Raw genomic sequence first — 139,770 nt, forward strand, 5'->3', positions numbered from 1 at the left:
TTATTTTGACGGGAATTATTTGACATACAACGACGCACAAATAACCATTGTTATAAGTCTGGTACCGATGTTATAGCCCTTTTTTCTTCTAGCGAGATTTGATCTGTTCTAATTGACCCGATACCTGATTTTTATTAGATTGGATTTGGATCCAAATCGTGAGGTTCGATAATAAATCCAATCCAACATGGGTCCATCCTATTTGATAGACTCTGGGCTCAAGTGGATCCTTAGAAAATAACCCCAATCTTCGAGGAAATCATGGATGAATCAATTCATAATCTCCTTTAAATCATACTTACGAAAGGTTTATAATTATTTTTCCTTACGAGGCCAACAAGAAATTTTCCAATTTAACATTTATTCATTCAAGATTCCTCAAATCTCCACCAGAAATTCAAAAGTAAATGTAGTATTCTCTTGCATCTGCGATTCTTCCAACATTGTTGGTTTGTAAATTTTTTTTTTTTTTTAAGAAAATATAAGATTGATCAGAAGTTCTTTAGTAATATATATATATTTTTTAAATATTTAAACTTAAATATTATGAGATCGATGAAATAGAACTCTTTACCAGCAAATCAATATTTTTTTTTCACACCAAAATCAAAACCAATAGGAACTTCAAAAGATCAATTTCAGCTAAAGTAAGAAATATATTTTATCTTTAATAATATTATACACTAACAAGGCCTATTTTATTGAGTATAAACTAAGTCTACTTAACAGAAGCTTATTTAGTCAACCTAATCTGCTATTATTTAGAGGATTAGTTAAATATTCAAAACAGAACATCATTTACATGAGGCCTTTATCCGTTTTGGTGAATATTTGACATACCCTATATTTTCATATTGGTGATATCTGATATTCTCCTGCAAGGGCTGAAATTTGGGTGGGACAAACCCGAACCCGATGGGTTTAACCCGACCTTGGGTCGGGTTTTGGCACAGTTAGCTAAGGCTTGGGTATGGGTATGGGCAAATTTTTTTTTTTTTTTTGACCGAACCAAATCGAGTTGAGTTCAAGGATAGACAATATTGGGTTGCCCAAAGCCGAACTTAAAACGGTTTTAATTTTGAAATATTTTTAAATATCATTGTTTGTTTCCCGATCAAAATTTAAATTTCAAACTTTAATTAATCATCATCATTTTTTATTAACATTTGTTTATAATTTCATTTACGTGAACTTTGAAATATATTTTTATGACAAGTAGTTATAAATTTTATAATTTTTAACATACTAGTTGTCTTTATATAAGTCATTACCATTACTATATTATCTAATATTAATGATGAATGAGCCAACCGATCAATCAGACCAACCCAACTTGGGTTGGGCTTAGGTTGATCATTTCATGCCCGAGGTCAGGTTGGCCGTAGGCACGTATTGGTGTTTGTCAAGTGTGGGTTGATCTCCAACCTGCCCGAGTTGCAGCCCTAGCCCCTTCACCTTGGCCTTCTCTTATAGAATAATAGAAAATGAACTCAATGCCCTTATGATTGTTGCAATCATCGTAATCACCATCATTGTTGTTGTCATTTTTGTTTTTTTTAACTTTGTTTTCATCTTTAAGATCCTGTTCTTCTCCACCTTCAAATTTTAAGAACAAGATATAATTTTCATGAAGTAGAAGGATTTGGGTGGAGAAATTAAGTATTTTATATGAGACACCGAAGATATTAAAGATAAGGTTGAATATGTTAAAAATAGTTTACCGTAAATGTTAACAACTTGAAGATGACAAATTTTAGGGTAAACTTGTCTTCTACTTTAAGATTCTATCTCCTCCAATACTCAAATCTTGAGAACGAGAAAGGATTTTTGGATAGAAAATAAGTGATTTTCTACTAGACATTTTTAATAAAATAGATAAAAACATTTGATTGAATAGTGTTAAATTAGCTTCCTTAGAAATTAACAACCTTGAACATGTGATGTAGGCTAAATCACAAAAATGAGATGAATAATAGGAAAGTGTGAAAAAATCGAAATAATAAGCAGAAGAAAAAAAATGTCTATAATATAAGAAAGTATGTGATTCAGCAATGTACTATTTTCTCTTAAGTTTTATAATCTTATAGATCTTTATTTTTAAAATCGGGAGTTGCTAAAACCCACATCTACCTCCCCAAAAATAGAAACTCCCAAAAAATAAAATATTCGTAAGAAAATATTTTACAATTGCCTCTTTAGTAATATTAAAAAAAGTAAACTTAGCTTACCGCAAATTGAATACAATACATTTAGACAATATAAAGATTAAGTGTTCTAAGCCTTTTCTTACAAATTAGGGCAAAATGCTAAAGACTACTTGCATATAAGCAACAAAGATATGAAATACTAAAGACAAAATATGAAATATTTCCTAATAGAAAGTTATAAAAATATCCATAGATCAGAAAAGGCTTAAAAAACTATCAAATCGATTTCAAAACTACTACCAAGAAGTAAGGTTAAGATTTATGTTACGTAGTGTAGTCGGTTCAAACTTATTATGTAAATATCTTATAGTTTGTTGGGAGTACACTGAGTTGCAAGGTTTTTTTTAAGAATTTTCTATTTTGAAGGATTTTTATTTTAGTGGAGATAGGTACATTTTCTTTACTCTTAATATTATATATATATATATATATAGAGAGAGAGAGAGAGAGAGAGAGAGAGAGAGAGAGAGAGAGATCTAGGACGATAAAACTTAAAAATTAAAATACTGATTGTTCCTGATCTGGGATGATCCCATGTAGCACATTAATAAATCGTGTTTTTATTTTTATTTTTTTATATCCTCTTTGCTACTTTGTTTTTTCACAAAATTCAAACTCACACGTTATTTACCACTCTAGAACAAGTTTGGTTGGTAGGATCTTAGATGACTCACCTTATCACAAATTTTCAAAGAGAAATTTTTTTCCTCTTTGCTATTTTGTTTTTTCAGAAAATTCAAACTCACACGTTATTTACCACTCTAGAACAAGTCTGATTGGTAGGATCTTAGATGACTCACCTCATCACAATTTTTATCCTCTTTGCTATTTTGTTCTTTCACAAAATTCAAACTCACACGTTATTTATCACTCTAGAACAAATTTGATTGGTAGGATCTTAGATGACTCACCTCATCACAATTTTTCAAAGAGAAATTAGAATCGTGATTTTCTGAACCCCCTCCCCCCAAATCCTGACATGGCATGTGCACAAAATCATAATTTTTTTTTTCTCAAGATACATAATTACATCCCGAGAAAAAAAATCTATGATGCTATCCACATGCCACGACAGGAGAGTAGAGGTGGAGTATGTCAGAGGTGGAGTCAAGTTATAGTTTTGAAGAAATTATGGTCAAAATCAACTACCAAATAAGAACACGTTTTGCACGAGAAGAGCTGAAGATTCTTCTACCATCCCCTCTCAAAAGGTTTCACTCATTCAACGGTCAAATCATTGCTAAAATGCGCTTATTATTAAAAAACCTTTGCCGTTATAATCTGTTGGGCCGCACGTGCTGAAGCTATGGTTATCCTTCACACAGATACAACTATTATATCCTACCATCCTAGCCGTTCGATATAACCTCATCATACGTCAACGGTCAAAATACGTGGATTTCGGATAACGGTTACCGAAATGTTGTAGGTCCCACCCTTACCTAATTTATAACGGTCAAATGCGCAAGTTATAATTTTTAGTTCTGGCGTACGTTAGAACATATTGATGAATACAGCACGAAAGTTTGCAGCAAATATGCCCAATCGGCTTATGTTAGCGCCGAAAGGACCAACAACAATGTATGGTCCACATCGACGTCTATTCTTACGCCACGTGTAGTGCCACTCCCTCGACTATCTATCTCGACAAACCTAAAACTCTTTCTCTCTCTACTGCAACTCGATCGGATCGAAGAAGAAGAAGAGAAGATAATTTTTATTTTTTTTGAAAAATTTGAGGAAAAAATGGGAAAACTTCTCTGCGATTCAACCGCCATTGCTGAGACATTCCCAGCTTCATCTCTGGCTCTCACATGGAGAGATCCGACCACAGCTTCTTTCGATCCACTCGTTTCCACCGATCTCGAGGAAAAAAACAGTTGGGAAACCGTAAGCGGTTTAGAAGACCAGCAAAAGCGGTATTTAGAGAGATTCCAAACGAAGGGAGTTTTATGGAAGCATCCCGATGGAGATTCGTCTCCGACAAGATCGACGATTTTCCGGCTATCTCATGGCGGCGACGTAGAAGCCGACGGGAACTGCCTATTCACGGCATCGCAGAAAGCGATGGGAGCGGAAATCAATGCGAGAGAGTTACGGAGGAAGACAGTGAGAAGGTTCATGGAGGATCTTGGATCTGAGTGTGGAGGTTTGGAGAGGAATTCGATCGATGCGGCGATTAAGCATCTTTACTCGCCAGATTTGAAGTCTGGTTGGGGGATTCATGTTGTTCAGGAGGTGAAGTTGTTGGCGAAGAAGGAAGATCGCGAGGGTTTGGATGTTGCCATCAACGAACTCGTTGATCTAGGGTTGCAGAGGTATTCCATTTGATCTGATCTAATATTGTTTATTTTTAGGGTTCTTAAAAATGGATTTTTCCCCAAAAATCTGTCAATTTCCCCTTTAATTTGAAGCTTTAGATCTGATTAAGTGTTTGATTCATGTTTTTTATTCATTTGTGTATTTATGTATGATTAAAGAGAAACTGCTGCGGAATCGATATATAAAGAGAGATGCATTGAGGTGGACGATGGACCAAGTTGGGCTAAATACATGTCCATCTCTGGTTCTCCTGAATACGACGAATACGATGTAATAACTTTGCAGTATACTGAAGAGGGCTTATTAAGTGTAGATGAGAACAGAGAAGGCCATGCAGCTGCCTTCGGAGACGATATAGCGATTGAGAGTCTTGCTACCGAGTTCAAAAGGGAGATATATGTGGTGAGAAAAAGCTTCAGCCCTGTATAATGTGTTTATTCATTAGTTCCAAACTTTTTATGAATGTGTTTGAACCTTAGTTATGATCTCTTATTTGTAAGATCTGTGCTTAATTGGTGTGTATCTGATGTTATAAAACGGGTAATATGTGGATTACTATAATGTGCCTTAGTAATGGAAGATAATTTGCATGCTCTAACAACGGTATTTAGCGTATATGGCAATGGGTTTGTGGAAATTACAAGTGATTGGTTTGTGTTTTAAGTCTACAATATGTGCTTATGTGGTGGAAACTCTGTATAATGTATGTAGTTTTGTTGTCGGTCATCTTCATGTTACACCATTAGCATTATATTTGTACTGTTATTGCACATTATTATTTCAATCCCATCTAATAATTGTTATTGGAAATAATTTTGTAAAAGATTCTTGTCATTGGTGATATTTTTATATTATTTTAAATATGTTCAAGATAACTGTCATTATCTTAAAGCTATTATTTTTCTTTAATGGAGTTTATATGATTCTGTTATTTTGTGAACTAATTTTTTTTTTTTTTTTGGTTTGAATGATTGGTCACCATTTGATAGAGCTTTTCTTTATCTTTCAGTGATTATTGGATGTCAATTACCTTGGGAATTTGGACTACATATCTTTTTTCAGCTTTTTAAATGTTGCCTTCTGTCTTTAATTTTTGTTTCTTTAGCACTGATGCCCATTTAATTTGTTGAAAATTTACAAGCAAAGTTATTGCACAAGTGTTTTTCTATTGATCTTTCTCTTATCAACCCATTTATGTATCAGATTCAAGCTCATGGATCAGATGCAATGGTTGATGAAGAAAATTGTGTTTTCTTCCTTCCACATCGTCCTCGGAATCAAATTTGCGAACCTCCTTTTTTTCTCTTCATGAAAGGGACAGGTAAATGACATTCTATCATCATGTGGATACCCCATAGTTGTTCTTTGATTAATCTTCATAGTATGATTGCTTGTTCATACCCTGTGATTATGAGTCTTATGATCAATGTATTGCAGTTTGCCACACTTTGGTCATCTATTCCGTGTGATACACTGTATACTATATACCACCCAAAACAACTCGGCACATATGGCGGTGCCACTCTTAATTCGAATGAATAGAATTTTTTTTTTTTTTTTAAAATAAAAAGCCATGGGGCTCATTCAAGACTTACTCAAACTACTACTCAATGAAAGATGAGTTTTGGTTTCTGCTCATCGGGATAGGGGCAGGAAAAAGAGTAATTAATTTATTTGCAGATCACTCGTAGCCTTTTGGTGGATGGTTGGGTCCTTCCTTTATACACTACTTTCATTATGTTGTTAAGCACTACTAGAGTTATTCGATAATCTTCCATCTTATATTACAACAAGTGTCTGTCATTTATATTACATCTATATGGATGCTTCTGGAAGTGTAGGCACTTCCATTCAGCTGAACCCCATTTTTTGGGATAAGACCGATGATGATGACATGTTTATTTGTTTGACTACAACTACTTAATAGTTTATTTTCTTGAATTAGCTTTTTAAATCTCTTTTTTCCATGCAGGTTGGTGTGGTGCAGGAGCTGATCACTATGAACCTTTGATATCCCATTCTGCTCCGCTTCTTTCCCAGGAAAAAGCTGCTATTGTACTTTGAGGATCCATTGGTCCTGCAGTTTTGTGGATTACAGATTGACTAGAGTTTTAGGCTTTTTCTCCTTTTTTCATGTTTTGGCCAGACATCTAGTTCTCATCATTTTTTTTTTCTTTTTATAGGATGCATGGAGAATTTCCATTGCATAGCTTCCATTTTTAGCAAGTCCATGTATGTGCCGGCACATTATGTCTTCAATGGCTTTGTTGTTTGTTGAGTTTCATGAGTTTTTATGGATTGCTTTATCGTTGTATTTTATTGTCCTAACATTATGGATCTCAACCCCTTTGTTATATCTTTTTCCGATTTTCAATTGACAGAAGTGATTTTTTTAGGTTTATTAATTGTAGAATTATTTAGATCAGTCGAAGAATTTCAGTAGCTATGGAGTGTGGACAACATGATGTAAGAACGAGGGAGTCTCAGAAAGTGTTTTTGTCACTTGCCCGGGCTGTCTCATGCTTGACATTCAATTATTGATCTCAATGTTGCAAATGTTGATTTTGAATTTTGAAATTTTTTTTTTCATTTTTCAACATTATTACCAAGTTCATCTTCTTTAAATACCCAATATGCATATATTATAGTTGCAAATGGACACAGCTCAAAATTTTCACTCTTATTTAGATTATTGAATTTCAGCTTAACAAGAGTGTAACATTTGATTCGTGTGCTTGTTTTGTCATTATAATGTGTATTTTGGTATGTTGGGTATTTTGGGATCTATCTAGTACAATGATTGGGATGGTGCTTTGTAGTTCCTCATAATTATTGCGAATTTGGGAGAAATTTATTCAACATGAATAGTACGAAGAAAATAACGAAATAATAATAAAGAACATATCAAAGAACACCACAATTTATACACTTAGGCAATGATGTTATATCCATGGATAGATCTAATTTCTTTACTAAGACAACTGAGGAGAATAATATAAGAAAAATACTCAAGTTTTAATCCCAAACTCCTTGTCTCTCCCAAAACCTAGAAGAAATTCCTAATAATGAGTATCATACCCTAACATTACTATTTATAGGACTCCAACAAAAGGTACTTATCCTAACCATTAAATTAAAATTCATCTAACGGTTGGGATAAAAGTCACATACGTAACTTGGGGTTGTAGGTGGCCTCACTTTCACGACTAAGCTAGTGGCTGCACAAGCTCACACGGCATTGGGCCACCTTGTGTGCCCTCTCCTTCCCATACATACAGGAGTGGTACTCATGCCAGTTGCAACAATATTATTCAAACGATGATTCAGCTTGATGGTTTTTGTTTGAATGAAATTTTTTTGGGCATATAGTCCTGTTGTTGATTTTCCAAGGCGGCTTTAAGGTTAGGTTTCTATGAACATCAATGAGTTTTTATGGAACTAAAACTAGGGCTGCAACTTGGTTAGGTTGGAGGGCAAACGTAAACCCCTCAACCCAAGTAGTAGAACCCTCAACCTGGCTTAAGCTCACTATCTCAAGTTCAACCCGAACTTGATATTATAAAATCGAATTGAGTTCGGGTTAGCCCAAGTTTAGATTATTTTTTGGTGGTTTGGTCGGATTGGGCTTGTTGAATAACTATAACTTCATTTTGATTAGTAAATAAATTTAATACTTCAAAAAAAACATATTTAAAAACAAAAAAAAACTAATAAATAAAATCGTATGCAACCTTCAAATCCATCATTGAGAGAATATTTAGACACACCATACTAAACCAAAGTTCACATTAATATTAACTGATTGTCCACAAGTCATAATTATAAAATTGAATTAAAAAAATTAAATTAAAAATTTATAGTTAATTTAAAAATATTATATTAGTATATGGTATCGGGCTTGCGTTGAGTCAGATTGAGATATTCTAACTCGGACTGAACTCATTTTCTACATAACTCGATCCAAGCTCACCGATCTATCAGGTTGAGTTTGGGCCAACCCGCCCAAGTTGCAGCCCTAACTAAAACATATTTTAATGAGAACAATTAAGTTTCAATGTTGCTAAACATTCACAGACACACTTGTATGTCAATTACACATAAAATAGTACCACTTGCACCTCTCCCTCTCTCTTTTTCTATAGTGTAAAAAATGTGGAGGATCCCTTTAAGGGGATTCCAGGAAATATTCTCTTGTACAAAAGCAGTTGTTTCTCATACATTTAATCAAATAAGGGCAGCAATTTAATTTGTATTAAGAGGTTGAAGGTAGGGTGTGGGGAAGGTTCATCAAACTTAAAAGCAGAAGATAGAAGAATCTTGGAATTCAGAGGAGAGGGCCCTAAGTCACATCAACATAAATATCTACCAATCTTATTATCTCGCCATCACATACCTTTACATTTTACAACCCTTTCTCTAATCTCTACGTATGTTTAAAGAGACATTTTACTTTTGTTGTCAAATAAAGTTTTTCTTTTATGTTTATTCAACCCTGACAACTTTTTATTTTTATTTTTTTATGGGAAAATATTTATTTATTTGTTTATTTTGAGTCGTTATTTTTACTCCCCCTTTGACATACTCCCCCTCTAGTCTCCTAATGTGGCATGTGGCTCTGGCAATCCAAACATGAAGGAGAGAAACCGAGTCCAAAAATTAATATCATCATCCTCAAAGCTTGATCCAAGGATTTGGGTTCGATTAAATAGATCATCGCCAGAGCTACATCTTTCATCATTTAAAGCGAGTTCATATCTACTTTTACTATCTCCCTCTATATTTTTTTAAATCTTCCTTTTGATTATTTCTTCTAACTAAGATTATATATAATCGACCTTCATTGAAATAATTTCATAACTCTATATTGTAAATTTTCTTTCCTCGAGATGCCCAATTACATATCCTCATAAACATGTGCAATTGTGTATATCGAGAAAAAAAATCTATAGCTCTGTCACATGTCATGTTAGGAGAGTAGAGCGGGAGTTAGAAAATCAATTTTTTTTCCCTTAATTTTCTTATGCCCAAGTGTCTGATGCCACATATATGAATCTAAGCCTCTCCCTAACTACAATATAGAGTTATGAAATTATTTTCATGAAGGTCGATTATAGTCTTAGTTAGAAGAAATAATCAAAAGGAAGGTTTAAAAAAATATAGAGGGAAATAGTAAAAGTAGATATGAACTCGCTTTGAATGAAGAAAGATGTGGCTCTGGCTCTGAATATAGTGAAATGGAAGAACATGATCTATTTAATCAACCCCAAATCCTTGGATCAAGCTTTGAGGATGATGATATTAATTTTTGGACTCGATTTCTCTCCTCTGTGTTTGGATTGGCAAGAGAGAAATTAGGACAACTTTAGAATTTTAAAATGTCTTAAAAAGATCTAGGGGCAAAATTGGAATTATATAATACTTTAAAAGGGTATTTCTCTCCTTTTTTTAAGAGAAAGAAAACTCACATTTTTTTCTCTCCTCTCTTCTCTCCCCACTTAACAATCCAAACAAGAGAAAAAGAGAAACTCAATTGTCTTCTCTTCTCTTCTCTTCTCTCCATTTCTCTCAATCCAAACACAAGGTAGGACCAATAACTCGGTTGATATCTTGCAATACAACTTTGAGTTAGTGGGTTCGAGTCCAACTTACTCATCATCCACATATCATGATACAATGACCCTTGAATGGTACCTGAGCTTTTTGTGAATCCTCGAGATTTTCAAACGAAAAATACTATATGTTGTAACTTTAGTTGAGTTTAATCTCAAAGAACCAGTATTAATGTGTTGAAACTCCTGACTCGATGGACTACTCAATGAGTCGACTCACCAAGGCAGTAACCACACCACCTATATTTTGACAATGACTGAAACACCCTCTTTCAAGGGGTGATGAATCTTTTTATAAGCTTTTGCTTCAGCCAACACACTTGCAACCTACAACTTCAATTATGAAGGAAAAAAGGCAATGCAACTCAAACCAAAAAGCATGGAAAAACCATTTCTACCAAAACTGCCTTCTCATTCCATGTACACCCAAAAGAGGATATATAATCACTTTAATTCTTCAGTGGTAACTGGTAACTGGTAACTTCTTTAATATTTGAGTAGAAAAAAATTCACTGAGTTAACCCAGTGTTTTAGATTGTAATACATAGGTACTATCTTCCATGGCAGTTTAGGTCTCACCAAGGTTTAAAATATCGTATCAAATGTTTCAGTTAATGAAAAAACCCATACAATATTGGCTGAGACATTTGATACAAATCAATATATTCTAACATATACCCAACAAATTCCTGAAACATTGAATGTTTCGGGGTCAAATGCTTTGTATTGGCCTCCGCCAATACCAATTAGTATCAACTGATAAATTCCAATATACTACCATGACTCTTGATTATCATGAGTCTCTCTCTCTCACCACTCATTTCCCAATGTAAGGCTATGTTGGGTAACACTTCTGAAGTCTAAAGTTTGGAAACTAGAAATCAGATTTCATCCAGCATCCCTCCATCGCTAGTTCAAAACCTCTGAATTTCGATTTTGAAATCTAAAACGAAACAAACAGAAATAAAGTTTCAAAAGTTTGAATTTTAAAAGTGGACTATCTCCATTTAGACTTCAAAAATGTTGCCCAACACACTAACATTTTTGAAGGGGATTACATTCACTCACTTGAAAAGAGGTAAAAAAAATTTAATAATACAAAGAAACTTTGGAAATAATGTCCATAGTTAGGATGATAGAAAGTTTTAAAATTTGATTTTTACTAGAGAAAGCGCAATTTTCCACTAAGGCCAAGTTGATCAGTGGGAAAATAAATTTTCTTGTACAAGTCCAACATTTTCCCCTATCCCACCCTCAAAACTAAAACCAACTCCTTTTCATATGCGACACACCAACAAACATTTTCTAGGGAAATTTATTTCCAAAAACTTCTTGAAAGATTAATTTTTCCAAGAAAATGATTTTCACACCAATCATAGAGAACCTTAAGTGCTATGGTATTCATAGTTGTCCTATAAAGGGCTGGGAATTCAAAACCATCAACTTAAATAGTGGAAAGTAGAGGGAGGCCCAAAAGCACCCAACTCAACTCCTATCAATTTTCAAATAGCTTTTCAAAAAGTCTCACTACTCTACAAAAATTATATAAAAAAAGAAAAGAAGTAACATGTGATGAATCCCAAAGGCATACAACCCTTTCTCTCCACTATTTAAGTGATCTCCTACATTTCTTTTATGTTCAGTCAGATGGGAATCCTTCTTAAGCTTCTCTACTCCTCCTGATTTCCATCTAAATTTCCCTCCAAAAATATCTTCTCCAAACTTCCCTCCAATCCAACTTGAAACACCAACTAAACCCTTCTTGCAAAGACATCTTTATCATGGATCCCATCAACCTAGAAAAGTTTCAAGCTATGAACAAGTACAGGAAGAATCAGTTTCTTAACAACCTCATCATTTATTCTTCCATTGCTATGACATGTAGTCTATTTTTGTACAACCCTTTTTGGTTTCCCTCTCTATGTTCTTCCATGAAGTTCTTTCTCTTTGTATCTCTCCCCAATATTGGTGCTTTCTTCTTCAGCCCCAAGTGTTTGTTCATTGTATGCAACATTATCATTGTCTTCCTCATCGGAGAGTTTAGACTTATGGGCTCGAAGACATCTCCTGATACCGAAATTTACGAAGAATATGTAAAGAGGAGTGAGAGCCTTCAGAGGCTCCCTACTATGGTAGAAGAGAAGAAAGAAAATATTGAAATAAAATTGCAGTTACCTTTGGTTGATGAGAGTGAGAAGAGGGAATATAAAGAAGAAAGAGAAGCTAAAGAAGAAGGAGAAGAACAAGAAGAACAAGAACAAGAACAAGAAGAGAATGAAAAAGAGGAGGATTTAGATGGAGAAGAAGAGCTTGGTTTGCCTGTTGAGGAACTAAACAAAAGGGTTGAAGATTTCATTGCAAAGACCATCAAAGAAAGGAGGCTTGAAGCAAAACTGTTAGTTTATGGTGCATGAGAAAGAAAATAAAATTTTAAAATAAATAATTAAACTCCAGAAAATAGAAGGAACTCCAAGGATTGTAAACTAGCTTTTTATTAGTTTAATTAATTGTAGATTTAAACTAAACCCCATGAACCATATTCTTCTATCTTCTTAGAATACAGAGAGGCCATTGTGAAGTTTGAAGATTTTGTTATAAAATTTTCATTTTGATAATTGAAGAAGAATAAAAATCAGAGAAAGGTCTTGTAACAGAGGAGGTACGTGTACATGAGGGCATAACAAAAAGTGTCCCACTAGCCTTACTGTCATAGTGAGGAAAAAAGACCTTATTAAGCCTCATCCACCATATAAAAAAAATACGTCGAGATGCGCAAAATTAAATCCTCAAGATTCGCAACAAATCTCGAGATCCTGTTTTACACATCTCAAGGTCTTTTTGATTGTGGATGAGGCTTAGTAATGCCCTTTTCCTCGCTATCGTAGTAAGGAAAAGGGTTTCTCCCTTTCTCTAACAAAAATAAGAAAATGCTAACCTGACTCATGAAGAACTGCGCTGATGTGCTGTGAACAACACTATAGATCCTTTCCTCAAGATACGAGTTATGTACACACCAGTCTTGAAGGCAGTGTTGTAGGAAGTCTCTGTAGCACGCTCAAATAAAGTATTGTAGTTGAAAAGAAATTATAATTATGGGACCAAATCAAGCTTTTTGCCAAAATGCCAAAATTAGAAAAATACCCTTGAAGCCTAAAACTCGCATGGAAATCATGTTACGCTTGAGAAGACACCTCAGACATGAAATGAAAATTCTGTGTTAACTTACCAAAATTACCGAAACACTCTAGCCAGCAAAACTCAGCCTTAAATGATCATTTTTCAAGAAAAAAAAAAAGTTGAATACATTGGTACTCATTAAGTTCCACGTCCAGTTGAGCAATTTACAGTGTTGACTCTGAGACATGAGATTGAGGTCTTCATTCTTTCTCATCCTCGCATTTCAGGATAGGTCAGCCAGGGGTTTCGATGTTAGCAGCTTCATTGCATATGAATTGTTGGCCCAGCATTACCCTTATGCCTGGACTGGCTTTCCTTGCTCAGCTATACATTCCCAGTCACTTACTTTTCTTTGTATGATGGAACACATGATGCTCTCAAGAGACCTTCAAATCTGGTCTGTAAATTTGTTTTCATTTTGCCAGCCCAATCACGACAGTGCAACAGCATGCTCTTAGCGCTCGTATCAAAGCTCATGTTCACAAATTTGACAAACTTGGATTCAGGAACACAAATGATTCCACATGTGAAGCCCGTGACCAAACCTGAACAGGTCTTCACTCTCCACATCTCATCTATTATCAACTGTCCAAGGTCCCTTTACATTTCTCTTCCAGACATGCATGGTATATGTACCGAGTCAAGGTGATATGTCGATAGGTTCCGGATGATGGTGCCATGGGGTTTGAGAAGATTTGAACACCTTCAGTCTTCTTAGAAGCAACCATGCATCAGATGACGAACAACCCTCGTTCATCTCAAGGGCAACTGGAAGTGGAGAGCTTCTATTTATCTCTACAAGAATTGTACCCTAGAACAAATAAAACCCATTTTGGAGTTTCAGGAAAAAGAAATACCCTAGAAAATAAGACTAATGTCCTTAAATTTCACTCGTCCAATATTCATTTGGCACTTCTACGTCCTCAGATAATTGGCAGCTAAAACAGAGATTTTACCTCAAAATTTGCCAAGAAAATCTGGAATTGCTTCATCGTCTCCTTCATATTACAAACTATATTCTTGTCTGAAGAAGAAAGAGCAGCAGTAACCTCCACGGGAGAATGACCTATTCCTTTTTGTACAACCTGAAGAATACGAGAACCCATAATTCCAAGATTGGAGGATAGCTAAGAATGTACAAAGTCTAACGTGAACTCACATTGTGATCGATGAGAGCCTCAGAAATGAGACTGCCGTCATCAACATACACATGAAGGTCAAATGTACTCCTTTTCTTAAACTGGAAGCTCTTTACACCAGTCAAGAAGCACTGCAAATTTTTTTCAGAATATTTAAAAAACTTCATTTTCTTTCTAGGAAGTATCAATTCTTAGGAGCTTTATTTCAGACTTCCACTACCATTTACACAGAGAATTGCAGAATTTTTATCTGAAGGATTCATAAATAATATTTAAATTTACTTGGTTAAGGGTTTTATTTGAATAGAAGGATTACAATCATTAATCTGGATTTTAAAAACAAAAAAACTTTCCTGACTAACTAAGGTTAGTTGGACCATTTAAAAACACTGGTTTTAGGTGGGGGGTAAAGGTCGACCATCCTTTGATGGGTCATTGAAGGTATTAGATGAGGTCTAGGAAGTTGATCACACTTTTAGCCAAGGTGAAATCTAATTACTTGTTTCTGGCTTAAGCAATATCACAGGAAGACATCATCATTGTGTCCATAGATGATCAGACATGATGTATCAACCAAACCTGAACTTTAAGATTATATTTGGTTTCAAAAATGGGTTTCATTTGGTCTTTTAACCCCATTCACAGTTTGTTGGGGAATCTGGTTGGAGCGAAACAGAAGGGTTTTCGAAGGGAAGGAACGGTCTCTTTAGAAGGTTATCATGTCTGTCATGGGTCTCTTGTTTTACTGGAGCCAGGGCTTTAAAGAATTTAGCGTTCAAATAAGATCTTGTATGTGATGCCTGATTATTGAGCAATAAGTTTACATTATAAATTAATAAATGTGTTTCTATTGGTAACTAAAGTACAAAAAAGGAAAGAACAGTGTAGCTTGAGCACAAGGATGGTTAAGCAAGTTAATAATTGCACCCAAAAAATATAACTAAATCTAAAAATGTGATAGGGATCAAATCCTTGATTTTGATCACAAGGATGATACCAACATGGATGATCTCTATTTCACATACACATTTGATGAGAAGCAGAATTCAGAGAAAGGATCACCTTTAATGTTGCAGGGGAGATGCCATTACCAAATAGTTCAAAATTGTCCAACCAAGAAACAGAAATGAAAATGAGAAATACCTTAATTTTTCCCTGAATGAATGGTATGTCATCCTCTTTTGCAGCCCACTTTGCCAACAGACTAGCCAAGTATGTGAAAGGTCTCTCTCTGTCACCGGCTAGTATGAATGGAGGTTCCACCACATCAATCATATCAATTTCCCCAACATTTGAAGCAGCAATTGAGGATGGGTTAGGTTCAGTCTGTGGCCCACTACTGGCATCAATTCCAGGCATAGCCACATAATTCATATTGACTTCCTCAATATCCACAACAGCATTTGATGATGGGTTAGATTCAACATTTGGCCTATTGTTGGGAACAGCAAACTCCTCTGCAATCCTTTCTCTAGTATCAATGCCAGATGCACCCACTGTGGCAGCTATGTATGAATTTCAAATGGGAAAAAAGTCAGTTATTGAAAAGAGAGAGAGAGAGAGAATAAAAAAAGCAAGCACACAAACATAATGTGAGGATTATTACCATCAGCATAGTTTTAATTAATTGGCTGAAACTGCAGGTATTACCTTTAACTCAAGCGTCAATCTGATACAACCACTTTAGAAGCCCTAATGTACCTGACTTACGGGAGTGTTACCTTTTTGTAGAAACCTAAACTAGCTGATGCACATCATCTATAGAGAAATTTCTCATGCAAACATAAAATTTACTTGAATCATTCATTTGGCATGCATCATACAAATCCGTAAATAAGAATAACATCATCAATCAAACCCTTATCCAAAAATTTGATTCATCATTATCATCATTGAAACCGTATCTGGCTTAAGAAAATATGATTAGAAAAATGAGAACAAACATGCTGCTTAGAATTATATACATTAGAAAATGCATAATACCTTGGTCGGATGACCGAAAGGTAGTTGTGTTCTGTGATGTTGAACTGTTGGCATGCCCATGATCACTATCATTATCATTACAGGATGACCAAGCAGCATGAGTAGCTCTGGAAGCCAAAGAAGGAACTGCTCCTGTTCTTGTTCTGTATCAAGCAAAGATAAATGAAGGTGAACTTTATCACTTACAGTAGACAAAGCAAATGGTCAAGTTTTAACTAACCCTCGAGCAATAGGATTTCTTCAGTAATTACAGGATTTCTTCAGTAATTACAACCATATTAGGTAATAAATAATCATGAACAAACACAACAATGAAATTTCTCCAAAACAAGCAATATACTCTGACCTCAACCTCTGTGATTAGGGGACCTCATCTTACTGATAAAAAACATTAGGAATCCTTATTTCTATAAATAAAAATCATGTGTGCTTCATTAAACATAAATGTTAAAGAACAGGAATCGACTCGCCTCCCATCATGTTTTGGCAAATTTTGCAGCTTACAAAAAATTGAAAATTCCCAAAATCAAGTGTCTGATCTGTAACTTGAATCATGGTACAGAGTTTCAATGAAGATCAATCCTTCTATCAAAGATGTATGGAATACGTGACATAAGGTGAGTCACGAGAGTACAATTTTCTCCTGCATTTTAAGTGAGTCCCACTACCATATTTAGTTGCAAGTTGTAACAATTAGTAATTATATTCCTCTAACAATAGGACTAAAGAGAGAGACTGAGGTATTGAAAGAAGAAAAGATATTAAAAGTATAATGTTCAAAATCGCACAAGGTCCCAAAATGAGATGGGTTAAAGATCTATAAGCACATCATATCACATTACCCAATTTAACAGATGAGTAGTTGATTGTTCTAAATCTTCAAAAAGAAGCTTTGTCCTTGAATACCTTTTACCCCTTGGTGGCTTATTTACTTCAAAGACAAGCCTCTGGCGAGCAGCATCTAAATCTTCAACCAATCCTCCTAGAACCTCTAAGACTTCTGGTACCAGCATTAGAAGTCCACGCCGTATATTTACATTACAGATGGCAACCTACAAGTTGCAAAACTGATAGCTTAAAAAAATTACCCCATTAAATAATTCAAGGTTCAAAGGAGAAAAACTCTTACCATCTGATATAATGTCTTTATTTTAAGGGGAAATTCTAAATACTGGCTAGCAGCAAAATAACTGCAAATATAGCAGCCGTCCATGGATATGTCCACTAGTGTTTCCTTTTATTCCACTTTTGGAATGTTAGCTGTGCCAATACTCGGTGGCACTTAGACACTCCTCAAGACGGCCCAACACTTTTGTACATGTACGAAAAAACCATATGATATCATGAAAGTGTGTTTCATTTTGACAAGGTAAAATGAAATATCCTTTTTAGAAAAATAGCGTAAAGTATCACAACTTATTGCTAACGATGCTTGGATCCTTAAAAACTATATGTATGACATCAAGTAATTTAAGTTAGATGCTATCAGAAATAGTTTAAATTTTCATCTTTTCTTTAATTATGTTTTCTAATCAATTCTCTAAGATGATTCTATTGTTTTGTTTCATTAATTTATGTTTTATCTCTAACATATATCTTCTTCTTCTTCTTTTTTTGACAAGTTTTATTTCTAACATATCAAACAATTTGTACGTTGCATTCTATTTGCATTCTTCCATTCTATTTTAAAGGCAGTAATAGATGTTCATGAAAGCATGATCTCTAAAATAGATTTTGGATTGCTATCATCTGACTTATATTTATTTTTATTTTTTTTTTTAAAACGATAGTACTGCCGTATTCAAATTTTCAGAAGTTGGCATACTAAACACCTGTTGACGCTTAACACCAATGCCATGTGTCTAGGTAACTGGTTCCCACTTTTCACTTCTAACCTAGGTATTGTACTATGCCAGGAATTGACCCGACTAAGTAATCATAATCATCCAATATACAGATTTTTCTTGACAATGCCACATCTTTCTTTACTGTTTCGCCAAATGGTGGATCCAATCCCCCCACATGTCAATCACATGAATTCAAGGTTTAACTTCTCAATCTCATTCAATGTCTTGGTAAAGTTGACAGAAAAATTCATTTGGAATTAAATGAATCAATGAAACGAGAAATTGGAAAAATTAACTATTTGCATTGAAAAATACAAATATATATCAAACAACTCTATTTGTAATACTCAATCAAAGCTAAAAAATGAGATATTTGCTGAGATAAAACTAATTTTTTTTAAGAGAGATAAAACTATTTTCAACCATCAAATAATACTAGTATCTGCCATTATCTATGTTTAATTAATTAAATTAACTTTCTGGTATGAGGTGTGACATACTCTTATGTATGGCCTTGAGACGAAGCTATAATCAGATTTCCCCAACTACAAAGACCATCATAAACTATAAACCAAATTGATAATCAATTTAAGACTAACCTTCAAACCAGCAGGAGCAAGAACTTCAAGATCTTTAATAGGCCTATATTCCATGCCAAAGACACGTTGGACACCATCCGTCATAGACAATTTCAGACACCTCTTAATACCAGCATTTGCATTCTGATACCTGTCTCGAAGAGGACAACTGATATTAACAATCTCATCAACCTGGAGAGGAAAAAAAAAATGAATGCTCGATATCAGATGACACTTCAATTTATCCAAGGTATAAAATTTCAAATTTTCTTCAATTAGATTGAAGTCTAGAAATGAACTACGGATTGAAAATAAGAACAATGTGCATCCAAATCTCAATATTATCAAATCTAATCTGCAATTTAGAATTTAAATCTACAAACAGGAAGAATTCTTGAAAACGTTCATGAATTTTTTTTATTTAAAAAAACAATAAAATTCACAAACCTGCAAGACGAATGGACCTGCAAGATCGACAAGATGCTTGGAATGAACGTTTTCAGGAAGAACACCACCACCAGAGTAATTCATGTCGGAAAAGAGGAACTGCTGGAAACAAAGCTTCGCCTTTTCGGCAACATTTAAGCTCGTAAAACCTGGAACAGAGCTCGTCAGAGAGGAAATGCAGGAATCTAACCATTCTCTCCGCAGCTTCAATCCGAGTTTTCGAAGGAACTCGTCTATCGGAGAATCGGAGGTTGTTGCAGCGGAGGAGGAGAATGCAGATTGCTGGAACGACTGGTTGGGAATTGGATCAGAAGGAGAAGGAGGAGAGAGGTTTTCCGGCACGTCGACGAAATCGTCGTCGGAGATTTCGAAGGGAATGTCTTCTGAAGGAGTGGTGGTTGGATTAGGGTTACGGTTTGGCTTGGGATTGGGATTTGGAGGGATTAGGGTTTCGGTGGTGGTTTGTTGTTCGTGTTCTTCTTCGTCCGAAGAACAGTGTAACCTAAGACGACGACGCCGCCTCATTGTTCTGTGTTTTTGGGGTTTTCCCTCCACTTTCTAGTTTCCACACATTTTCAACTATAAAGTTTTCCCCGGGAACAGAGGGTGCGTATCAAGCACCCTGCGCAGTATATATGTGGGTACTTAAAAGATGAAAAAAAATAATAATAAGAAACCTTAGAAAATGAAAATAAAAATAAAAAAAGAGATTCAAAGGATTCAAAAAAATTTAAATAAATAATAGAGTGAGAGGCCAAGCAGGTCAATGATAATGTCCACTCCCTCGGCGAATACCTCAATGCACTTAACGAAATAAGTTGTTCATATAAAGGATTTTGTTCGACAAATTAAATCCTCGTACTATATTATATTAGTATAAACCCCAAAGGTTGGCCTAATGGCCAACCGTGCTTTGATAAGCTTCTCAGGAAAGGTAGGTCAAGTTTTCGAAATCTCATGATGCTATGAATTTCTTGAGGTCACCCTCCAAGGTCCGATTGACCCTTGACTCAACCAATTGCACATAGGACTTTTCAAGGGGGTGGTGCGTGTGACCTTGGGATTAATCACACCTAAAAGGTGGGGATACCCACAATAACTCAAAAATAAAAAATAAAAATTATATTAGTATAATATGCTTTTTGCAATAGTTAATAATTTTTTAAGGTTTTGAATTAGAGTGACTTATTCTTCCTTTGCACCAAAGAAATTCTACCATATAGTATCCATCTCTAGCTAGGGAGAATGAAAAACAAAAATCACAAGAACCTAGTTGATATCTCAAAAATTTCAAGAAACTGTTTGTCAATAGAGGTCTCCTGTGACCAATCCTTGCATGAATCACAAAGGATCCAATAAGTCCAACATTGATTCATTTAAATGTGTCAATTGGGCAAATATGTCTTTATTAGGATGGATATCTCATACCAAAAACTAGCAGTTTGCCCTTGTTAGCATAGTCCCACATCATCTTGGTATTCTTGGGTTGTGCAATGTATAAAGCAAGGGCAAGTCTCTCCTTGCAAGCCAATTTTTAATGATGAATTAGGCCCATAAGCTTTAACAGGGTGTACCTCAAGGATGAGTCGGGTTAGTATCTCCAATCCTGCATGGAGGGGGGAGCCAAGCGTCTCCAATCTTTGTGCTGAGGGGGAGCGTTAGCATAGTCCCACATCGTCTAGGAACTATTGGGTTTTACAATGTATAAAGTAGGGGTAACTCTCTCTTTGCAAGCTGGTTTTCAATGATAAGTTAGGCTCATGGGCTTTAACAACCTTGTCGATCGTCTAGGCCCAAATACATTTTTTTTTCTCACAAAATTTTAAACTCTTTCTTTTACTATGATTCTTAAAGGGGGAAAGAAAAAGGGATCCTCCTAAAGGATTTCTTCAAGATATCGATCAATATTTTTATCATCTATGGTTGGTTGATGTGTTATAAAGAAAAGTTGGTGTGGCAATAGAAATTGTATATTAGAATAGCTGAGGCTGGTGGTAGACTTCACATCTTTACATATAAAGTTGGTGGTGTTGACGGTGTAAAGCGGGGTCTTTTAGACACACCTTGTCCAAATTGCATTGATCAGACAATTCGGTCCATCAACTGATGAACTTGATCATCAACTTTTTATTCAAATATTGGAGTTGAAAACATGAATCCTATTTCCCTTTTCAGTTGGATCCATTTGAAGAAATTTAACATAATTGTTAAGTTTCATTAGGGGACACATAATGTAAGCTCATGATCTGATTAGATCAAATGGACTACTGCAAATTTAACTTCTATATATGAAACAGTGTTTGGAAATCTTGAAAATTTATATGAAACAGTGTTTGGAAATCTTGAAAATCACTCCTTTGTCTGATGAAATGCTCTTTTTATGCAGAAGTTAACTAGTAGGCACCAAGCTCTACATGATATAAGTCTGTTTAGCTGCTTGACATTGTGAGCTCTATTTGTTCTTGTTGTGTGGAAGCATAACAAGAGTAAAAATAAAAGGAAAAAAACACACACACACACAGGCACACACACATACACACACACACACACAAGAACGCATGATTTACATGGTTCAACAAATTTCCTATGTCCACATAGGAGAGGGAAAAAAAATCCATTACATATCAACGATAAAGATTATAGACTCTCTGTCCTCTGTTGCAAGGAATCTCACAAAGCAAAAATATAAAGAAATCCTACTTGAAAATACAATATATTCCCAAAAAAAATTGTCTCAAGGGCACTACCCTCAAACCCCACATGAGCCCAGTCGAATAGCTAAGCCAAGCCCATTTCGCTTTGGAAAAGATCCCCTTTGATACTGCCTTGCCTCTTCAAGTCCAAGCCCAATAAGAATACTAGACATCTCACAACAATTCTAAAAATCATCCAAAGTCTTCTCTTGTGTCTTTCTCATCTTGCCATTAGTAGAGAGACAGTTTGTAGAATACAATACAGATGAAGAGGTTTGCTTTTTTACATGCTTGACACAGCTATTATTTTTGTATCCCAATTCAGTGCGACAATGGAGCATCTTCTCTCAGTTGTCGGGCTCTTTCATGCCTCATGGAACATGAGTGCAGCTGGGAACACTTGCATTTAGAAAAACAAGCTTTGACATAAATGACAAAATGTACCTAAATTGGTGTGGTAAGTTGCACTACAAACATTACTTTTCCTCATATAGGGTGAAGCTTATGTGACAATTTTCAGGGAGTTGTTTAATGTCCCCCAATCTTATATTTGTAAATATTTATTAGAAAGTTTATAGATTTTTTTTTCACTCACAAAAAAGTCAATTTGGGATTTCATAGGATCCCATATCTAATAATCACATGAAGTCGTGTGTATTGTGGCATCCCCAATTCACAAAACTACCCGCAATAGACATTGTGTGATTGGTCAATTGGGATTCTGTGAAATCTCCTACTAACTTTCTTACGAGCAAAAAAATTCTCAGGTTTATATTTTCATCGTCAATTTTTTTTTTTCTTTTTTCTAGAAACAATGATTTGTAAACGTAATTATTGGGTATAAAGGTAGATTAAGAAAATTGTTATAACATATAACTATTTCGGTAAAAATAATTTTAATGAATAATATTTTAAAAGCATAACTGGTTCAATAATTCAAAATATGAAACTCTTTTAGTAATTTTCCTATTTTATATAAACTTGGGAAGCTTAGGTGGTAACTTATTTTCTGTCTTTTGAAATTTTCTCACTATAATTCATTTTTCTGTAAAATTACAAATCTACTTAAATAATAAGTAGACCCTACCAAAGAGATCCTCTTAGACAAGCAGATCATAGCTATTGTTGGCAAATTCTTTGTCTATGTAAATCATAGAGTATTTAATATTCAAAAAGCTTGGGATTTATGTATTATATCAATAAGTTTATCCTTTATTTATAAATTAAGATAAAACATGAAACTTAGGTTTAAAAGGATCTATTATAGCATCATTAGCATTAAATATACACAGAAAAGCTATGATCTTTTTTTTATTAGAAGAAGATGACATTCTCCCCTAATAACTCAGAGCCTTGACTAGAAGTAGACATCTAACATACTAAATAAGTTCAACAGCACGTGCATGGCTGATGCCTTACAAGCTGTGATCCTACAACGGACGTTTTTGGAAAAAAATTGATTTAGATCCAACGATCAAGACCTTTTATTTTTTTCGATTAGCTTATTGCAATAGATCAGATCGATAATAGAAATTACACAAATACTGGTTCTTCTAATATATCATTTTTTTAAAGAGTCGTGATAATCTGACGTCACAAGACGGTATATCATTTGCCTTGGGATGCACAAGAAAAAAAATTAATGATTTTGTGTGTCCGAGACAAATAATCTACAGTTCTATGTCAGAAGGGGGTGTAAGAAAATCATTAGCCTTTTTTTAATTACTAGGACAGTACACATTCCAAATAATTTACAAAATCAGTAAAAAAATGTGTTGTTGCTTAATGAAATAATTAATTTTCCTTTGTCTTACAAATTTCAAATCTAATAATTATCACAATAGTTAATATATATATATATATATATATATGTGATTTGGTAAACATTTTGAATTTCTACATCTCTTATCCATGAGATGGTAAATTATCAAAATAGATCTAATTGGTGAACTTTGATCTTAGTTTTCAATGGCGTTTTGAATTTCAAAAGAATTAATGCTGGGGTGACCTCGGTGGGGGACACACGACGTGGTGGCGCGTATGCCCATAGATGTGATTCTCCGACATACAAGTAAAACTCATTTACGGACAAAACGCGCCATCACGTGAAGGTGTCTCTAACACGACTCAATAAAAAAATCAGAAAATTTGAATCTTGAATGAATGTGGTAAGCTACTCTATTGCTTCCAATCCTATTCCAACTTGTCCGAATGATCAAATATTTGAAAACCTACATATCTAAAATTGGTGACGCTAGACCTGTCTCACGAGAATATGATATGTTTCAACTAATTTGAAAGACGTGGCGGTGGTGGTGGTGATTTAATTAAAGCAAGAGAAAGGGATGGAAGAGAGACGCGACAAGAAGGACAATGGCGACCTTGATCTTATCAAGCTCGATTCTGGCTTTACTGGAACTCACTGATTCGCCATTGTGTGTGCCCTATTTAATGTGGTGGTCCTACTTTTTTCCTTATTTAATTTCTTTTTTATTTCCAAGTATAAATATCCCCTTTTAACACCTATGTTTTATATGTAAACAAGCCTATATGATACATTATATTACTAATAAGAGACAAAAAAAATGCTTAGATATTTATTTTTGGATACTTGTAATAAATATTGAATAATGATTTTCTGACACCCCCTTCCCACATAAGCTCTCATGATAGAATCATAGATCAGTTTCCTCAAGATATGCAAAATCATAAATATTTTTCTTATGTATCCAGAGGAAAATGATGTACGGTTTTGTGACGAGGGCATATGTCAGAGGAGGGGTGTTAGATTATCAAGACTCATAAATATTTTATCCAAAGTTCTGAAAAGTATATATGGAATTGTAAGACACATTTGCAATAATAACTTTAATAGTTTTTTTTTTTTTTTTTTTTTTTTTTATCTTGGCCGCGTATTGGTTAATAATGTATTAGTTGATTAATATATTGGAATCAAGCCAAGAAATATAGAGTCTTGACACAAACGCAAGCCCAAACAAAATACAAGACATCTTACACAACCCTACTTACTTTTAAATACCGTTGGAACTGAGCATTTAAGAGAATCTCCAATGGAGATGTTAAAATCTACATGTTAAAGTTGTCACATAAGCACCTTTATTACATATTAGCCACTTTTCAACAAATGAATTTATTTAACAAGTTCAAGAATTTCAATGTACACATGTTAGTTAGTTTTTCTATTCAATTTTTTTTTTTTTAATTAACTAATAAAATAGTCATTATTTTCAAAATCAAACACATTAGCAAGTTGGCATAGTTAGTCAATCTGCTAGTCACAGTTAACACACACATTAACATCTGAGACACTTATCAGAAAACATTAATATGTCTGTTGGCGTGAATTGGGTCGGTTAAATCATACACTTTAATGCGTCCATTGTACATGCTCTAAACTTAGTATTGTAAATTCCAATACATAAATTGTGAGGAAAACAAAGACTTTGAATGTATGAAAATTAGTTTAAATGCGGAGGCATAGAAGTGTGGTTAAGGCATCCACACGGGTGCCATTGGATTTGGTGACATGTACGTGTGAAAAGAGTAGCGAGGATGTGGTTATGCTGCCCAACCTAAATCTAGTAGATGATTGTTCAAAGAAGTTTTAATAGTCTAAAGGGGGCAAATGTGAAGGTGACAGGAGAAGAGCTCGAAAAAGAAGAACAAAGATGGTGAGAGAAATGATATTAAAAAAAAAAAAAAAAAAGGATTGTTCCATGGAGAAGGGTGGATCCAAAGCCCTACACTCCTTATAGGCATAATAAGTAATGTAATATATAAAAAAAACATCTATTGACCTTCAAATCAACGTTGTACACGTAGACCTATATGTATTTTATAGCAGTTATATATTGAATTTTCATTCAAATTAGGGAAGCAAAACTTTTGAAAAAAGAATAGGTTAAGAGGGGCCCAAATGATTAAGACAAACATGATTCAAACTTATCTCTTTGAAAACATGTATTCGAAACCATATAAAGTAAGATCTTTCTATTCAAGCTTCAAATTCATGTAATCTTGTGGTGATATGTCAACATTCAATAACTAGCTTTCAAAGGTGGGGGCCATTGTGTCTCTAAGGTGGGAAACAAAAATGACAAGCAATGCAAGCACCAACACACACATAGCTCACGCCCGCCATTATTATCTACACCCAATAAATTCCTTCTCTTTCACACTAAAGCAAAGCAAAAATATATAAATAATTAATTATTAATTAAAAAGATATCTAGAGAGGAAGAAAATCCATACCCATATTACTTTTGTATTGAAATAAAAAATTTCAAATATATATAGAGATAAAGAGCACTAGAGAGAGAGAGAGAGATTGGGTTGCATGGACCGAAAGGACCACCTATCTATATGGATTCATCCGTTCACGTGGCACCCAAATGCATGATTGAGTGAAATATGGACGTAGAGCAAAATTTTAAGAAATCTAGCAAATAACTAATAAAAGATATACTTTCACGCATTTTAAATTTGGGACTTAGTTTATTTTCAAAATCTTTGACCATAAATTTGTTTTTTTAAACCCAATCTAAATTATGAATCTTAAAGGGCTTAGAGATCATTTGGTCTATTGTTGCAATTCATATGGTCCAAATGAGGACTTCGATCTAGGCTCAAGGACTCCACAACCACATCCATATTTATATATTTTATTCAAATATAAAATTCCTTTTAATGTTAATGATTAGAAACTGAACATTTACTACAAGATAAGGATGGATACATAATTAAGATAGTTATTCTTTGCGCCAATATATTTTTTAGTACCTTTTTTTTATTATAAAAATATGTTTTATTGAAAATACAAAATAAAATTAACATTAATGTCATTTCTTAAGCAACAAAGGCATCACACATGCTTCCTCTAATTAAGTATTAAACACTACGATAATATGTAAAGCATCATGGTATTTTAGTTGGATACCTATAGATAGAAAGGAAATCCCAACCCTAAAGGGTTGGCCTAGTGGAAAACTGAGTCTTGATAAACTCCTCAGGAAGGATAGGTTAAGTGTTTGAAATTCTAATAAGCTATAAATTCTTTGGGGTCACCTACCAGGGACTGGTTGACCATCGATTCAACCAATTGCATATAGGACTCTTTGAGGGGGTGATGTGTGTGACCGTGGGATTAGTCTCACCTGAAGGGTAAGGATACCTACGATAAGTCAAAAAAAAAAAAAAAAAAAAGAGAAAATCACCATATTAGTGCCAATCCTGATATTAATGTATTTAGAAGCCCCCATTGATGTGCAATTCTTTGGTTTTCAACTATTGAAATTGAGAGGAAGCTTTTTATGTTTAACTTGAAGATCTCAATGATACTTTAGCCTTTACTTTTATTTTTATTTTTTCTTAGTGGAACTCTGTTACAAAGTCCACGGCCACTTACCCCAAAGGCAACCAATGGAAGCACGTGTGTACATGATGTTAAAGAAGTGAAAAAGTACCCTCAAATTCAAGGACTAGCTAGCTAGAAATCATCAATCAGCCTAAGTTTTGGTGTGAAAAAACTTTAGATTAATGATTTTTCAACTAAAAAATTTCCTTGTGTATCCCAAAGAAAAAGATCCATGCTTCTATGCACTTGTCACGTCAACCGAGTATAGACCAGGTGAAAACTTTCAAGTTAGAATATCACGATTCAAAACTTTATGAGATCAGGGGTTCATTAAAGGAAAACTTGTAACAAAAAGGGGTGTGTGTGTGTGTGTGTGTGTGTGTGTTTGTGTTTTTCTATTTGTAATCGAGAGGTGTCCTGGGTAATTGACTAATCGTTGGGTTCTATATAATTTCTCGGATAAATCCTTGAAGGTGACCCGTAAGGTGCAATTCGAACTCAAGACCTCCGCATCCTGAGACGTGGTCTTTGCCACCTCACGAACCCTTTTGAGGTCCAATCATACCTAAACCATACATGCAATACATGCTTTGGGTGGTTAGCCCACTCGACCAATTGCTTGTCTACTGAAGTACAGCTGTCCAACTGGTTTAGCTATTGAGGAAACCTAGGATTGAACCTAGGACCTTGTTCTTTGGTTGATGAACACCAACTGTCTGAGCTACTTGTTGGGTGTGGAAAGTAAGGTTACCTTAATTATAAATGGGTCCTAAAAAAGAGAGTAAACCAGGAGAGGAACTTGAGTTATTTTCTATCATAATTTTTATGTATGGTATTTTTATTTTTATTTTTTATTTTTGGTTTAATTACTAGTGAAACATTTTGATTATTACTTTTAAACAAAAATAAAGATTTCTTTAGGTCCCTTTTGAAAATTCTTTGTTCCACGGATGCACTTCTATAATAGCAGACGTTGGTTGCGATTGCAAAGTTATTATCTATCGTGGAAGGCTTTTTTGAAAAAAAAAATTTGAGATTTATTGACAATTATATTAAAAATTAGTACTTTTTTACCATTAATTTAAGGGAAATTACCTAAAATGTGATCAACTTTTGATGAAATTCCGATTTTGGCTCATTGTTCATTTTAATTCTCAAAATATGAAGTGAGAGATCGTAGATTTTTCAAAGTGACGATCTCACTGATATAAAGTAACAAGGTTGCTGGTATTTTTTTCTCAGTGACAATCTTGCTGGTTATAAAAGTGATTCAAAAGTAGCGAGACCGTCACTATATAAATCAATAAGATTGTCATTTTGAAAGAAAGAAAAAAATTCCATCAACAGTCTTGCTACTTTATAACAACAAGATCGTCACTTTGAAAACCCACAATCTCGCACTTCATGTATTGAGAATTCAAATGAACGCAAGTCGAAATTGAAATTTTATCATATTCAACTCACGAAATAGTAATTTACCCTTAATTTAACTTCTTATAATCATTATGGCATTATTTTAGTCGTTATCTAAATATATAACGTCATTATTATAACACGTGATAGGGTGGTTGGTTTGTGTGGCCCGCCAAAGCAAAAAAAAAAAGGTCATTATCCTTGGGAAATATTGTAAAATTTAAGTTTCGTTAGATTCTCACAAGCATTGAAAATGAGAAACTATCCAAGACTGAGATAATTCACTAGAGTCCTCTTGATATCATTCATGAATAAGAGATACCATGCCAAAATCAAGATATCATTTCTTCTTCTCTGATTCAAATATCTAAAAACCTTGAAATTGTCCGAGACTATTACTCACCCTAGTCATCTCAATATCGTTCATGATTGATGCAAGACATGAAACCAAGATTTAAAACCATGGTCATTTTCGGCTTCCAAAGAAGAAGAAGTGCTTTTCAAAATTTTGCTAAATTTTTACCAAAAGATCATGTGAATCTCAACAACTGCTTTTAAATTCCAAAAGTGCTAAAATGCTCTCCAAACCTGTTTCCAATTAATTGCTGTTCACATCAACAACATACCCCATGAGATGGAGGCCTCTCTTTCTTTACATGACTCCCTATCTCTCACCAAGGAAGTTTTCTTTTCCATCATTTTCAACCCATATTTGAAAAGCTAAGATTCCCTTGTTGAATGTTGAGATTCACAAAGTTTTGCTCTCCACATTCAGAAAATAGGACCATCTTCAAAACTGTCCAAAGCTCCACTTCAGAGAAATCCATTTAAAAAAATAACTTATATAGTAACTGAAGCAACTCTCTCTCTCCCTCCAATTTTAGTAATAAACTTAACTTTTATTTTTTCTTACTTTGTTGGGGAGTGGTAGAGACTAGAGACTACAGACACCCCACCACACTATTCAGGGACTACCAGGTGTACCTCTGCCAGCAATGCCAACTGTACATTTGAGTCACTTACAAGAGATGCACAGTGGGATTGAGGGTGAGAGGAATCCATGGAACATGAGAAGGTGGCGAAATTTTCTATTGAAGTAGCTATCAAAGAAAGGTAGTCAAAACACACAACAGTAAAAAAAAAAAAAAAATACAAAATACAAAATAATATATATATATAGAGAGAGAGGGGAGTGAGAAACAGAACCCACAAGACAAACAGTAAAGAAGACACGCAGATTAGAAACAAACAGTTAAAACCCTTTTTCAAGAGAGTAACTTTGAAAAAATGGGTATCTTATTTGAGTTGGGTATTTCAATTTTTCTTTGGTCTTTTGAACAAAAACAAGTTCATTCCTTACCAAAAACAGTGAAACCCCATGAAAGTCTAGGTCTTTCAGGGTCACCTTCTTCGGTCAAAGTAGTCAGTCATCTCTGTTTTTCATGGATCCCAAGAACTCAAAGCAACCACAAGAGGTACCCAAGTTCTTGAGTCTACCACAATCAGATATGGGTGAGAACAAAACAGCAGAAATCAAGGATTTTCAGATTGTTGTTGCTGACAAAGACGAGGGTAAGAAACAATTAGCACCCAAGAGAAGCTCAAACAAAGATAGACACACAAAGGTCGATGGTAGAGGGAGAAGAATAAGGATGCCTGCTTTATGTGCAGCAAGGATTTTCCAATTAACAAGAGAATTGGGCCACAAATCTGATGGAGAAACCATACAGTGGTTGTTACAGCAAGCCGAGCCATCGATCATCGCGGCTACGGGCACTGGAACAATACCAGCTTCTGCTCTTGCTTCTGTTGGATCCTCTGTGACCCAACAGGGTACCTCTGTTTCGGGTGGATTACATCCCAAGATCGATGAGTTGGGACAAGGTATTGGGTCTGGTGGTAGGACCAATTGGGCCATGTTGGGTGCTAATTTGGGTAGATCACCTGTGGGCACAGGACTATGGCCCTCTGTCAGTGGAATTGGGGCCGGTTTCGTTCCTTCTTCGGGACCATCAACATCGAATTTGGGCTCTGAAAGCTCGAATTACTTGTCGAGAATTGGTTTCCAAGGGTTTGAATTGCCAGGTTCTAATCTGGGTCCTATGAGTTTTAGCTCAATTTTGGGTGGAAACAATCAGCAATTACCAGGATTGGAGCTTGGGCTTTCTCAAGATGGTAATATTGGGGTTTTGAATGCTCAGGCCTTGAGTCAGTTCTACCAACAAATGGGGCAAAACCGAGGCGTTGCTGCCCCCCGACCCATGCATCAGCAACACCACCAACAGCTGCAGCAGCAACAGCAACAACCACCTTCTGCCGACGATGATTCTCAAGACTCAGGACATTAGAGGGAGAATCTGGGAGGAACAGATTCCTTTCTGTTTAGTTGCCGAATTTGGAGGAAGAGAATTGTGGGGATTCAGTCTTTTTATGAATTTGGGTCATAGGGATTGGATTTGGGTATTGGTTCTGCCCCCTTTTTTTTCACTCCACAGATTCATACTAGTCTTCAAATGCAGGTGCTTTTTGGGTTCTTTTCAATTTTGTATGTAATCTTCTTTTGAGAGTTGTTAATTATAATGGAATTGCTTCTGATTCGGAAATGTGCAGGTGGAACTGTGCATAGCTGAATTGCTTGGGATTGGCCCCTTACTTTCTTGTTTATTTCAGGCGTGTCGATAATATTGTAAGCTATATTTGATGATTTGTTGTTGTTGTTAGAATCCCACGGAGTGGTGATCGGCGTGTTTGTGGAAAGAAAATTTAGGTTTGCGTGGTCATACTTGTGTGGTTTTTCTCTTGGATCTTGTGAAGGTTTTCTATATTCTTCTATTTTGATGCACAACCATGTTATCTGTTAATGTTTATGCTAGTTTAGATCAATCACGATCTTTGCTTCTGCTATAGGATCTATTGAAATGGGATATAATTCTGAGATGTTGATCTATTGTCAAATGCTGAATTCTTTTAGCCCAATTCAGGTGTTTGTTGATCTGATGAGACTGAAAGTTTGGCTTCATAATTCAGGGATTTTATGTTAATGTGTTGACAGTTTCAAGCTTACTTTTATGATTTTGTCTGGTTTATATTGGTGAGAAAAAGATGCACGGTCATTCATCTTTTGTGCTTAAAGGTGCAAAATTTTGCTTCTTGGGCTATGTTTTAGTCTTATCGTGATTGGGTCAGTCATACCCAGTGCTGCTGTGAATGGTATCGGCAAACTTCATATGAGCCCTTCCAGATTTAGCTAGAAATCTCCATAATCTGTTGGTATAACCTCAAGCGGAACGTAACCTTTCTGTTTTTGGATTCTTAGATATCATGCAAGAACCTTAGGCTTGCATGCACCTTCAAAGATTTGTTTCCCTAGATGACGCAGCTCAGGAATGGGGAGTGGGCATTCCCCTCATTTTCCGGATCATGATAGTGAAAAAATCCATACTAATTTTCGTAAATGCCCATTAACATGGCACCTAAAATTTTCAGCTTCAAGGTGATGGTACCACACTTCTTGTCCTGGATTTAGCAAAAAAACATTCCTGGTGTTTCTCTGTTGAGTAGAGCCAATTGAGACACACATTTGGGTGGGTAGTAGGCTGCACAAGTTTCATCTCATTATAGGTCCCGCATCCATGCAGTAAAGACATGAGAATGGTACACTTGGTTATTAAAACTTTTGGGCGAATGAAAAATTGAGGCCTAAAGTCTCCCACCGGATATGTTGTTTTTGTGTGTTTTTCTTCATTTGTTGTGCAACATTTTATTCCCACATCAACTAGAGAGAAGACAGTTGAGTGGAAAATATATACTTATGCCTCTAGTACTGGGTCGAGCTTGGGTTCGGATGCAAGCTTACTCTGGCTTTCTAGAATGTTCAAGATGTTGTTCTACACTGTCTCTAGCAAAAGGTCTTCCCTTTGAGGCACAATTGATAAATGAATCCACCTGGGTTTTGGTCTTTAATGATAATTCCTTTTTAACTAAATTTTTAATAATTTTTCCCCTTTATGTAATGGTTGGAGATCTGTTTGTTTATGTGGATCATCTGTTGGAGAATTGCCCATGAAACTGTGGCCCACGTTCTTCTCGTTAGTCATTACTGGATCTTATGCCACACATCCCCAATTATCTCACTAGGAATCAATGATTGTTTAGGATTGAGGTCCATTTAATAAGTCATGTTCTCTGAAAATGCACACAAGCAAAATGAAATGATGTTACCAAGATTGTTCTTCCTCCAGTTCCTCTAATTTTCTTTCCTTCTATTGTTACGACCAAGGGCACTAAGTTGTTGGTTCTCTTGGGAGTTGAAGGAGTTGGTGTGATGCCTTCCTTCACCAAAGACTCTTGAATGTTGGGGGTGCAGTCTCTTCAGCATCACACATGTAGTGTAGAGGCACAATTCTGTCTTAGGGAAACCCGTCAAACACGTGCCTAAGCTAGAAGTGCCTAAAATTCAATAAATCATCTTCTGCTTCAATTTATGGTAGTTGAACACAATTAACTACAAATGACTTGTTAGGATTTGGCCAATTTATGGTAGCAGTCCTAAACCGAGGTTTTGAAATTATGTGCTTGATATGTTACATGCATTTTGTGGGTTTCAAGGTCAATGTTGATGTCACTACTCTTGTTCCGCGTAGGACTTTTCATTCAAGGGCCCCATAGTCAGCGATGAGGTCCCTATCTTCCCTCTTTCTTCCACTAAACAGACATTAATTGATCGTTATTCAGTTTCTCTTCATTCCCAGAAGATGAAAGTGAAAAGCTTGTTTTTGTGTCTGACTTGTCAGGCACGATAATGAAGGTAAACCCATTTCTCAAACAATCAGAACTATAGCTTCAACCGACAAAATTCAGCTGGAATTGTTCCCAAACACCAATATAGGAGTATCCAGCCATTCATCTATACTATAATATGATCTTTGACTAGATGGACCATGGAATGAATCATATTTCTCTGTAGCCTACAAATTTTTGAACTTCTCCCCAACTTGCATCTGATGTAGCTAGTAGACCTTATGCACTCACACAGTGGCGACACCGCTCACTTGATCATGCACACTTCACAATTGTAGTTTGACATACAACACTAGAAACAAAAGTTGTAATTTCTAACTGTCACTGTAACTTATATTGTTTGTCGATGAAATACCAAATGGTTCTACAGACATATCATGAGATCTCTTAATCTTCCATCTCTACTTTCATGTAGGGTTAAGTCCCCTCTTGTGTTTTTCATGGTGCTAGTTTCCATTCAATTTCTGTCTCACTGGTATTTTGCTAATCATTCCTGTTCCCTTTACCATCACCCCTTTGTTTTGTTTTTTTCTGGTCAACTTTGTCGACTGGAGAGTTGAGATTCTTTAAGTTGTGTATCACAACTTATGTTCCTCGACTCATCATCGTCCTATTACACAATACAAATTTTACCATTCTTGAGCCATATCTAATGAGTTTGTATCCATGTTAATGGATTCAAAGTTATTTTTTATGCTGGTTCCAAATTTGAGACGACTGCCCTTTATTCAGGGTTAGGACTCCAATTTAATGTTGATAATTGATGTTGCACATTGATCTGTATTCTTAGTCTATGAACTATATTGGTCTTTATGTCACTCCCTCTCCATTTGCTTAGTTTTTCATCTTTCAATATAAATCATAGCTTCCTTTGCATCTCTACAACACTCTCTGATTTGCATCGTGATCGTTTTTTTTTTTTTTTCTTTTATTCAAGATCTTTTCAACAATTTTTTTTTTTTTTGGGTCCAAGTTGCATGATCTTATTATATGATCCTAGAAAAAATCAAAACGGATCTCATCTAGTGGGGCCACCAATTCGAATTATGATGTGAAGGTCGTGACCATTGAACCTTTTTTGAAATTCTATCAAGGGTCGGTATTTAATGTAATCGATTTGAAGTTGAATAATGATGAATGCACACGGTCTTGGTATGCGGCTAATGTGGCAAGGGCACAAAATCGCACATCTTGTACAATTTGCATTCATCACGGCTCTTTGAAGTTTTATATTTCGAAGGAACAAGCAATTGAAAAAGGATGATAAAATTCAAATGAGTTGTGATTTTCTGGCTCCCCCTTCCGACATACTCCCCCTCAACTTTCCCAACGTGGCATGTGATAAAATTGTAGATCTTCTTTTCTTGGGATGTTCAATTGTACATCTCCATAAACATGCTCAATTGTGTACATCTACAATAAACATGCACAATTGTGTATCTTGAACATGCACAATTGTGTATCTTGAGGAAGAAAAATTATGGTTCTGTCACATGGCACGTCTAGAGAGTATGTCCAAAGGGGGGGGGGATCAAAAAATCATTATTCAATTCAAATTGAGTCATGATTTTCTGACTCCCCCTTTACTCTCTTGACGTGGCATGTGTATAGAATCATAGATTTTTTTTCTTGGGATACACAACTACACATATTTATGGGAATTTGCAGTCATGTATCCCGAGAAAAATATCTATGATTTTATCCACATGCCACATCTGGAAAGTGGAGGGGGAGTCAGTTTATCATTATTCTAAAGAATTAGTTGTACATGTATAAAAAACTCTATTCTCGCTACGACAAAAGCATCTCTTATAAGATTATTAAAAAACTTTTGTGAACCTTTTTATATAGAAACAAAATTCTAGTTGTAAAAATTAAAAGTAAAAGACCACTCAAATTCTAAAGCAATTTCACCATGTAGACAACATCACTTGAATTTTTTTTTTCCTTCTTTGTAGATTTAAAATATTGCATGGGGGATGACTAAATTGCTTAAGATGTCAAGACAGAGAACAAGCAGACATGAACCTCTTTTGTTTTCCTCCATCTCTCGTTTACCACCATAAAGTCAATAGTCTACACATTGAAAGGGAAAAGTCAGCAAAGATGGATTCCAAAATAGCCTCCATGCCTTCAAAGTTCCAAGTAACCAGGAAATACGACCTTTTAATCTTGGACCCCACCACAAATCTCAATGATGATGATCTCTAATACAAACAAGGATGATCAATATTGGGGGTTCATTGAAGGTCCAACCACCCGTCCTTGACCAATTTTATAAAACCAGAGTCAAGATTTGACCCCAAGAGGCAAATTGATATGCTTCAAGCTGATGATGATAAGCATACCATATGTTGCTATTATAAAGTGTGAAGGATATATATATAGGGGAGCATTTGGAGGCCCTAAAGAGAGCCAAATATTTTTCAAAATATGGGTTAGAATTTTCTATATAGAGATCATCCTCACAAAAAATCAACCCATTTCGAAACTTCTAATCCCATTAAAAGTGGTTTACAAATATTTGACGGTTCACGATTCTTCAACTTGTTTACTTAGATTAAAAGTTTCGGAATGAGCTGACTTTTTACCAGAAGGATCTCCTCACCATAGAGATCATCCTCACAAAAATCAGCCCATTCTGAAATTTCTAACCCATATATTGAAAAATGTTTGGCACAATGTTTGGCGCTCTTTAAGGCCTTCAAACGCTTCCCATATATACATGACATCTAATATACAGTGTGAAGGACATCGGAGGATGATGTCCCAACAATAGAACAAAAATCAAAGCCATCGTATCAGTCGGTAGAGGTAGAAGAAAAGGTGAGCTAAACATTAATGAGCCAGTGGGGGGCTAATGAGTTCACCACATGGCATAAGAGGATGAGAGTCATTGAAACTATCCAGTAATAAAAAATGGCCTAAGCCCATGTTCTTTATTTATAGGCCAACTCATAAAGCTGGCAATATGTTCTTAAACAAGGGATTAAACCCAATATTCTAAATACCAACCACATCCCCTCATCTCTCCAAAATGAATTCTCAATCCGGTCACAGCTCATCATGTACTGATCTATATCCTTGTACAGAAGATGAAAGAAAAAAAAAACAAGATTATGGATTGGTCCAACCCTACACTACAAATCCTCAATACTTCCAATAGCCCAAGACACTTCTCAGACCAACGGAAGTTCGCCACATTCGCTAATCACCACTTTCTTTCTTGGCCGATCACCTCTGTCCGTCTCCTGTGACTCGACCAACTTGACAATGTCCATGCCCTCCAAAACCTGCCCAAATACCACGTGCCTCTGATCCAACCAAGGTGTCTGCATCTCATCAAATTCACAAGGTTGTCAAGTTGGAAACATTTATTTGCAAAGCCTATTTCAACTAGTCTGTGGTAGTGCACGTATTGTCCTGGGATGGAACCCTCTCCAGCCCCATGGTTCATTCACTTTTGTCAGACTTCAAAACATGAAGAAATTAAATCGATGATTTTTATTTTTTCATGCAGTTTAGTTTACATATTTAGCTAGTCACTTGAGACATGAATCATCAATCATTTTAGAAAAAAATAAAAATAAACATGACTTTTTTAGTTATTTCAGTGGTAATGATCTAAACTTTTTTGGGAATGCAATTGTAATTGGAGTAAGAAGAATGCAATAAAATAAGAGTTAGTATTACCTTAACAGTGCAAATAAAAAATTGGCTTCCGTTGGTGTTGGGTCCTGCATTTGCCATACTAACAACTCCTGGTCCCACGTGAGTCACTGAAAAATCTCGGTACTTCAGAAATATGCGCAAGTTTTTTTTTTGATAAGTATAATCTATTGATAAAGTGGAAAAGAGTACAAGGAGGCTGAGGAGGCCTCACAAAGAGCAACAAAACAAAAAAAGAAAAGAAAAAGATAAAACTTCAATCAAGTTCTTTTTCATACATGAGAAAATATAGTTTGCCAACTAGAGGGAGATGACCAAACATAGAGAGATGAATACAAGGCTCCCAATCAGTGGATAAGTAAGCACTGGTCAACCCCAAGGGGTTGGCCTAGTGGCAAGCTGAACCTTGCCAAACTCCTCAGGAAGATTAGGTCAAGTGTTCGAAACCCCATGAAGCTCTGAATTCCTTGGGCCCACCCTCTAGGGTCTAGTTGACCCTCGACTCAACCAGTTGCACATAGGACTTTCCGAGGTGGCGGTGCGTGTGACCGTGGATTCACCCGAACGGTGGGGATACCCAGAATAAGCAAAAAATAATAATACTAATAATAAGAATAATCACTGGTCAATTAGTCCAAATTAGATATTATAGTCTAAGAAATCATAAAGTAGACATGAATGGAACTATTTAAGTTATAGGCTTTTGGATGATCAGTGCAGTTTTTTCGCTGACCAAAGAACACAACAAATCCAAATGGATGTGACCTATTGATTACATATTTTTTCGTTGGAAATCTCCTAGGTACAATCCAATGACTGATGGGCCCCATGCCTCTGTGCATGTGTAAGACTCGCACTAATGCTATCTTTGCAAACATGAGGTGAGGATCAACTTACAGTTGAAGTTCTCATCCTTAAATGTCCGGCCATAAATACTTTTCCCTCCAGTTCCCTGCAAAACAGGACCATTTTCAAAGAATTAAGAAATGGATGGACATGGTCACTCATAAAGGAATGTACTTTATAAATTGCCAAGAAAGTGTTAGTTCTAAATGCATGTCCAATCAAAAGATAGAATAAGTCCAATTTCCATCAATTTAGTCAATAAATTGCCTAATACCATAACATCAAATATGATTGCGGCCAAGGGGCCAACTACTCTCAGATGACAAAAGTAGAAAATAAAAGCATAAATTCAGTAACTTGGAAACAAATAATTTTACTATTCACCAAAATATTTCCTCTGAAATCTAGTGTTTTAATAACTAGAATTTGATTATTTTGGTCAAATTCAGTATTCACTGACATAATTGGCAAAATGAATAGTGATTTCCACCGAAATATATATTAAAAAATAACTGTCAATTAAATTTCATGTCGGAACTTGCGGAAATGGAAATATGTCAAAATTTAATACTATGCTTTCATCCATTCCAAAAAATGATATTTCTTTTCCTCATTAGCCAAACACATTGGGACTTGAAAAAAAGAAGAAAAGTGAATCAATAAATTGGTAAGCTAACATGATACTATCGATTAATGTTAGCTCCCCTCCTTTAGAGAAGAAGCTAATCTTCCACATGGCCAACCTCCTCTCGAATCTCTCGATCACAGGTTCCCAAATAAGAAGGTCTAGATGAGAAGGAAAGTTCCACACCCTGAAATTCGTATTCAACATCAACTACCAATGAGCCATATAATTCGCTCCTACATCTCTCAACTACCCTCCTAAATCTCTCAACTAGAGTCCTAACTTGCTCCAAGGGGAAGCCTGGGATAGAACCTAGGCAGCTAACCAATTATGCTACTCAAATTTCCCACAATCTCTACCAAATTAACCCCCTTACAGGCACCTGAGACCTTGTTCTTTGAAAGATCTTATATCCTCAAAACAACGAACCACCCCTCATATATGTCAATGGGCGTGGCATGCGATGCACAAGAAGAAAAGATCATACTATCTACAAGCTGAAGATGGAATATAACAAGACCCAACTCGGGACCTCAGATTCTTCAATCAACTTTTCTTCATATCAACATCCACAAATTTTCCCAATTTTTATTGAAATTCCTCAAAAACAATAAGGACACATTTCATAAATGTCAATGACCATAGCATGTGATGCAAAAGGAAAAAAAGATCATACCATTTGCAAACTGAAGAAGATATAACTAGACCCAACCCGGGACCTAATTCTTCAATCAACTTTTCTTCATAACAATATCAACAAGTTTTTCCAATTTTTAATGAAATTCTATTGAATTATTAACCACCATTCCCTAGAATTTTCCTTGACTGTTGCAATCTTTAGGCTGATTTGATAAAATTCCTGAGACCATCTAAAGGATAGAAAAAGCAATTACATGTGCACATGCAGTCTATCAAGTAAAGAACAGAATGCCGCTTTAAGGTCTGGAGTAAAGGATACAACTATCTCAACAAGACAAGAATTCAGAGACTTAGGAGGTTAAAATGCTTAGAGATAACTTACGCTAGAAATACCTAAAAGTTAGAAACAACAGTCCAAGCCCACATTCATTAGATAACGTATATGGGCAAAGAGCCAAAACCACCCTAATAGGAAAGAAGAATGACAGAAACTTTTCAAAACCATGGGAAGATTTTCTATGCAAATGCTCACACATGCAATGTAAGTAAAGAGTCACCTTTCAATAAATCAAGATCAAAGCTCACTAGTTATCGAGAGCTAAAGAAACACATTTCTCAATGAGTAAAGACAATGTTAACGACACTGGAAGAACACAAAAAGGAATAAAAAAAACTAAGACTACCACAAATTTCCCAATTGATAATTCAAGTAAAGTATATCTTTTGAAACTAACTAATAGCTTACATTTCCTACAAAAACCACAAAGCTTTCCACAACCACAGAAACTCTTTTTTTCACATTAATATGTTAAGTTGGAAACAAACTAAACAATCCCTTCAATTAATAAACTACCTACTACAACTCTAATATACTTTTCTTACCACCAAACCAAATCATATAAGAAGTAGTCACAAATTGATGCAAAGAGCACATACATTTCCTTTATCAAAATCTCCTCCTTGAATCATGAAATCTTTAATAACACGATGGAACGCGGAACCCTTGTACCCAAAGCCCTTCTCTCCTGAAATTAAAAAACAAAACCCATTCAAGAGCACAATTCAATCAAGAACTTTAAAGGGCAATACCGCTAAAAAAAAATAATTAATTAAATAACACAACCTGTGCACAAAGCACGGAAATTCTCTGCAGTTTGGGGCACATCATCACCAAACAACCCAATCACAATCCTTCCCACAAAGGGTCCTACAGGATTCCCAATGCTTATATCAAAATATACTTTGTGGGTAACTTTAGATTGCAAAGTCACTTCCTGAAATTCCATTACAAATTCAAAAAAAACCAAAAAAAAAAAATGTCAAAAATCTGAAATCTTGGCTTTGCAATCGTTTATCATTCCAAATTTAACAATTACTACAGCAAAAAAAAATTCAAAAAATTTATGAAACAAACAATTACTAAGAGTCTGATAAAACTCCGAAATCCAATTTATCTAAATAACATAAAAAAACAAACAAAGCCTTAATTTTTCTTCCAAAACCAACCAACAAAACTACAAGACCCTAATATTAAATTCCCAACAATCCCAAAACCCTAAAATGCAAAGCAATAAACCCAAAAGTAAACAATAAAGAAAACCCAGAAATGAACCAAATTTGACCTGCGCAGCGCCTCGAACCAAGCTAACGAAACGGGTTCTCCTTTGACAGGAACGGAACGGAGACGGACAAGTCGTGGAAGGAACAATACCCAAACAACCAGACAAGAAAGTCGAAGACGATAAGATGTTGGATGCAGGGGACGGGCAATTTCGTAATTTGACAGCATTACAAGATTGGTTTAGAACCTTGAACTGTGAGATGTTTCGTGTGTCTGTAGCGATGTGACCCACGTTTACCTGCAAACAGAAAATGAAGCCCAAGTGAAAATTTGAGAAAAAGCTAAGGGCATAAATGGAAAAGAATGTAAATGGGAGGTCTACTAGATTAGTGGGTTCGTACCAGACGAGTTAAGGGAGCCGCCATTGTTGGAAGTGTGTGTTTAGAATCGGAGGTTTGGAGGTTACAGTTGCTTGGCTTTGGACTGATAAGGTATTTGCAGATTTGGTGTACTGTGTAGTGCTGATGCTTACTTGCGAATTTACGAATTTATCCTTCACTAATAGACCATAATTTCTAGACCCACATGGACCAAACCCAAGTCCAACGGACCGGGCTGGACTGAAGATTTGTTCTGAACTTGATAAAATTGAAGCAACAACATTATTTGGTAGCTGGTGTTAGAACATAGTCCCACATCACTTCGGGAACCAATCTGCGGTGTATAAGGAGAAGGCAACCCTCACCTTACGACCATGATTTTGATATTGAATTAGGCCCATGGACCTTAATATGGTATTAGAGTTGGACCCATATGTTTCTGGATGTGAGGAAGCATTTCCTTTATTCTGCACCCTCCCATGTGAGGGAGGGTGATAGAACAATAGTCCCACATCGCTTGTGGGAGCCCAATTCATGCGGCATATAAAGGGAAGGCAACCCTCACCTTATGATCATGGTTATGAGGTTGTGTTTGGCCCATGAACCTTAATAGTTGGTACTCACAAAAAAATTGATATTCTTATGAAATCATGACCATTACAATTGTATGCATTTTTAACTGAAATATCATATAAAGTATATATAATTGATTCACGGAACATTCTAGACTTGGTAACAATGTAAACTGTGAGTCATTCACACCATTGTTTCAAGATTTTAGATTTTCCTTGGCCATAGTAATAAAGTTCGGATTCAATAATTCTTTGATGGGGGTTCTTTTCAATTAATTCAGAAAATTTTCTAAATAAAATTTTGGAAAATATACAAAATGATGTTTTTGGGTTTTTTTTAAACCAAAACCCATCATCTTCAACGCCCCTGAAAACCCCATCTTGTTGAAATTTTTTTGAAGAAAGCCCTAGTTCTTTGTTCGCATTGTGATGGGCTCAGTTTCTTCGGCACCATCCAATTAATATCAATTATCCTACCCATCATACAGTGAAAATTTTAGATTGTAGAAGAAATGGGTTTGTGACATTACAACATATGTTCTCTTTACTTTGTTGGATAAGTGCGTTGCAAGGAGCCCGAGTGGAATACTGATGAAAAAAAGGGAACAATTAGGTAACGATGACTTAGTCACGCTCCCACTCCTATTAAGAGGGGAGCATAACCTTTATAGTACTTTTTCCTGTAGTTTCCTGTAGTATTCCTTCTATAGTGGAGAGGTCATGTTGAAACAACATGACTTAGATAAGATTTTTAGGGAAATGTACATAAAACTATAGGAAAACGGAGCTACAGAGGATCCGCTCCGTATTAAGGGATGTTTTGCCTCAACCTTCCAGAGTTCATGTTTTAGCTTAGAATTTCTTTTTTAAAGCACAATTTTGAATTGAGCCAAGATTTTTAAAATTGACATTCAATGAACTCCCAGATCTAAAATTAAAATCTAAAATCGAAAGATAGAAAATAAATTTTTAATTTTTTTGAATATTACTAAAAAAAGAAAAAGAAAAATTGCTCTACATTTGTGTGGCACACAATTATGTTTTTAATACCACATAGATGGGTGGTCAGAAATATTTCCTTAATTAGAAAGAAAAATGTTTTTCAAAAGAGAGCATTATATCATTGTGACTTAAAGTCACAAAGATCCATTATTGATAGAAGAGACAATCAATTCGTGCACCCTCAGCTCCATTAGTTTGAAGAGAAAGAAGAAAAAAAAAGACCATGAATGGTGGTAATTGTCCCATTGGAAACGTTTTGGACCGTTCAATCAGATTGTGATCACGACTTGTGGGGTCTACAGTGGGCCCGTGTGCCATCTAACCCAACCATGGATGAAGAGTGGAGCTATGAAAAATGGACCATTATAACTCTATTATTTCTTGGGTGATTTTCAATTTCAGATCTTAATTATTGAATTATAGGGGGAGATTATATCTGACCTACTGAAATCTTTGTTTGATACTTGTTTTTATCTATTTTCATTGATTATAAGCATGCCATGGCTTTTGAAATCCAGATCCTTCTCTTTTTATGGATTCCCACTCAGTGTGATAAATGTCTAAGTCAATGAGTGGCTGGTGTTCCATATTGTTGGAATTGGGATCCATCAAAGATAACATTAAGAAGGAAAAAAAAAAAAAAAAAGAGTATATTAAAATAATGATAAATAATATTCCCTTGTTTTGAGAAAAGAAAAAAAAAAAACAAAAACAAACTGACTATAAAGTGATTGTTATATATTAATCAATTACAACAAACAAAAGAGTTTCCTCCCGTCTTTGTACAAGGTTTTCTTAGCATCACTAAAACCATGCTTAGTTTGATCAAAAGAGATAATATAATTAGAAAATAGATTATTATAGATGGAAAAATCGATATTAAATATGTGAGGTAAATAAGGTAAATATCGATGATCGATCAAATAATAATTAATACGAATCTTGAGATATTAATTGATATATTTTGAATTTAGATTTTATTTGATTAAAATTATAATCTTATCTAAAAATTAGAAAGTCTCATAATTGACTAGAGAATATTTATTTCTACATAAAAATAGATTTTGTAGAGAATATAAATGATTTTACTTTCTTTTTAAGTTTTGACTTCTATCTATATAAAGAGAGTTATTAGGTAAAAAAAATGAGAGGACTTTTGGGAGAGAGGAAAAAATTAAATAAGGCTATATTTTGTAAATCTTGTATTTGCTTTAAGAATAGTGGAATGGCTGAGTCTAGGGATGTAGTCTAGATTTATGACAAATTCCGTTAACAAATCTTGCTTCTTGTCTTTTCTCCCATTTTTTTTTTTTTTGTGTGATTTTATTCGTTCATGTGCATCAATAACAGTAAAAATCGATTGTTAGGGGTAACTCTTGAGAAATCGACAACAACAAAAAATTTTCTTCTGCAATTAATATTTGTGCGGTTACATTTTTGTTAATCAATCACACCTCAATACCACTAGTAAAATATTTTTTTTGAGAAATTTTTTTATCTATTCTAATATCTATACGGTGTGGTACTTGTCAAAGAAACTATGATACCTGATATAAAAAGTAGTTCTTAAGGAAAGAGTTCCTAAAACCAATAACTACCTCTTTTAATTGTAAAGTTTTCCTTTTCTTATTCTTAATTTGGCAAATTTTTTTACACACGTCTCTTTAAGTCAATTCCATGATCACAAAAGATTGATTGTATCTTTTGCAAATCAAAATCAAGAGATTGTTGATTCTAAAATATTATATCTAAATGCCTAAAATTACCTGAATCCAATGGTTGGACATCATTATTGAAATTGCCCAATGGTTTGGTGGATCAAATGATGATAAGTATAGTGGTAGGCATGTTAATGGATGACTTTGAGCCAAACTTAGATGAGTCCTAATTCGACCCTAAAGAAAAAGGTCATATTTAAATCGTTCTTATATTCCTATCAAACTAAGTTGGCTCAAGTTGATTTTCGAATTCTATAAAAAAAAATTAATTTTATGCATGTTTTTAAATTGATTGAAAGCCAACTATTAGTCGTTTTCATTAAAATATAGGTTCAACGTATATCTTATTTGAAAAATAGTTATAAATAAAAGTAAAATTGTTACTTAGAATATGTTTTGATTATTTTTTTTAGAGACAAAATAATCTGACACTCTTTTTTTAGATGGCCTTGTACGTCTCCATCACACATCACAGAACTGTAAATCCTTTGCTTCTAGATACACAAGAAAAAGATTTATGATTCTGTAACTTCCATGTCATGAAGTGCATTTGGGGGGGTTTGAAAGAAGAGCATCAGATTATCGTTAGTTTTTTTTTTTTTTTTTTTAATATATTAAATTATAAAATCATTCATCTATTTATAAGTAAATTATACGTCTAACCATTATTAAGCCTTAGCCTGACCCGGATTTGATGGATAGATTTTTTTTTTTTTTAATCTGGCCCATCTTTACAAGCTCAAGATTAAGTTGTTTGGCACAATCAGGTTGGTTAGTGTGCCAATGGGCTCAATTGACACCCCTAGTTGATTTATGGGTCGATTCCAATTTTGTTCCTAAGGAGAATCAAAACCTTTATATTTTTTTGATTCCGATTTTTATTGATTTAGATTTCAATTTTAAAATAAGTGGAATCGATTTGAAGCCACTGAAATAATGTGAGTGCCTATTGGTCCTAGTAGAATTGAACAAGAAAATAAAATATTTCAAATTGTTATAAATAAATAAAAATTATTTTAAAAGTTTAACTTATTATCTATAAAATTATCAACTCAACTACAACTTGTTTTATTAAAAATAAATAAATAATAAGTCAACAAATTGTCGTAGGACGTAGGGGCATCGAATATTTCCCCACAATAGAGAGTGGGACCGAAATTTGTTGGCTACACTCCACACAACCAAGTGGGTACATATTTATATCTTTTAGTAAACCTATCAGGGCGGCGCACACCGTCATATCTCCATTTTTCTTGACCCTTTATTCCCATCAAATCACCTTTTGGGGTGGATCATGTACTTTAGAAAGTGGGATAGCTATCCAACTCCATATTTTAATTTTGCTTCATATGTAATCTGTGGTTAAAAGTCATCGATTAAACTAATTTTTTATTATTATTTGTATGTCTATAAAATAATAGTCCAACATTATTGAGACAGAGAAGAAGCCACGTAGTGCAAAATATATACCTGAAATGATTTAACTAATAGACTTCTTGGTGTACAGGATACTGGCTAATATTGGTACGCGTGTGATCGAATAGCTGGAGGAGTGACGTGGATAAAAGTCGATGCTTTATCTCACATACAACAACGTAAGTGATAGATGAGCCACCACGCGGACACTATTTTTTTTAATATATATAAAGTGACAATAGCATCTTGATCTTATTATAACTTTTTAATTCGTGATTCTTGTATTAATGAGTAGGGGTGCACATTGGATTGGGTAAATCCGATAACTGAACCAATCCGAAACTTTTTAGATTTGATTGAATTGGTTCGGATTGAACATGATTTGATTCGGATGTGAATTATTAAAAAAAAATCCGATTGATTTGGTTCAATTCTGGATTAAGAATATAATAGAATCGAATCAATCCGAAGTATCTATTATAATATATAAATAAATAAAGTCATCTCTTAGTTTCGCTCTTCTATTCTCTATTTCTCTTTTCTTTAAATTTGAGGAAAATCTAACCGTCGTTCGTCTCCTTCACCTTGCCACTTCGTCAGAAAACAAAGAGGTAACTCATCTCTCTCTCTCTCTCTCTCAACTGTGTTAGTATGTTACGAAGTGGTAACTCATCATAGTCTTCAACTTCATCTCCTCTGTTTTTTTCTAACAAAAACTCATAAAAAAAATGTATACAAATCTCTTTCTCAACTCTCAAATGGATCTATCTATTTATGGAAAAAATTACTCAAAGAGTTTGATTCCTTATTTTTTTTACGAGAACCTATATGCCGTGTTTGTTAGATGAAATATATTATATGAACTTAGACTTGGATTCGCTAATCTACCATTTATGAATTAGTTTCTCACTAATTCATCCAAAATAACAATTTTAAATTTGTAATTTTTTTTAATCTCATTGAGCTTCCTCTAATTTTTCAATTTATACAAATTTCAATCAAGATTTTATCATAAAATCATTTTCATTTTAAAAATAGTCATTATTTATGATCTGATCCAAAGGATTCCTCTTTTGAAAGAAAAAATACTAGTTTTTTTATTTTGAAGGCATGAGAACTGAGAATGGATTAGTTCGGTTCTATAGAGTAATTGGATTGGTTTAATTCCAAATTTGTAGAACTAATCATGTTTGGTTCGATTCTAATTTTGTCAAAATCTGAACCATGTGCACCCCTATTAATAACCACAACATTTTTATTTTTATTTTTGCTTATAATTGGTATCCCCACCCATCGGGTGAGACTAATCCCATGATCACACACATTGCCCTCTCAGGAAGTCCTACATGCAATTGATTTAGTCAAAGGTCAACTCGACCTGGAGGGTGGCCCCAAGGAATTTATTGATTCGTGGGGTTTTGAACGCTTGACATGCCCTTCCTAAGGAGTTTATCAAGTTCCGACTTGCCACTAAACCAACCCTTTGAGGTGGATCAATATGCATAATATGTGAAAACTGTATCATGAAACTTTATGCAAGAAACATGCCCACAACCCAATACATATAAGAAAAAATGTGAAATAATTATTTGGGGGGTGATTCACATATTCCAAGTTGACATGTTATTTTTTTAAATTGATCAAATGAAAAATATTGTTACTTTTTTTATATAAAAAAACTATAGTACATATGGATCAAATTAACAGCTTACCCATCTAGACTTTTAATACAAAATACAGAGGAGGAATACCTTGAGATTTGGAATGAACCAGTAAGATCAAAGCCTAGAATATTGGAGATGAGTTTCAAATGTAAATAACTTTCAAACTAGGTAATCTCGCTAAAAATCACTTCTCGATGGTTATTTTATTTAGAGTTCTTCAACTCATGCAGCAATTCCATTACTATTGATCCTTAATCAAATGGTTACAATAGATGAAACGAAAGCATCCTACAGTTACTCGATTCATTAAAGTGGTACTCGATTAAAAACTCAACAATCCAACTAAAACATTAATACTAGGAGGGAAAATTTATTATTTTTCATTTTAAGGTGAATCGTTTTCGCTTCAAGTAAGTAAAATTAATGTGACTCCATTAACAAATTTGATTCATGCAAGGAAAGTGACACCAAAATGGAGGGTTGCGTCGTTGAAAGGTGGGAATGTTGATAAGGTCTTGGAAGTGGAGACCAGATAGAGAATTCAAAGCCATCTGATCAAGATCGATGGTTTAGTAGACCTCTTCAAGCGAATCTTCTAACAAGAAGTTTTGATTTTAATTGGGAGAATAAAGAAATTTGTTGGATCTTGGTCGGTGGTTTGTGATGAATCCAAGTAATTAATTTCCATTATTAACTTTTAAAAGTTGAACTCCTTGAACTCCAACTCCCACGATCTATTCTATTTAATCTTGTAATTAATTACCAGTTGTCACAAGGCGTGAAATTCCCTATAATAAGCTCAAATTTCTAAGAATTTTCTATATAACTCTCGAAAGTAAGATTTCTCCAAGTTAAAGATGTCTCAAGAAATATTTAGGATTCCTTAATATTATGAAGTTGTATAAAATGTTCTACAATTTATATATGATTCCCCCTCAAGTTTATAAATAAGAGAGCATTGTATGTTTTTAAGCATTCAAAAACTTATATTCAATACATTTTCCTTCAAAAACTCTTAAGCACGTTCTTTACATTTCTTAGAGTTCTCTTTAGTGATATAGTGAGTGCATGAATCTCTTAGGTCATTTTATGAAAAAACTTAATCAAGCATTCAAGAGGGTAATTGCGTGAGTGTCGTACATGCATAAAACATGCCCTCTTCCACTTTTTGATGAATTTTTTAGACACTTGTACACTTTCACGTTAGTGACATGATCCTTGACATCAGTCTTCTCTTATCAACTAAAGGAAAATGACCATGAGACCTCTGATTCTTCTTCCCAAAACCAATCGTCAACCTCTTGGATATGATGATAACGATGGTCACAACAACGGTGATGAGGTAGTGATGGTAATGATGATAATGATGGCATTAAGATTAATTTTTCAATGGTATAGAAGAAAAGACCAAGGTCAAGGGGTTATATCATTAATGTGAAAAGATAAGGAGGCATCTCAAAATTAAAGACGAACAAAAGGGGCATGCCTTCATTTTTAAAATATAGAGATGGTACGTGTAACGTAAAGGGAGTCCTCCAAATTTTTGAAGGGGCCTGGCGCGAGAACCGGTCAGTCACACTAACATTACCACAAAAACTACGGGCTTAGCTTGGACCAGACGAACAAACAGACCAAAGTTTGATATTAGATTCTCGCACTCTAGACTGTTGGATTTAATCAAGATGAATCTTGAAGCTCTATCAGTGGTTTGAACATAGGGAGTAGGTACGGTGACTAGGGATGACGCTAACAGTTTATATTCCTCGAGAGAAAAACGCAATTCACGTTTCTTGACCAATGAAAAATAGACACGTCACTGAAAACTTTACTTTACTTTATGTGCAGCCTGATTTGCTGTTCATGTTATCTATTTGATTTTTGTTCTTGTCAGTTGGTTTTTGAACGGTTTTTAAGCTTCTCTTTGATTTCTCTGTGTCTATGATATGTTCTTCCCTACATGTAGGAGCTCTTTTTATATTCTTTATTATAGAGTAATTTTTTGTATTTGTGTTTGTGTTTCTTTTTAATTAATCTTCTCTTCAAATCCTGGGATTTGTTTAGAAACTTGAGAATATCAGACATGGATGATGAGTATGCAAAGCTTATTAGGAGGATGAACCCACCAAGGTATTTTTTTTTTATATTTCTTTTTTAATATTTATTTTCTTCACTAATTTTTTTTTCTTGTTTGAAACTATGTCTTGGTCTTTTTTATTCAACCCCACCCCCCTTGAACCCAACTTCATTTGCAAAAAAAAAAAAAAAAACTATTTCTTGGTCTTTTTGATGTTTGCTGAAGATGTTGGTTACCATGTAGTTTCCTAAGCATCACAAATGAATTTTTGGTAAGATTGGTGCAAAGGGTCTGTGGCATCTGCCTTTTATTTTTATTTTTTTTTGGTTTTTTTTTTCCCCTTAAATCCTTTTTTTTTCCTGAAATTATTATCTGGGATTTTCGGTTTCATTGAAGGTATTTTTTTTTTCCCCTTATTGTTTACTAAGTAGTAACAAGATTTGGAGATGCAATTTGGAATCTACCCTGTTTTGTTCTGCTTTTTAACTCCTTTTATGGGTTTTATTTATATATTTTTTATATGGTTTTACAAGTCAATCATGATTTTTCTTTCTCCCTTTTTATGAAAATTCTGGGACTCTTGGCTTATTTTCAGTATGTATGTATGCATGTATGTGCTTCTTTATCTAATATGGGGTTTTTTGGTTAATGGCAGAGTTGTGATTGACAATGATGCTTGTGAGCATGCCACAGTTATTCAAGTAAAGCTTGAAACCAATAATTCTCTTTATTCATTCCTATTTGTTTTGTCGAAAAGCTGACAAATTAGAAAAAAAAAGTTTGACTTTTTATTGCATTTTAAGCCAGATTTACTTGCCATTATATCCTTGGTGGTATTAATAAAAATGGGTATTCTCTTACTTAGGTGGACAGTGTCAACAAACATGGAATTCTCCTAGAAGTAGTTCAAGTTCTTACAGATCTAAACCTTATCATAACAAAGGCATACATGTCCTCTGATGGGGGATGGTTCATGGATGGTATGGTTACCTTCCCAAGCTAGCCAAATTTTATTTGACTAAAATCAATGCTTTTCTCATCATTTCTCAATCGAAATCAATATGTTTCAGTGTTCAATGTGATCAACCATGATGGAAATAAAGTCAAAGATGAAGGGCTCATCAATTGTATAAAAAAGGTCAGCACTTGTACTACTTTTCTAGCACAACTTCAATGGTTTTCTTGGTGCCTTGTTGGGTTTCTAATGAAGTATAATAAACTTACTAGACATTTTGCTTGTCTTTTTTTGTGTGTGGCAATTCTTGTGTTCCATGGATTGAAACTTTACCAAATAAAGTTTCCACTTAAACCATATGTAATTGTAATTTTTCTTTTTCTTTTTTTTTTTCTCAAATTTCATTTTCTTCCAAAACTGAAATGGTGCCTAAATAAAATTTTCCTAATACCCATATCAAATCTTGCTTATTTTTGCTCAATTTGCTGTCTCCCCACTGAATCTTTGACCAAATTAAGTGTTTACATAATGCAAAAGCCTTATCTGAAAGCATTTACATATAATTATTTGCATTTAGTTTTCCTCAATTTCTTGATTTTACTTGTTCAATGTTGCAGTCACTCGAAACCAATGCTTGCTTCCTACCCCCTCTGAGAAGTTCTGTTGGGGTAACGCCGTCCAAAGAACACACCTCAATTGAGCTAACAGGCACTGACAGACCAGGTTTATTGTCCGAAGTATGTGCCGTGTTAGCAGATCTTCATTGCAACGTAGTAAATGCTGAGATATGGACGCATAATGCTAGAGCAGCGGCAGTAGTTCATGTCACAGACGAATCCACGGGATGTGCAATCGAAGATTTGAAGCGGCTTTCCACAATAAAGGAACTCTTATGCAATGTCCTCAAAGGCAACAATGATTGGAGGACACCAAAAATGATGGTTTCACCTCCGGGAGGCACCCATACAGAGAGAAGGTTGCATCAGATGATGTTTGCGGACAGAGATTATGAAAGGGTTGAAAGAGTTGGGCTTGGGAGAGTGGAGGATATGAGCTCAAGACCACATGTTGCATTGTTGGATTGTTTTGAGAAGGATTATACTGTAGTTACCATGAGATCCAAGGATCGTCCGAAGCTATTGTTTGATGCCGTGTGTACACTAACAGACATGGAGTACGTAGTGTTTCATGGAACTGTCAGCACAGGGAGGAAGGAAGCTTATCAGGTAAAAATGTAAATTCAAGTTACAGAAAAGTAGTTTCTTAGTGTTGAGTGTATATTTTCATTCACGCTTGGGTGTGTCATACCCAGTTAAGCCCCGTGGCCCTCTTATATTCATAGTTCCCCCTCTCTCCAACAAATCAGTCTTTTGGAGTCGTTGGTTGGTTAACATGGTATCAGAGTGCTAGGTTCATATAGGTCATGGGCTCGATTCTTTCCACCCTAGTGGGTGAAGGGGAATGTTGAATATATATTTTCATCCACTCTCGGGTGTGTCATACCCCAAGTTAAGCCCTGTGACCCTCTTAGATTAATAGTTCTCCCCCTCTCCAACGGATTAGTCTTTTGGAGTAGTTGGTTGGTTAACAAGGTATCAGAGCGCTAGGCTCACGGGCTTAATTCTTTCCACCCTAGTGAGTGATTAGTCTTTTGGAGTGTTGGGTGTATATTTTCATCCACTCTCAGGTATGTCATACCCCAAGTTAAGCCATGTGACCGTCTGATATTCATAGTTCTCCCCCTCTCCAACGGATCAGTCTTTTGGAGTAGTTGGTTGGTTAACACAGTATCAGAGCGCTAGGTTCGTATAGCTCACGAGCTTGATTCTTTCCATCCTAGCGAGTGAGGGGGACTGTTGGGTGCATATTTTCATCCACTTCGGGTGTTTCATACCCCAAGTTAAGCCCTGTGACCCTCTTATATTCATAGTTCTTCCCCTCTCCAACAGATCAGTCTTTTGGATAGTTGGTTGGTTAACACTTGGAATTGGATTTGATTTACTTGATTATGAAAACTTGGCTTAGGGGAGAGCTTTCTACCCAACTCAATTATCTGTCAAATATTTTATAAAAAAAATCTAATCAATTTATAAAAAATTGTACTTTCATATCAATATGTTCCACATTCAAACAAATTCCATGATTTGGAGGTGTGATACTTTCAATTTAAGCCTTGCAGCTTTTAGTTTAATAGTTGTTTATTTAAAACAACCATCTAATAGTTTCTTTTTTGGAATTAGGAATACTATATCCGTCACGTTGATGGAGTGCCTATAAACTCAGAAGCTGAGCGACAACGTGTAACCCAATGTCTTGAAGCAGCCATTGAGCGGCGAGCCTCAGAGGTGAGATAGAAGAATTGAATCAAAATGATTTCTATTATGTTTTACGTAATTCCAATCATAGTTTGAATTTTTTATTTTTTTTTTTGGCTTGGCACTGCAGGGACTAGAACTTGAACTATGCACAGAGGATCGAGTTGGACTTCTCTCAGATATTACCCGCATTTTCAGAGAAAATAGTTTAAGTATAAAGAGAGCAGAGATCTCAACAAAGGGTGGGAAAGCAATAGACACATTCTATGTCACGGATGTTTATGGTAACACTGTTGACCCAAAGATTGTTGATTCAATCCGTCAACAGATTGGACAGTCTGTATTGCGGGTGAAACAGAACTTAAGTTTCTCTTCCGAACCTCCAAAGGAGACAACAAGAAGTTTCCTCTTTGGAAGCATCTTTAAAGCTCGAACGTTCCAAAACTTGAGACTTATCAGATCTTACTCTTGACATCCCAGTTATATTTGAAGAAGAAACCATGCAGAAATATCAAATAACCACCCTTTACTGTGAACATACTTCATGGTTTGATGTTTCATGTTTATATCTCTTTTAGTTTTGTAATTGGATGGTGTACATAGATATTACATGTGTAGTTAAAAACATAATTGTACATAGGGGTGTCAATGGATAGTCGAAATCCGAATCCGAATTCGAATTCGAATTCGAATTCGAAAAATCGGATATTATCCGAAATTTTCGGATATCGGATTCGGATTCGGATGTCATTTTAATATCCGAATGAGTTTCGGATACGAATTCGGATATTGCGATATCCGATTCGATAATATCCGCTCCGATAGTAATACATATATTAGGTATATATGTTTTACAACAAAACTTTATATATGCAAATATATTATGTTATATATTCGCGTCATACATCAAAACTAATTTCAAATCTTTATCTTCTCAACTCAAACCCACGTTTAACAGACGACCCACCTTCAACAGACGTTAATGGTGGTTTCTGTTTTGATCGAACTCTGTGACCACGATTTTCTCCGGCCGACGAGCATCAGGTACTCTTTCTCTCTCTCTCTCTCTCTCTCTCTCTCTCCGATCTAATCAATCGAAGTGATTTTTTTAAGGAAATATGTGGGTATCAACTCTGCAAACTCCGACTTGTCTACTCCCGCCGGTGAAATTTCAGATATATATTCTCTCTCTCTCTCTCTCTCTACGAGCTGAACCTGCCGGAGTTTTCAGATGAAATCTGTTGATTTCGACTGTGCGAACTCCGATCGGATCGAATGTTTTCGGATATCCGATATGTTTTTCGAATTCGAATTCGAATGTTTGTTAGGGATATCCGATCGGATTCGAATTCGAATTCGGATAGTAATTTTTTTTTTCGGATTCGAATTCGGATATAGCAGTATCCGATCGGATACCTATCCGTTGACAGCCCTAATTGTACACATAAATGATGTTTATGAACAAAGTAATGTAAATTTGGTGTAAAACTGCCTCGTTTTATGTGTTTACTTGGTGCTAATATCATGGTTTTAACATCTCATCTTGTCCATGAACGAGACCTATTCGTCTCGGATGAGTTTTCCGATACGTTTGAGTCGTCTCGTTCAACAATGAGAAAAATGAACCATGGTTTTAAATCTCATCTGATACGTTTGACTTGTCTATCCATCTCATTCGTGGACAATACCGAGACGTATTGGACGATTCATCTCAGTCTCGGTCTCGGACGAGATTTATAACCATGACTAATATTGATTTGTAATTAACTACACTTCTAAATCTCTTGGTCAATAATCATCATAATCATTGAAGCCTTATTGCAAAGATTTAGGGTCAGTTAGACAAAACTTGTTCCTCCATTCAAATTTGTCGAGAGTCTTGTTTTCTGTTATTGAAAGTGTGATCATATTCATTTTCACTTCGTCAATCCATGTTATTTTTGGTCTTTCTATTGCTGTTTAAAACCTTAAATAACTTGCATATTCTTTCTGGCAAAGACTCTAATCTAAGGGTGTATAAAAAAACTGAAACTCGAAAACCAGACCGAAAAATGGGACCGAATCTGATTCAACCAAAACCAAAGCGAAACAAAAAAAATTTGGTCATACCCCCTGAAACCGGATCAAACCCAAACCAGACCAGAAATTAAACCCGAACCCGAAAACCCAACCCAACCCCCCCTCCCCCTCCTTCTATCTTTATAATTATATACAATTGGCAACAAAATATCTATTTTATAATAGTAAACAACAAAGTAACTATTTTATTCTAATAAATAGTTAGCAAATAGAAATAAAAATTTTATCTTCATATTTCATATTTTATACAATAGGCAACAAAATAATTATTTTATAGTAATAATACTAATCAAGAAAAATTGTTTCTATCTTTATGTTTTATATTTTATACAATTGGCAACAACATAATAACTATTTTATTTTAATAAATAGTTACCAAATAGAAATAAAAAATTTATCTTCATATTTCATATTTTAGAGAATAGGCAACAAAATAATTATTTTATAGTAATAAATACTAATCAAGAAAAATTGTTTCTATCTATTTGTTTTATATTTTATACAATTGGCAACAGCATAATAACTATTTTATTTTAATAAATAGTTACCAAATATAGAGAGAAAAAAATGTCTATCTTAATATTTCATACATTATATAATAGGGAAAAAAACAATTTTATTGTACTTTATACAATAGGGAACAACAGAATAACTCTTTTATGGTAATAAATTGTCACCAATCAGAAAAATAATGTTAAATACTTAAATAGTAATTAAAAAAATTATTTTTTAGATTTTTTTTTTTTAAATATGTTTCTAATGGAACCGAGAGTCAATAGAATTAATGTACCATTAATTCACTTTGGTCTCTGTGGGTGGATGTAAGCTTTCTAATTTCTATATCTATGAAAATCTAAAGATACAATCATTTAAGTAAAAATATTTGTTTTTTTATCTTTTTTTTTGCTGTAAATTGGTATCTCCCAAAGAACTTACAAGTCACTGAAAGACAAAACATGGTATCAACATTCAACCTTTTCTCTGTTTTTCTTCTCCTTCTTTTCATTTCTTATGGAGGTATACATATGGTTGTTTTTCTTTTTTTACATTCTTTCTTTGATTTTGTAATTTAGTAGCTATAGTTTGTTCTAATATGAGAGGCTCGTCGTCGTCCCATTTTCGTGCTTAGTGATGATTGAATAATCACACACTAGGGAGGCAAATTCCATCATTAGAGATTGAAGCCATGCCCTTTTAAGTGTTATCGAGATACACATTGTAGAGTGTTGTGTTATCTGCCTCCCTTCCTACGTGTCACGTGCTCATGTATAGGGCCCTAGTTCAACCCATGACCCTCTTATATTTGTAGTTGCACCGTTCCCCATCAGATCGGTCTTTTGAGGTACATGGTTGTCGACATGGTATAAGAATTTCACAAACTTAAGGTTCTGTATTTTGGATGAAAATGCTATTATTATTTTAGTTAATTATTAAATTTGCCCAAATTATTTTTAGGATGGTAATTTAACCACAAAAAAAAAAAAAAAAAAAAAGAAATCAAAACTTTCAAAATAGTTGCAAAAATATTCAAAGAAGTTTTTTTTATCATCAAATGTTCAATTTTTACTAGCGCAATTCTTATAAAAGTGATTCAAAGAGAAGTGCCAAGCCAAAATCACATTAGAGATTTTTCAACAATTGGTTGCCATGTCAATGTTAATGGGCCTAACTATGGATCTGAGCCCAAGCCTGGTCCAATTCATACCTAGCCCAAGACTCAAACCCTGGACCATTTGTGCATTGGGCCTTAAAATTCGCACCACCACCAAAGGCTTATCCAAATATTTGGGGGTTTATATTTGATGTTTGAATTATTGAAACTGAAAAAAAAAAAAAAAAAAATCTGAACCATTTGATTTAATGATAAATTTGCAGGTTCGGCGCAGAAATGTGGGCCAACCGACATGTCGATCACTCAGAGTAAAACAGGAGGCACAGTGGAAGGGAAACCAGAATACGAAGTTGTAATTAAGAACAATTGTGAGGGATGTTCTCTTTCGAAATTGGTACTAAGATGCCTGGGATTTAGCAGTGTGGAACCTGTGGACACAAGAGTTTTAAATCCCACTAACGGTGGTTTTTGCGTGATCAACGGTGGAAACCCCATCACTAATGCTGATCAAATCAGTTTCCGTTACGCATGGTTGACCCCATTTGACTTGCCTGTGTTTCATTTTGATGCCAATTGTTAGCTCTTGATGAGCATTTTTTAGTTGATTGAAGTTAATATGGAATAAAATTGCAGTCTTGGCTGTTTTGGGAGTAATTTAATTGTGTCCCCAGTTTTTCACTTTATGTTAAAGATTGATGAAAGGATAAGAGAGCGAAAACACATGATTTCGAAATTAGTGGTCTAGAAGTTTTTGAAATATTTATCAAAGAGGGTGTGGTATATACCCATTTTGGTATTATTTAACATTTTTATTTTTACCATAATGGGTGTCAATTCAACATGGACACCTTTTTGATAAAAATAGATAAATACCAAAATGGGTATATTATTTTTGGGATAATTAAGGCTTGTAATTGAGTCAACAAATTAATGTGTTTATTCAGCACATTAGGGCTTCCCTGATATGTCCAAGCCCAGCCTTTCGTACCTATAATAATAAGACAAGACCATTTCTGGTCCAAAACATCATTAGCTATCGGACCCTAAGAAAAAATTAAGGCTATTGTGCTAATTGGTACAGAACAAGACCAGGCCATTAAATTTAGAGAGCTGATATTTGCACACCAACTTTTACTTAAAATTAGATAGCACCAATTGGTGCTGCCACCAAAATACTGATTGTATAATCATCTGTCATTCAAATTGTATAATATTTTCTTAAAGGATTTTCCATTTTAGGGGTTTTTTATTTTTGGGAGATAGATGCATTTTAACATCATGAAAGAAAATGATTTCATTGGGAATTCTTGAATGATGATTATTAGATATCCCATTTGATTTATATAGATTCAAAATATCCATGAATATAAAATGATAATCAATCAGACCAATACAATATATCTAATTGAACCTAATTAATTCTAATTGATGTAAATCTAAGATCTTGAAAGTATGTGATCATATACACCACAACGTTAATATACTATATCTCATACACATTATTATAAGCCTAATGATAATCTTACACTCCTTTTTCAAAATCCCGCCCCCCCTCAAAGAAAAAAGGTTTACACTCCCTGACTTGACAGTTACAGAACCATAACTCTTTTTCTAATGTATCCTAAAGCAAAGGATCTACGGTTTTGTGATGGGGGCGTCTGAAAAAAGAATGTCAAATTATCACAACTCTTATTATAATGCATACACCTTATCTCTATCAATTTTTTTACTATGTCAATACATGTTATTTAGATCTTTCTCTTACTCTTTAGAACGTTGGACTTGCATATTCTTTTTAACGAGGTTAATCAATCTTTGTAAAAAGTGTCAAAATCATCTCAATTGGCCAATATCCCAACAACTACAACAGAATGTTCTAAGGCTCTGAAAACTTGTCAGCCCGAATGAACACTGTCATGTAATTAACTCTGTGTCTCCCAAACTACTAACAATTCCATTTATTTTATATTTTAAGTTAATGTGATTAGATATCCTCAGTTAATAAGACACATCTTGGTAATATAGCCAAGGACTCAATACTTTAGGAAAGTGGGCTAGAACCACCCTCCTTTTACAACCACCCTTCCATGCACAATCCTAACTTCTGCGAACCAAATTCAAGGTCTCTAAGCTGGTTATGAAGGCCAGGCTGTAAATCCAACAAGATTTTAAGGGCAATTTAGTAAAATCCACCTATGAAATTGGTGACATTAGGTTTACCCTTCTTGACTAAAAGTCAATGTCCTTGTTTTTTTTAATGAATTAATGGTGAATTATTATTATTATTATTTATTTTTGTTTTCTTTTCAAAATCCCTCAGGGGTTAGTTCAATGGCAATTTTGAACTGATAAGCGATGAAAGTCCATTGGTCGTGATTTCGATACCCAATATGAGCATTAATTCCTCCGGCCGCCTGCAAGAGCTCACCCTCACTTACCTGGTGCGTGTGATGTGTAGGAGTTGCACGTGCCTCGAGACTAGCCCTTGGACAAGATCATGGTCTATGGATTGGGCAAAGCCCAAATACAAACCTAGTCCACTATCTACATGGATACCCGTTTATCAAAAGAAAAAAAGGCCATTCAAAGTTCAAATTATTGAATCAAAATTTGCACCATTAATTCATAAAAAAAGGGTTTGTGACTTTCGATAAGGGGTAAAACCTAATATTACATTTTGCAGGGGTAAACCTAATATCAATAATTTCGTAGGGGATTTTACTAAGGTTCGTGATTTTCTGACTCGAAAATTTTCACTTGCTTTGTGTACAGCTAATGTGGCAAGGGCACATAATCAAAATTTTCTTCGGGATACGCAAGGAGAACGATCAACGATTCTGTGCCCTTGCCACGCCAGCTGAGGACAGATCAAGTGAAAATTTTCAAGTCAGAAAATCTTTAGCATTTTACTAAATTACCCATTTTAAAAATAAACAAGATAGCATATTTCACCTTCCCAATTTGTTGTTTTTTAAAAAAAATATGTTTGGGGATGGCTGTACACTTCCTATATCTATGGAAGTCTAAAGATATAATTATTTAAGGAAAAAAGATCGCATATTACACTTTCCCTATTTGTTTTTTTTTTATTTAAATATGTTTGGGGGTGGGTGTACACTTTCTATATCTATGGAAATCTAAAGATACGATTATTTAAGGAAAAAAGATTTGTTTTTATCCTTATTTTTCTATAAATTGACATTTCCCAAGGAACATATTAGCCACTGAAAGACAAAATATGGCATCAACATTCAACCTTTTCTCTGTTTTTCTTCTCATTCTTTTCATCTCTCATGGAGGTGAATATATAGTTGTTTTTGCTTTTTTTTGTTCTTTCTTTGTTTTTGCAATTTAATAGCTATAGCTTTGTTCTTTACATGAGAACTTGTGATCGTCGTCCAAGTTTTGTGCTTGGTGATTGTTTGAATAATCACGCACACTTGGCATGCAAATTATTCTATCATTGGAGATTGAAGCCATGTCCTTTTTAAGTGTTATGGACACACATGCACGCCATTTTTTTTTTACATAAATTTTATTTTTTATTTTAGTTTTGACACTTCGAGTGTTTCAAAGTATGGGAAGTTATGGTTTGTAGGACAAGGAGTCCAATGTGACATGCCATGTAAACACTGCTCCTATTCTATAGGAACAGGACACCGTTTTGGATCCTGGCTCTATGTATAAATCCTAACTATTGGATTTTGTGTTTGTACGGTCAGGATTATGGTCCGCATTATTTGTTTTGACGGGAGTCAATCTTCATGAGTCAATGTAACAAGACCCATCAGTGTAAGAGTCGTGATAACCTGACTCACCCACGTGACATACTAATCCACACCCCTGATGAGACATGTTTGGGAACCGTAGATCTGCACTTCTCAGGATATAGAACTGTGCTTCCCTATAAAAGTGTAGTTCTGTATCCCGAGTGCAGATCTACAATTCTTGAATATGTCACATCAGGGGTGTCGATTGAGTATGCCACGTAGGAAAGTCAGATTATCACGATTCTTAATTTAATGAAGAAGAAAAAAAAAAAAACCTTGCAATATAATTAACAATATCCAAAGAAGTTATCTTTAGAGAGCTTCTATTGCCACACCAACTTTTACTAAGAGAACCCCAAGATGTGTGGCAAGTAGACCTAACCAAACCCTGGACCATATGTACATTAGGCCTTAAAATTTGACACCACGACCAAGCCTTATCCAAATATTTGGTATTTATAGAGCTCCTCCATTCCACCATGTCAAAAGCCTAGTTTTGAATTATTGCATAAATGGGTTTATATTGGATGTTTGAATCATTGAAAAAAAAACAAAAAACAAAAAACTGAACTCTTGAATTTAATGATATATTTTCAGGTTCAGCACAGAATTGTGGGATAACCGATGTGTTGATCACTCAGAGCAAAACAGGAGCCATAGTGGAAGGCAAAGCAGAATTCGAAGTTGTAATTAAGAACAATTGTGTGGGGTGTCCCATATCACAATTGTTACTAAATTGTCAGCTATTTAACAGTGTGGAAGCTGTGGACCCGAAAGTTTTAGAACGAAGGGCCGATGGTACTTGCTTGATCAATACTGGAAACCCAATCACGAATGGAGATCAAATCAGTTTCCGTTACGCGTGGGCGACACCATCTGCCATTTCTGTGTTCAATTTTGAAGTCAATTGTTAGTTCTTCATAATCATGTTGTAGTTGATAGAAGTTGCATGGAATAAATTTGCACTCTTGCCTGTTTTGAGAGCATTTTATTTGTGCAACCAGGTTTTCTTGTTTATGTTATAATGATCCCCCCCCCCCCCCCTACTCAATCAACTCCCCTAATGTGATGTGTTAGAATCGTAGATCTGTACTCGTTGGGATACACGACTGCACATTCCCATGTAATTATGTATCTCGAGGAGTACAGATCTATGGTTTTACTACATGTCATGCCGGGGGAATCGAATGCGTATGCCACGAGGGGGAGTCATTTTTTCACTACTCTTATGTTAAAGATAGAGGAAGAGTTGTGACAATCGGACTTCATCAATTGGCATACTCTCCAAGCGTGGCATGTGCTAGAATCGTAGGTTATGCCTCGAGATACACACCACCATAAATATGTGTAGTTGCGTATCCTGAGGGAAAAGATCTACGACTCTAGCACAGGTCACATTAGAGGAGTATTTTGAGTATATCACGTGGGGGAGTCAAAAAATCATCACTTGTAGAGGAAACTATAAGAAGCACACTTGATTTTGAAATTAGTGGTCCACTCTAGACCTTTTAAAAATATTTATCAAAGAGGGTTGCAATACCCATTTTGGTATTATACATTTATACCATAATGGGTATCAACTTAATTAACATGGATAACTATTGGTATTATACAGTTTTCTTTTCTCTCCTAGAAGACTATGATAAGGGTTTTTAATCAGTTTAAAACATAGGGTTCTCTAACCTAAAGTGTAAATTCAAAACCCATGAGAGAGAGAGAGATTCTATTGCCACACCAACTTTTGCTAATGCCACCCCAATTCATATGTAAATCACCAAATAATTAGCACACATCTTGGGGTGGCATTAGCAAGAGTTGGTGTGGCAATAAAAGCTCTAAAAAGAACTACCCCATGTTTATTGTTCGTTAGCGCTCATTAGAGCAACTCCAATGCAAATAGGCATTTTTGTGAAGCACCTTTGTTAAGTATTTTATTATGGAGAGTCATTTTGCCTATTCAAGAGATTTTCACTCCAAACGAACTTGCAAAAACTACTCTCCATAAATTCAACTTTAGTAAGATGTGTCACAACTACCATTGTTTTTTGGGAGGCGTTCAGCGCCTTCTATTTTATCAGTCGTTTTAACAAAAGAAACTCAACCATCGGATATAGATGAATTGGATGGTCAAGATTGCATCTGCCTTAAGTTATAGACTTATGGGCTTTTTACAGCGCCATCCCTCAGTTTTACATTATTTAGTGTCACCTCCCTGGCACAATTACAACCCGAGTGAAAAAGAACAGAGCGTCCGAGTGAAAAAGAACAGAGAGTTCGTCTGTTCTCTCTAAACCCTCGAACCTCGTTTATTCTCTCTAAACCCTCGAACCTCTCTCTCTCTCTCTCTCTCTCTCTCTCTCTCTCTCTCTCGCTCCGCTGAAACCCTCGAACCTCCTCACTCTCACTCTCTCTCGTTGCAACTCCATCCACGAAGCACGAACACAAACGGCTCCTACCTGTTCAGAAAAATAATTAATTAATTAATTAATTAAAGAAGAAGAATCTAGCCGTTAGGCTCAACTACGAAGAGCTTCTGAACCAACCCACATGAATTTTGTATCCCCAAAACAAGATTCTATCTCTCAGTCTCTTTCACTAGGATTTTCACATGCTTCTGTCTCTCTCTCTAGAAAATCCTATCTTTTGATCTCTCTCCCCCCCATAGATTATCTCCACCAAATTTTAAGAAACAGAGGAGTTCGAACTTCACTTTATCCTTTGTTTGTGCTAATCTTTAATGGCTATGGAGGATCAAAACAAGTTACATGATGGGTTCTACAGATACCCATTTCAGCTTCTTCAAACCCAAATGAAAAAAAATCACTGATGAGTGCCCTGTTTCGATTAAAAAGAAGCAAAAGTGGAAGAATCAATCCTTCCACAAAATCCCATTTCGGTTTTCGGTCTTGCTTCTTCAATCACTTCTATTATTTGCCTTTCAGCCCGTTTCAAGCCAACCATGGGACGGGGTTATCGTCACTCAATCCGATTATCAAGCTCTTCAAGCACTTAAGCACGATTTAATCGATCCAAAAAGGGTTTTACAGAGTTGGAACGATAGTGGTTACGGAGCTTGTTCGGGTGGTTGGATAGGAATCAAGTGTGCTCAAGGTCAGTTATTGTAATCCAGCTCCCTTGTAATTGTGCCAGGGAGGTGGAACTAAATAATGTAAAACTGAGGGATGACACTGTAAAAAATCCATAAGTCTATAACTTAATGCAGATGCAATCTTGACCGTCCAATTCATCTATATCCGACGGTTGAGTTTCTTTTATTAAAACGATTGATAAAATAGAAGGCGCTGAACGCCTCCCTTGTTTTTTACCCATAACAGGTAGAGAGAGATATCCAATTATCTTCTTTTGTCGGTCCGAGTGCATTAAAACTCTTTTGGAGAGCTGTGACTCTGTATAATGACAGTTGGGAGAGGATACATAATGCTCTGAGTGTTAATGGCTAATTAAGGGCTTCATTGATATATCCAAGCCCAAACTTTCATATAATAAGATAAGCCAAAATCTGGTCCAATCAACTGTGGCCCAAACAATTCAGATCACGATCCATCGGACCAAGATTAAATTGAGGCTATTGGGCTAATTGATACAAATGAAGATTAGGCCATTAAATTCAAAGAGATTCTATTGTCACACCCAACTTTTACTTAAAACACATCAATCCTTATGGAACATGTCCGTAACTGTTATTCGGTCCGGTCAGCTGTGGATAAATTGGTGTGTTATAAGTAACAGTTGGTGTGTTAATAGAAGCTATATGAAACTATATTATATTCAACTAAAGAGCCCACCAACCGAACTTGTAACGGTTTGAGTTTTCCCTCCATTTCTAAGCTTAGTTGGTGGAAGTCTCGAACGCTTGAACCTTATATATGGTTTTCTGGAAACAAAGATTATGAATAACGTTGCTGTCAATCACCAAACTCAAATTCCTAATTCCATCAGATCATCCGAAACTCCCTCTATTAGATCACATCGTCTCCAATTACTACATCTTCAACTACTAAGGAGATGCTCCCATTTGATCCAATTCAAGCAAATCCACACTCAAATGATCAAAAACCCTTCTCACAGAAATGATTTTGTGCTTGCCAAGCTTGTTGAATCATTGGTTGGGTCAAATCAAATGGATTATGCTTGCAAAGTGTTCGAAGATATGTCTGAACCAACAGTCTTCGTATACAACACCATGGTCAGGGGTTACACACTCAATGGTGTATACAATGAAGGAATCCATCTTTACATCCAAATGCAATATCAAGGACTTCAACCCGATAATTTCACTTACCCATTTCTTCTTAAGGCCTGTTCGGTTCTCAATCAAGGGAAAGCAGTTCATTCTCTCATTCTCAAAAGCAGAGGTTTTGGGTCAGACATATACTCTCAAACAAGTTTGATTAATTTTTATTCTAGTTACGGTGATCTTGAATATTCTCGGCTCGTGTTTGATAGAATGCCGGAGAGAAATGTGGTTTCGTGGACTGCGATGATGACGGGTTATATTAAACAAAAGAAGTATACAGAAGGACTTGCACTTTTTCATCAGATGCAAATTGAAGGAATCGAGATGAATGAAATGACTTTGGTTATTGTACTCTCTGCTTGTGCCCATCTCGGAGCTTTTGAAATGGGGAAGTGGGTTCATGACTATATTGACAGGAATCGAGTTTTCTTGAATCCTACTCTCTCTACTGCCCTTGTGGACATGTACGCAAAATGTGGGTACATTCGTAAAGCTTCCCAAGTTTTCGAAAATCTAAGTGAAAGGAGTGTTTGTACATGGAATTCGATTATTGGAGGACTTGCAATGCATGGTTACGGAGATGAAGCACTTGAGAGGTTCAAGCAAATGCAAACGAGTGGGATAAGACCTGATCATATCACATTTATTGGAGTATTATCTGCTTGCACCCATTCAAGAATGGTAGACCAGGGTAAAGAATATTTCTATTCGATGCAAAGGGATTACGGGATCGAGCCTAGTATCAAGCACTATGGGTGTTTGGTTGACCTTTTGGCAAGGGCAGGTCACTTGGATGAGGCATATGAGATTATGAAGAACATGCCAAGTGAACCCAATGAGGTATTGTGGGGGACATTGCTTAATGCCTGTGTTGCCCATGTTAACATTGAGCTAGCAGAGATTGCAATGGAACGGCTTGTCGAATTGGAACCCTTTAATGATGGGAACTACGTACTCATGTCAAACATATATGCAGCCAAGGGACAATGGGACAATGTTGCTAAGATGAGGAGAATGATGAAAGATAGAGGACTTTTAAGGACCCCCGGTTGTAGTTCGATTGAGGTTGATAGTGTGAGATATGAATTCATGGTTGGAGATACTAGACACCCCATGTCCAAGGAGATATACTCCATGTTGGATGATGTTGCACTAAAATTGAAGGCAGCGGTCTAAGTCCCTAAAATTGGTCAGGTGTTGCTTGACACCATCGAGGAAGAGAAGGCAAGCATTTATGTTATCGCAATGAGAAGTTGGGCATCACCTTTGTGCTTGTCAGAACTAGCCCCAGTTCTCCTATAAGTGTGGTGAATTATCTTTGTACATATAGTGATTGCCATCTCGCAACAAAACTGATCTCTCAAAGATCTACGGAAATAATTGTTTGGGATAGGAACCTGTTCCAGCATTTAAAGGACGTGTTACTATTGCTACCTGGGTTTTAACCCTTCTTTTACCTTCTAATTACTTACCACTAATCTTATTTACCGAGACAAAGAAAGCATACAATTCACGCGCAGGGGGGGGGGGGGGGGGGGGGGGCTGGGACTTTTTCTCAAAAATTGCACAGGATTCGGGATTGATCAATCACAGAAGCCCGTGTGTATTGATTGACATCATAGTAACAAAAAACTTTTTTTTTTTATATATACAAAAAAAAGTCTCATTTAAAACACGTTTCGTACCTCTAACGATTAAAATAATAAATAAAAAAATGAACTCATTTTTTTCAAAAAAAAATCTGCTTTAATGTTTTTAACACAACTTAACGTTAAAAAATAAAAATAATTTATTTTATGCAGGTCTTTGGTTAATTTCTATGGCCTTATGGTTGTTTGTGATTTGGTTCATTGTTTAATGTATGATTTGATGACAATGCTTGATGTTTATTTTATTTTATTTTAATAATGTGTTATTTTGCTCAAAATATATATTGATGGTAGACATTTTTATCATAAACTTAAAATAAATGTCTACATTATATTATGAATATATTTTTTTCATAATTCTTAATATATATGTTGTCAGTTTTTCTTGATTCTTTCTGTGTCTTTCCTGATTTCTTCGTTTTTTGCAAAGTTTTCCCTTGTAGGTGATTATGACTCGCATCCCCAATTTACAAAACTACCCTCTTGTCATGCAACGGAGAGCCTTTGAGTTTTGTGAGGAAAAAATCAGAGTAAAAAAAATCTCTACAATTCAGATCAGCTGCCTCAAAATTTTAAATTTTTCCAAATTCGATCAAATAAATTAAAGCACGTTCTATCACATATCAGGAAATGTTTTTCACTTTTTGTTGTGTGCCTAATTCCACGCACACGAGTGCACAAGCGAGGGCTATCAGTTACAATCATGTTACTTAATTGTAACTATGCCCTTCAATTGGAGTTGTAACCATGTCTTTTAGTTGTAGGGTAGTTAGGTTAGTAACAATCGTAATTGTGGTGGAAGTAGATGCTTGTTTTTAGGGGGTTTTGCATGTTTGTAAATGATAGGTGAAGAAGTGGTGTTATAACAACTTATTTGTATTTAAGTCTTTCATTTCAATGAAAAGAGTAAAAAAGAATTATCCTAAAAATTATCTCAAGAGATTGGTTACCCTCGAAGTAACCATTCCTCTTTCAAAATTGTAAGAAACAAAAGGGCTTGCGTGTAACATTAAAGTTTGTGAATATGACTCATTTAACGAATCCATATCAAATGATTGCATTCACAAGAATCATATCTGCACCAAACACCCCTAAATTTTGTTGTTTAAATTGGTGCACAATCTCAATCAAAGATCATCATCATCATCAAACCTTTGGCTGAATTAAACATGATTATTATACTTAATTTGTCTAAAGCTATGTCTTTAGTTCATTCCAATGAAGAAAACAAGGAAGGAAAATGCTTAAGTAACACTGAAATTGACATCGATTCAGACATTCCTGACGTGGTGTGTCTATAAAACCATAGCTGATTTTCATTGAGATACGAATGAGAAGCACACCAACGTACCAAATGATGTCCATTTCAATGTTTACTCCAGCACAACTCAACATGGAATCACATCCATCATGGGAACAAGAAATAGAAAAGGAATCTCACAGAACTTTTCCACGATATTAATTTTCTTCAAATTTTTTAAAATTTTCTATGAAAATTCATGTCTATACAAAAGCTTTATCCTATAAGGGGGCTCCCTCTGAGAAAGAAAAAAAAAAAAAAAAAGAAAGAAAAATCAAAGAATTCTTCAGATTACAACTACTTTACATGAAATCTGCACAATTTTTTAGGTATGGGGGGAAAAAATTACATGGGAAGGCATTGAAATCAAAGAAGATTAATCTTGGAGGTGTTGGATCTCACCCATCATGATACGGTTACTAGAAACCTTGAAACCAAGGAGAGTTGGATCAATCTGCCTTCCCTTCTTCCCTTTCTTTTTGCCACTTCGGTACCCTTGTGCATTATCTGATGACTCCGAATAACCCACGGCAGCATCATACTCCGGCACCACCTGCTTCTTGGATGTGCTCTTGAGCATGTCTATGAATGATGTCTCAGACACATCTGCATCACTACAAGATGAGTTTGTGTAGAAAGACCCCTCTTTCTTGCCAGATAGTTGAGTTTCAGAAACCTGGTTTACTAGATTCCCACCAGTGTCATGTCTCCCGTCTACAAGAACGAACCACAAAATGATTTATTAAATATAAAAAATCCAAGATTAAAGCTGCGAGTAATTCAAATGAAACAGAAATTTCCCAGACTTAATCAATAGAAACATTGAATGGGAATTTATATAAGTGCATACCATCATAAGGTGAAATGCTGCCCATTGCAATCTTCGCTTTAACATTTGGAGCATAAGCCAGCTCAGACAAGGCAGCTTCCTGGGATAGAAAAACTTGTGAGGCCGGTGGACATTTAAGAGAGTTACCGAGCCCTTTCGATAGGATAGAAGATACCCTGTCAAGGAAAGAATGCCATAAAATTCACTAAGCTAAATCATAACAAGCTAGTAGGATAACTCCAAGTTCACAATTAAATGACTTGATTGGCACGATCCTTTTAACAGAAGTAAACCAGAAACCCGGGATTACTTAATAAAGAAAATCTTAGGAAGATAACCACTGGTTTACAAGAAACACGCCAACACAGAAATTTTAGAAAGACACGAGTATCAGTTATTTCACGCGTCAGAGAACAAAGATGAACATTTCCAACGAATGCTCAGAATGGTAATGAAATGTATCCAAGTTCTTTATGGTTGAATAGACGACCGTGCCAGCTAGACATCTCTAAAGAAAAGTGTGTCACCATGGTTCTATAATCTCATTTCCCCCCTTAAGTAAGTATAACATAGACATCTCTGAATTTTACAAGAACTACATTTTACTTCTTTTTAGAGAAATAAAAATAAATCCCTACTTAGATGAAACATTTCCATTTTAGCTCATCTCCACCAATACACTTTCACAAAAAAAAACTACAGAGGAGAAATACTTTTACTTTGATTTTGGATCCCATCTTTGTAGAAATTATTAATTCAGAAGGTAAGTGCATCAGCTTGTTTTGCATTTGGGGGCTACGCTTGCTGGTCCGAAGTGCAAAAGTCGGTTATTTTCTTTCTTTGGATTATTGGGTGGGAGTGGTGGTGGGGGGATTGATGGACTGAATCATGTCAGGTAGTTCTGGCTTGCATGCACAGGAGTAGACCTACTACAGAACCAGGATTAGAACCTCGCCTACACACATAAATCTCTCAAAGAAAACTTCCCACTAAATGAGGTTTTGGAATAATTTGCTTAATAAATTTTCTCGTGATAGAAGAATTATTGGGAGCTTCCCTTCGGTCCCATCTCGGAGCAGAGAATCCTTCATATCGGATGTTGGTCCCTCCATAGAAGCTACTTTTCGGAGCTAGTCGGACTAGATTCGCCCCCTCATCCTCCGGATTTGCTGGCCAAGACGGCGCCGCTCAATTACATCGACCCTCCCGACCCGTATGAAGGAGATAGTAGACCGGGCATCGCATATCAATAGGTAGAAGCTGGCCAGTCCGATCCAATCCCCAACTTATCACACCTTACTACATCCTACTCAAGCCTCAGTATGGACTTGAAGTAATGATTCATTTCTATTATCATCATTTTCTTATGAAGTGTATTTAATTAAACAGTGCTACTCGTTGCAAGTAGTTTGCATGACCACATGCATACACAAAACAATGTATATAAGCTGCACTCTCTCCTAGGCTATAAGCTACTGGGTATTAACATAGGCAACACTCCACTCAGTGTGGTCGAAGCATGCTTACTAACTCTCCAGAGCTAAAACAAATATATAAAAATTACCTTTCCATCTTCCTCTAAGATTCCAGACCACAGTATAAACTGTAAAAAAAAACTTTAAAAGACTGAATTGAAACTGTGTCAAAGGAAAAGATCCTCAATTGACAGATTCATGACAAGAACAATCTCCACAGGTTTAATCAGGGTATCCAAGTCATTATCAGTGTTCATGTGCCACCCAACATAGCAGAAAGAATTCTTACCTGTCTTTTGCTGTATCTTCACCAAATGCATTGTCCAGTCCGAGATCATAGTTACAGAAGCCAACATTTCCACCTGCACCACCATTTAATTCAGCCTCACATGAACAAGTTCAGGTCTACTAACCTACATGAATAAGAATACTCAAAAAAGATTACCAGTGCTTCCCAGGGAGATAGGCCTGATAGGGGCACTAGTCAGCAGCTCCACATGATCTACCTGATCAGCCATGTTTCCTTGAACATCTGAAATTGATCTGTTTGTCCCTGCCTTGGTTTTTGATCCACGCTTCTTTCCCTTCATACCATCCTTCCCTTCTGACACGTCTCTGTCCGCATATGACAACTTATCAATCATGTTAGAATCCCCATAAATGACCTGAGCAGTCTCATTCATTCCGGTAGAAAACTGCCCTTCTTCAAACAGAGCTGCAGAATGAGAGCTAAGGGGGATTCTTTCACTACTTTCCAAAGTGCTTGACTGTTCATACATGCCTGCATGCATCAATCGATGCTTCAGTAAGTGGCCTGAATCAGAGCCACGAGGCCTTTCCACAAAAGAACTGCTTAGACCTGTTTGTTGATCTTTGGGGTGAATCAATGAATGATCTAATGAACTTGATCCAGAAAGAAGCCAAGAGGGATCCCTTCTTTCATATGATGTGGCAGGCGCATGGTTGGCCACCTCCAATGACTGGGGAGACTGAAGGCCCAGTTTCCGTTGGAGCAGGTCCATCAAAACTCTCTTTGAACTCTCATCATTTCCTACTGCTTGAGCCCATGAACTTTGGTCCTTACATGTCATGTTAACTTCCGAATCCATTTTCTGCCACTCAGCTCCAAGATGCATTTGTTGAATTTGAGCTTCTATCCAGTTATTTCCTCGTTGTTCATTGCTTTCAGACAAGCGGTTCTCTACTGCATCCAGATGGGAAACGTGAAACTGGTTAGGGACCTGTTGGTGGTAAGAGTGAATACCAGGAGACAACGAACCTATTTGACCAGCTGAGTGCATCTGAGTATGTCGGTCCTGCATGTCTAAACCTTGAACACGGGCCAAAGAATTTACAACATCCGGATTCACACCAGGACCACCAGCGGGTAAAGACATTGACCTTTCAAATGGCATTGAACTTGGCTCATAAAGCCCTCGCTGCAGTCGTTCCTGTACTCCAAGATTCCGTCCATGATGGCTTAAATGCTCCTCATAGGAGGGGGGAGGCCTCTGCTGTCGCTGGTAAAAATCTAATGAGCTAACTCCTGCAGACGGAACTTGAAGAGGACCATCAACAGTCCTAACAAGCTGACCAAATTCATCAACTGACCAGACTCCACCATTATGCCTCTCTTTTTCCATCCCTGTCTGCTGCATGGATGCCATAGAAAACTGTCTTGTCTGTAGTTGCTTTTGCTGAAGAAGCTGCTGTTCCAAAGGTAGCATCTGCCCATGAGCTGTGAGAGATAAGTGTTCCAGATAGTCATTTCGATGCTCTCGTTGCAGACCCTGGCCAAATTTCGCTTGGATGAGCTGCTCCACAGATGGATCAGGGTGCCTTGGAGGTGGATGGGAATGTTGTTGAAGCTCATGTCGAAGGTTTTGTCTCAATAAAGCCTGATCGAGCATGTTATTGGCTCCAAAATGGTCAACCGGTGACTGCCCATGGCCAGGATCATGCATCTGCCGATGCAGCAACTGCTCGAGAAGCAATTGTTGAACTTGAGATTGCTGCTGCTGCTGCTGCAATTGCATTTGATGATGATGGAGTTGCTGCTGCTGCTGCAACTGTTGCTGTTGCTGCTGCTGCTGCAACTGTTGCTGTTGCAGCTGAAACTGTCGTTTACGTTGAAGCTGAAGCTTCAATAGACGTTCCAACTCGGGAGATGGTTGATTGTACAATTGTTGATGGTATACAGGATTCCTGTTATGAGAAAGCGGAGAACTTGATAATTGGTCTATAACAGATTCATTCAAATGTAGAGCAGGTGGCGGAGAAAAAAGATTTTGTTGCTGAAGTTGTTTCTTGTGCAAATGCTCTGCTAGATCAAGACGATTACTTTCTTGTTCAACATGTGAAAATTGACGAACATCCATGGCCTCTCGAAGTGAATTGGGGTTGGAAAGTGTATTTACTCTGTAATTATCAGACCATGCCTCCCCAACAAGAGGCGAATCAGCCATCACCCCCAATGAGTGCTGCTTATGAAGGGCAAAAGAATTCTCTCTTCCAACATTGGGGTTCATAAGCTGGGCTTGATCACCAATTCCAGAAGACATGTTCGATGAATGGGTACGCTTCAGATGGGTGCCTTCGAGCTCAGACCATAAAAGGCCAAAAGGATGCAATTCACTATCGGTGTGGTTTGGCATGTTGATTTCTGCAACTTTATTTGGAAGAAAATGGTGGCTGGTATGACTTGCCAATGTATCATGAAGGTTACCAGATGATTTCCCAATAGGATTGCTGCTGCTACTTCCAGGCCTTCCGGGAAACACTACTTCTGCAGAAAAGAAAAAAGAGAGACAACATATTAGGACTGAAAATAGCGAACTATAAAGGCGGACAGAATTATCCGCACCACTGCCAAAAGTACAAACCTTTGTCTTGTGCAATAAAATCATGAAAACTTTGACCCTCAGAAAAATGGGATTCCATTGAACCTTCATTTTTTGATATTCCAGATTGAATGTGGTGAACCAAACGATCCTCAAATTCAGATGACGCCCAGAAATGGCCGTTGTCGACATTTGAGCCATTAAAATCAGGAGGAGATGTAGCAGCCACCGAATCTCCTGGAACATCAGACGGTTCTAGCTCTAAACCAGGATGGGTACCAGACGTAGACCCAGCTTTAACTATCAAATGTGGCATGACATCTCCAAGTTCTCGAAAAGGTGTTCCTTCTGGAGCATCTGACAGGCAGACCAGTAAGTCGGTGCCAAAAAACCCTTGATCAAACCATGAAATGATGTCTACACCAAGGAATGGTCCCTGGATCTCCCCCTGAGGATCCATGTAGTACAAACTTAACTCTTCAGGAGGGATGACCCTTTCCAATAACTTTGCTTTACCATTGCTCTTCAAATACTGATCATTGCTGCTCAGTACCTCCTGGAGTAATGGGGTATCAAAGGAAGAAGAACTAGCGTTGTCAGCGAGCTTGGTACTAATATCAAAAGAAGAAGCTGACTCAACATTTTCGATCTTCACATGCTTGAGAACAGGAGAATCTCCGGTCTGCTTATTTTCAGCAGCTTTGAGCTCAGTATCATGAAGGCTGCCACCGGGCTCTCCAACACCACTGATATCATCATCCACAGCAGCTTTTGCAAAGCACTCGCCAGTTTCATCAGTATTAGCAGAAGGGAGTATATCCTGATTGTTCCCACTAGAAGTAATGTCACTGACACCTGGAGAGGGAGAAAAGGAGGAAAAAATGTTCTCTGAAGATTTAGACTATCTATCACAAAATGGACATTGGTAAAGTTAATTGCAAATCTGATTACCTGTCACATTTTCATTTGATCTCATAGTCTTTACCATAGATGAATTATATATAACTCCACTGCTGGTGATTTTTCCCTTCCATATATCGTTAAGAATAGCCTGTGAACCATATCAACTACATTAGCCAACTAAAAATAACAGCAGAATTGCAGAGTGGCACTTAAAACAGAGACTTTTCCCCAACAAGACAGAAGACCACTTGTACAGTGTCACATTACGGTACTATGTGCACTTGTACAGTTCCATTACATTCAACCTACAGCTACTCTGTCATAGGGTAAAAAATCCTACAAACAAATAAAATTACAGCAGGAAAGTGTATATATGTGAACTTACTGCCTCTTCTCCATCAGGTGCAACAAAGGCCAAAGGCTCAACGGTGTCTGACTGTGTTATTTCGAGTACTTCCTCCAGCCTGTCGGACATGGTATCAAAAGAAGGAAAAAGCCTCTGTTTCCGGTAAATGTCAAGAAGTTTTCCCCTTGGGTAGCAAAACGTATCAGCAGAGAGGCCAGACTTTCCAAGTAAATGTCCGTTCCTATCTACAGATGCAGCACCAATTGGACCAGCAGATAAAGGCCTGCCAATTGAAGGGTTTCCAGTTCCGCTTGATCTACCCCGTCCTGGAGCAAATCCCAAATTTGAACCCTCCACCCGTCCCCTCTCGAGCCCAAACCCTGGGGCAGCACGGTACACCGACGACCCACTTGAATGAACTTCCAGCCGATGGCGTGGCCTCCACTTATCACGAGAATCAGTTTCACGCTCAGAAGTTGCACGGTTGCTACCAACGAAAGATTGTTTATCACTGTGAGCATCTTCCTTCTCTGTGTCCATCCTCTTCTCAGTCCGAGAATCCTTATCTTTATCTTCAGGACCCCACCTTGATGACCATTTGCTGTCTCGTCGTGTTTCATGCCCAGAATTACGATTATTAACATCATGCCACCGATCAGAAGAAGGCAAACCTCTACCCTCTGCAGATGAGACATTGTCAGCACGTCGATCTTCTTTCCTGCGTTCTCTTCTACCAAGTAAGCCAGTCTCCCTCTCCTCTTCACGCCAGCGGCGGTTACTTTCAATTTCAGGTGCAGTCTTCCTCCATTCTTTCTTATCCTGAGATCCATCTAAACGCCAACTCTCTTTCTGAAGGGGATCTGTGGAGCTTCCATGAGGCAAAGAATTCGGTGCACGCATTTCCTACATATAAAAGAACAACAATAACATTTCATTTGGGAAAAAAAATGATGAATCACAGAACTTATAGAAGAAAAGCAAAACCATTGGGCACTAAGTGGATATTAGACAACTAAGAAGTATACAACAATCATTTTGAGCAACAATCTGATTGGTCAATCTTCTTATGTAAATTATTAAAGGTTTGTTAAAAAATGAATCACAATTCTCTAACAAGTGGGAATAATGGTCCAGTAAAAACATCCAAGAAAGTCTTAAGCTGTCCATCTTTCTTAAATACATGTCACACCCAAAGATGCAAGGTTTGAGCCTACAAGATAGAGTGGTCTTTAGTAGTAGTTAAAATCACCTAATAATGAACATTACATTTAGTTAGGTAGATATCCAGTAACAAGAGAACCCACTAAACAACACAATCACTCAAAAGTAACCACTAGGAATGTCTTTAAGAAAATAAATTGTTACATCTAAAGTATTATAACTAATTTTGATAAATACTAAAATAAGTTACCACAATCAAGGTATGCCTGAGATTCCTCTCTCATTACTCCTAAGTTAGCAAATAATACTAATAAGTATAACTATGTGCATAAAGTGCATAAATTGAAGAAAGGTTCAGAAATTCCTACCCCTGGTGCACCGGGAAGTCCTGGCTTAGATTCGCTTGGTTTAGCATGAAGCCATTGGGGAGACAGCGGTATGATGTTCTCCAAATTTACTTGATCTGCAGTATTTCCAGATAAATTACCACAGTAAACAGTCTACATCCACACACAGACGCACATGCACACACACGCATACACAGAGCAAAGTGTCGACATCCACACACAAGCACAAACACAACAAAATGCAAATGCGACTAATAATAATAAAATGAAAGATAAAATTTCATAATTTAAATCAAAATACAAAACCATCAAAAAATGAAGGATAGAGAACTACCTTTTGACTCGTCATTAAACCCCAGAAGCACCTTTTCCTCATCATTTACTCCTGAAGCCCCCTCTAACATAGCATAAAAAAAATAGGTAAATCATCCACCTCAAATTTTATTCTAGTTACAATAGATAGCAAAGAAAAAAAAAAGGAACAATAACAGCAATGACCCATACAATTTTTATTTTAAAAAAAAAAAAACACATTGCAATAAAAAACAAGAATTCATATCGAACAATAACAATATGGACAGAAATTTATCAAATGGACAAAAAAAAAAACTATAAACAATCATGCGCAATCAAACACAACCACAGAGTTAAATATTTTGAACCATAAAGAATAATTTATGTATAACTGAAATTGCACATGATCATTCCCATACTCCCTTCCCCCCCCCCCCCCCCTAGTGAAAATCTTCACAAAGCAAAGACCAAATTGGTCAGGTTGTTAGAAGAACATAGAAATTGTTTGGCAATTATAAAGAAGACTTTGGAACCAGAAGTGCCAGGAAGCAGCCATGTAGGGAGCGGGAACATATTGAACTATTTTGTGATTGGAAGCAGAAGTGGCATGTTGTATAGAACATTTCTGCAACTAGGATGAAGACCATAACAGTAACAATATGAAGGAGCTCTTGAATAAAGTTTGAATGTTCTAAAATGACTAAAAGAGGGTCAAAAATGAAGTGGATTGAAGTAGGAAAAAAATATACTTGAAGACATGTGCCTTGATGGATAGAAGTCATAGCTTTCTAAATGGATTTCAATGCTGAACAAGTATTCATGTTGCTGACAAATATAATTGGGATAAGGCATGCGATGACATTTTGGAGGGGAAAAGAAAGAACATTTCGTACTAAAAAGAAAAGGTTCAACTTAGTACTAAACTCTCATCTCACTAGATTATTCAAATAAATTCATTTCAAAAGCAGAACTAAGTTCGCAATACTACAGCACCCACAAATAATCCGCACTCGTAAAAGAATGCTTATAATATCTTTGAATGAAGAAAACTATCTTCATCAAGATATTTGAACCAGTTCAAATATGAAACAGTTTCCAGAAAGCAGAAAAAAACAGGAAACTTTACATGCAGAAACAGATCTGATGTGAAGTACTCATTATGATGAACAAAAGAAAGGAACTATGAGAAAAGCCTATAAATAATGAGAAATTCAGAACTGATGATCGAAAATTAAAATTAATCAATATTGTCAATCAAATACTGAGTTTTCTACACTGAAATTAGACAGAAACATCAGAACTTCCTGATCCGAAGTACTAACTTGAAAGAACTCATCATAATCATCATCTAGCCGTCCCAGTTATTAATCTCAGCAAAATGAATCCTATTTTATCCAGTTCAACTCTATCATGAACCATATCAACTAGACAAAAGACCTAGTTCCCATTTACAATCTGAAAAACCCTAAAAATTGAAGCTAGTACTCAATAATCAAAACGAATTGAACAAGGCATCCAGAGATCAAAGCCACCATAATATCAAAAACTAAAACTCGCAAAAAAGATCAGCGAGATTACGATCAAAGATTTCCAAAGCATCAGGTCGATCAAAAATCACAGTCACTTCGGAGCATAAAAAAGAAATCAAATCGATATAAGAAATCGAAAATGCCAAACATCGAAAACCCTAATTACCTTTAACAGTCCAAGGATCATCAACAGCCTTCGAAAATAGGAGATCCTCTGGCAGATCAACTTTTCCTTCAGTCATCTTTATTCAAAATAGCTAAAAAATCAAAGAGAGAATATCTAAACAGAAAAACTCGGATTAGAAAAATAGGAAACCAAAGAGAGAGAAAGGGATGGAGAGAAGAAAAAAACAAAAAAATCTGGATATCAGAATCGTTGGAAAGAAGTAGACTTATCGCAGAGTGAACTCAAACAGATTGAGAGATGAGAGAGAGAGAAATCGAAACTACAGATTCTAGGGTTCTTGAAGATTTCTTTGACAGAGAGAGAAGCAGAGGAGTAATGGAAACAGAGCGCGAGAGAGAGACGACCGAGAAAGAAGAGGGTAAGGGTTTGGGTGGTCAGGACAGCGAAATGGAGTGTAGTTTTAGAGAGCTCTAAAGTATAAAATAAGGGTTATTTAGGCGTACCCCCTCCACATTTTTGGTGAATATTTGGGATACCCCTGTGTTCACAAACTAGTGACATGCCCCTTGACCTCGGTCTTCGCCTATAGACAAAGGGCCAGGCTATTTGCACACACCAAATCTGGCTCATGTGTGTGCCCACCATAAACAATTAAACATTATTCATCTCTTTACACAAACATAATCTAATATTTTGAATTGTATTCTCTATGCACGCACCCAAAAGCCTTCAGAACCTATTAGCATACCGAACACAAAGATTTATATGAGAGTTTTTTATTTAGTAGGTACCTACATTTTGTAATGTTTAGTCAGTATCCACCGAATCAATTTTGTAAGATTAGTTTTTGTCATGTTTGGTATATACATATCGGATTAATTTTGTAACGTTTGGTGGGTATTTCTTGAATTAGTTAAAACATATTTGGTCTAAACCCACTAAATAGAATCTATAAAAAAAAAATATTTGTGATCTTAGATCCAAAATCTTTACTTTTGAAGTTTTAATTGAGATTTTTTTTTCTATCTTCCTTAATGATTAAAATGCAAAAAATAAGATAAATTTCAAAAAATATTTGGGGAATGCTAAGATCCAAGACTTCACGAAGACGTTGGCATTCTCCAACACTTTTTTTTTCGATAATAACCTTACCCATTTTGTCATTTAATGAAAAAGATAAGGGTATGTTAGTTTTTTTATAAAATAAATATTTATTTATGTAATTAATTCTTGTCTCTTTCATAATAAATGTTAAGGGTATTTAATCTTTAAAATTAAATATCTTGTTGCAATAAATGATTTAGTAATTAATACAAACAAGCATTTATCATGTAAAAGACCAACATACCCATATTTGTTTTTATTAAAAGATAAAATAAATAAGGGTATTATTGAAAAAATAAAGTGCATCTCTATTCATTTTGTCTTTTAATGAAAACGAATAAGGATATGTTGGTCTTTTACACAATAAATGCTCATTTGCATTGATTGTCAAATCATTTATTGTAACAAAATATTTAATTCTAAAGTTTAAATGTCCTTAACACTTATTAGGAAAGAGTATTATATAAAAAGACTAATATAGCCTTGTCTTTTTTATTAAATGACAAAATGGGTGTATATATATATATATATGGGTAACATTCTTTTAAAAAAATCATAGACATAACATTTTGTTTTATATGGGCTAAAAGTTTTAGAATGAGTTGATTTTTTGCGAAGATGATCTCTATAGTGAGAAAATCATCCTCACAAAGAATCAGTCAATTATAAATTTTTTTTATTGTAGCTTATAAGTTGAAGAATCGTGAATTGTCATTTTTTTACCGTTAGTTTGTAACCACTTTTCACGGGGTTAGAAGTTTTAGAATTGCTTGATTTTTTGTAAGGATAATTTATTGATTATAGAGATCGTCCTCACAAAAAAATTAGCCTACTCCGAAACTTTTTAACTATATAAGACAAAATTTTGTCTAAAATGTTTTTTAAGATTTTGTCAAAATAACTCAATCGTGTATATATATATATATATATATACCCCTATTTATTTTGTCTTTTAATGAAAATAAAAAGGGGTATGTTAGTCTTTTACACAATAAATATTTGTTTACATTGATTGTCAAATCATTTATTGCAACAAGACATTTAATTTTAAAGATTAAATACCCTTAACATTTATTATGAAAGAGACAAGTATTAATTACATAAATAAATATTTATTACGTAAAAAAGACTAATATACCTTTGTCTTTTTTTATTAAATGACAAAATGGGTAGAGATATTATTAAAAAAAAAAGTATTGGAGATTGCTAACATCAGATGTTAGCATTCCCTATATATATAACTTGAAAATAAAACAAAAAAATTAATCTCCATTGATTGAATTTCTCAAAAAACTCAAAAGGAGATGAATATAGAGAGAAAGATAAGGAAATGGAGAGAGGAAAAAGAAGAAAAAGTGGGTATGGTCACTAAATTATAAAGTTTTTTTCATTTGATAGGTTTCATATCGAAATAGAAGAGTTTTTGTTATGCAAGTCATACGGCGGGTATGTATGGTACATTCTTAAGGGAAAATAAATAAATTTAAAATAAAATAATTGTCTTTAAATTGGTACAATGAGCATATTTGGCATGTGTAGGTAGCATGACCCATAGATTCATCCTACATGACATGGGCTTAGACCCACATCTCAGTTGGTTTGACACATTACAAAATAACTTTGAGGGCATGGGTTCAAGTGTTCAACTCCAACTTACTCATCAAATAAAAACATCCTAAATAACCTAAGTACCTTCGCCTTCACCTCCACCCTCAAACACAAAACCTTCGATATTTTTTTCCTAAAAAATCTATCTTTTCTTATTGAGTTGTGATAAATCAACGCGCTAAAGATAAACGATCTGTATGCGGATGACATGGCAAGGACATAGAACCATAGATCTTTTTCTTCAGGATACACGAGGAAAAAGACCTATTGTTTCTATGCAATTACCACGTCATTTGCGTATAGATCTTGTATTTTTTAACCTTTTTATTCTCTCAAAACTAGTCATTCTCGAGCTCTTTAACCTCTTCGATAAATTTCTTTCAACCTTTCGTGAAAAGCCTTGAATTTGTCAACTAAAATTTTATTGTTTTCTATTGTTCAAAACTCCTAACTTACCTTGAGGTTTGAAGGTTGAAGTACATAGGATTTTAATTTTGAGGATGATTGGATTTCAAAGATACAAAATCAAGAACTGAGATGACTGATTTTGAAGGGAAAAATTAGATGTTCTTATTCCAAGTTGAAGACGAGGAAATTTAGGTCATTATATATTACTCTATTAGAGAAGAAGTTCAAGGGTCATGTTATCAGCTTGAAAATATAAGGGGTGTCTCAAATATTTTCCAAAGCATGGAGGGTTTCATTTAAAACATCATTTTAAAACTCAAAAAGCTCTACTCATGTATATTGAGTCGAACAAAAAACTTGTGACTCGACCCGGGTAAATCAATTCAAATTAAACTCAAAATGCTCCAACTCATCATTTAAACTCTTCAACCTCATGGCAAACGCCCTATATTTTAAAGCTCAAAAAGTTATGACTCATGTTTATTGAGTCGAACAAAAAAACTTGTGACTCAACTCAGCCAATTCAATTCAAATTAAACTCAAAAAGCTCCGACTCATCATTTAAATTCTTCACCACCCTATAATTAGACTTTTATAACCAAATTTTCTCCCATTTTCAACTTCGAGATCTAATCTCATTCAATATTTCTAGTTCACGAGCAAGATAGGATTTTTCAGATAGAAGAAGATAATAGATTTTGGGGTCATAAAATAAATTTTTTTATGAGGTTTAAACTGATGGATTGCAAATACGTAAGAATCAACTGAGCTAGGGATGTACAAAAAAATTCGAAACCTAAAATTCAAATTGAAACCGGTTCCTACTCGAAACTGCTTGGTCCGATTTGATTTTGGTTTTGGACCCCTAAAATTGGACCGAAATGAACCCGAACCAAAAATTCAAATGCTCTAGAAATTTCGCCCCTCCCCTACTCTCCAATGATTTTTTTCCATAAATAGCCTCCCTACACAATTTCTCATCAAATTTCACTCTCAAACTCCTAAATTTCACTCAATATCTCACATTTGCACTTAATATTTTTAAAATGTCTATTATAATTTCCCTCAAATTCTCTTAAATCTTTATTAATTTCTTCTTCTTTTTTCTTCATCAAACACCCATATACTACATAGAATTTTCAAAACAACTTGCTTTATCAAACAATTGAAATTCAGAAGTAACGATTATTTTCAGAATTTGAAGCCAGTGATTATATTCTATGAATTTAGGTCATCACACATCGACTGATTAGAAGATTATCAATTTCACACCGTTGAATTTATTATTTGAAGAAGAGGATTACAAATATCTTAAATTTTGCATTCCATATGTGATTATTACATTTTTAATTAAATTTATTCCTCTCTTCTCTAGTCTTTAAATAAAAAATTTAATTTGTAATGAATTCATCTAATTTCAATAATCAAAATTTTGAAAACTTCGATAATTTATTTTATAATATTGACATGTTTTTTCAAACCCAAGCTAATTTTAATTCTCTTAACAGAGATGAGGTGAGTAATATTCCTAAACATTCTAATCCAACTCGCCCTCCAAAAAATAAGAGATTCTGATACAAGGTTTAGCAAAAATTTACATAAAATGAAACTATAAAAACCTAAAATTGCTCAAATAGATGAAGGATTGGGATGAAATCATCTATCGAAATTCAATGGGCCGGTCAAGAGAAAAATCGGGCAAAGCCCATTTAAGAAATTTGATCTGATTTACTAAATGGGATCCAATCCAATTTAATAAATTGGACTCTGTCCTATTTAGTAAAGGGCCCGGATACGTAGATTAATGGAAAAGGAACTCACATGTTCACACATAATCTCTACTAGGTAAATGCAAAATCCAATGGTTGAGATACTTGATGCATCTCAAGAACACATAATATATATCTCTAAGATAAACCTTGCCCATTTGAGTTCACATTTATACGATAATGATTATGTGTGAACAAATGAGTTCATTTATACAAGTCTACAATCCCAACCCTTTAGTAAATTGGATTTAATAGAGTTTGTTAGAGAATTGGTTCTCTTATTTCACATGTCACCCTAATATTGAGTTTGTTAGGCTTTAAACACACTTGATTCTTTTTATTTATTCTTACTCAACTAATCAGAATATCTTAAGAGTAATTTTATCACTTTAACCCTTTGATATTTAGGGTTTCCAAAATACCCAAACACATGAATTGTAAAAATACTCATTTTCTTCACATTTAGCCAAATAATTTTACATAATGAATTCTTGGGAGGGTAAAATTAAAGGTGTCAATGGGTTAGCTCTCCTTAAAATTTTACCAATTTCAAGTCTCAAATTAGTGAAAATTTTCACCTAAAACGGTTCTAATTCTCAATAGGTTTGAATCAAATAGACCTGATTGTAATTAGTTCCAATAAAAAGGGATTCATAACGGAGATTCTAGATTTTAATTTCGGTTCAGCTCTGATTAAATAGTTAACCATTGATACACCTAAAAAAAAAGATGAGAAACCCAACAATAGCAAAAAAATGCGTGGGGCTAGAAGTTCACAAAGTAAACAAGGGCAAGAGAAATTTTCATTTTCTTCCAAAACTGCAAATAAACAAAAATTCCGAACAAGCAGAGCTATTATCGTAAGGACAACCCTTTTCGTTTAGCTTTGTAATTACAAAATCAACATCATTTTTTAACAATTCATATTATGATTTTAAGTTTATAAAAATCTCAACTGAGAGAGTAAGAGCATCCAAGAACTCAATTTCAACATTGAAACACACATTCAAAAAAATCAAATATTTGACTATGAGAGGCTCACAGGAAAGCCAATCCAAGCATTAAGGTAGTGTACATAAGATGCACTTTATCGTTTATAAACCATTGTTTTAAAACTGGTTTTGACAGAAGTTGGGAGTTTCTATTGAAGCCTGAAATGAGTAATCCAGAACCTCTATTTGTCTAGGTAGAAATTAGTCTATTGATAGAAAGTGGTAAGATTGGGAAACAAACCCTGTCAAAAGCCGATGGTTAGCTCTGCAAATCGCAAGTTTAAAGGCCCTTTAGGTTGTTAAAGAGGTAATAAACAAAGGTTTTAAACCATCGAATCGAATTTGTTGAGTTTAATCCCACATCGGACACAAATTGTTTTGTCTCTCTTCTTATAAGATCTTGGGCCTCTCCACTCATTGCCAATTGATTTTGAGTTGAACTCCCAAATTTATCATGATATCAGAATGGGTCTTTCTCTTCTCCACGTCATCTAATTCATATCTCCACGTGCTTTGACCCAATCTAACTCACACGTGCGGGGGCGTATTGAGTTTAATCCCACATCGGACACAAATTATCTTGTCTCTCTCTCTTTATAAGATCTTGAACCTCTCCACTCATTGCCAATTGATTTTGAGTTGAACTCCCAAATTTATCATAATTGAAAGGCCTCGTCTCATCCATGAACGAGCCCTAGTCATCTCGAACGAGATTTAAAAAAAAAGTCTTATAATTAGAACAAATCATGTCTTTGAGTCAACTTACCAACTCGTCTAATTGGTGAACGATACAGAAGCAACTCATCAAAAAAAGTCATGCATAAACCTTAGATTTGCATAAATTAGGTCGAATGAAGTTCTCATAAGATCAAATAAGTACGTTATATTGTAATGATTAATAATCTTTTTCATATTCATAAATATTTGGAATCTTTATAAACTGAATGAGAGATATACTCATCATTTTACAGATCAATAGTGAAATATGTGTGTGAGAGATAAAAAATTATAGTGGATGGAGAAACAACATTTGCTTAGTCCAAGCTCAAATCTTTTGGAATATTACAATTGGCAGAGAGAAGACTCCGATTAACAATTCTTTTATTAACGATTTTCACATACATCTAAGTATTCAAGTTTACACCCAAATTCAAAAAGAAAAAAAAAATTACAATCTCACTTCTTTCCGCATTTTTTCGTATCGGGTGAGTTCTCAAGCTTCTCTCCAGTCGCAGCAGCTTGCCTCTTCTTCTTACGCCTCAACCTCTCACTCATGAAAGCTCTCTCTAAGTTCTCTACCCTTTGAGACAGTGAAGTTAACATCTGGGTCTGCATCAAGTTTCTCTCACACAGCTCTGTTACTAAACCCATCAACTTCTCGTTCTCTCCAATCATCCTCTCCATCAGAGCTTTACTATTATCCCCTCTATTGCTTTCTTCCACACTTTGATTTGCTTGAATCAAATCAGGTTGTTGAATTTCCATTTCGTCTTCTTCTTTCTTTTCTTCTTCAACCAAGGTTTGGATATTCTCGAACGATTCTTTGAGGTCTTCTTCCACACAATTTTGAAACTTTTCGGACGACTCCTCCAGATCTTCTTCTCCTTCTATCAAATTCTGAGACTTCTCAGCCAATTCCTCGAGATTATCGACAGAATTCGATTTCTCTGGAGTAGATTCAATAGAATCACCCTGCAAGTCTAGATTTTGGTTTTCGGCCTCGACAAGATCGTTCATTTCTAGAGTTTGACCAGTGGCGCTGTCTGCAATTTCGAAATCCTCCAAAGAATCCGCAGAAGCTTGAATTTTAAGAGTTTGATCATCAGCTTCGGTTACGGATTCGGATTTAACTGAAGAATCAGCACGATCTACGATTTCTAGGGCTTGATCCGTTGTTTCTCCACCAAGATCCACCGATTCCTGGATCTCATCTCCTCCAGAAACGATCGCATCAACCTTCTCTTGCAACATGATCGTTTTCCTGATCACAGACTTACGACATTCCCTGACACCCGAATCAACACCACGAACCGAATCCAATCGAATCAACAACGCCATCAACATCTCGTTAATCTTCAATCGCTCCTTTTCGTTTCTTCGAATCAGATCAACAATTTCACTCTCTGAAACCCTCCGCTCGATGGCATCCACTTCACATTTGATTCCAATTATCTTTTTCATGCTTTTTCTCACCAAGAATCCTCTGAAAACTTTCTGAATTTTCAAAGCCGCAGTAGATCTTGTCTTCTCTGATCCTACGAAGTGAACTGGAATGGATACAACCTTCGGAGATGGGGATTTAGTGCTCGACGAATAACGAGGGCGAGATGTGTTCCAGTAGTTTTTGAAGAATGGATTCTCCATTGTCGTCGCTTCTAAGAGATTGATAATAAGACTTCGAAGAGATTTTGAAAATCGAGAGCTTTAATAGTGTTTCAGTGTTGGATTTGCTTAAGGAAGAGGAGTTTCTAGGTATTTATAAGGGTGAAATGAGGGGTCTTTGGATTGGGGTGAGGAATCGAGTTCCAGAAGTTTCGGTTGAGAAGCTTGCGGAAGAACTTCAAGAACTCTACAGGTTTCTAGAAAAATGTGGATTATTCGATCGAAGCCATCTCCCACGCTAACATGATGCCACGTGTAATAATAAAAAAATTCATATTAAAAAAATCGAAAAACAATTTTTTGTTTTAAACTTATCCAAGATTTTGAAAAATGTACGACCGAAGTCCTGGTGGGCCCCACTGTAAAATAATACAAAACTTAATTAAAATTACAATGAAATCTCTGTAAAGTGTTGCGGAGAAAATACATTCACAAAAATTTACGTTATGTTAAGTTTTCTCTTTCTCTCTCTCTCTACCTTCTTAAACCTCTCTCTCTTTACTTTCTTGGATTTTCTCTAACTTCTTAAACATTACCTAGTGTTTATATAATTATTATTTAAATAAAAAATCGTGGGATAGAATCCTACTTGGAACTAGTTTCTATTTATATTTTAAAATTATAAAATAAATAAAAAATTATTTTTTATATAAGAAAAACGAAGGATAAAATCCTACCTTGTTAATTTATATTTATTTTTTTAATAAAAAATAAAATAATTATGGGATAATAGTCTTACTTGCATTAATTTATATTTATTTTTTATAAATTAAAAAAATATATTTTTCATTAAATGTAGGGTATTAAAATGAATTTGGGGCAAGTTACATTTATGCACTATCAGTGCTAATATTGGCATGGTTGGGGGCAATGAGATTTCTTTCCAAAATAGAAAATTAGCAAGTGGAAGTTGATATCATGTACTAGATATTTTAAGGTAAATTGTAACTGATTAAAGAGATTTTTGATTTTTATTATAACCTTGATTTAAAAAGAATAGCATTGTATGACCTATATGGAAATGCTTTGTTTATAAGTTGTCAATTTATTTTAAAGTGATATGTAATTATTTAGCATTTTTTATTTAACTTTAAACAAGGTTTTAAAAAGAAAAATATTTTTTTCTTGTAAAATTCAATAAACACAAAACTCTGCGAACATAAAATTTTGTGTTTGTAGTAGTTTACGTTGCAAACAGCACGAAAGAAAAATAATTTTTTTTTCCAAAGTTGATACAATTTTATCATCTACAATCGTGGAGTGTGTGATCATGTTTTGAATACCATAAGTTGAGCCTAACAACCTTTAGTAAAAGTGAAATACTTACTAAGATATTGTTTGTTAAACTGAAAAAAATAAGTGTTGAAACTTATAAACGCTAAATTTAAATACTGAAAAAATTATTTGTTTAGATGCTGAATCATGTTTTTTATACATTGTTGAAACTGATAAATTATCTTTTTTACCCTTATAATCATATTATGCATTGTTTGCATGTTTCAAAATGTCTATTTCTTATCAAATATAATAAAATATATTATTTATTATAAAATTAAAATACAATTCATCTTTAAATAATGAGTAATACTCAAATTTTCAATTTATAAATAATAATTTTTATTTCTAAAAGCCCACAAATTTCAAATTAAAAACAATAATGTCATACAAATCTTCTAAATTTGAAATCAACATTAAAAAAACTTAATTTTGGATGAACGGGGTTCAATGGAATTGAAGGATGTGTAATTATAAAAGCACCCTGTGAATTAATAAGGACATCCCACATGATAACCAATTTTTTTTGTCTTATATGGGTTAAAATTTTTGGAATTAACAAATTTTATGGTGAGGATGATCTATATGGTATAGAAATCATCCTTATCAAAACTCAACCCATTCCGAAACTTCTAACCATGTCAAAAATGGTTTTAAAACAAAAAAAATAGACGATTTACAATTTTTGAACTTGTTTTAATGGGGTTAGAAGTTTCGGGATGAGCTGATTTTTTGTGAGGATGATCCCCTCATTGTAGAGATCATCCTCCTCAAAAATCAACTCATTCCAAAACTTTTAACCTATATAAGACAAAATAATTTGTGGGGTGCTTATATACTTATCCAAGGGATATAAGAAGTAATAATCATTTTAAGTGTAAAGGCATACTTGTTTGTGCCGAAAAAAGCGAAGTGCTTATCGCTTTCAGCATTAAAATAATGCTAAATTTTTTTTTCCACTTATTTTCAATAATAAACGCTGAAAATATGGAGTAAACAAACGCGCTATTTCAACAAAAAGTGTTGATTTTTTTTTTCCAGCAAAATAGCGCAAACAAACACCGCCTAAGTTCGTAAGGCTAGTGACACGTGTTTGTTGGAGAATAAGTGCATTGGACTGCATGAAACAAAGAAAATGACTTGGTTAGGATCAACGCGTCTTAAACTCCTATCACAATATGCCACATAGGCACAATAAAAACATGACACTAATTCTTAAACTTTGAAGCTGTGATCTTGCTTCAAAATTTGAAAGGAACCCACATGCCACTTTTTGATAAACTTCTGAAGAATAATACTGAAGTGACCTTAGGTTGAAATCTCATATCGCATTTCTTGATGTGAAAGTGTATGGGAATCATAGCTGCTTTTTATCGATATAAAAAGCATCTATGGTTCTCATACACTTTCACGTCAAGAAGAGCGATGTGAGATTTCAACTTTGAGGTCAGTCCAGCACGACTCATATTTGAAATACCCTATGTTTTCAAATTTATCACATGATATAAAAAGCATCTATGGTTCCCATACACTTTCACGTCAAGAAGTGCGATATGAGATTTTAGCTTTGAGGTAAGTCCAACACGACTCATATTTGAAATATCCTATGTTTTCAAATTTATCACATGCTCCTTAGCCTCGGTCTTTTCTCATAGACTAGTAAAACTCATATAAAAGTCTTGGAAAATTTCTCCAACACTAATCATGATGATGTGGTGATAATAAAGATGATGACGGTATTGATATAAACTTTTCATTAGTTCACAAGAGAAGACCAAAGTCATGAGTGGTATGTCATTAGTTTGAAAACACAAGGAGGAATCTCAAATGTTTATAAAAGCGTCGAAATACAATTTATAAATTAAAAATTATAAGCCACAATGTGTCGAATAAGTAGGAGAGTTCCTCTAAATTTTTGAAGTGGCATGGCCGCTTCAAAGTCGGACTCACATCTCAACTGTTTGTTTGACCCATATCATCTCATTGTTGATCAGTCGAATCAAACAAGTTGATTAAATTTGTTATTCTAAGTTGGATTGGGAGATGTTTGTGGTGGATAAAATTTGCAAGTCATGAGATGATGATATGTGTTACATAGAGATTTGGGCAAGTCGATTTGTTTTAAGGGATCCTAGATAATGTCTTAGGGTGATATGCTTCAGAGGATAAGAACTCAGGACTTAAGTTGAGGATGCAGGGGATTTGTCTGAACAAGTAACTAATTCCAAGATCAAACCAAATCTCAAAAAATCAATGAGACGAGAACATGTTAGAGATCAACCTTCTATTTTGTACAATATTCTAATGTGCTAAATCAAGAAAGAGGAGGAATCATAATATGAAAAGACTCCTAATTGGGCCGGGTTTCCTTATTTGAATAAGAATCTAGGAAGTTGGGCTGCAACTCGGGTGGGTTGAGCACGGGTTGATCTATGAAGCCGGGCCTGTACCTAACCTGACCTTGGGCTTGGAAGACCCAACCCAAACCCACCCTAAGTCGGGTTGATTGTATTAATTTATTTCCCATTAATATTAGATAATTTAGCAATGATAAGGGCTTATGTAAATATGAGTGATATTTAAAAGAACTTAAAATTAACAATTATTTATCTTAAAATTCTGTTTCAAAATTTTTATATAAAATTATAATTAAATTTAAAATCAATGAAGAAAACGGTGATTAACTAAAGTTACTATCTTAATTCATTAATAGTTAGTCATAATTTCCAACAAAACAAATATTTACATTCTGCATCAATATATAATTACATAAACAAAAACATTTATAACAAAGCAATTGTTTATTTTTATGAAAATAATCACACATTAATTCTGACATATGGAGAAACAAAAGTATACATGGTAAATGAATGCAAAAGAAATTAAGATATAAGATTTTTTATTTAATTTTCAAATTTATAGTCATATTAAGTTTGGGTTGCCCAATGCCTGTACCCGTACCCAACTTGATTTGAGTCGGGCATTTGTTTTTGTTGCCAGAACCTGAAATCAAATCCAAGCTAAGTATTTTCAGACCCGACCCAAGGTCGTGTTCACCCATTGGGTTTGGGTTTGGCCCGCTCAAGTTGCATCCCTGTTATAATGTAATCAAATCAGGATTAGGATTCCCTTGGTTAATCTATAAATAAGGATATTAAACACAGAAAAGATATGCATTATCTCTATCATAAACTCTGTCAAATCATTCCTCAGAGACTTTGCAACAAATCTTAAGTAGCCAACCCATCGATCTGACCGAATTCTTCAAAGTGGATCCAAGAGTTTGAATCCACAATGCTCATATCAATCAAAACTACTTATTTTATGTAAAAATTACAAAACCCAGTCATTGTAGTTTTTATAAACTGGATGGGTAGACTGGTCATCTCAAATCTCAAACAATTCGTTAGGATTGTAGTTCTTTTTTTGCTCATAGTGCTCACAAAACCCGGGATCCACAAATCACATGAGCCCTCGTGTATTGAATGGCATCCCCAAATTACAAAACTACAATTATTAGTTACAAAACTACTCTTGTTATGCTTGACGTGACACACACCAAGGAAAAGGAAACTACACTTAAAATATGAGAAATACGGCGTTGGTGATCCTCCCATGATCAGACCTTATTGTCTTGGTCACCTTAGAAAGTTATCCGAAATATGATATTCATCAAGCTTTTTTAGGACACATTTCTAAACCCTACACCCTTATGATGATATAGCTTCGACACTTTTCCACCCCAAATAACCAAATCCCATACTTTGTTGGATGAGTTTGCTCCAACATGCAATCCTAATGAACACTAAGCCTTTATGATTATTTGCTAGCAAATTGACTTTACAACCATAATCTCACAGAACCCCAAACCTTTACTCTTATAGAGAGTATGTGATCTTACATGTTCCATCCTTACTTTTTCATATAAAATCATGAAATAATTTATCTACTCTAAAATTTCACACTTATCGATACAATGAAAAACAAGAGGGAGTACACAAGAATGTTATAATGAAACATGAGAGGAAGTATGATGGAGGATGACATCACGACCATGACATGAGGAAAATTATGAAAATGATCATCATCATAATCATGGCAATGATGATCATGATGATATATTGATGTTCATGAGAATGATCACCATGACGATGCACATTTGATGATGCTAACCATGATGATGGTATTGAAATAATATTTTGAGGGTATTTTTTATTATAAATGTTGGTAGTAAAAATCATAATCGGGTAATCATTTTGGAAAGTGTGTTTTCAAGATAATTTTGAGATCTTTAATACATGAGGTGATGGTAAATGTCTAGATTCCTCTGAAAGGAATGTGTTCTATATGGAGAAATGGAGGGAGTGAATGAAGTATTCATGACCTAGATTTGATTTAAATAAATAAATAAACTTGTTTTTGGCTTGCTCCAAGAATTTGACCATTGAATTCCCGATCTTCAAGGGCGGAGCCAGAATTTTGCCCATGTAGGGATAATCAAGAGTAGACATTTTGTTGTGGGGACAATTAAGAGTGAAAAAAAATAAGTTATGGGGGCAATTAAGATTGGAAAAAAAAATCGGGCGGGGGGCGGGGGGGGGGGGGGCACTAATAACTCATTTTTTTATCCGCCGTTAAAATCCGCACAATAGCTCATTAATTAATTCATAGACTTTGAAAATTCTTGTGGGGGGCAAGTGCCCCCATAGTCCCACTCTAAATCCACCTCTGCCAATCTCAAATGGTGAGATTTTACTATCTTATTGACGTGAAGCTCTTTCAACCGTCCAAATGCGTTGTAAGGGGCTACAATAAAAAGCACTACAAAGAATTACTCAGAATTGGAGATATAATTCCTATTAGACTAAAGTATCTCCGACGAGATTTCTATTATAGACTACTAAAAGATCATTTTATAAAGATAAAATGGTTTTAGAACATCACAATGTTTATTTCAACTCCAACCACACATCTCTATTCTAATTTCTAAAATATTTATTTTAAAAATATCAAATAATTTATATCAAACATAAGTTATAAATAATCAATATTGATCTCACTTTAAAAGCATTGACGATATCATTTCAACTATGCTAATTTTATAAAAATTGGATTAGTTAGACTAAGTTTATAAAAATACTGTTGAAAAGTATGAAGGACATAAATGATATAAAATTTGAATATAATATATAAGGAATAGAAAAATAGGAATTATAAGGGAAACAAATAGAGATTTAAATTATGAAATCTAAAATAGAAGCCTCTTTTAGAGCACATGGTTGGAACAGAATTTTCATCAAGTCCTACTTTGAAGTGGGCAGTCTGCTTCAAAATTTGAAGGAACCTTCCTCGTTACAAGACATGTGGCATTTAAAATTTATTTCACACCCCTACATTTCTGATAAAATTTAAAATACCTTCTTAGAAATGCCATGTACAATCCAATCAAGAGGGTTCCTTCAATATTTTGAAGTGGGCTGCCTACTTCAAAGGTTTTTCCGTTTTCATCTGATAGGTCTCAATTTTGAGGATTTAAAGGGTGGATGGAGAAGCTAGTAATAAACCATGACGATGACCCCAAAGTTAGGATAAGATCATTAGATTTAGATTATGACTGATCAACTATGCTTAAGTAATTATTATGGTCCATCAAGTCTTACTTTGAAGTGGGCAGCCTACTTCAAAATTTGTAGGAACCTTCCTTGTTACAAGACATGTGGCGTTTAAAATTTATTTCACGCCGCTACATTTCTGATAAAATTTAAAATACCTCCTTAAAATTTTCACATACAATCCAATCGAGAGGGTTCCTTCAATATTTTGAAGCGGCGGTCTGCTTCAAAGTTTTTTTTCCATTTTCATTTGATAGGTCTCAATTTTGAGGATTTAGACCGTTGATGGAGATGCTACTAATAAATCATGACGATAACCCCAAAGTTAGGTTAAGATCATTAGATTTAGATTATGACTGATCAACTGTACTTAGGTAATTATTATGGTCCATCCCCACCCAAAAAAAACGGTGGCTTTGATGATTATATTGTGTGGTATGAATGTACCGAGAGGGTGGAGCCCTAAGTGGTCAATGAACATTTTACGTGTCTTTGTTATTATAATGCGAGAAGTCTGGATATTTGTTTACACCAAAATTTGAAAGATTAAAAATGGCCCCACTTTTACATTTAATATAATTATTATCAATGCCCTTATCAAAAAGAAAAAAGAGAGAGTAGAAATTCAAACCCACAAACTCTTACAACAAGGATAGTTTTTTGCTTCAAAAATTACAAAACTTTTGTAAATTATTTTATCTACAAATCATCATAGTTAATATTTTAATTTTAAGAAAATTTTTAATATATTAAATGTTAAAAATATGAAATATAATTAGATTATTTATTTATAATTTTAAATAATTTTTTAAAGTACTTATAAAATTAGTTTAAGTCATATATAAATCCTAATTTTTGTAATACACATGCCCCTTATCCTAGTTTGATATGACAGGATGCAAGATTTGAAATTGGAAATAATTATTTAATCAATGGCACAAACGCATAGTCACAATATTCCTCGATCAAGTTTAAAAAATTGGAAATAATTATTCAATCAACATTGATGGCATATGGGAAATAATTATTTTAAATTATTTTAAAAATATGGTTGTTATACAATGACAGTTTTGCACGTGCCCATCGTTGTATATCAACCATATTTTAAAAATAATTTAAGTGTAGTGTTGTAGGAAGTCAAGTGAAAGCCGACCAGTGTGCACAAAAGTATAGATTTTTTAATCCCATTTTGAGGAAAACATCTATGATTCTATGTATATCACAAGGAAGTCAGTTTGACACAATTTTTAAAAGATGGATGCCCTTGATGTGGCACTGCACAAAACTATACATATTTTCTCATTGTGTGTCCCAAGGAAAAAGATCTATGATTTTGTACATTGCCGTGTCAAGAGTGTCAATTTATTGCGACTCTTCAAAAATTCATAAAATTCTCCAAGGAAAATGTTGAAATGACTTCATTCGAACATTGTGTTGACGTGACATTGTGAAGAGAACTATAGATAAGTTTATTGAGTTGTTGTGGAGTAATATCCATGATTCCGAGGTAGGTGAATGTCAAAACCATAGATGTTTGTTATCGTGATACTAGTGAGAAGCATCTTGATACAAGTGAGAAGCATTTATGGTTCAGTGCACACCAATGTCCCCCCACCAAATATAGGGTTTTCTACACGTTACCACGCAATTAGTTTAGAGCCACGAATTTTCCAAATAACGTAGAGCTTTAAAACGCTGAATAGATGAATTAGTCACCTTGAGGGGCCAACCCCATCAATCTCTCATACTCTACATTAGAAGCCAACGCGCATGTGCCAAAGCCAATCAGGTTTCAACATTTGGCCTCATATATGTCTTTTCTAGAGCTGCTATTGACACCCCAACTTTTACTTATCTTACTCCCAAAATTTTAAATTATTTATCACACCCCAATTATATATATTAAAACACACCATTTAGACATTACAAAGGTTTGGGATAATAATAAACTGAGTCAATTACAATTATAATACTCATGCAAACAATTTCATTAGTTGTTTACAATTATGATTAGGCTCATATAAAATCTTAAATCCCAAAAAAAAAAAAAAAGAGAGTTTCTTGTTGTCGTTGGCACCCCAACTTTTATATATTATTAACCATTAACTTACTTTCTTTCGAAATATGAAAATATGCACGACTTTTATTCTAATTATAGTTTCGGTACATTTTCCATTTTATGTACAAAAACATACACATGATACACTGTTCACTTTTACACATCTTCGAGCTCATAAGTTTAAAAGTAACAAACTTATGAATAGATTCACCCTTTTTTTTTTTCTCTTTTAAATGGAGTGAAATAAATAAAAGTTGGGGTGCCAATAGCACCCTCGCCCCCTTCTTAATTGCGCGGTTGCCAAAGCCAATAAGGTTTCTACATTTTTCCTCAATGTGTTTTGTTTCCTTGTAAAGAAAAAAGAAACAAAAATGCAAAAATAAAAAAACAGATTCAATGTGTGTTTTTGATTGACTAGGTTTCTATTTCAGGTATTTAATTACCTTAATTATGAGCTAGCTACCTTTCCAGCATGAATTTAATTGTCTTAATTATTACTTTTTTGTTTAAATTGTTGTTTTGTGTGTGTTTGGGTTGTAGAGCTTGGGCAGTTTGTTGTAATGGAGAAGTCTAATGGAAATATGTCTGAACTTACTGTGAAAAGAGGAGAGCCAACTATGGTTCCTCCTGGAGAGGAGACACAGAAAGGTCTGTACTTCCTCTCCAACCTCGACCAGAACATTGCCGTGATCATTCGAACCATTTACTGCTACAAAGCAAATGAGAAAGGGAATGAGAGCGCTGCAGAAGTCATCAAGGATGCCTTGGCAAGGGTTCTAGTTCACTACTATCCCCTTGCCGGGCGTCTGATAATTGGCTCAGATGGGAAGCTAATGATAGATTGCACAGGAGAAGGTGGTGTTTTCGTTGAGGCGGAGGCTAATTGTGCGATGGAAGAGATCGACAACTTTACAAATCCCAATCCACTTACACTAAGGAAGCTGGTTTATGACATCCCCGGTGCACAGAATATACTACAAATGCCTCCTCTTATCGTTCAGGTGAGGGATTTTTTTACTATGAAGAATCCCGAATGACCAATAACATGAAGCCTAATGAGGGTAGTTTTGTTACGAATCAAGATCCAGAATGGTGTCCCGTTCCTATAGAACAAGAGCGGTGTCTATGTGGCAAGATTTGGTTGGTGTTGAGAACGTGTTGGGCTCTTAAACAAGCTGTGCATACAGCTCCATGCGTTTCAAAATCCAACAAAAAGGTGCCACATAGGCACTGTTTGTTGCTTTAGGAACGGGACACATTTTGGATCGTGATTCTTTTGCTATTTGGGGATGCCCCTCAATATATACACGTGGGTTTGTGTGATTGATCGATTTAGGATTCTATGAAATCTCATATTGACTTTTTATGAACAAATTTTTTTGGCCCAGGTCTAGGAATATCTCTTAGGACTTTCAAAGAAGTAATTCATTTTATTTTTCAAATCTAATTTTATTTTTGCAGGTAAAAGATAATTCAAAGGCACACCCCTTTTGCCCTTACCTATGACATGGGCATCCTCTTTGGGATTGAGGGGGGTAATAAAGGAGAGATAAGAAAAGTTGGAGGTGGTATGATTGGAGGACATCCTCTTTTCTTTGGGATTGAAGGATAAATTAAAAGGAAAAAAATAATAAAGTTGGAAGGGCCAGGCCTGGGCATATCTCGTAAGACTTTCAAAGAAGTAATTCATTTTATTTTTTAAATCTAAGTTTATTTTTTCAGGTAAAAGATAATTCAAAGGCACACCCACTTTGCCCTTGCCTATGACATGGGCAACCTCTTTGGGATTGAGGGGGGGTAGTAAAGGAGAGATAAGAAAAGTTGAAGGTGGTATGATTGGAGGATATCTCTTTGGGATTAAAGGGTAAATTAAAAAGAAAAAATAATAAAGTTGGAAGGGGTATTATTGGTAAAGAAAATAAAAGAAAAGACAAACGGGTATTCTTGGAAAGGGTTGGAAGAGAAAAAGTCTCCCTCGAGATATTTTAGATATAAACACTGAGACAAATTAAGGAGTGGGGCCCAAGCATTATATTTTATTATATATAAATAAATATATATATATGGTTGGGATTCCTTGACTCATGAAGAATGGGATCATGGAAAAAATGCATGCTCCCAACCATGTAAACATAAAATTCAATGGCTCATATTTATCCTTGATATAAGTATCTTTGAGATTTGTATTATTTAGATAAATATTATTCTTGACCATTGGATTTTCATATTTACATGGTTGAGATCATGTGTTTTCTTAACACGTTTTGTCCTATATGGGTAGAAGTTTAGGAATGGGCTGATATTTTTTGGGAGGTTGATCTCTAAGGTGAGGAGATCATCCTCAAAACAAGTCAACCTATTTTGATACTTCTTTTACCGTTAATTTGTAAACCATTTTTGATGGAGATAGAAGATTCGTGCTAATTAAGTTTCTGTGAGGATAATCTCCTCACCATAGGAACATTGTTGAATCACGTAAATCCTTGTTTTTTCGTGTGCATTTTTTCTGTTTGTTTGTTATCTTTACTGCTTCGCTGATTCACTTTCGGCTCATTTGGTCTTCTTGATCCATATAATCTTTTGCACTTGTTCTACATTAATTAATTTGCTTCAATTCCATTATAAAGCTTGGTAGTGTTTGTTTTCCTTAATATTCCAGGTAACCAAGTTCAAATGTGGAGGATTTGTTGTTGGGCTATCTGTGAACCATTGTATGTTTGATGGGATTGCAGCAATGGAGTTTGTGAACTCATGGGGTGAAACTGCCAGAGACTTGCCACTAACTGTTCCACCATTCCTCGATAGAACCTTACTCAAAGCGAGGGAACCACCTAAGATAGAGTTCCCCCACCACGAATTCGCAGAGATCGAAGACATCTCGAATATGACCAATCTTTACCAAGAAGAACTGCTCCACAAATCCTTCTGTTTTGATCCCGAGAAGCTTAAACAACTGAAGATGAAAGCTATGGAAGAAGGTTTTCTCGACAAGTGCACTACTTTCGAAGTGCTATCTGCATTCGTATGGAGAGCTCGAACTCAAGCATTAAGGATGAAGCCTGACCAACAGATAAAGCTACTCTTTGCTATTGATGGGAGGCAAAAATTCGATCCACCACTACCGAAGGGTTACTTTGGTAACGGGATCGTGTTAACGAATTCTATGTGTAGGGCATGTGAACTAGTCGAACACCCATTGTCCCATACAGTTGGGCTAGTTCAAAAGGCAGTTAAGATGGTTACAAACAGTTACATGAGGTCAGCTATAGATTATTTTGAAGCAACAAGAGCTAGGCCTTCTCTGGATACAACACTTGTGATAACTAATTGGTCTCGGCTATCGTTCCACACTACGGATTTCGGATGGGGAGAGCCTATTATGTCAGGACCAGTAACTCTTCCTGAGAAGGAAGTTATGTTGTTCCTATGTCATGGTAAGGATAGAAAAAGCATAAATGTGCTTCTGGGTTTGCCTTATTCTTCCATGAAAATCTTCCAAGAACTTATGGAAATCTAGAGAACCCAGGATCGCGCTTAGGTTTCTTTATAGAATCATATAAATTAAGCTCTCTAAAACAGTTCCAAGGATTCAAAGGTGAATATTATAGTGTACACAGAGAAGTTTTATATATGTTGAAAGCTCAAGTTAAAAATAATGGTAGTTTTCCTGATCTAATCTGTTATTATAATATATATGAAATACTGTATTAAATTATGTTCTACTGCTATATTTTGTTTTGCTGCTGTTATGGATTTAATATATTAATTTGGCAATTATATCACCAATATCGATCTATTGGACCCAGACCAGCCCAGATCCATAGGACACAGGCCAGACCAAGCCTATTAGAACTTGGACCAGCCCAATTCAATTTGATAGAAAAAAAGTGGTCAAAGAATACCCTTTTCCTATATGGGGCTCATTTTTGGTCCGTTTGAGGCATGTAAATGTTGAGCTTAGTCCCACGTCGGACACTCATTGCCTTGTCGCTCTCGTTATAAGCTCCTAGGCCTCTCCACTCATTGCCAATTGATTTTGAGTTGGACCCCCAAATTTATAATGGTATCAAAGCGGCCCTCTTTTTCTCCTTCACATCACCCACCCAATTCATATCTCCACATGCTTGGACCCAATCCCAGTCCTGCTCACACGTGGGGTTGGGGGTGGGTTATTGAGTTTATTCCCACATCGGACAATCGTTGCCTTGTGTCTCTCCTTATAAGCTCCTTGGCCACTCCACTCATTGCCAATTGGATTTTATCTTTTAAAGACTAAAGAGTGTTTCAAAGAGAACTTTAAGCATAACGCAATGAGTCAACATTGGGTGAATGTTTTAAATTTTGGCCCTACTTGGTATACTGCAAATCATTTGCAAATGCAGATAATTTTCTAAAATCAATTTTATTGGTACTTCGTTATGTAATGCATTGCAAAAAATTTGCATGGATCACCTCAATTCTTAAGAAATTTCAACAAATAATTTCCGGCACAAAAAGTACCGCAAATCATTTGCAAAATTATTTGACTCCAAACTATACATATCAAAAAATTATTAAAATACCCCTTATCAAAGAAATTAATCAAAATATAAATTACTTGATACAACAATATGCACATAAAGTTACAAAAATACCCTTCCTTGAAGATACATTAAATTGTGTAATAAAATTACAAAAAGACTTTTCATCAAAGAAAATTTTAAATTATAAGAATAGCCCTTAATACTTATTGCATTGACATGCATATGAATTCAGAAAAATACATCTCATCATAACAAGTACTAAAAGTATTTTTGTAATTTAAATATATTTTTTTTATGATGGGTATTTTGTAGTTCTAATATGAAGGTTAACTACATCTTTTTCTAAGGATATTTTTGTAAATTCAATTGTGTTAATGTAACGAGTATTGAAGGTATATTTGTAATTTGAATAATTACTTTAATGAGGTTGAATTAAGTTAAAACTATTCCCACGTTTTATTTTAAAAAGAAATCACAACTAATTTTTTTTTATAGCAAATATCATTCAACCACCAAAGAAAAAATCGCAAGAGATTTACCAATAGTTATCAAACAATGGTAAATCTTTCATCTTAAATCATTTGCATTGCAAAACATGTGTAGTGTAAATCATTTGCAAATGATTTGTAATGTACCAAGCAGAGCCTTAACTGTCAACATATCTCTTGACCGTGGTCTTCTATGAGGGATGACAAAAAATGGCTGGAACACCCATCTTCAACCTTTTCCACAAACCTTCAAATTTTTATCGCCAAAACACTAGATTGTTTTCCTCAAAAATCCAATGTTTTCAACCATTATTATTTGGGAGAATCATAAATCTAGGATGTAAACCTAATTTATTTTTCTTTTCAATACTTTAGAAGGTGAAACATTAATGGGAAAAAAATGAGCAATTAATCAAATCATAGGGAGAACAAGTGGAGATGTTGTCATCAAACCCCAAGGTTAAAGACAAAGTATTTAAAGTGAAATCAAGGGATAATTATCAAAAGAGGGTAAACATTTTAACATTTACATAAAAAAAAATCTATTTTTTTTTTAAATTACCAAAAATGAATTAAGTCGCTGGAAAATCTAACGTTTTAATAACTCGTTGGACTATCCAACATTTTAAATGAAAGCTAAATTGTTAGGTGTGTGGTCAAAATCCGGTGGATGGCTCTGATGGATTCTGCCTCACTGATCCGAAGTCGCTCCGATCACCTCCTTCCTCGCGGTGGCATAGTACCTGCCAAAATCACTCTGACCCAGTTAAAGAAATAGAGGAATAGTCTCAAAAACTGGTTCAACCTCCAATCCCTCCAAGAAAGATCTCCCTAATAGTGCTTATTGTGCTACTTATGATTCTTGGTATCAAGGTTTCCTCATTTTTGAGCGGCAATCCTAGGATATCCCCTGACTCTGCGGTTTTACTTACCAGACGAGGATCTTTTGGATTGATTGTACTATATTGTAGAGATTTCCTTCGAGATCTCTGGGATTAACGTGCGCATATCAGACTTACGGTGATTCAACGATCAAGTTTGCCCTACTTGGCAAATCAGGTTTCACTTAATGTTGTGATGCCCTTCTAGCTAGGCTAGGGAGATATCTACTTTGACTTGCCTTGCTTGAAGGGCAACACCCGTTTGCTGACATGCACTTGGTATCACTTAATCGACTTGGACATGTGTACGGTTTGGATAACTATGCGATTATTTCCCTTTACACTAGAGTATTACAACAAGCTATTAAAAAGTTGAATAGTCCAACGTTTTAATCATTTGAAGGGCATTTTTGGCAAAATAATGTATTTTAACAAATTAAAACGTAGGACAATCCAACAGATTACTAAAACGTTGGACTATCCAACAAATTAATTCGTTTTTGATAATTTTTGAAAAATTAGATTTTTTTTTTGTAAATATTAAAATATCTTATCATCTTTTAGTAATTTTTTCAAAAATCAAAGATTTTAGCAAAAGAATGAAGATGGTGGTATTTGGATCATTTTTTTTATATTAATTTCTTAAAAGAAGGCGGCAGTTTAAAAATGCAAGGGTTATTTCAAATATTCACCAAAACTCGGAGGTGTATTAAAAAAAGAGAATTTCTATAACCACCCCAACTTTTGCTAACAGCACCCCAACTTCTGCTAAAACTCATGTGCTTGTATGTAGCATGAAATCTATAGAAAATTAATATATCAATTTTATAGAATAGAATGAAGGAACTGACCCAACATCTTTGGATTTGGATTAGGTTCTGTTGTTGTTATTCTATAATCTTTAATTTATCTTTATATCTTTGGGGAGAGGGGCATGAACCATAATTGGGGTTTGGTCCAAACACGTTGCCATCAAACAAAATTTCCTTTGGTGGGACGGAAATGATTAGCATGGAAAGAGGGACAATTTTTTGAAGAGGTCAATATTGGTCGACAAAATGTGTAGATAGAGATGGGACAGAGACAAAATATTCACCCAAGGTTAGGTAGACGTGGTGCACCATATAGTCACGCTCCTTGTCGTAGCTGACTTTGAGATTAATATAAAATTGGAGGTGTATAAGGGCCAATCCCTGATTTTTATTTATTTTTCTCTTAAATAAGAAATAGGGTAATTTAGTAAAATAATCGCCCCCATTACATCAGAGATATTAGGTTTACACCCTTTGCAAAATGTAAACTTAAGTTTTTTTTTTTTTTATGAGCTAAGGTATTGATTAATCCTCAGGGTACATGCAGTCCCACTACCCACTCCACACAACGTAATTTCTGGGATAAATCTATGAGGGCTAATGATCTTCGGACTCGATTTTTTTTTTTTTTTTTTTCACTTGTTTTGTACTTGACTGACGTGGTAAGGATATAAAATCATAGATCTTTTCATTGTGTATCCCGAAGAATGGTCTATAACCCTTATCACGTCAATCGAGTATAGACCGGGTTATAAAAAAAATTGAGTCCGAAAATCATGACTCATCTCTAAGTGCAAATCCTAAGGGGGGTGATTCAAATTCAAGACCTCCACTTCCTGAGGTGTGGTCTTGCACTCAATATATTTTGAATGGCCTTTACTAAAAATAAATCAACTTTTCAGAGTATGAATATATATTTTCTGTTGTTTAAATCGTTTAATTTTACTAGTCTTTGGCCAAGAAAGTCTCCCTGATAGGGCTCACTCACCAACCAATCCAGATTAATGAGATTATGTCCCATTCAAAAAATATATCAAATGTTTTTCATATAATTATTTAATAAAATTAACTTTTGCTTGTTTTAACCTCTGTTAATATTAATCAAAGAATATGATCTATTATGATCCTCAAAATTCTTTGGTGTTCTATGAGAATCGATTTTGATTTTGTAAAGTGTAATGATTTTTTAACACCCCCTTGTGACACACGTCCCCATCACAGAAATGTAGATCATTTGCCTTGGGATACGTTGAATCATAAATCTTTTTCTTGTGTATCCCAAGGCAAATGATCCACGGGGTGTGTGTCAGAGGGGAGTATCCTGACACTTTGAAATGTGTTGGTTTTTTACCCTAACCATAGATTGGATGAAATTTATTGCACCCACAATTAATAAATTTAATATATTTTTACCCAAGAAGCCAATAAAAATCATAATAATTCTAGCTAATTGTTACCCTTTCAAGTAAATGGTTTCAATTTTATGCAACTTTTAACTGTTTAATTCGATTATGGAGGATAATTCAAGAACTAACATTCTAATTACTACAACCAAAAAGCAATAGAAATCAAAATCCAAAAACGAAAATACATAAGATAAGTACAACAGTACCAAAACTACAATATCATAGGATGCCTCATAGCAGTTATTTTTACATAATACATAGATTTCATAGATTTATTTCATGGCCAGCCTAGATCCTACTGTACATGAACATGAGAAATAAGTTCCCCATAACCATCTCCAACCATATACAATAAGGTCTCAAACATAGTCAAATTACTAGAACCGATCCATCCTCACCAAAGGAGATGGAGTGAGAAGGCTATATGAACCATAGCCTTTGGCGAAGGTACACCCTCGACGGATCTCATCATCACCATCCATAGCTGATAATACCTTATAGAAGAGATCAACATCGCATGGTAGCGCTAGAGGGCCTTCACTGTTGTACCCATATTCCAATTCGGCCTCTTCAAGTAGCATCTTGAAGAGTGGGTGATTGACACATTCGGTTTTGATCACGAATCGTTGTTTTTGCGGGCCAACGTAGACTGAAAAGCAACCTTCGGGGTTAACTCGATCCTTCATCTTGTGTTTATCATCCTTCGTTGAGTTTACACGTCGAGGCCATGACTTACTCTTTGATAGGGAATTAAAAGGGACTCCCAACGATCTTTTGCCACCTCTGCCAATTGATCGACATCGCTCCCATGTTTTGAGGATCAAACCTTTCATTCCTTTCCCCTTATTCATATCCGATTTCCCCATGAATTGTTTATAGAAAAAACCCAAGAGAAGAAAAAGATAATAAAAAAGGATGAATTTGGGCTTCTTTGAGCTTTAAATCTTATGGAAACACATAAACAACTTCTTTGACATAAACGAAACGACACAGCAAAATAAGCCTAGAACTTCTCCTTCAAGAGAATTCAAAGAATAGAAATTACTTAACCTCTATCATAAGCAAAATGAAAAGTGGCTCTCATCCTTGGTCTGATTGGGTTACTCATATCTTCCTAAACTTGAAAATTAAATCAATTTTTTTTATAAAACAAGAGAAACCCACAAAAGAAAACAAATAATCCAATAAGAACAACCACTCAATGAAGCCAGAATGAGCTTTTTATTTGAAGATAAGATAAACATAAGAGGAGAGTATTACAACAAGATTGAAGATCAATAAAAGGAGAACCTTAATAGAAGAGAACCTCACTGGATATGCTCTCACTTGAGTCTTTAACTAGAAAATCTCTGCATAGAAGAGACAATGCTGATTCACACCCCATACTCCTATAAATATTATTGAATTTAACCCAATTTGTCAACTCTAAATTAAAAACTCTTTTCTCTAAAACCATTATTTTAATCTTTTTTTATCCTAACAATGACATTAAGAGGTCGGTTTCTGTGTATCTAAGCGCCTGTCGAATTGGACAAACAAACAAAATTAGAAAGATATTGAGAGAGGGACATTGTATAAACTATAAAGTTAGAAATCTAATTTAGTTCTGTTGTTTTTTATTATAAAAATAATTTTGGGTTTCTTTACATATATACCTCCCTGAACAAGTGATTCATATTGGATACGCCTATATCAATTTTAGTTTATTTTGAGTTGCCTCCTTACTCCTTTGACTTTGACTCAACAAAGTTCAAATAATCAAATTAGAGGCCACATACTGTTCTACTCAATTGAGTTTCTTAATTATCCGATTACTGCTTTGATTATGCACCACATCTCACACTGTTTTCAACCCTTTGAGGTGTAAATATTTGGTCCATCCCTTATTACTTAAAAATCTATGTTAAAACTTTTTTCTCTTTATAATAATTTTATGTCACCAAACAAATCTAGTGATAGAATCAACACAATCTGCAAATGTTTTACTTTGTATTTGATTTGATGGCAATGTTGGAGTAATACAAATGGTGGTGTTAGTGGCATGGTAATGATAGTCAAAAGAGGTTTTGATTTAGTGGATGCTGAAGAAAGAAAGAGAAAAAAGGGACGGGAGGCTAAAAGAAGGGTGGAAATTATTGTTGCAAATCAATATTAACAGGAAATTTTTTGGATATAAATTGTTCACATATTTATTTATTATGAAAACACATGTTTTATCATAGAATCGTGATTTTTTGACCCCTTGATGTGGCATGGGCTAGAATCACATTTCTTCCTCAAGATACACAACTACACATCCCCATCAATATGTACAATTATGTATCCTGAGGAAAAAAGATCTATGGTGTTAACACATGCCATGTCAGGAGGTGTATGAGAGTGTATGTCAAAGGGAGGTGTCAGAAAATCATTACTCTTTGTTATATACATGTAATAGCATTTTAACATGATAATTTTGAGAGAAAGAAGGGTAAGTATACGGTTTGAAAAACTTGAACATGATTAACATAGTCAAGTTAGAATTCTTGTTAAGTCTTGTGGTGCTTTATGTGGAAGGAAAGTTAGCTATATCTGGTTACCTCATACTAGATAATTGACTATAGCCAATGGATAATGATTTTTTGACACCCCACTCTGATATATGTTCCCATACGTCTCATGATGTGGCATGTGTTAGAATCATAGATCTTTTTCCTTGGGATACATAACTGCACATCCCTATGTCAGTGATCATATGTCTGAGTGGGTGTCAGAAAATCACGAGTCATAGCCAATTTCCCGTTTACATGGCATGCCCAAAAATCTTAGTAGAACTTTTATACCCTGGCTATTCAATTAGGTTGGACTAGTTTTTGTAACAAAATTTAATAAATAATTAAATATTGTGTTTTAATAAACATAAACGAAGGTAACATAAGACAAAAGTACACATATTTTCAATTTTTAATACAATATTAATTGTCTAAAGCATTTGAAGCAAAGTCGTCTGGTTTCGATTATTTTGCAATGACCTCCATTTAGAAAGTCCAACGTCGATTACATTACTAACTTGATTACTTCCACATGACCTTAAGATTGCGTGTGATGAATTGATTATGTTACTCTTCTTAAATGATATTTGTCATTTTAAAGGGTATTGCAGGTGTTTTGAGTTAGTAGAAATAACGACAATTTTTTTTTTTAAAGTAGTTTGAATGGATTGATAAGTTGTTTTTGTTGGTCTTTTTTGGGGAAATTGGAAATTGGGGTGAGTTGTATTTGGCATTTCATCATGAACTCCAACACTTTTATTTATCTTTGTTTTATTATTATTATTATTAATCCTTTTAATGAAATTTTAAATATTTATTAAAAAATAATTATATTTGTTTTGATTTAATTTATCTAATTTTAGTTATGCGCATTAGAGATATGAGCACGAGATTGAAAAAATATGATCGTTCGACACTCCTTCATTTCCTAGAAAGCGAATAACAAAGAAAGCGAAGAACAAAGTGGCGTACCATCACAAAATTTGTGGAGGTGGGACCCACACAGATTGAAACATGTGGGGCCTACCTCATGCACTAATGTAGATCTTGCTTGGCGGCCGCCGCCTTTTGCTGTTGCCATTTTCCAATAAAAATAATAATTTTCGGAGAAAAAAATAACTAAAAAAATTCTTTAAAAAAATGTTAACATGTGCACTAAGGACAGACGCTTTGATGCTAAATATATATTGAAAATTGATTTTCATAATAGAATTGTCCTGAAAATTGATTTTGATATTAGAATTGTCATGAAAATAATTTTCTAGTTAAAATATTCTCAAATACTTATTTCTAAGATGTATTTAATGCACTTCAAAATACATTAAATACATTTTGGGATTTGATTTTTATATGGTAATTACCCTCAATTTTTTATATTAAAAATACCTCAAAGTGCTTGTTCCTAAGTGTATTTAATGCATTTTAACGTGAATCCTAAAACACACATTACAAGACCTTATAAAAATTTAATCGCTAAAAATTAATCTATTATATTATAAATTTAATGAATTTTTAAAATTTTAGACAATATTTTTTATAAGTAAATTTTAGAGTCGTGATAATATGACACCCCCCTCTGACAATGCCCCTATGCCCCCATCACAGAATCCTAAATCATTTGTCTTTGGATACACATTAAAAAAATTTATGATTATGCATATCTCAATGCAAATGATATACGATTCTATGATGAGAACGTAGGAGAGTATGTTTTGGAGGGGGGCGTTATAAAATCGTTATACTAAGTTTTAGTTGAACCTACGATCTCAAAGTTGTTCTAAGATGTGTCAAACCAATTGGTCTAAGCCCAAAATTTTGGACAATATTATTGAAGTATCAATTATTTATTAAATTACTTGTACAAATTATAGATATTCGTCACATTGTACAATGATGCGTGTTGATACCACCATCTGAGTTTAAAACTAATTACTAACCACTAATCTTGTTTTTTAGTATTAAAAAAGAAAAAAACTAATAATTCAAGCATTAAGTTTGTTCAAATTGATGTTTTTTTAAGTGTGAAAATTATTTTATTTTTAAAAGTACAAATCTCAAAACTAAGCATCATTGTAATACTTCTATTTTGTATAATTGTTTACTTAAATAATTTATAAGAAATTAAAATTATTTTTTAAAAAGAAGGATGAATCCAGAGTGATATTATTGATGTCAGATTTCAATTATTTTAAACAATTGCGGTCCTATACTGCTAATTCAATGCACGTGAGACATTGTATTTGGTAGTAATGTCCATCACTTTTCTCATATTGGATGGTTTACGTTTACGACTCATCGTATGAAGACATGTGCTAATCCCTGAAGATGATGTAACTAAGGTGGTTCTTAGCACTACATATCGAAATTTTATGTCACACCATGACATCCTATGTGCACTTGGCAGGCTAACATGTGATGTAGTTATTGCTAATCTTTAAAGTTTCTCCAAGTGTACCACACAATTGGATAAACTAGTCTCCATTATCATCACTATGACTATGTCTCCCATGTTTTTATTTATTTTTTATTTTTAAAGAGATTACATATTTTAATATTTATAAAAAAGAAATTTTTTTTTTTTCAAAAAATATGCTGGACAGTCCAGCGTTAAAATACATTGCTTTAGCAAAAATGCCTTCTAAATGCTTAGAATGTTGGACTATCCAGTGTTTTAATAGCTTGTTTTAGTACCCCAACAATTTAGCCTCATTTAAAACACTGGATAGTCTAGTGAGTTGCTAAAATGTTAGGTTGTCCAATGACTTAATTCGTTTTTAATAATTAAAAAAAAAAATAGATTTTTTTGTGTGTAAATATTAAAGTATTTTACCCTCTTTTAATAATTTTTCCTAAAAAAAAAAAAAAGAATAATGTCAAAGTGACCTCAAAATTGTACCTCATATCGCACTTTCTTGACGTCGAAATGTGTAGGAATCATAAATAATTTTCATCGAGATACGAGTGAAAAAGAATCTATGGCTCTTATACACTTTCACATCAACAAAGTGAGATATGAGGTACAATCTTGAGGTCACACTAGCACGACTCAAAAAAAAAAGGGGGGAGGGGGGTCCACAGGAGTTGGCAATCCATCTGAAATTGGATCTATTAATAAAAAGATGAAACACTAACTATTGAGTCAATGAGGTGAGTTTATGGTCGAAACATCATAATTGCTTGGATGTCAAGCCAGAGCTAGTAAAGAGCAGAACTTTGGGACACCCTTATATTTTCAATTAATTATTTGCTTCATTTGTCCCTACTCCCTCACCTCTCTCCCTATTTGCCCCCACACCCTCACCTCCCTCCAATTCTCCCTTCTCCCCCCTTCAATTTTTTGTTGATGACATTGTCTCTTGACCAAACATTCTCATATACTAATTGGAAATGATCTAAGCATCATTTCCTTCAACTTCTAATAAAAAACCTTTGAATTTCTCCTTAAAATCATTTATCTTCAAGTTCTTCAATTATACTGCTAACCATAGTTTCCCCCCCACTACAAGAAAATCTTGGTTCCGCATGACTGATAAGGTAGAATTTGAGGTTGATTAATTAAGTTTGGATACGACATCAATTTGATATTTTCATCTAAAATTTGGCAAAAACGTAAATAAAATTATTTTTGTTTGTTAGATGTTGTTTTACTCTTATTATAGAAAAATCGCTTTTGTAATCCAAAACAAATGTTATATCATATTGGAATATCAGATTTTTAACAGAATTCAATTTTAGAATATCTAATTAGACTATTTTCTTTTCTTTTTTTCCTTGGATCATTTGGGCTCTAAGTCGTCTATTTATGGTGGCTCCTTGGCCTCAGAATGGCCTTTGTCCTCTTCCCAACAAAATTAATTTTCGAAAGAGACAAATCTAATGAGGAAAAATGAGAAAAAGACAAAGTATTTTACTAATTTAGCACTTATCTTTACTTGGTACTTTGCTTATCACCCGAAGGAAATAGCATTGTTAATTAAGATAGTAAAGTGATTAGTAAGGAATTGACATTATTTTTTTGGAATAATGATTTTCTAACTCCCCAATATGACATACTCTTTGATGTGGCATGTGCATAGAATCACAAATTTCCTCGGGATACACAAATGTACAAATTTATGGGGATGTGCATTTGTGTTTCTTGAGGACATAAATATATGATTCCATGCACATACCATGTTAGGGGAGTTTGGAGGAGTATGTCAGAGGGGGGGAGTCAATTATCACAACTCTATTTTCTTACATATGGATTTCATGTGTTACATTTCCACTATTTTAAAAATTGGTTAAGTATTTATGAATTTCTTTTCCAAAGAAATGGTTGTCATAATATTAGGATTATTCGAATATTGAATGATTTACATTTAAGATTCTTTTATTTTCTTTGTTTGAATTGGGGTTGAGAGTGAATATAACTGTTTTATATAACATGAAGATGTATCGGGTTCTTAGGATAATCATATATATATATATATACTCATCAAAATTATGTTAATACTTGTGAAGATAATGTTAGTGATGATGTAATGTAGTTTTTATTAATGTTAGAGATATTCTGTGTTCTTGAAACAAATATTCTAAATTTAAAAAGTAGATTGTAGAAAGTGAAGATTAGAAGGTGTTTATCAATTTAGATGTGACTAAAACGTGGAAGAGCGGCTGTGTGCGTGAGGTCCGTTCTCTTTTTCTCATCTACATTCAAGCAAGTGAGAAAGTGGAATCCCTTATTAGATAAGTATCACTCTTGTATTTATTCGATGTAAAACTAAAAATTGGAAGAGTTTTCTCTACAATTCTCACAAACAAGAAAGTTAATTAAGAGAATTTTTAATTTTCAATTTATACAAAAAAAAAAAAAAAAAAAAACTTTTAACTTATGTTTCGATCTCTACACTTTACAAATAATACTCAAAAGGTTTTGAGTGTGAACATTTTCCTCAACAAAATATAATATATAATAAAACTATGAAAATTTCAACAATTAACACCATATTATAAAATTTATATGATACCTGACATCAAATGGGTAGATGGCAAGTTAAGGAGCTGGCACTTACAACGTGAGGATTTAACACAAGCATGATTGTGCAATTTGATTCAGCATATTGTTGTATGTAAGGGCAGAGTTGGGATTTTGAAATTACGTGGGGGCAACTTAGACCTTTAAAAGAATTTTATGGGGAAATAATGATGGATTTTATTTTTGATTAGTACTATTTGTCGCACTAGCATATAAATTCTCATAATTTTAGTTTTGATTTTTTAACGTTTCTTGTAACACACCACCCATACACCCCTTGATTTGACATGGACTAGAACCATAGAAATTTTCCCATGGGATACACAACTGTACATCCCGAATGAAAAAATCTATTATTCTAGCACATGCCACGTCGGGGGCATGTGTTAGAGAGTGCATCAAAAATTATTATTCTTATACTTTTTAGAGTTTCTCGTGGGGACAAGTGCCCCTAGAGTAAATCCGCCCTTAGTTATTGGGTCTTCGTTAACAAGTTTTGAGTGAATTTTATCAACGTTAAGGAATTAATATGTAAATAGTAAAAACTATTATTATCATAACTATTTTATATCTTCTAATTTTACTTATAAAGGATGTGCATCTATTGAAAAAAAAAATTCATTTTTAATACATTTTTGATGTATTCTTAAACATGCTAATGATATATGAAAAATACTACACTCTTGCCTCAGGATAGTATTTTTTATTTTTAAATTAAAGGGAAATGATCAGAACATCACAATTTTTAGAAAATTATCAAATCAATCACATTTTAAAGTATTTTTGGGACCGGTAAAGTTAATGTATTGAGAATTTTAAAAATAAATAAATAAGCAATTTTTCTCTTTTTTACGATGTCTTCGTTTCTAGACCCATGAAAGATGACCTTAAATGCTCTCACCTTCTACTTGTAACAAAAAAAAAATCCTCAATTTCTCTTTACGAAACTAGTCATCTTTCAAATTTACTACGTTCATCCTAAATTATTTTAATCTTTTAAATCTTATCTTCAATTCATCCTTTTCAGTCTTGCCTTAATCCATTGTAAAAACATTGATTTTTTTATCCAAAAATAAAGGTAAAAAAGAGAAAATCAGAGTATAGAACCTCATATTAAAACTAGTTTCGGTAAGGAAACAAATTTAAAAATCTCATGTTGAAGATGTGGGCATTTAAACTATTTTTCTTAAGTTAGGGGTGTGAAGTTAAAAAAAAATTTAATAAAAACAAGCTGATAAAGAATGTGAGATTTTAGAAAAAGATTATTTATCAAAATGTTGAGTGTGTGTTTTGAGAAATACTTTTAAAATCCATTTGGTCTCTCAATTAACCAATCTTTAACACATGATTTGATAAAACACCTTAAATTAATGATTAATTTTTTAATTTCAAATACATTACACCTACAGCCTACCACTACCAACGCATCAACAACTTAAAAGAGAAAAAAAACTAAGAAGACTAATTCTACTAATAAAAAATTATACGACTTAAGCTACCCTAATAATTGCTATTTGAGAAAACCTTTTCATCACCCATTTTGGATTATAAAAATTCAAGAGTGGTCTCTCTGAGTAAAATAAACATTAGTTTTCTCCTTCATCTACCAAATCCAAGAAACCAACTGAATAGACGAATATACAACATTTAATAACAATTGGTTTAAGGATATTCGATTAATGTGGCACCATAAACATTAATTATAAGTGGTAGGTGTAATAATGAAGGTCACAAAATTGCCACTAAAAATTTAATATTTTATCTTTGTCTTTAGTATGTACATGAGAAGCATGAGAACCGTAAAGAATTGGTCTAGTGGCAAGTCAAGTCTTGATAAGTTCCTCAGAAAGGATAAAGTGTTTGAAACCCCATGAAGCTATGAATTCTTTGGGGCCATTTTCTAAGGTCTGGTTGACCTTTGGCTCAACCAATTGGCGGCGGGGCATGCGACCGTGGGATTAGTCTCACTTGAAGGGTGGGGATACCCATGATAAGAAAAAATAATAATAAAATATGAGAAGAGTAAGTATTGTTAACGCAAATTCATATTAAATAATTTTAAAATTAAAAAAAATATCCTTGCACTGTACATTTTAAAGTTGGACTATTTATTTTAAATCTTAAAGAAAATACTTTCATCCTAATATAAATATAAATATAAATTTTTGTAACTCATGCTGCGCACTAATTATTATAATGAAACGTGTTGAGGATTGTGGACTCAACTTAATCCACATTAATTAAAAATTTTAAATTACAAAAATACTCATAGATAGAGTTCTTAATGCATTTGTATAATCTATTCATTAGTAACAATATGCGGATTTGCACATCCACGATTTTGAGAAGTCTTGATCCAAACACCAACACGGCACATATACCTCCGAAGTATATATTAAGTTTAATGATTTTCTGACGCCCCCTCTGACACACACTACTATCATAGAATCGTAGATCATTTGCCTACGGATATATATAATTATAACTCTTTTCTTATGTATCCCGAGGCAACTGATCTACGATTCTGTGATGGAGGCGTATATTATCACGACTCATATATTAATTAAAGCGGCCCTCTTACGACCAAAATGCACGCACTAGGATTTTGCGTCAAATTGTGACATTTGATTGTCTTTCATTATTTAAATATTGTATATCATGTTGATGATTCTTAATGGGTTATTATTAATTAAATTTTTTACTCGAGTTTTGACCTGTTCTTGATGGCTACATGGCGGTACATCTTCGTTGAATAAAATGTTGTGGAACAATCAATGGATGGTGAGAAAACAATTTTTTTCTCTTCAGATGTGAAATGGCTATACTAACTGCACATCATATCCTTAAAGTTGAGATTACTTCATAGCTAAACTAAATGAATCCAAATTTGTTGCCAAGCGATTTGCGTAAAGCAATTATGCCAAGGGTGTAGAAATTAAAATTAGACTAGATCAAACACAAATTCCTTGCTCTACTAACCCCCCAGGGGTGGATTTACATTGGGGGCACTTGCCCCCACAAGAATTTTAAAACTCTATGACTTAGTGATATGTTGCGATAGATTTTAGTGGCAGATAAAAAAATCTTTCATTATTGCCCCCACAATTTTTTTTCCACTCTCAATTGCTCTCACAACTATTTTTATCACTCTTAGTTGCCTTCACAATTTTTTTTTTCTACTCTTGGTTGCCCCCTAGCTCCCCCCTCCCCCTCAAAAAAGAAAAAAAAAAAGAGAAGTTTGATGCCCTTCTCTACATTATTTTCTAGGAACCTTAACTATATGGGAGGATCTTTAATAGAACTTTATACAAATAATTAGCTTGATTGGTCAAAAATATCATTAAATTCATTGGATGTTGGGCGTAGTGACCTTGGCATCCCTCTAAAAAAGGAGAGGTCTTTAGTTCAAGCGCCTTCATCGACCACCCATAAGGATTTATCATTGCTTACCTGGCATGTAACCGGAGGATTTAGTGGAGATATAGTGCTCTAAGAGGCCAGTTGCCTCACCCATGCTAGTCATGCCCATGGGTCCAGAACCCCGTCATTAAAATCAAAATAAAAATAAAAATAGATTAAGGTATTTTTCAAATTTTTGTGATAGATTGTTAGGTATTATTTAATCAATTTTTGATACTTGAATCCAACATATATTTATCAATTATCAAGCTAATTTGTTAAGAGATGTTTTGATAGTTTGTGAAATTGATGGGGACTCAAAAAGCCAATGTGAGGGAAAGGTCATTAGCTTTCATGTTATGGGACAGTAAATTCACGAGACATATTGGGCTCTAGAATCAAAAAAATTTCCCAGCCCAAACCCATTGCAGAGCCCATTTATGCATCGAATCAGGGTTATCTAGTCTTCAAACTCAACTCAACCACGTGTCTTAATATCATATTAGAGTATAGATTGAAACTAACTCCTGGAAGTAAAGGATCACAATAATTAATTATGCATTATTAGGACATATATATATCAGTCCATAATGTTCTTGGAGAAATCAACATTGAAGCTGATATTGGTGTGTGGATCCACAAAGGGTTGGGAAAGAAATATATCCAAAATGATATTTTTCAATGTGGGTTATAGAAGTTGGGCCAGGTCCATTTGAAAAAAGTCTTGGAATCAGACACTGAGCTAGCGTGGAGGCAAGTGAAAAAAAGAATGGATCAATTGAATAAAGCCCAGTTGTAGTGGAGGTATGGTAATTTTTTAAGTATGTTTGAACGGGTAATAAAAATTAATCTTTTTACCCTTGAAATTGAAGATGATGGATTAAAAGGGAAAATTCAAGGATTTGAACCAAGAGGTTGAAGATGAGGATATGACATGTCATCAGCAGGTAAAAAATTTATAATCATTTTAGGGAAATTACTTAAAGGATCCTGGTGGAGGGATTTTTTTTCTCCCAATTAGTCCCTAAGTTCTAGTAATTTCTCTTAATAGTTCATTTAGTAAAACTTTTATTTCTAATCAATCCTTGAACCCACTCCATGCATCTCTTGCGATTGAAATGTCAAAACTGCCCTTACATTTGAACTCATCATTTTCCGCCAAAAACATTGGGTTTCGGTATCCTAGTCGACTTTCGGAGACTCCATTCCAATGGAAAGGATTTGAGAAGGAAGAAGAAGCCATTTTCAAGGGGCTTTCCTGCATTTTGAAGATGTATGTAAAGAATTGGGTTTTTTATATTTTTATTTATAATGAAAATCGTTCAAGGATAGTTCTTTTGGTTTGAAATCATCTACAAAAATCGTTATGTCAAATTTTCAGTCGATTTTTAATGTATTTTAGTCGAAAAAACTTGAAAAACGAAAATAGGTGGGTTTTACCAACTTCGAGCTCACCACTTTTTTTTATTTTTGGGTTCAACATTTTTATTGTCGAGTTTGACATTTATTTAAAAAAAATTGTTGAACTCAACAAATAAATATTTGTGAGCTCGACAATAAATAAAATTGGTGAGTTCGAAAATACATAAAATTTGGTGAGCTCGACAATAAATATAATTAGCGAGCTTGAAAATAAATAATAATTGGTGGGCTCAACAATAAAAAAGGGTTGAGCTTGACAATAAAAATGTTGAACTCAATAATAAATAAAAAGTAGTGACTTCAACACTGTAATTTTTGTTTTTCTGAATCTTGATTGGGTTGTCTTTTGTGTGTGTGTGTTAAATCGTCGAAATAGATAAAAAAAAAATACATCTAAATGGTCAAAATAAAAAATTTATCATTTCCATTTGTCACTTACAATAAAAAATCTCAGACCTAAGAGAAATCTCTAACCTCACATTTAAAAACTGGGCACGACTAGCCAAGTGATTCCCTACCCAGGGAGACGAGGGTCAATGTAATATGAGTTGAGGCGAGCCCCATCCTTTATGTCCAACCAGCATTGGAACAACAGTTCTCCCGATTTTCCTTGGATCCCAAGTTAGCAAAACTTTTTAGTCACTAGTTCACTTATAGAGCCTATACTAAAAAAGAGAAAGGTTTGGAACCCTGGCTCTCTCGCCCAGGAAACGAGGGCTTGAAAGCCTACGTGCGTAGGAGCACCCCTCATATATAATAAATGTAAACATTTTCCTGAGGGTTGGCTTCTACTCGTATTTGTTCATGCGGTTTTTGTGCTTGCTTTCCATCCATAGAGGTAGGGTTGCCGCCCGACCTGCCTTTACTTTTTGGTAGTGAGACTCGAAGTGTTCCTACTCTCATGAACATAGAGAAGGGGAGGTAGTGTAGTCCAGTCGTCATGAAAGAAGTTAAATGTGCAGTTGATTCCATGGGTTCCTTGAAAGCCCTAGGGCTTGATAGTGTTCACGAGCTGTTCTATCAAGACTATTGGCACTTGGTGGGGACGGTGCCTGTTTTCTCTAGATTGAGATCTGTAGGGTAGCGCGGACTTCAACTATATTGTAAGGGTGGTAGGCTCAGTAGGGCTCGAACCTACAATATCACCGTTATGGGCGGTACATTTTAACCAATTAAACTATAAGCCCCTATAGATCGAAAAGCAAGGATGCTAGTTCTAGATCTGTTTGTTCAAAAGAAGAAAACGAACTATCGACATCATATATTTGATTTAATTTACTTGCTGGATCACAAACTCGTTGATGACAAGCTAAATGGTGGTCCCCGCTAAGGGGTCTCTTTCTTGACTAGCAAGGGCCCCCTCTGGGGAATGATTTCTTTTATCTTGGGTTCCCTCTCCGGCTGCCTTTATCTATCTCAGACGGGGGGCTGTAATGAGATAAATTCCTTTCCCTTTAGAGTCAGGTTCCTCCACGGCAGGTGATAGGTTCAAATGATCCCCAGCCTATTCCTTCCCTAAGCTACCTGACAAAAGATCCAAAGCTACTTATTTTCTTTGTGAACTAGAAGCATAGGAAGTAGATATGTTCTCCACTTGATTGAGTCTCGATACAAAACCGTTGTTTGTTGCTGATGGAAGAAAAGTTTCTATGCAATTGCCACTTCTGAAGTTAGGGACTTTTTTGTTTACCTACGGATAATAAGTTTTCCAAAAGTGAGATAATATGCCTATCCACTGGTGCTTTCACTTGTCACGGGACCCTCAAAAAGCTACTTGAAAGTAAAAGCCTGAAACCTTTTATTAGGCCTAACAACTGCTTGAAATATAGTATCAGGAGTGGAACCTCAATTTCCACGGGCTTATTAGCTAAACCATAGTCCTCATGAGTTTCCGACAGAACTTATGGTGTGATACTGATGGACATTTGTCACATACAGTTGGGATGCCCATGATAGTATGATATAGAGTGCACCATCACAAATAATTGGAATCCTTGTTGAAAAACCTAAGCACATGAAGAAGATGAAAAAAAAAAAAAGATAGTTTAAGTATTTCAAAAATATTATTACCTGAGATGAGGTTGAGGGACCATTAAGAAAATAAAATTTTACTAAATGGACTCTTAAGCAACTGCCCAAAACACAAGGACTAATTAGAAAGAAATTCCTCCCCTATCATCCTTTTAGGTAATTTTTCCATCATTTTGTCATCAGCTTGAAAAGCAAGGTGTCACATTTAATTACCTGTTTTTTTTAACAAGAAATTAATGCAAACTGGATAGAAATCATAAAAAGTAAAATAAAAAATAAAAAAAATAGAAATTTTGCTATTTAGCCATTGCATCTATTAATTGATGGAAAAGTATAGTGACTCACTTCCACAATGTCCATAACGTCTGATGAACCAATGAGATAGTGAAACGTGGGGAAATAAGTATTGTTGACCTGGGCAATTAGTTTCTAATTTTTATTTATTTAATAAAAAAAGAGATATCTAGCCAGGAAAAGTCCAAGGTGAATTGTTTCCTTAGTCTTGGACTGCTAATTCGGTTAACACCTCATAAGGCAATTTTGAGGTTGTTGGGTTCAAGTCTACCTTACCCACAAAGAAAGATGGGTTAAAGTTAAATTAGCATAAATCTAGCAGTGAATCTGAATCAAGACAAGATCTACAAAGATTTTTTTTAATTATAATAACGGCACAATGAAATCCGAATAAAAATAGAAAGTGGTGATTATTACTATATAAATTAAATAAAAGAAATCTAATGGGATCTAAAAAATATAAATGTCTTAACTACAAAGATTTACACAGAATCTATAAATAGAAAGAGAAGCCCCGCCATGAACCTTTTCACATGTTATAAGTACAAAATATAATTTATTTTTATTTTTTTAATAAAAAATATTGTAGAGGGTTAAATCAGTGAGATATCTGGACCCTACATGTGTCTAGAAATTAGACTAGTAGGAGACCAGAACTAAATGATTTTCCCCTAAGTGGTACTTAGGACACTCAACCGTCTGAAGGGTAGAGCTCAAATGACAACTCTGCCTAGTATATAAACTGAGCAGGATAGACCTATGGGTTGTCTTCGAGTCAATCCATATCCTTCAATTTCAGGAAAGATCCCAGGAATCAACGAAGTGGATAATGGAGTCCAAGTGAATATTTCCCTTGGAGATCCCTGAAGATCAGGGATCTCAAGGAGATTCCTTATTCGAAGAGATTTCTAAGAGAGAACTATAAATAGAGGAGGAGACTGAGAATGAGGGGGTTCAAAAAGTCAAAGAGTACATTATTGATAAATTTGAGAGCTAACTTTATGATCGAAGAATTTTTGGTAGGTATCATGTCGGTATCACCGTTGATCAGAGGAATCAAGGAGCTTGAGGTGAATAGGAGGAATTGAGTTGTGAGAGGTAACAAGAAATCACCTCTACAAATATGTATCAGTGAAGCACTTTACTTACTCACATAGTAAGATTTTAAGCCTTACTTAGAGTCGTTTTGCTCAAAAGCACTCTAAATTTCACCGAAAAACTCAGATCCCCCCCCCTCCTTCCCCCTTCAAAAATAAAAAATAAAAAATAAAAAATCAGAAACTAATTCCTTCTAGACTTGCTTTAAGGTTTTGATTGAAAATGGATTGACGACTACAAAACTTCCAGATAAGATAAAAATTTAAAATTAAAAATCCATGGTGAAAATTAACTTTTTTTGGATTTTTTTTTTTTTTTAAAAATTCATAGAATTTTATCCTCTACAACCTTGAAGCATCCGATCATTTTTTTGGATGCCACACCGTCAACCCAAAGACCCTTAGCATGGCTGAAATCCTTATTAACTTAGTAAGGCTAGATTGACACTATATAATATAAGTTTAGCCACGGACTAGTTGCACTCCATCATTTAAAAAAATCTTTGTCGCACTTTATTAGTATGATTGCACTTAAAAAAAAGTTGTACTCCTCATTCTAGAGGAGTTCATGTTGATGATAGGTCCTTATCTCCAACTTTAGTGTAATGTTTGTGCCATCTTTATTTTTAAATTTTCCACTCGTTGAACCTTTAAATCTAAAGAACAAGATAGGATTTTTAGAAAAGTTGAAGGTAACAAATTTTTGATTGAAAGTCTGGAAAATGAAATTTTTGTCTAAGGCCTTTAGTAGACATGATAAGAGAGCTCGTTGATGAAAACTGTTGAAGTGATCTCAGACTAGAACCTTATATCGCACTTCTTGATGCGAAAGTGTATGGGAACCATAGATGCTCTTCATCGAGATACAAGTGAAAAACATCTATGGTTCTTATCCACTTTCATGCCAAGAAGTGTGATATGAGGTTCCAGCTTGAGGTCATTCCGGCACGATTCCTCATAGATATCAATACTGTAAAAATCCCTATCTTGAGCTCCTACTTCATGATTTGAAAGTAGGGTAAAATCTGCAAGAGGATCCCAAAAATCTCTTGAGGTTTTGTTAAATTTGAAACTTCTCCTAAACTTTACACTCAAGCTTCATGAATTTCGAAGGCTATGAAACTTGAGATTAAACAAGAGGGTAAAAATGATCTAGGTTTGAACACTACAACATTTTGGAATCCCAAAGTATCATCTAAGTTGGCCTTTTTATTTTTACTTTTTTTGCTCACTTTTGAATTTTTTTGATCGTGACTAACCGCATATCTCATGGTAAAATTCTAGTTAACTTTTATTAAATGTACGAAGCTAATGGTGAATATTAATCATCTTATCATCCATTGTTACTTTGCTATTGTAATTTGGTCCCACTTTCATTGAAATTTTTTCCATCCATAAGCTATTAATATTCTTAAGGTAAATCACTTTTAATCTGTTCAAACTCGTCTTCAATCAATCGTCTTCAACCTTATAGAATCAAATATCTTCTATCACAAACAATATCTACTCACGAAGAGAAGAAAAAGAAAAAAGAAAAAAGAGTCATGATAATTAGACAAAGAAAAAAGAGGGAGAAGACAAATTAAGAAGGAAAATTTATTTAATTAATAAAAAAGTCTCTACATTCTTGTATTGTCCCTACTTCCACCAATATATATATATATATATAGATTTTTCTAATAAAATTTCTAGAATGAGAAAAACTCTTATTTTTATTAAAATAATAAATAAACTAGAAGAAGAACTCTACTTCAAATAGAAAATAAAAAAAAATAATTCCTAATAAAAGACAAACTCATATAATAAACAAACACAAACTCCTAGTAAAACAAGAAATTAAATTCCTAATAGAATTGAAACTCTCAATTTATGGATTTTCAACAAATTTTGTGTATTAAATCCTAGATTTTCAACCCAAATATCCATCGTCTTCTATTTCCCAAACTTTCAATCATTTTTGTGAGATTTAAAGGTCTAAGGAGATAGACTTAAGAATGATAATTGTGTAAATGACTTAATTATAGAGATTGAACATGATGGATTTTGAAAAGAAAAATCATTTTTTTTTCCATTTCTCTCTCTCTCTCTCTCTCTTTCATTTATTTTTCCTTTCCAGAGACGATGAAGAGGGATTTTCGAGCCATTAAAACATTTTCTTTAGGAAAAAAAAAACAAATCGATAATTGGTAGTAGAACACAGTTCTTACAGTCTTGTGTATGTTATCAAACCCTTGGCCTAAAAAAAGGGGGGCCACGTATTAATCCCACTAGCGTCTTTTCGGTCATCCATTCACAGTTTAAATACACGTGGCATAACATAAATAGAGGAAGTAATTTTGATACCCGTTCCTTCGTTGTATAGGATTCGGATTCCGGAAGCGTAACCGTCTTTTACCATAAAGGGTATTTCAGTAATTGCACGACCAACAGAATCCTACACGTACTTGAACTCTATGACTGATGAAATAGCAGTGTTTTTGAACTTCAAAACTGAAATAGAAGTTTGTTGCTCTTCCTCATAGTCTTTCCTCTCTTTCTTCTTTCTATTCCCGCCAAAACCCTAAACCCCAAGCTATCAATTTTGAACACCAGGAAACGAATTTGATCGCCATGTTTCCGATTAAACAAGAACCTGTAATTAAACAGGAACCCATGGAACCAGGAGAAATTCTGATTAACGAGAATCTTCTGGAACCGGTTTTGGCAATCGATCAAAGAAGTAGTGACTTCGATTTCCATAACTTGGACTATTCAACTCTTGACTACGATTCTAGGGTTTCCAGTGACTTCAATGGAGTTGAAAGTTCACACAAGAAGCAGAAGTTGGATAATAACTTGGGAATCGTTTTGCCAATCAGATCTTTCAATCCTGTTCCACAATCTCAATCTTCAGTCGTTGTTCAGAGTTGCAAGCAGTTTTGGAAGGCGGGTGATTACGAGGGTGGTCTCATTCGTGATTCGTCGTCATCGTCATCTTTCGGTAATTGAATCCTCTTAAAATCGTTATGTTTTTTTTAAAATTTTTTTTTTTTAATCTATTCTTGCAACTCAATTCTTGTTTACTGCCATTGTTTTTCGTTATCCGCGATCATCATCAAAACCTTATCCCAAAGATTTGAAACCTTACTGCACATTATGTATTAATCGAAATCTTTGTTGCGGTTGTGATTAATCACCTTTAAACTTGGGATAGTGAATTTTGAAATCGTTTGTTGGTTTTGCACTCACTACGTCTCTTTGTGACCCTTTTTTTTACTCTCTTTGGGAACCTTCAACATTCAAATTCCTTCTAATTGGGGCTGTTATTGGTATTCGTCGCACACGACCATACCATCTCATTGACTTTCAAATATCTAATCAAATTCTTTTTCCCTTTTGTGTCTGTAGGTAGCATGGATCATGTCAGGGTACATCCCAAGTTTCTACATTCAAATGCAACAAGCCATAAGTGGGCTCTTGGAGGTAAATTTGTGTTATGTGTGAATCTGTGTGTAGCTTTGTTCCCTGTTTTCTTGGATTTAGTCAAAAAATTTCCTTCTTTGTTGGTTAACTATACTTTATGTCAATCTGCTTTCACAGCATTTGCAGAGCTTCTGGACAATTCCTTAGATGAGGTATTTGTAATTTTTTATTCTTGTTTCAAAAAGAAGTATCCCTTTTGTCTTTTGTCTTTCGTCTTTTTCTAAAGCTCTGAATGTTATGTCAGGTCTGCTATGGAGCTACTTTTGTTCACATAGATGTGCTTAAAAATAACAAAGATGGGAACAAAATGTTGCTGGTTGAAGGTATGTAATTTTTTCGTCATTTGGTTTCCATTTCTATTGATGTTATAGAGCTCATCATTACGTTGTTTTTGTGATTTTTCCGTGAATCCCACGTTTTAAAACTGCTATGCTTGTTTGATTTCTAATGCAGATAATGGTGGTGGTATGGATCCCCAAAAAATGCGAAAATGTATGTCTCTTGGGTATTCTGCAAAAAGCAAATTAGCGAATACTATTGGACAATGTGAGCTATAGCACTTCTCAGTAAACAATATTCCACATATACATAGTATCAGTATTTGGTTTCTGAGGAAATTGTTATGTTGGGCACATGTTTGACATTTCTTTGTTTATGCCTTTTGTTTTTTGTTGCTAGATGGAAATGGTTTCAAGACAAGTACTATGAGACTTGGAGCAGATGTCATTGTGTTCTCGCAATGTCGTGGGAAAGATGGAAAAAGGTTTTGATTTTTATACATGATTCACATTTTCATATAAGATCTCTATTATTTGCTTTTAAAAAGTTTTGGAATCATATTGAAAATGCAACGATACCCATTCCTCTCTTTGTTTGCAAATCTCTCACTTTACTACTTTCTCATTGTAAAACTATCAAAAGAAACACTTCAAATAAAACAAATTTAGATACTATGGTTAAACTAAATTTTTTGTGAAATAAATTGTATCCACACATGCCCTTTACTTTTCTAGCCATCGTCCATGTCCTTGATTTTTATTTTTATTTCTAAAAAAAAAGTGTATATGGACATATAGTCGGGAATTTATTTGTTTCTTGTTGACTTGTTCTTTACATTTGCTGCATACTTAATGCATTTCCTTACAGTCGAACTAATTGTTTTCTTTTGAACCTTCCTGTTAGCCCCACACGAAGCATTGGAATGTTGTCCTACACATTTCTAAGGAACACAGGGAAGGAAGATATCGTAGTTCCCATTGTAAGAGCAATTCGATTTATTGTTGAATTCTTTCTTCTACTCTTTTGTTTCTTATCTCTGTTTTTAGCAACATTCATTTTTTTTAATGAAATTTTATTTAAGTCTTTTTGTTAACTTTTCCAAAATTCTTAATTTTTTGTTTTTGAATTAATTATTTGATTTCGATCACTCTGTGATATCCACCTTTGCATGCTTTTTGGCTGCTCAAACTAACAAGAATTTATTTACAATTAAGAAATCAAATGTTGACAACTTATATGACACATGTGTCATGGAAACTTAATATTATTTCAGGTTGAGCCTACAGGCCACTCAATTGATGCTTTGCATCATATCCATGAGTTGTAGGTTCAAGTCCAGTTTATCCACAAAACAATATGAATTGTTTTAGGTAAATGGTTTTATTTATAGCATGTATTTCTAATCAACAATGGAATTTATTGAGGAGGAAAAAATTGAATAAAGGAAAATTATGGGATAAATAATAGTGTTCTAGGATGATCCCCTCCATTCTACACTTTTCGTGAAGTTCACTTTTAGAATGTGAATCCAAAAAAATATTCATGTTTTTTACGTGAAATTTCTTTAGTAGTCTGATTCTCCTACTTGTGGTTGTTGTTTTCATTAGCTTGACTATGAGAAAGGGCAAGATTGGAATAAGATTATGCGATCATCTCCAGAAGATTTGAATACAAATATAGAAGTGATATTGCAATGGTCTCCCTATTCAAGTGAAGCAGATCTTCTTGACCAGGTTCTTCCTTTTTCCTATTTCAATAATTATTACTTCTTGGAATTCATACTTGATATGTTAAAAATTAGTTACTTGGTGAATTTTTCATTGAGTATTGTTTAACCTCATATTTAGAATTGGTGTGTAGTTTGGAAAGGTGGGTTAATTTGGTTGTGCTTTGACTTATCATCAGCCTACATAGAGTAATTTGTTGATTTTTTTTTTAGTGAAATAGGTTCGCGGTGTTTTAATTCTTTTGGTTTGAGAGGAGGGATTGTTTGTACAAGTACAGATGGTTTTAGAAATTTGATCAGGCTAACACTTATTATTTTTTTGAGTTAGTTCTCATGTATAAGAGACAAAGGAACATGTGTATATCAGTATATGTTTTCTATTATTTTTATTTATAATTTTTTATTACGAGGGTTCCGGATCTGTAGGCCCAACTAGCAGTGGTGAGGTAACTAGCCTCTTAGAGCACCATATCTCGACCAAATCCCCCGGGTACATGCAATACCCTACAAACCACACGTATCAGATAAATAAGGATAAATCCCTATGGGTGGCCAACGAGGGGGTTTGAACTCAAGATCTCTCCCTTTTTGGAGGAATGCCTTAGTCACTGCGCCCAACACTCATTGGTTTATATCAGTATATGGTTGAACATTTGGTCTTTTTTATGCCTAACAATCATGATAGAAAAAAAAATCTAATGTTTATATGTCAAATCATTCCAATCATACTCAATTGGTCTATATGCTAAAACCAGTTATAGAGTTTGGAATAGAAGTGAGAAAGGTACGTAGATCTTGCAAATGAGTTGTTTTAAATGGAATATTTTCTAAGCCTAAGTTCTCTTTAGGCCTCTAATGCAAATTCATCTTTCCTTAGTAGTTCCGGAGATTCTTGGAACTGGAACGGTATATATTTGTTTATAGTTTTCTGTAAGGCATACCACTTTAAACAATGTCAAATATGAAGTTGCAACAATGTGGCATAAATGTTGCCCTTTTAATGAAATTTATTCTTCAATTGTAATCAACTCCATTGAAGTTCTGGAGTAATTTTTTTTATCTTTTCTTTTGCAGTTCAATCTGATAAATGATCAAGGTACACGCGTAATCATATACAACCTATGGGAGGATGAGCAAGGAGAACTGGAACTCGACTTTGACACTGATCAATATGTATGCCTTACATTTCTCTTACATGCATTCCTCTTGTTTTCCTCGTATCATACTTCACAAAATCAGTTGGTATGAAACTGGGAGCTTTGTCTCTACATTGCTGATATATATATATATATATACATATATTTTCCTGTGATTGAAATTGCAGGATATTCAAATTAAAGGTGTTAACAGAGATGCAAAGAAGATAGAAATGGCGGAACAATTTCCCAACTCAAGGCACTACCTGACACATCAACATTCATTAAGGGTATATCTTACGTCATTTTCACTATTCCATTCGATATAATGCTGTCACCTAATGTGGCCTATTTTGAAGTTAATATATGGATCCCTTTGGCGTTTAAGCCCTCAGCCACTCGTAGTATATCATCCTTGCCTCTGTTCAGTAATCACACATTGTATTTATTTTCTTCCTAAGTGAACATGCATACCTTATCTCTTAGTATTTTCTTAAAATTGCAATTTTTTTGATTGTTGGGTCTCTTTTTATGGTTTTTAATCGTATAATTTTATCTCAATGTTTACAGAGTTATGCATCAATTCTCTATCTAAGACTTCCAGATGGATTCCGAATTGTTCTGCGTGGTAAAGATGTTGAACACCACGACATAGTGAATGATATGATGCTAACAGAAGCAGTTACATATAGGCCGAAACCGGGTGGTGGTGGTAGTGTTCCAAATGTAAACTTCTAACAAATAACATTGCATTTGACATCCCTGTCGACCTTTTAAAGTAATGATGACTAACACCTTGATTGTGTCCTACTTGGATATCAGATGGTTGCTGTTGTGACAATTGGGTTTGTAAAGGATGCCAAAAGTCATATCGATGTTCAAGGATTCAATGTTTATCACAAGAACCGACTAATTAAGGTTTGTTTTTTCTTCTTCTTATTTGCTCATATATAGACATACAAACTAACATCCAAGATTTCCACAACCATGTTTCTTCCATAAATACCACCAAGGAAGCTTTCTATTGTTATTTGTTGAAAAAAATGGTTGTGGGGGATGCTAACATCCCCATGAATTCTTAGGCGTTAGTGTCTAGAAAACTAATTATATGCTACGATCATCCAATCCGATCTCTATGTGGGATGTAGCACCAAGAGTATGAAACATGACTAAAAAGTGATTGAATATGCATACATACATACATACATACATATTGAACAGTTTTTTTTCCTTGCGGATGGTGAGCCACTTTGTGAACTATTCTTACCCAAAAGTGTTGCTTTTCTGCTAGCCATTCTGGAGGATATGGAATGCTGCGGGAAGTAATGGACGTGGAATAATAGGTATGGATTCTGTTCCCAATACTGACTAATTCTACATTGATTACTTGATTCCAGGTTCACTTCTAATGTAATTCTCTTTGATATAGGTGTATTGGAGGCTAATTTTGTTGAACCAGCTCACGATAAACAAGGTTTTGAGCGTACAACAGTGCTTTCTAGGCTTGAAGCACGGTTATTACAGTTGCAAAAGAGATACTGGTTTGTTCTATTTCATTCCTTTCCATGGGCTTCACAGCGTTTTCATCAATTTATTAATTTCATTCACTGTTTCATTCAGGACCGCTAACTGTCATAGAATTGGTTATGTTTCCCGGCATGGAGAAAAGCTTGCAAATGGATCTGCAGCTAGAGGTATCTAACACAAACCACCCATCCTTTATTTAGCTTAAAAATGGATTGTGGAGATCATCTCATTAAATCCATGCCTTATCTGACTGATGCACATACTAATCATACAGAAAGATCACCTGACTGTCCTCCTCCGCTATCATCTTGCCATTTGAATATCAATCATGGGAATGGGCACTTGTATAGTAAGGTGGAAAGTGGAAAGAAGTCCACCACAAATAGTGGAAACCAATCAAGTTATTTGGAACCAACGTCAATTTCTGCAGAGAATGTCAGTAACTATGAGACTCCAACTGTCCCTCCTGACAGATTTGTAAATGTTAGTAGTCACATGGCAGCACCACCCCCCATTCAGAAATATTTTATGAAAGATAACTCTCATACAACTCAATCCTTTTCTCCAAACATGAGTAATGGTGAAACTGAGCCAGATCGTGCATCGAATGGAAGATTTGATCGAGTTCTCACACCTTCACAATCCAAGGTAATTTAATCTCACATATTGAGTAATTGTATTTTTTTGAAAGTCATAGATGGTCTTTCACTATCATCTTTTTGATCACTTTGATCCAAATATTTAAGTCTTGCCATAGACAGGGGAAACAATTTTGAAGTCATGCATGGTGAACGAATTTTGTTATACTTTATGTTTTGTTAGTAATGTTTCTCTAATATTGATTCTTTAACTTACAGGCAGCTGACATTACATGTAGTGAAAATGCTACATTTGGTCCTAACTCGAATGCACTCAGTATAGTTCAGGTGAAAGTAGAGAATCATGAATTAGAAGACAGGTGGGTTTCTATCTTCAAATACTGCATATGTTTGTTTGATGTAAAACTTTTGGATCTCTTCCTCACTGTCCAAGTATGTTGTCGTTCTTCAGGTCAAACAATATGGAGTCATCATCATTTTTGCCTGATTTACAATTGGAGATAGATAGATGTAGATCATTGGAAGATCAAGTAAATGGACATTCTCTTTTAAGTTTGGATCCACTCAGTCTATATCAATTAAAAGTAGAAAATCAAGAATTGAAGGATAGGTGATTATGTCATCTCCCTGTACTGCACTAGTCTTTTTTTTTTTTTTAAACTTGGTTCAATACTTTGGGATCACATCCTTACCATTCAAGTATGCTTTCCTTCTGTAGATTAAAGAAAATGGAGGAATCTTCCTCACGTGATTTGAAGATTGAAAAGGACAAGTATAAGTTGTTAGAAGCTCATGTAAGTGTGCTTGTTACTTTTTACTTCCATTTCATGTTACCTTTTCTCCTTATCTGTTCAAATATTTTTCTGCCTATTTTTGCTGCCCCTTTATGAGGGGCATAATAAATCTATTAATAAAAGAACTCATTGTCATATCATTGGTCATCTTATGTGCTCCATTTACTATATATATATATATATATATATATATATATATAGATTTTTTTTTTTTTTTCATTTCCAACCATGTCACTTTTGGTCTTCTTCTCGTCTTTGTATAGTCTTTCTCATGCTTTCTCTCACTGGTGCCACCATTGGTTATTTGTATGTGCCCAAACCATGTCTATCAACTTTCCTTTACTGTATCCCCTCGATTAATCCCCCTAAATTCCCAATAATGCACTCATTAACTCTCATCTAGAGGATCTTCAGAACAAAAATCAACCTTACATGGGGATTTTCATAATTGTATAAGCTTGTGCATTCTTTTAGACATTCTTGATTAAACATTACGGAGAAAACCTACAGATTGCAATCAGGTTGGATTTTGATCACTCTATTTATGTCCGACATCCCTAGTTATGAGCACCCTCTTGTGCATCCAAGGTTATGAGCACCCTTTTGTGCATACACAGTCTTAACGATGGGGTTGTACTATAACCATTTTATTAAATTGTCATATATAATTAATAATAAAAAGAATATATATATAGAATTGGTCATAAATATGAGTCACCTATTCTTTACATGGGTTCTAGTAAGTATATCCAATGCAAATTGCAACTGACATGATTTGCTCTCAGGCACGGTACTTGATATCGAACTTAGAGATTAAAAAGCAAATAGTGTGTGACCAACTTAAGGAGTCAGAGCGAAAGATTGAGGAGATCAGCAATGACCAACAAGCAAGAATTATAATATTTCATGAGGAAAGGAACCGACGGGACAATGAATTAATGGTGAGAAACAACTTTCACATTTTATGGAGTATTCTTCCCTTCTCTACTTGACATAGGAGTCTCACTAGAAGGATGTTTTTTTTGTAGGCTGCTTCAAAAACCATACAAGAGTTGCTACAGAAGGTGGCACAATTGGAGAATATGAAGTCCCCTACATGCAAACAAGAAAGATAGTGAGCAAATAACACCTCATTTGAACAGCGACATGTACAAACATGACCCATGACACTACTCGCAACCCATTATTTACATGTTTAATCATGAGTGGCCTTTGTTACCACCACTGTTTATACAATCATCAGAAGAGATGTGGTGGGAGGTTGGCTGATTGATATTAATTACTATTATTCTTGTCTTGGCCTTTGTTCTGATTTCCCTATCTACATTATAGTGGAATGTAAGAAAATCCAAAATATGTTCGATGTATTTGGAAGAACACCTGTGTTGGATCTTCTTGGATGTGTTCCCCATATGACTTTCTCTCTCTGACTACAAATATTCACGTTGGGTCGTCCAAAATGATATCCATATGGCCACATATTAATAACGTTTTAAATGATACCTTGAAGATCATCCTCACAAAAATCTCAATCCATTCTGACACACTTCCGCTTTTTTATAATTATTAATGTTAGAATGGACAAATTTTTGATGATCAAATTGAGAATGACTCAAAATATTTTTGTTTTTGAGACCCAAACCTATCCCAATGTTGTTTATTTGAAGGGTTGATTTCAAAAACTAATGGCTTGAGTTCACATCATGGTTATAATTCGGATACATGAAAATTTTGGCTAAAAAAGGGGAGTTTTGTACAATTCTTTTTGGTGAGGATGATCTCTACGGTGAGGAGATCATCATCACCAAAAATCAGCTAAAATTTCACACTTTTGATGGACTAAGAAGTTTTAGATTCGGCTGATTTTTGGTGAGGATGATCTCCTCACCATAGAGATCATCCTCACAAAACACAGCTCAATCCAAAACTTTTAAGTCACATAGGACAAACATGTTCGCTTCAGAACTTGACTCAAATTTTTTTGTTAGGTTATGTAAACTCAATATGACATTTAGGCAAAGCGAAATGTGAATGTACAATATATTTATATTTTTCCTTAGAAATTCATTTACGTTTCTTCATCTTCAATATATGACATTGAAGGAACCTATATTCACTAAGGCTAATTTTAATTATGAATCAAGATCTAGAACGGTGGAATGATGATGTCTATGTGGCACCTTTTGGTAGGTGTTTTAAAACACATTGGGTTCCTAATCAAGCCATTTTTTAAATGGCACGCAGCCCCATGTGTTCAATCTCCAATCAAAAAGTACTACATAGACACCGGATGTTGCTATAGGAACGGACATTGTTCTCCATTGCAACTCTTTAATCATTGTCATCATTGTTGTCCTTGTAACTTTCACAATCATTATATATATGGGTTGGGTTTGTGTGACTCATGAGAAAACACATGATATTTATACTATCCCAATTGCACTTGGAATATTTATCCAAAAAGGATAAATCTCAACTATTGGATTTTGTGTTTAAACAGTTGGGATTATATGTGTTTTTCCAGAGTCACTCTTCATGAGTCATGGGAACCTATCCTTTATTTATTAGGGGTGCTAATAACTTGTGCCCAAGGGCACATGTTATGATGTATTAAATACACCTGCCTAAAATACCCTAAAAAAAAGAAAAAAAATATTTTTTCTTTCCAAAAATATTCTCAAATACTTATTTAATTTTTAGGGTATTTAAATGCATCTTAATCTTAACATGTGCCTTCTGGGTCCTCAGGGAACACCGTTAACAAAACCCATATTGGCTGTGGTTAAGATAGATTCGATGAATCTCAAAAATTTATTTTACTGCCTAAAATGTCCTCAAAATTTTATTTTCTTTTTCTTCCAAGAAAAAAAAAAAGGTACACTCAAATGTTTGACCGAAAAGGAAAGATTTCACCATGGTCCTTGTTTTCACCCTTTGACCTCAATTTTATCTTATAAATTATTAATGTGAAATGATCTCAATGCCCTCGTCATTGTTATCTATCCTCATCATCTCATTGAAGAGGGTAAAGTTGACTGATTTTGAGAAGAAAAATTTAGGGTTTTTTAATCATTCTTACTTAGTCTATAAGAATAGACGGAGGTGGAGACGCATGTCAATAGTTCAAAAATACGTCACTAACTCAAATATATAAAGAGGTTTGTGAGGCTAGCATTCCTCTTACATGTATTGCCTTATTGGGGGCTTCTCAGTTCTTACTCGGTTAAGGGCCGAAATGGAAAGAAAATGATTTTTGCATCTAGAATCTCCTGGTCATTAAGAAATCAGTGATTCTCCTCCCATCTCAGCCGTACGTTTGACAATGTCAGCCTCAAACGTTGTTGGTGCTTTGAACTTTCCTTATTAATTTTGAGAGTTTTTATTGACACACCAACATTTGGTAACGGCACCCCAAGATGGCCTAATTCTTTAATGATTTCCAGTTTACATCGCATATGAATTGGGGTGGAGTTAGCAGAAGTTGGTGTGGCTATAGAATCTCTCTTAATTTCACTATATAAATGTCTCAAAGAGGCAACGCTTGGTTCTACAGAGAGATCGAAGTAGAAGTAGTAGAACTGAACAGTTGCAAGCGATTAAGATTAAAAGGTGCGATTTCAAATAATACCTTTTTAGTTTTCTGCCACTTCTAATCTAATTTGAACTTTGAACTCAAAACTATGCTTTATTTACGTGACGTTTTTTTGACAGATTTGATGATCAAATTAACCTGATTTATATATATATTGTTGTTCTTTGATGCAGATTTCAGTCTGTGAGGTTTCAACTTTTACATTCTTGAATAGTAATAAAATAATTCATCAAAAAATGGTGAGAAGTTTATCAAGGAAGCAAATCTTTGAGGTTGTGGTGGCGATTTCTGTTGGATTACTCTTACTCCTTATGTTTTCTGCCAACGGTACACACATCCTTCGCTTTCTAAAGTTTTTTTTTTCTTTTGATAAATAATATTTCATTCATAAAACAGAACCAAGTCAGTCGAGATAACCAACCTGGTGAGGCCTTACAAAATATCCACTATTCATGTGCAGAGTAACAAATCCCATCCCAATTGTACAAAAATCCTCAAAGAACAAACCCTTAAACTCCACCAACAAAAGATAAGATCCAAAATGGATATAATCATATTTGGATGATCTTTCCATTTTCCTTCAAAAATACGCCTATTCCTTTCAAACCACACTCCCTAACAGATTGCGAATGGTGTAATATTCCACAACATCCTCTTTGCATTGCCAAACAAGTGACCAATTGTCGACCAACAAGTAAAAAAATCCCTAACTGATTTGGGAAGACTAGTTATAATCCCATGCAACTTAAAAAAATGAGCTCAAATGTCGTGTGTGAATTTACATGTATTAAAATGGCTTATTTGTAATTTTCTTGGGTTTTTGACGAAAATGACTTTGATTATGTTAAGTTTAAATGTAAAGATAGGATTTTATTTGTAATTTTTTGGGGTTTTTAGACAAAATGACTTTGAATATATTAAGTTTAAATGTAAAGATGGGCCTTTGTGGTCACTCAAATGTATGTTGGTGTCGAACCACTTCTACTCTACCTTCTCTCCTTACAATAGTAAAGACAAGGAAAGAGACACTATATATGCAAGTAGTGAATCCAAGGGCTCTTTTACAATCTTTAGGGTTTTTATGGTTATAATGAGAGTTCTTATAATCTTTACTATTATAACAGTGAGTTTGGATTGAGAGAAATGGAGAGAAAAGAAAAGAAAAGAAAAAAAAAATGAATTTCGTTTGTTTAGACGGTTAAAAAAAAAACCTTGTAATTGCATGTGCCTAATGCCGAATACTAAAGATATTTAACGCTGTTTAATTCTTATATATATATGATCTAAACTTAAACTAAGGTTTTTTTTAATCTCAATTAAAGAAAGGTTGTAACTTGTAACAACGAAAATCTCAGTTTCTATTTTAATTGTTATGTTTGAATATAGATTAGGAAAGACAAGCAAAGTTCTTCAAGGTTTAGTTCAACTTTCCGTTTTATAAAAAAGAAAAAAAAAATTATTGTTTCTGTATTCAGTTACCAGTAAAGCTCTCCCTTACCAAACTGGTTGTCTTACAAAAATTACTACTAGAGAAGAGGAGTAACAACAGAAAAATTCTTCTGTGGGTTTTTCTATTTGTTGTTGTAGGTTATCACCATCATCATCAGCATATCGCGGCTTCAACTGTTTTGGAAGGAAGCTCTACTCTCTCCCTTCCCCATCGTAAACTACTTGGACGCTGTAAGAAAAAAAAAATACTCTCAAATTTTCCCTCTTTAAATCAAATAGGGATTTCCTATCATAAGCGAGAGGCTCGCTTGCATGCAACGGAGTGTCCTCTCCACCGCACCGAGAAGTAATGCTAGTCAAACTCGTTGCCCCCACATGTCCTCAAAATGCACCTGACTTAGATTATATACACTATGGATATAAGAGGGTTACAGGGCTTAGCTGAGGTATGACACTTGAGAGTGGAGGAAAATATACACTCAACACTAAGTGGGTTCCTATTTTCTTGATACCCTCTTACTGATTGGGGTGAATTTTTACAATAATAGGGGCAACGAGTTTGAATCTTAATACATTGATGCGAACTCCTCAAAAAGAAAGTGAGGGTGAAGCTGAAATATCATGGGAGGTGGGATTTTGAATAATAAAAAATAGGGAGATTTAGACATACTCCACCATGTTTTGATCATAACAACAAAGTTTGGATTTGACAATTACTTGGTTAAAATCAGATAAGGTCCGGAAAGTTTCGAAAAAAATTTGTAGAACTTTCGGAGATCATGCAAATGATGTTTTGGGTCTCCTACTAAAATCCCTTATCTTCAACCTCCATAAAAACCATATCTTGTGGTTGAGATTTGAAAGTTAGGAAAAAAAAAACCATGAAGGAAAGAAATGTTACCATATTTTGCGATTAATTTGTTTATTCTCTCATTTAATTGGCTAGACCCTTATTAAGAGAATTTTAAGAATTTTTTTTCTTTGAATTGGAGAATTTTGTAACTATGTTTTTTATTCATCCGTGTGAGACCGAACTAATTGATCTAAATGCCCTCATCTTTAATCTCACACACTACCGATTGTTTATGTTTCTATTGGATTCAATGGGAGGGGTTTTTATTTGAATGTCATGTATTGCTTCATTTGTACGCGTTTGTGTTTGTATGTGTGTGTGTGTTTATTCAGCAGCAATGGCAGCTGTAGGAGAAGTGGGGGTGGAACCAAAGAGGGCAGGTGGTGGGTTGAATAAGTGTTCAATATCTGATATAGTGCTAAATCAAGGTCCCACAGCTCCTCTACCAAATGGGATACCTACATATACAGTTATTATCTCGAATGTGTGCGTGGACGGATGTAATATATCGCGCATCCACCTTCACTGTGGCTGGTTCAGCTCCGCTCGTCTAATCAACCCCAAAATCTTCAAACGCCTCAGCTATGACGACTGCTTAGTTAACAATGGCGATACCCTCATTAACAGCAACACCATCACCTTCACTTATGCTAACTCCTTCAGTTACCCCTTATCTGTCTCCTCTGTTACTTGCCATTAATATACTATTAGTTATTTTCAACCAAAACCACTACTAAAACCATGAAGCTGTATTTCAGTTTTAGTTTTGCTTTTGGTTTATAGCTTGTTGTTTCCATCTTGTTAGTAAATATATAATAATAAAGATGGGGGAGTGAGTGCTGTTGGAGTTAGTTATTTTCTTGTTTAATTGCTTTTGTTAATTATTTGTTGAATCTTCTGGCCTATGAATTCTAATTTTAGTGAGATGGATTATGAGGGGGAATTACCTGAAAACATGGATTTTTCTAACCTCAAACAAACAATTATCAAGCGAATTTAATAAGAAAATAACAAACATTATATTTACAGGCGAGTGATCTAATGCTCCTTATTTATTTGAAAAGTTAATTTTAAAAATTATTGGCTTGAGATCTGGTCATTTTTATGATTTGGATTTGCCAAAATTTTTTTTGCTAAAAACATTGGTGCTTATAGACACAAAATTTTACATTTTTAGCGGGAGTCAAAAATCATCGCAAATACCAAAAATACCACCACTATTATTAATAGTGACGGCCAAGGGAAACGCCACTGTTCATGGTATAGCTAAAAGGCATATGAACCCCTGGCAGTCAAACACCCCCGCTAATTGATTTTTATTTCCGTAGCTATAATTCGGTTTTAGTTTTATAAATTTGGAAACCATATACTTTGACTCATCTTTAGTATTATGATGAGACAAGGTGAATGTGTGTTCGTTTGCACCAAAATTTGGAAGACATTAGTTTTATAAATTTGGAAACCATATACTTTGACTCATCTTTAGTATTATGATGAGACAAGGTGATTGTGTGTTCGTTTGCACCAAAATTTGGAAGACAAAAATGTCCCAACTTTTACATTTAACCTCAATATTGTCAAGGATATTTTTGTCAAAATGAATAGAATTTCATTGTCACAACCTTCTGTACCCGCCTTACTTAGTTTTAAGCTTTTCAAAAATTTAAAATATATATATATATATATATATATATATATATATATATATATATATATATGGAGGCGGTTCAAGGGACGTTTTGGAAAACGTCTTAGAAAACCATGATTTTCAATCGTTGGATGTGAGAAAACAGACGGTGCAGATGAGAAAACACGTCAGTTCCGATTAAAGAAACTGAGTTTCTTTAATTAAAAAAAACTCCCTCGACTTTTTTTCTTTTTTCGTTTTTTTTTTAAACAACTTACTCTCTGTTTTCTCTCTCAACAGACGAACTCAACCTTCGTCTCTCTCTCTCTCTCCATCGGCTGCTCCTCCACTTCGTCTTCTCCAAGTTATTACACGTACATGTATAGTTGTTCTTTCTCTCTCTCTCTCTCTCTCTCTCTCTCTCTCTATCTCTATGTTCCTCTCAATGTTTATGGTCATCTATCTTCTCGCCTTCTTTGGGGTTTTTGGCCATTGGAATCTAAAACTTCGCCCCGAAGCTTCAAGTTGCTTCATTTCTTTAGCCCATTGAACTCCTGCTGTTTTCTTGGCCGTTTTGTCAATTGCAACCCAATCTCAAAGTGGTTTCTCCGCTCGAAACACCGATTTCCAGAACATGGTTCTTGATTTCAGTATCGTCTACTTCTTGATGGATCTTCTCCATTATATGATCTTCTTTCTGAGTGATGCTCTCTTCATTGGGCACCATTTAGCGACCCTTTTCGTGTTCGTGACCTGTCGGTACTTGGTCTTCCATTACTATAATAACAGTAATTTCGTATTTAGTAGGGGCATGGGTTTGATGCGAAGTGTTCTGTTTAAGTTTTCAGACAACAACTACTCTAAACAACTAAAAAGACTGCTTATTTGCCCTTCTTCTCTCCATCCATTTTCTGTTTCATCAAGAGAAATGGTGTGTAGTCTCTCTCTCTCTCTCTCTCTCTCTAACGAAGAAACAGCGACACTAGTTGTTTTAAAAACCTTCGTCTGTCGAGAGAGAAAACAGAAAGTTAGTTATTTTAAAAAAGAAACGAAAAAAAAAACTTGGAGAAGACGAAGACAGAGACATAGAATGAGAGCGAGAGAGAGAGAGAGAGAGAGAGAGAGAGAGAGAGAGACAACTATACCTGTACGTGTAATAGCTTGGAGAAGACGAAGTGGAGGAGCAGCCGATGGAGAGAGAGAGACGAAGGTTGAGTTCGTCTGTTGAGAGAGAAAATAGAGTAAATTGTTTTAAAACAAACGAAAAAAGAAAAAAAGAAAAAAAGTCGAGGGAGTTTTTTTAAATAAAAGAAACTCAGTTTCTTTAATCGGAACTGACGTGTTTTCTCATCTGCACCGTCTATTTTCTCACATCCAACGATTGAAAATCATGGTTTTCTAAGACGTTTTCTAAAACGTCCCTTGAACCGCCCCCTATATATATATATATATATATATATATTTCTTGCACAGTGCTCACAAACTCTTTAGCATGTGCCATGTAATTTTGTAAATTGGGGATGTACTCAATACTTACTAGCTTGTGTGACTGATGGATTATAGATTCTATGAGCACTGTGAGCAAATTTTTTTTTTTTTTAACAAGTAGTGCAATTGAGTCGCCATGGCCTCCTTATCTGGTAGGGCAAATTGCCCAAAACATAAAGCTAAGTTACTAATTCACTCATACTTGATTGCGATACGATTCATTATAGTTAATTCACTCATAAATGAAAATTTCATAAAATAAAATGAACTACCTATCAACGAACTCGATATTACATTCTGGCAAACTAAATATGAATATATACCATATTTTCTATAGAAATTCAATTAGGTATCTTCGTCTTATATATATTCGAGTTTGCCCGTCCCTACTGACATTAGCATTCTCTTTGGGGTTAAGGGTTGAAGATGAAAGATGATAAAGTTGAAGAAATATTATTTAGAGGAGTGATGAGAATAAAATTCCATGGGTATTATTGAAAAAAGAGGAGAAGAGTTTGGTAATATTTTATAAAATTAAAGGGTTTAAGGGTTGAAGATGAAAATAATAAAGTTGAAGAAATATTATTTAGAGGAGTGATGACAATAAAATTTCATGGGTATTATTGTAAAAAGAGGAGAAGAGTTTGGTAATAATTTATAAAATTAAAGGATATTTTTAGAAAGAAGATAGAAAAAGAAAGACCATGAATTTGAAAATGTATTTTTGGAAAGGGGGAGAAGATTAAAAAAATTAAAAATTAAAAATTATCATCAAGATACGTCATGAGTTTAAATCTTAACCACCTTTTGTGAGGAGGTAAATATTGGGATTGGGAGGGGAACAACCATTAGGAGTGGGGATTGCAACCAAAAAAAAAAAAAAAATCAAGATTTTGTTGTCTACATTTAGGATTGCCTATGATTTATAATTACATCATTTACAATGTTTATTCATGGAGTCACATGCCCCAAGGATTAATTGGATGCTCTAATAGGGGCCTAGACACCTCGATTTCCAATAATTTAAAAAAAAAAAAAAAAAAAAAACAAATCAGGATTTTGTTATCTACATTTAGGATTGCCTATGATTTATAATTAAATCATTTACTATGTTTATTCATAGAGTCATGATAATCTAATGACCCCCTCTGGCATACGCCCCCATCACTGAATTATAGATCATTACGGAGGGATACATAAGAAAAAATTTATTACTCTATGTATCCCGAGGCAAATGATCTACGGTTCTATGATGGAGGTGTAATTTTTATTCATATTCAAATGGTGTGGTAAGGATCCTTTGACCTTGATCTTTCCTTATGTCATCACGATGACCATCATTATCAACGTCATCACATTGCCATCCTCATCCATACATTTATCGCAAATGCTAACCTGACTTGAACCTGAAGTATTATTGACAGCGCACTTGAGTGTACAGGTCAGTAAGCCATAGATCGTTTTCTAAAGATACGAGTGGTATACACTCAGAGAACATCGACGGTTCATTGCACACACAGTGCTACTTCGAGTATTATTTGGAGTCCGTGTAACAAAGTTGTACATTTATCGGGACCGTTTAAATCTCCAATATGTTTGTGACCGCCAAATCTTCCAATATCAAGCAGAAATGGAAAGATTTACGTATTATGGTAATTGAAAACAGATCTTTAGAGATAAACATTCCAATCAAAGGTCGTTGAAGATTTAAATTTTCATTATTAATCCGACTATATAAATGTATCTCTCGACCACACTTTATTCGATAGAGATAGAAGAAGAACTGAAAGGTTAGATTTCCAATGGTTTTCAATCGATCTCACTTTGTCCAAAATCCCTTATAATTTCGATTTTTTTCTTCTTAATTATCTTAATTTGATTCTATTTCAAGCTTAATTCTGAGACTCTTGTGTATTCTGTTTTAGTTTTCTGCCTTAATTCTTAAAATATTTCAGAAACCGTAAGTCTTAAAATATTCTACATTTTCGTCTGTGTTTTTTTTTATTATAATAAATATTTTTTTTTAATATTCGTTATTTGATGCAGATTTTCGTGAGGTTTAGATTATTACTTCTCCAAAACCTTCTCGGTTCCAAGCTCACATCCTTTAATATTCTGCAAAGATGAGGACTTCATCAAGCAAATAGCTTTTGTTGTTGCAGTTTCGGTTGGATTATTTCTTATGTTTTCAGCTTGCGGTATGTATATGCAACCATACATGCATATATGATATGAGTCTTGATAAAATGACTCGTCAGAGGGCATATTCAAACCACTCACTGACATGACAAGTTAAGGAACTGTAAATCTGTACGCCTCGATATACACGATTGCACTTCCTCATAAAATAGTGTATCTTGAAGGAGTTGTGTATCATGAGGCAAAAAGATGTATGGTTTTCAAACTTGTCCATGTCAATTAGTCGATTGAGTATGCCACCTGACGAGTCATTTTATCAAGAGTCATATGCTATATATATATATATATATAGGGGGGCATTCAATGGCAAACTTTTTGGCAAAACATTTTTCAAAACATGAGTTAGAAGTTTTGGAATGGGCTGATTTTTGGTGAGGATGATCTC

The 139,770-nt window shown here is 34.6% G+C and overlaps 10 protein-coding genes, 1 long non-coding RNA gene and 2 pseudogenes across 14 annotated transcripts; 8 read left to right on the plus strand and 5 right to left on the minus strand.

The window, feature by feature from the left end:
* The first annotated feature begins 3,744 nt into the window (after nucleotides 1-3,744).
* LOC147395124 (uncharacterized) lies at nucleotides 3,745-6,872 on the plus strand. Its single transcript, XM_086454623.1, has 4 exons — nucleotides 3,745-4,525; nucleotides 4,688-4,931; nucleotides 5,733-5,850; nucleotides 6,502-6,872. Exons 1-4 carry the CDS (start codon nucleotides 3,954-3,956, stop codon nucleotides 6,591-6,593), a joined length of 1,026 nt encoding a protein of 341 aa, XP_086310749.1. The 5' UTR covers nucleotides 3,745-3,953; the 3' UTR covers nucleotides 6,594-6,872.
* Nucleotides 6,873-13,396: 6,524 nt separating this feature from the next.
* Nucleotides 13,397-19,933, minus strand: RMI1 (recQ-mediated instability protein (DUF1767)). Its single transcript, XM_086454473.1, has 8 exons — nucleotides 19,310-19,933; nucleotides 18,884-19,054; nucleotides 17,344-17,489; nucleotides 16,438-16,580; nucleotides 15,598-15,959; nucleotides 14,475-14,585; nucleotides 14,272-14,400; nucleotides 13,397-14,126 (listed from the first exon to the last, which is right to left on the minus strand). Exons 1-8 carry the CDS (start codon nucleotides 19,832-19,834, stop codon nucleotides 13,956-13,958), a joined length of 1,758 nt encoding a protein of 585 aa, XP_086310599.1. The 5' UTR covers nucleotides 19,835-19,933; the 3' UTR covers nucleotides 13,397-13,955.
* A 10,073-nt stretch (nucleotides 19,934-30,006) lies between these two features.
* On the plus strand, nucleotides 30,007-31,693 carry LOC147395126 (transcription factor TCP20 pseudogene; annotated as a pseudogene). The gene is made up of 2 exons (XR_015181603.1): nucleotides 30,007-31,308; nucleotides 31,400-31,693. The product of XR_015181603.1 is annotated as a transcription factor TCP20 pseudogene (transcript).
* Nucleotides 31,694-36,499: 4,806 nt separating this feature from the next.
* PNSL5 (cyclophilin 20-2) lies at nucleotides 36,500-41,492 on the minus strand. Its single transcript, XM_086453472.1, has 7 exons — nucleotides 41,331-41,492; nucleotides 40,991-41,227; nucleotides 40,492-40,642; nucleotides 40,305-40,393; nucleotides 38,156-38,210; nucleotides 37,283-37,368; nucleotides 36,500-36,921 (listed from the first exon to the last, which is right to left on the minus strand). The coding sequence occupies exons 1-7, from the start codon at nucleotides 41,352-41,354 to the stop codon at nucleotides 36,769-36,771; spliced, it is 795 nt and encodes a 264-aa protein (XP_086309598.1). The 5' UTR covers nucleotides 41,355-41,492; the 3' UTR covers nucleotides 36,500-36,768.
* Nucleotides 41,493-49,620: 8,128 nt separating this feature from the next.
* LOC147395128 (ACT domain-containing protein ACR6-like) lies at nucleotides 49,621-53,675 on the plus strand. Its single transcript, XM_086453471.1, has 7 exons — nucleotides 49,621-49,808; nucleotides 50,411-50,456; nucleotides 50,621-50,735; nucleotides 50,826-50,893; nucleotides 51,328-51,936; nucleotides 52,951-53,055; nucleotides 53,156-53,675. The coding sequence occupies exons 1-7, from the start codon at nucleotides 49,762-49,764 to the stop codon at nucleotides 53,495-53,497; spliced, it is 1,332 nt and encodes a 443-aa protein (XP_086309597.1). The 5' UTR covers nucleotides 49,621-49,761; the 3' UTR covers nucleotides 53,498-53,675.
* A 6,260-nt stretch (nucleotides 53,676-59,935) lies between these two features.
* LOC147395129 (uncharacterized) lies at nucleotides 59,936-61,459 on the plus strand. The gene is made up of 2 exons (XR_015181300.1): nucleotides 59,936-60,015; nucleotides 61,084-61,459. It is a non-coding gene; the product is annotated as an uncharacterized LOC147395129 (long non-coding RNA).
* A 3,093-nt stretch (nucleotides 61,460-64,552) lies between these two features.
* LOC147395130 (pentatricopeptide repeat-containing protein At2g20540 pseudogene) lies at nucleotides 64,553-65,920 on the plus strand (annotated as a pseudogene).
* A 1,910-nt stretch (nucleotides 65,921-67,830) lies between these two features.
* Nucleotides 67,831-77,993, minus strand: LOC147395131 (uncharacterized). 3 transcript variants are annotated; one of them, XM_086453190.1, is made up of 11 exons: nucleotides 77,584-77,993; nucleotides 75,929-75,991; nucleotides 75,616-75,710; nucleotides 74,126-74,989; nucleotides 73,789-73,888; nucleotides 72,880-73,692; nucleotides 71,277-72,782; nucleotides 70,443-71,198; nucleotides 70,287-70,359; nucleotides 68,544-68,698; nucleotides 67,831-68,407 (listed from the first exon to the last, which is right to left on the minus strand). In XM_086453190.1, exons 1-11 carry the CDS (start codon nucleotides 77,657-77,659, stop codon nucleotides 68,070-68,072), a joined length of 4,839 nt encoding a protein of 1,612 aa, XP_086309316.1. In that variant the 5' UTR covers nucleotides 77,660-77,993; the 3' UTR covers nucleotides 67,831-68,069. The 3 variants fall into 3 exon arrangements, with proteins under 3 accessions (XP_086309316.1, XP_086309315.1, XP_086309314.1); XM_086453189.1 differs by having other exon boundaries at nucleotides 70,443-71,201; XM_086453188.1 differs by having other exon boundaries at nucleotides 70,443-72,782.
* A 6,608-nt stretch (nucleotides 77,994-84,601) lies between these two features.
* On the minus strand, nucleotides 84,602-85,789 carry LOC147395132 (uncharacterized). Its single transcript, XM_086453348.1, has one exon. It carries the CDS (start codon nucleotides 85,787-85,789, stop codon nucleotides 84,602-84,604), a length of 1,188 nt encoding a protein of 395 aa, XP_086309474.1.
* A 9,488-nt stretch (nucleotides 85,790-95,277) lies between these two features.
* On the plus strand, nucleotides 95,278-98,429 carry LOC147395133 (omega-hydroxypalmitate O-feruloyl transferase-like). Its single transcript, XM_086454590.1, has 2 exons — nucleotides 95,278-95,754; nucleotides 97,413-98,429. Exons 1-2 carry the CDS (start codon nucleotides 95,314-95,316, stop codon nucleotides 98,268-98,270), a joined length of 1,299 nt encoding a protein of 432 aa, XP_086310716.1. The 5' UTR covers nucleotides 95,278-95,313; the 3' UTR covers nucleotides 98,271-98,429.
* Nucleotides 98,430-103,240: 4,811 nt separating this feature from the next.
* Nucleotides 103,241-103,729, minus strand: LOC147395134 (auxin-responsive protein SAUR32-like). Its single transcript, XM_086453349.1, has one exon. The coding sequence runs from the start codon at nucleotides 103,727-103,729 to the stop codon at nucleotides 103,241-103,243; it is 489 nt and encodes a 162-aa protein (XP_086309475.1).
* Nucleotides 103,730-120,948: 17,219 nt separating this feature from the next.
* LOC147395135 (protein MICRORCHIDIA 7-like) lies at nucleotides 120,949-129,559 on the plus strand. The gene is made up of 21 exons (XM_086453723.1): nucleotides 120,949-121,634; nucleotides 122,042-122,116; nucleotides 122,234-122,268; nucleotides 122,361-122,439; nucleotides 122,570-122,662; nucleotides 122,795-122,879; nucleotides 123,299-123,374; nucleotides 124,003-124,128; nucleotides 125,196-125,294; nucleotides 125,446-125,547; nucleotides 125,828-125,983; nucleotides 126,080-126,175; nucleotides 126,549-126,600; nucleotides 126,687-126,798; nucleotides 126,878-126,951; nucleotides 127,059-127,432; nucleotides 127,642-127,742; nucleotides 127,835-127,993; nucleotides 128,102-128,177; nucleotides 128,963-129,118; nucleotides 129,206-129,559. The coding sequence occupies exons 1-21, from the start codon at nucleotides 121,265-121,267 to the stop codon at nucleotides 129,290-129,292; spliced, it is 2,583 nt and encodes an 860-aa protein (XP_086309849.1). The 5' UTR covers nucleotides 120,949-121,264; the 3' UTR covers nucleotides 129,293-129,559.
* Nucleotides 129,560-131,857: 2,298 nt separating this feature from the next.
* Nucleotides 131,858-134,813, plus strand: LOC147395136 (protein TAPETUM DETERMINANT 1-like). Its single transcript, XM_086454658.1, has 3 exons — nucleotides 131,858-132,096; nucleotides 133,357-133,449; nucleotides 134,404-134,813. Exons 1-3 carry the CDS (start codon nucleotides 131,937-131,939, stop codon nucleotides 134,769-134,771), a joined length of 621 nt encoding a protein of 206 aa, XP_086310784.1. The 5' UTR covers nucleotides 131,858-131,936; the 3' UTR covers nucleotides 134,772-134,813.
* Nucleotides 134,814-139,770: the final 4,957 nt, after the last annotated feature.

This window comes from Akebia trifoliata, chromosome 9 (assembly GCF_017979445.1).
Source record: "Akebia trifoliata isolate Shusen 1 chromosome 9, ASM1797944v1, whole genome shotgun sequence".
NCBI lineage: Eukaryota > Viridiplantae > Streptophyta > Magnoliopsida > Ranunculales > Lardizabalaceae > Akebia > Akebia trifoliata.

Coding starts and splice junctions, on each gene's coding strand:
- LOC147395124 (XM_086454623.1), top strand. CDS start 3,954: ATGGGAAAACTTCTCTGCGATTCAACCGCCATTGCTGAGACATTCCCA. Junction 4,526..4,687: donor GTTGATCTAGGGTTGCAGAG/GTATTCCATTTG, acceptor GTATGATTAAAG/AGAAACTGCTGCGGAATCGA. Junction 5,851..6,501: donor TCTCTTCATGAAAGGGACAG/GTAAATGACATT, acceptor TTTTCCATGCAG/GTTGGTGTGGTGCAGGAGCT.
- RMI1 (XM_086454473.1), bottom strand. CDS start 19,834: ATGAGGCGGCGTCGTCGTCTTAGGTTACACTGTTCTTCGGACGAAGAA. Junction 17,490..18,883: donor TTGCTCCTGCTGGTTTGAAG/GTTAGTCTTAAA, acceptor TGCAACTTGTAG/GTTGCCATCTGTAATGTAAA. Junction 14,586..15,597: donor TCATTCAGGGAAAAATTAAG/GTATTTCTCATT, acceptor AAAAATTTGCAG/TGCTTCTTGACTGGTGTAAA.
- PNSL5 (XM_086453472.1), bottom strand. CDS start 41,354: ATGGCGGCTCCCTTAACTCGTCTG. Junction 38,211..40,304: donor GAGATTTTGATAAAGGAAAT/GTATGTGCTCTT, acceptor CCTGTTTTGCAG/GGAACTGGAGGGAAAAGTAT. Junction 36,922..37,282: donor TTTTTATTTGCACTGTTAAG/GTAATACTAACT, acceptor GATGAGATGCAG/ACACCTTGGTTGGATCAGAG.
- LOC147395128 (XM_086453471.1), top strand. CDS start 49,762: ATGGATGATGAGTATGCAAAGCTTATTAGGAGGATGAACCCACCAAG. Junction 49,809..50,410: donor AGGAGGATGAACCCACCAAG/GTATTTTTTTTT, acceptor GGTTAATGGCAG/AGTTGTGATTGACAATGATG. Junction 50,736..50,825: donor TGGGGGATGGTTCATGGATG/GTATGGTTACCT, acceptor AATATGTTTCAG/TGTTCAATGTGATCAACCAT.
- LOC147395131 (XM_086453188.1), bottom strand. CDS start 77,659: ATGACTGAAGGAAAAGTTGATCTGCCAGAGGATCTCCTATTTTCGAAG. Junction 75,711..75,928: donor GTTTAATGACGAGTCAAAAG/GTAGTTCTCTAT, acceptor GAAATACTGCAG/ATCAAGTAAATTTGGAGAAC. Junction 73,693..73,788: donor ATCAAATGAAAATGTGACAG/GTAATCAGATTT, acceptor CTCCCTCTCCAG/GTGTCAGTGACATTACTTCT.
- LOC147395132 (XM_086453348.1), bottom strand. CDS start 85,789: ATGGAGAATCCATTCTTCAAAAACTACTGGAACACATCTCGCCCTCGT.
- LOC147395133 (XM_086454590.1), top strand. CDS start 95,314: ATGGAGAAGTCTAATGGAAATATGTCTGAACTTACTGTGAAAAGAGGA. Junction 95,755..97,412: donor TGCCTCCTCTTATCGTTCAG/GTGAGGGATTTT, acceptor TTAATATTCCAG/GTAACCAAGTTCAAATGTGG.
- LOC147395134 (XM_086453349.1), bottom strand. CDS start 103,729: ATGGGGAAATCGGATATGAATAAGGGGAAAGGAATGAAAGGTTTGATC.
- LOC147395135 (XM_086453723.1), top strand. CDS start 121,265: ATGTTTCCGATTAAACAAGAACCTGTAATTAAACAGGAACCCATGGAA. Junction 122,440..122,569: donor CAAAATGTTGCTGGTTGAAG/GTATGTAATTTT, acceptor TTTCTAATGCAG/ATAATGGTGGTGGTATGGAT. Junction 123,375..124,002: donor AAGATATCGTAGTTCCCATT/GTAAGAGCAATT, acceptor TGTTTTCATTAG/CTTGACTATGAGAAAGGGCA.
- LOC147395136 (XM_086454658.1), top strand. CDS start 131,937: ATGCAGATTTCAGTCTGTGAGGTTTCAACTTTTACATTCTTGAATAGT. Junction 132,097..133,356: donor CCTTATGTTTTCTGCCAACG/GTACACACATCC, acceptor TTGTTGTTGTAG/GTTATCACCATCATCATCAG. Junction 133,450..134,403: donor TCGTAAACTACTTGGACGCT/GTAAGAAAAAAA, acceptor GTGTTTATTCAG/CAGCAATGGCAGCTGTAGGA.